The sequence below is a fragment of the Camelus dromedarius genome, chromosome 2, assembly GCF_036321535.1.
Source record: "Camelus dromedarius isolate mCamDro1 chromosome 2, mCamDro1.pat, whole genome shotgun sequence".
NCBI classification, from domain to species: Eukaryota; Metazoa; Chordata; class Mammalia; order Artiodactyla; family Camelidae; genus Camelus; species Camelus dromedarius.
In genome coordinates this window covers 17,993,224-18,137,402 of record NC_087437.1, presented here as the reverse complement: position 1 = coordinate 18,137,402, position 144,179 = coordinate 17,993,224, and the positions used below count along the sequence as shown (strand labels likewise).

Below are 144,179 nucleotides of genomic sequence, written 5' to 3'. Positions count from 1 at the left end.
ACCCTAGTTTCAATGAGTATTTCTGGATTCATGTCCTCCCACCCCCACCTGCAGCGGAATGAATGACCCCTGGCTTTGCTCTTGTAATTAGAGTGGGCCTCCCCACCACACCCCTGGGGATCTTCAGAGACCCTTCCTTTGGGTCCTTCTTATGACAGATAAGCCAAGCTTGTGGCTGCTGAAGGGTGACCCTCAGTCTGCTCCATTCTCTGCCCCACAGGAGGGGACACTGGTCCTGAGGAAAAAGAGACATTGAATTGATTTTCTTGACTTTAAATGATAGCAAAAAGAGATTCAGAACTGAGATAAGAAAGATTTCCTAGTTTTCAGTTATTCACTCATCCAATGTTTATTAAACATGGGCTTCTTGTTGGCTATTATCTATGTTGTTAGGACTCTAGGGGTGAGGTCAGGAGCTCCCAAAGGAGTAGGGAAGACTTTCAGTACAGCCTGACTGATTCTTTGGTAGGACTAAGGCAGAGGCCTGTGGGAGAAGGGGCACCTCGCCCAGCCTCAGAGATGGAGGGTGTGCTTGTGGTGAAAAGCGAAGCACTGGAGGTGTGTCTGGGACCAGCATGGATGACTGGATGCCTTTAAGAAAAAGCCACGTCTTCACATGCAAAACGTGTGAAGCCCAAAGGCAGGGTGAGCCTCGTAGAATTTCACAAGATTGCCCTAGACCTAAGGAGTCCACTGAGCATTTCCCCCACCCCCTCCCCAATACACAAACTTTCAAAGCACTTGGAGCTTCTCAGAAAGTGAGATGACAAACCCAAACACATCAGCCTCTCGGTAGTACCTTCAGCATCTTCGGTGCGCACTGAATTTCCCTCAATAACAGCAAAACTCTACTTGCTTTTGGTTACTTCTCTTCTGGAAGGGGTGAGTTGGGAGTGGGGGACATTGGAAAACGCTCTGGTCGCATCCTTCATTTGTACAGAGGCATGAAACCCATTATATTATCTACCTGCCATTTCTTGGTAAAGAAAGAAAAACCCTTTCCTCCTTCTCCGGTCTGTACTGGAGACTGTTAATTTGAATAAGCTTTATCTAGCAAGCTTAGAATTTCTTCTTTTTGGCCCCACTTCTCCACATCTTTTGGCTTCTGAAAGCAAGGACAGGTCACTTGCTTTTGTCATGAACATTTGGATGAATGTTCTGAAGCATCCACATATGTGTGTACACAAAGGCATGAAAGCCCATTTTTAATCGGAAGTGTTTTGTTTTCCTTGGGTTTTTAACTTTCAATGGAGCTCACGCTCCCCTCTTAGGCTAGTCATCCAGGCTGCTTTATTTCTCTGTGTCCATGCTTTCATGGTGCAGCATAATAGCTTTTGTATCAGAAGCACAGGGCAAGAGGAGCCCTGATGCCAAAGGTCCGTATCATATCCATAATGGTGGATTTGGATGGCAAAGCAGGGCTTGGGGGAAGGTGAGAGCGAGCGTTTTCCATTGGTGAACCCGAGTCCTTCTAGCAACGTGGGCACAATGGCGCCGTTCTGAGCGCAGAACAGGCTCTGTTGCCGGCGACGCCGACACGCTCATTCGCGTCCCACACAATGGGCCCTGCGCTGCAACCTTGCCCAACACGAAGGCACCTGCATCTCCCGGTGATTGTTACAGAACAAAAAGAACTTTGTCTCTCGCGTAGCCGCAGAGCCTTGTGTGTTAACATTTCTTTCTTTAAAAAAAAAAAAAATTAAAGATTTGTTTTCCCTTTCTTTTCTTTACTCCTCTCTCCAAAGTGAATGGACTAAAGTGAATGTCAGCCTGGGGTCCAGAATCAGGAAATCCAGTGGAGAACTTGAAAGGGTTGGTATGAAAAGAAGAGAGTGGACGAAGGTAGGAGATTAAAGAAGCTCCTGGTTACTGTAGCTCTTCCATCATATCATCGAGGAAGGGGAAAATGTAGACAGGTGGTCAACTCAGGCTCGCACGCCACAAAGAGTGAAGACCAGTAAGGGCTTGGACTTGGATCAACACTAGTGACTTGTTAAAGACTCAGGGCAAGACCCGACCAGAGGAGGGGTTCCTCCTCCCCTGATTGTGAACCTAAGTGCCCAAATCCTCACTCTCTCCTCCCAGAGACACTCTGTTGTGGAGACAAGTTCAAATCTATGTAAGCATCAGTATCTGTGAAAATTCCAATGCCTTCAGGCTGATTTCAGTTTATTGTTTCAAAACTTAATGGCTTCTTGTGAATTCTGTACTCACTTATAATCTGTTTTCTTTTAGTTTGTATTCAGTCAGGCAGCAGTACAATGCCCCCCTGCTATGTTTTGAAATGATGTTTTTTCTGGAAGTTAACTGCTTGGGGACTTCCAGAGTCAGACTGTCCGTGTTTGATTGCCAGCTCCACCTCTCAGTAGCTGTGCACCTTAGGCAAGTTAGTTATCATCCTAGGGTCTTAACTTTTCCTATAAAATGGGGATAATGATATTGTCTACTTAAGGGGTAGTTGTGGGATCAAATATGAAGCACTTAAAAGCATACTGGCACCTAGTAAACCTCAATACACTTTGCTGCTAATGCAGATCAGATGGACATCAAAGCCTCCTCAACGAGTCTTCTCAGTGCTTCTTATTGCGATGGATGGTTTTCCTTCATCCAAAACACGGTTTAGCTACATAAAGACTCAGTCTACTTGTTCTTGTCGCCTTCCCTGTGGCCAGGAAGCCTGGCTGTACCCTTTCATGTCCTTGCTCTGCATTGCGTGTAGACCATACTAGCTCTCCAGGGCCTAAACTCCTTATTCCCATGACTGCTTTTTCCAAACAGAAGAGGATGTCTCAGTCACTTTACCAATGAGTTTTTTTTCCTCATTGCTGGTCAATACATTGTTTTATTAACACAGCTTGTGTCTGCATGTTAAACATTTCACTCCCAGTCCATAATCACACAGATTTGGCTCAGAAGTAAAAATAAAAAAATGTTAACTAAAATATCTGGCATCGTAATGATTTATAAACGTTTTTATTATGATGATTTTTTAAGTTAATGGAAATAGTCTCTTTTATTGAATCAGTTTGAACATGGGGATTCTGGTCAAAGATAGAATTCCTGCCCATTCTCCGCCCAAGGGAAATGTATAATATTAATCTAGAGGAACTGGATATGGATGTATATTTATAAGATGTATAGAAAGCTACATATTTTTAATTCTTCTTTTAAATTTTGCTATTGAAGTGTAGTTGACTTACAATGTTAATTTCAGGTGTACAGCAAAGCAATTCATTTATACATATACATACATATATATTTTTTCAGATTATTTTCTATTATATGTTATTATGAGAAATTGAATATAGTTCCCTGTGCTGTACAGTAAGTCACTGTTTATCTATTTTATATACAGTAATGTGTATCTATTAACCTCAAACTCCTAATCTATCTATCCATCCTCCCCTCCCCCACTGGTAACCACAGTTTGTTTTCTATGTCTGTGAGTCTATTTCTGGTTTGTGAATAAAATTTTTATCTTTTCCCTTTTTTAGATTCCACATATAAGTGACATATGATATTTGTCTTTCTCTGTCTGACTTACTTCACTCAGTATGATAATTTTAACAAAGCATCAAAGCAAAACACGAATTGTAGCAAACACTTCCTATATAAGCAAAGGGTAAGTACATTTAGGTGGTGGGGCTGAGAGAGGTTGGGTGAGTCTGCAGGTGAGACTGGATTTGTGGAGCTCTGTCAGAAATGGAAAAGAAGCTGCTTGAAGGACAGGAGAAGAGAATAATGTGGGAGGAGAGAGTGCTCCAAGGACATTCACTGGACTGAAGGTTTAGAGATGTTCCAGTCCTTCTGTGCACCTGATTCAGGCTGTGACTATAGGTGACGTCACCAACGTTAATCACCTGGAAGGTCCTGGCTGTGATCTCCTTCTTACCTCTATTATGAAAGCAGAATTAAAAGGGTCGGCACAGGTCTAAATGAAAGGTTTCAACCATTTGTAGGACCATTCCTGAGAGATCCTGGTGGATCTGACTATAACAGCCCAGTGGCAAAGATGCAAATGGATGTACCAGTCTGTATAAAAGTTATGCATTTGACAAACTGTTTATGCCTTTGAGCTTCAGTTCCTCCATCTGTGAACTGGGAAGAAGAGTAGCAACTACCTTTTAGGATTGTGGAGAGGATGCTGCAGAGCTCACAGCTCTGACACAGGAGTCTCTAGGTATTCACCATCGTCATCATCTTCATCATCATATTCATCATCACCATCATCATCATCTTCATCATCACCATCATCTTCATCATCACCATCATCATCTTCATCATCTTCATACTCTGTCATTATCACCAAACAGAATAACTGACCTGACTGGGGCTATCTCCATGAAGTAAGGCACTGTATATCATTTGGTGCCATTCTATCCCCTCTAGAACCCCTTGACCCTCTCACCTGGTACTTTGTTATTCCTGTGCCCTGCCAAGCGAGAACACCCTGCCACAGGTAAACTTTTCTACCTCAAACCTTTCAAAATACTTTTCTGTTTAAGACCAATAAATTAGGCTCATATTTGAAACTAAAATATTGTCAGAGAAATTCTGAAAAAAACTTTAGGCACTGTGTGTTGGTCAAAAATGGACCTGTGTGTCAGCTTTAGCCAACGGAACCATCTTTCATCCAAGAAAGGTTGATTAGTTGATGAGATATACATCATCTTGGCTTCCAAATCCTAGAGGCCATCAAAGGTATCCTGATGTTAAAGATATCACTATTTTAATGATCCCTGCTGAGGAGTATTAAAAAAAAAAAAAGTTGTGCTTTCAGTCCTTAAGACTTATTGCTTGTATTTTCACAGCTTTCTTAAAGTAAAAAGGGGTGTTGTGGAAAATGATAAAATTTATCATTTATAGCGAAATATTAATGTAGCAGCAGGAGATTCGATGAGGCCATCTATCTATGAGCATTCAAACTTCAAAGGAAGCATAAACACGAAATTAATGGTTTGTCTAGTGTAAGAGACAAATAAATGCAAATGTGGGCTCATTAATATCAAGTGGATGACTTCTTGGTTTATGGGGTTTGGATTGATTTTGTCAAAGGCCAATAGATTTATTTTAAAAAGTCTTTGAAATTTAGCATCCATACACCCATTATTGAGAGAAATAAAACTCCCAGCACTCCCAGACAGCCTCTCTTCCTCCTCCTCCTCCCCCCATTCCTAGATGTTGCTTTACTGAGATAAAGTTCTTACATTAGGACTTACTTTCACACTGAAATATGTCCCTTGTAGGAACTGCTATAAACGTCAGCATTTTCCACAGCATTAGTTTATGGGCAGAGTGAATTTTAATGGCATCATAATCTCGTGGCAATCAATTGCGGTGCTTGGGAAAAAAAAGCTCTGGGGGTGTCCATTAAATGGGCTTTGCATCACTTTTAATGCTCCAAAATCTTGAAGTCTCTCCCTGTCATTCCTGTTTGACTATAGACAAAATAGTTTCCCCCCACCTCTGTTTTAGGCTGAAGTAGAGTTAAACACCTTTATTTACCACTTAATTCTCTAATCAGGAGGGGAAAAAATCAGTTACTCTCTTTCACTTGAATAAAGTCATGAGTCTGATGACTCTGATACAACATAGGAAACCAAAGCAGGAGTTTTGGTGGGTTTTTCACTCTTTCTAGATTGTCAAATGCCTCTGCTGTGGTCAAAATCTAGCTTTTGTGGTTGTCAAGTTATTCTGAGTGGTGTGGTCCAGATACTGTAAAGGGAACCCCTCCACAGTGGGTCCTACCCTTCCTGAGTTTACACTCTCTGTCTATTCCATTTCTACCTCCAATTCCAGTGCGATCTCCATATCTAATTCTACATATCACACACCTGAATGTTGAGCATAGATAACACGTGGGCTATCACAATTATTTAAATTGAGTTTCCCATTTTTTTTTTTTTTTGCTTAGTTTGTCACCTTCAAGAGATAATATGGGCTTTTTTTCCAGGTTAACTGTATTCATGCTTCTCAACCATTTTGTGGCACTTTCTTACTTCAGTACCTCTGACCTCTCTTGAGGATTTGCGTGCACAACAAACTAATTTGGGAAAAGAAGGTGTTTAGGACTTGGTTCTGTAGTCAGTTCTCCACAAAACTTGAAAGTGAGGGAAATAATATTATCCTCTGAGAGTTAAATTGTAAAGTCGATACACGATGAACAAGAATAAAGATATACAAGGTATTGAATCTGTATATTGCCTTGGGTAGTACAGCCATTTAAACAATATTGATTCTTCCAATCTAAGAACATGGATTCTAAAAATGGAGTTGCCAGATGATCCAGCAGTCTCACTTCTGGGCATATATCTGGATAAAACCATAACTCAAAAAGATACATACCCCCCAGTGTTCATAGCAGCACTATTTACAATAGACAAGACATGGAAGCAACCTAAATGTCTACCGACAGATGGCTAGATAAAGATGTTATGGTATATTTATACAATGGAATAGTACTCAGCCATAAAAGAATGAAATAATGCCATTTGCAGCAACACAGACAGACCTAGAGTTTATCATATTAAATGAAGTAAGTCAGACAGAGAAAGATAAATATCATATGATATCTCTTATATGTGGAATCTAAAAAAAATGACACAAATGAACTTATTTATCAACCATATCATCAGAAATACACTTTCAGAAGGTAATATTATTTCCCTCATTTTCAAGTTTTGTGGAGAACCGACTACAAAACCAAGTCGTAAACACTTTCTTTTCCCAAATTAGTTTGTTGGGCATGTAAATCCCCAAGAAGGGTCTTTTGACATAGAAAACAAAGGGTTACCAAAGGGGAAAGTGTTGGGGAGGAGATAAATTGGAAGTCTGGGATTAGTATATACATACTACTATATATAAAATAGAGAAACAACAAGGGCCTGCTGTACAGCACAGGGAACTGCATTAGATATCTTGTAATAACCTACAATGGAAAAGAATCTGAAAAAAATATATATGTATATGTATAATTGAATCACTTTGCTGTACACCTGAAACTATCACAACATTGTAAATCAACTATACTTCAATTGAGAAAAAAAGATACACAAGGTTACCATACAGAGGAGCAGGCGCTGAATTAATTACAACGTGATTTAGTGTATCCACCAATTAATGCTGAACGGATGTGTCAGTTAGTGGTCAGCCACAGGAGTGGAGAATAAGAAAAATCACAGAAACAGATGATGCTGTTCCCCACCTATCGGAGAGGAAATGCAGCCAGAGGCTGGATGAGACGGTTCCCACAGTTGAATGGCTGCATCAGGATACATTCACTAGGGCTGTATGTGAAAGCCATCTTTTAGCTATCTTCCCATCTCCAACCCTCTTTCTCTGAGTCTGTCTCACCCACCTACAAGCATGGGCTTGGCCAGAGCTGACTGCCTCAGGACAGGGCCTTTGCTCTTCAGCTCTTCGGAATTTGGCTCCTGCAAATGTGGATGGGGATTGATAGCCTCCATGACCCCTTCAATGGAGGACATAAAATTCAGCAGCCCGAGGGGTCGTGTTTGGTTCCAGCACACTCGAGTGGTAGAAACATGTCAGCAGAAAGAAAGAGGAAAGATGAGAAAAGAACATGGGATGAGAAACGGAGACACTGGGGGAGGGAGGAACGTGGTGGAGCAAGGCTTGAGATTCGGAGGCTTTCTGATTCCTAGTTCTATCCCTAATGAAGCCAGGCTGTGCTGTCTGCCTTAAAATGGCTTCTGGATTTTGAGTCATAGTTCAAAGAGCTCTTCCCCATTCCAGATGTATAAAGGAATTTATACATTATTATGTGGAATTTATAAATTATTATAGTTATTAGCCGGAATTTCTATGATTCCTTATAATGAACCCCTCTGGCCTCAGGGAAGAAAGTGGAAATTCAGGAGTGAGCTCTCACTCAAGACTGCACTTTTGGGCTCTTGCCTGCAGAGTAAGAGTGCCTAGTTAAGTAATGTAAAGATAATATTATATGATTTTAATTACATAAGAAATGTTGGTTAAAGATGTTGCAAGAATGGAAACATCAGTGAACAAGAAAATGGCTAAGTCAACCCTTCTCCTGCTCCTGCAAATCAGTGCTTCTTCGGTCACCGTATGAGGTAAAAAGAATGAAAATCTAATCAAGTATGAAGGGAAGAGGAGCAAATACAAGCTCCAAATTCAAATGAACTGTTAGAAATATGAATTACATCCGCTATTATTAACAAAAAAACCCTCTACCCATGTTATACATTGACCTTGAGAAATTAACCAGAACTGAAAATTAGCAAAACATAAAATCCAGATTTTTAGAGCGGGAGGGAAAGGAAGCCTCTGTAATTGTTTCCAAAAATGTCTAAAGGGGTTCTCAGCAATGTGTAAAGTTTGCAATATTATTAGATTCACTTCTTAAACATTTTAAATTAAACTTTGTGATAAAAAATGCTTAGAGCTGTACATCAGCAAGTAGCACAACATTGGAAACCGACTATATTTCAAGTAAAAAACTGATTAGAAGCACCTGAAGTGTCTTACTTAGGAGTGAATGCAAAAAGCCAGATACTGGGAAAACACTCAATTCTCTCTGTCATGGTAAAACTCATAGTTGATACAATATGGCGACAAACTAAAACATTCCTTTCCGTTGTCAACAAATACTATTGAAGACACGGAAAACACTGCTGGAGATTTGACTAAAAAGATACTGAAAAAAATCATGCAGCATGGGGTTTTTCTATATAGTTGGGTAAGAACTATATATCCTGTATGACTCAGCTGATGGCATTTGTGCAGGAGATAGATTCACAGCATTTATCAAAATAGCACCAAAGTGTAAATAACTCCAATGAATGAATAAATCATAAAGTATTTTCATCCCTAGGAATATCATACAGTAATAAAGATGGATGAACCACCCTCAATATATGGGCAATTGATTTTTAACAAAGTGGGTGAGATAATTAAATAAAGAAAAGATAGGTTTCCTGACAAATAATGTAGGAACAATTGGATATCCATATGCAAAAATATAAACTTCAACTATACCTTGCACCATATTAAAAAGTTAATTCAAGTTAGATATAGATCAAAGGGTAAAACCAAAGACTACACCAGAAGTGGTGGCATGTTTATGCAATGGAATACTACTCTGCCATAAAAAAGAATAAAATAATGCCATTTACAGCAACATCGATGGAACTAGAGATTGTCATTCTAAATGAAGTAAGTCAGAAAGAGAAAGAAAAATACCATATAATATCACTCATATGTGGAATCTAAAAAAAAAAAGAAAGAAAAAAAAGGACACTATGAACTCATCTACAAAACAGACTCACAGACATAATAAATAATCTTATGGTTACCAGTGAAAGGGGGTGGGAAGGGATAAATTTGAGAGTTTGAGATTTACAAATTTTAGCGACTATATATAAAAATAGATTTAAAAAAAGTTTCTTCTGTATAGCACAGGGAACTATGCTCAATATCTTGTAATAACCTTTAATGAAAAAGAATATGAAAACGAATATATATGTATATGCATGACTGGGACATTGTGCTGTACACCAGAAACTGACACACTGTAACTGTATTTCAATAAAAAAAAAAGCAGGTGAAATTCTTAGATATTTTTGCCAGGCAAGGAATTTTTAGGACACAAAAATCAGAAACCATAAAGGATTCCACTTCCCCATCCCCTCTTCTCTTGTTCCACTGGGACAACATCCCCAATCAAGAATGAGAGGGCCTGGTTCCCCTCAGCCTTGACTACAAAATACATTTCCAAACTCTTTCTTTTGGCTCTGTGCCACTCTGGTAGCTCAATATAGCTTTTCTTTGTGTTTCTTTAACTTGAGTGACATTGATTTCATTTCATATGTTTAATACTTCTTTCCCCTGAATTATCTGTTCAACTTCTCTGCTTATTTTTCTTTGGGGCTGTTTTTCCTTCTAATTTTTCTAGAACTTCTTTGTGTATTGGGGAAATTAGCACTTCGCCTGAAATAAGAATTAAAATATTTCTTATAGTGTCTCAGGGATCTTTTTAGTTATGAAAAACTGTTGTATTTCATGTAATCAAATTGCTCAACTTTTAAAATGGCTTCTGGATCTTGAGTCATAGTTCAAAGAGCTCTTCCCCATTCCAGATGTATAAAGGAATCTATACAATATTATATGGAATTCATAAATTATTAAAGCTATTAGCTAGAGCTTGTATGGTCTCATTTTTTGGTCCACTTAAGTTTATTCTACTGAGACCCTCTCCTTCTGGAAGGGGATGTTTTCTGGAAGTTTCTAAGATCTATGAGCCCTTTGGTCCCCTCCATACTCCCGTTCTCTTTTGTGGGACCTCGGAGACTTCCGGCACAGCCTCGTGATTAGCTCTGCCTCTGACACCACTTACACGCAATAGGAATTGTCAGGTTTCTTTTGTCTCCTAGTTTCTCTACAAATGTGTATTATGAGGTTTCTCTTCCCCGTTTTCCTTGTCACTCCTTTTAGTCTCTAGGGTAAGTGGGAAGATTCAGAACTAAGCCACTGCCACATTTACATCATAAGCAAAAGTGCTATGAACATGATTCTAATGGCTGTACTCATACACAAAATAAAGAAAGATGATAATTGATAGATTCTGGAATATGCCCACTGAAGATATCACAGTGAACAAAAAAATGTTGCCCTCTCATTCTTAAGAGTGGAGACAGATAATAGGCAACTGGATATGTAATTTAACAGGACGTATGTAATTCAAAATCTTTGTCATTGGACTTATCAACTGTATCTCATATTTTGTACAAGCCACACTCTGTGACTGAGAACTTATCCCATGGTGATGCATGCACATCTGTATGAAGTTCAAAGTATGCCCATTGCTATATTGTTAGTGATAGCAAACATTTGGACACCCTCTAAATGTCTACCATTTGGAGGCTGGTTAAGTAAATTATGGCACATTTATACAGTAAAATAATCTGCAACTATTTAAAAAATGAGGCAAATCTGTAAGTCACCATGTGGAAAGAACTTGAAGACACATTGCTAATTAAAAAACAGTCCAGAAAATACGATGATTGCATTCTACAGTTTTTTTTTTGTTCCAAAACAAAATTACTTAACACATATCTACATATTTATACTTCGTGTTGTATATTAATATATGCTGTTTTATGTATGGTAACACACAGCGTCTGTCCAGCATATAAAGCATGATTCCATTTGAATATTAAAATGTATGCAAAATTCTCAATTATTTACGTAGATGATTAGACAGACGTCTAGAAGGATATAAAAGAAGCTATAAAACGTGATTATCTGTGGGAAAGGGAGTGAGGTTGGGCTGGGCCAGGGGGATGACTATTCGAGGCAGGAGTCAGTCCTGGGTCTGTTTGATCTCCTGTGTGGTCCTCACTCTGCCTCCTGCTCTGCTTTACATCTGACAGTGGTTGAGCCCAGCAGGTTGTGTTTCTAGGGCTTCTATGTCATTGGGGTCCAGCTGGGTACTAACGGGAGAATAAAGGGCAGGAGGAAGGGAAAAGCCACAAGTGGTATTTCTTCCCCTCTTCTCTCTTACCGGGTGATTTCTCTGGTGACAACTGTGTCTCTTCTATGGGTCAGGTTTCCTACTCTGCAGACCCACTATGGTTGCAGCTTCAGGGGAGTGATCCTGGTCCCTGGGTTCTGGCAATGAATCTCTTTTGACCCTGTACCTGAGTATGGTAGTGGCTTGCTAGAGTTGTTAATCTTTAAGTTATCTCTTGGGCTTTGGTTTCGCAGGACTTCCATCACTGGCCGGCCAATTCCCTGAATTAAGTACCTTTCTTTGTTTCTATTTTCCTGCCTTTTTTGATATGGGAGTGTTTGCTATTTTTTTTTTTTAAATATACATGCTTTCGTTTTTGTTTTCATTTTTTAAAGCTTGTGATTGGATTAATAGGATTAATCATAATCCTTGGTCATAAAGTCTCATCATTTTTTCATGCCTTGCTCTTCATTCATTCATAATGATGTAATAAGCACCAGTGAACCCAACACAAATCTAGGAGTCAACTGATAATTTAGACCTACTTTTGTGCTCCCTGCAGCACGCTGCCTTCTTCCTCTCCCTGATCCCCCTCCCACAGATATAACTGTCATTCTGAATCCTGAGCTTAGCATTCTCTTTGCTTTTAATATATTGTTACATGATATATATTCCAAAACTGTGGATATTTTAAAATTGTTCAGAGCTTAAGAAAAGAATGTCATGCAACACTCAATCTTGTGGGTCTTCCTATTTTCACTTAATGTCATAGTGCTAAGATTCATCTACATTGTGACGTGTAGCTCGGATTTGTTCGTTTTGACCACTATATAATATTCCATTGTGTGTCTATACCACAGTTTCTTCATACAGTTTCCTGTTGATGGGGCCTATGATTTTTTCCAGGTTTTTGCTGCTGATAACAGTTCTGCTATGATCATTCTTGTACATGTCTTCCAGCACACATGAGTAAGAGTTTTTCTTGGACATATACCTAGGAGTGAAATTTCTGGGCCAAAAATAGGAGAATTTTTGACTATATGGAATAACCCCAAATTATTTGCTAAAGTAGGGTGTGAGAGTTCTTTCTGAACTGCAGTCCCTCTGATACTCACACTTCAAAATTTTTGTTAACTTAAAACACATAAAATGATGTTTTATTGTAGTTTTCTATGTCTATATTATTTCTATTTTCAAGTTGAGCAGGTAGTTTTGTAATTATTTTAGTATAAAAAAAACCCAACTTTTATTTGGCCAAATTGTTCCACTCTGTTCATTTGATAGATTGTTTGCCAATGGCTTGGCCTGTCAAACTAGAGCAGAGAATTCATTTAGTTAATTCTGGTTGATTTCATAGCTCTACCTAGATCATGGGTATTACCTGAAAGCTATAGACAAATACTGTAGAGAGTCTTGATTTATTATACAATATAATACAGCATTACAGCATCCTGTTCAGGAGGTTTTGGCAGACCTTATCCAGCATAATCATTATCCAATTCAACAAATTTCTTTTACATATGTTGATTTGGTATTACCTGTCAAATTAAATGTGAAAACCCCATATTTATAAGTGCAAGTAAATAAGTGCATTATGGGCATTTATTTAGGGCTTCATGGGTTTGGAGCTGTAAGATAAATGGGAAGAAGTCAAGAAAGTGTTAGAAATGACCTCTCTCAAGACACAAAGAGCCTGACAAGAAGAATGAAAGATTCAAACCCAAAGCCCCACTTGAAACACTTTTATGGGATGACCTACTACCAACCAGGAAATAATTTGAGAAAAATTAAAATAAGTTCTAATGAGATGTGGTCCAGGTGGTGTGTGGTGGATCACTGGTAGCTTCCTGTAGGTGATGAAATTTGGGCTCAGATTTTGAGGAGGTGACTGGCTTTTAGATATGATAATTTCATAGTGGATAGAACATAAATTTTTGGTGAGAGTCATACTCCATCCTTAGGGAGAGTTAAAATTTACTTTGATTTGGTTTCTTTGGAAGATTATAGGGGTAAGAGGATTATGACATTGAACAGCTTTCATTTTGCCCATATAAACCAGCGCTTCCTGAACAGCTTTGGTATTCTGCCATCTCTCTTGGAGTTAGGTGATATTTCCAGTCAAGTTATATTTTCTACCCTTCCTTTAGACACAACTAGTTTTCTGGTCAACCTCTCATGCAGTCAGCTTCATTTCCATTTGCAATATTTATACGAGGAAGGATAAAGATAGAACCCAAGAAGGTTAAGACCTGAGGAAATTTTTGCTTAATTTGTTCTTTACTATAAAATTTTCTCTCTTTCTTTGTGTGCCACTGTGTCTCTTACTTAGCTTTTGAGATACTTCACAACTAAATTTGTGCAGTTACACAAGTTGGAGTGGCAGAAAAGTCAGAAGGCATGCTGGGGCTGGAAGTCAACAAGATGATGAAGGACTTCATTTTGTGTAAGATGCACATCTTTAGACCATTTAACATTTCTGAAATCAGGATGGTATTTTACTCCAGAAGGAAGTAGAGCTCTTCCAGAGAGAATCTGCTCATCACCTGGGGGTACTGCCAGCCTGAGATCACTTTAAGTTCTTCTCTTCTTGAGTTTTTTGAGAGCACATTGATAGTGAGAATTTAGACTACAAACTTGCTTGAGTACCAGTTGATAGTTCAGATTTCCCCCAAGTTCTTTTCCTTTCTTAACCTAGTGCCAAGATTAAGGAAGGCAAGTATATTTCTTGTTTAGTCCTGTGCTGAGGGCATAGCCCATTTATAGTTCAGCTTTAAACCTCATCTTAGGCACTTTTTCCCTCTCTTAATGGTACATAAAATGATGGTGTGTGTTGGAAATTGTGGAGCCCATGGTAGATGTAGACATGAATGTGGGAATTTCCATGAGAATGAACCAAATAATTATTTCTCATCAAAGGTGTTTTTAATGATTCAAAGAATGATTTAAAGGAGCCATTTTTATGTATAGAGGGTTTAGCTCCATGATACCTTAACTGGGAACTTGGCATCTGAAATACATTGAGTCACTAAATCTTTCACTTTCTTGATGAAACATAAAAAGCAACTGTTTTGGAGAAATAGTGCTTTCTATTTTTAAAAGAAGTTTTGGTTTTTTTTTTTTCCCGGGATTGACTGTTTTCTGAATTTCTTACTCCCTTTAATTGCATTGAAAAGCTAAAAATCTCATTGACCCTCAATTTACCAGCACGTTAGCTGGATTTATCCCTTTGACTTGGAGAGCTGCCCGGTTCTGGGCTCTCCGTTTCTGATTGAGATTTGAAGTCTAACAGCAATGCAAATGGATTAGTTGTACTTGAGTTGAAGAAGTGGAAGGGGAGAGAAGTGGTCAGAGTCAGAATAGAGCCAACACTTTTTGCTGGTAGATTTGATGGGGACGTGAGAGAGAAGGATGATGCAGAGGATGATGGTAAAAATTTGGGGATGAGTAGCAGCGGAGACAAGCAAGTCTTTGGGGATTGATAAAGGTTCTGCTGAGTGAATATCACTAATTTCCATTACATTTTTGGAAAACTCAATCAAATCACCCCAAAAGAGATTCTTGAAACGTGATGCTGCCTCCAGCAACGGGATAGTCAGGTTTATCAGACCGAGCATGCCTCCCAAGTCCCTGGAAATAACTGGAGAGCTAACAGAAGCGCAGACTCATTAGGGCTATCAATGGGACATTGGTCTTTTTGATCTCTGTCTGCATGCTAAGGAAAGGGTAAGTGAGCCTCCTTTTCATCTTTCCCATCACACTTTAAAGGGCTGCTGTAATGTTCCCACCAACTGAATCATTTTCATTTCCAACTCTAATCAATTTGTGAATAAATATCCTTTGGAGATGTGAGCTGCTTTAAATGATGGCTGCCTTGCCACCTTTAATCTATGACACTACTGTTCTCTTGAGAGAAAATAGCTCCTTGTGTCTTTATTCCCCGAGTTCATATGTGCAGCACACCTCTGTTTTTTATTATTCCATAATAACGGCTTTAGTAGGTGAATAAAAGGTTGCACAAGTTTTTTTTTTTTTTAAATGAGAGGATATTCACCCTTGCTACCTTTAATCTCCTGCATTCTCCTGTTAATGAGGATAAATTATCAAAGCTATTTCTCAGTCTTTCTATAGCATAATACCAGTGGCAGATCATCCTCAGGAAGGGCTGCTTTCAAATATCATAATTAGTAGCATTATCTTTAATCTTTTGTGGTGTGAAAATCAAGGATAATGTGAAATTTGGTACAAGGGAAGAGACTGCTTATTTTGGTGAGTTTCAGAAGATGAAAATGAAGGTTTGTATTAGGTCTTCTACCTTTGGAGAATTCTTAAACATTCCAAAAGTATGAGACATAATGATACATTTCTTAGAGTATATTTCTTCTAAGAATTGGTTAATTGCTTTAATCAGATGACATCCAATTTGACTGTCTTCCCTAAGTTCAAAAGGACCAAGAGCCAAACATTTTCTGGAGAGATCTGACTATATCAAACTAATTGCTCCTAATGGAGCTTTGGTTTTGGGGGCCCATTAGATTAGTTTTTGAAATATATTCAGATCAAACTTCCAGGTTCAAGTTGGTAAATTGAGTCAGCATGGTTTCCTCTCTTCTGTTCTCTATCAAAATTCTAAAAGGATATTAAAATGCAAGAACAAAGGAAAAAAAACCCCAAAGGCAAACAAATGAAAAATGTCTGAGCTGTGGGAAATGGTGCAGGGTGCCATATTTAAACCGAAAATTTGAAGATGTTCTGAAAACAGAAAACAGATTGGACAAAACTAATAGAACTGTCAATTCATGCTTACAAAGTCCATAAATCAGCACCAGCTAAAAGAAGTCACTGATGGATTTCCCCAACTGAGTTCCAGAAAAACTGAAAGCTTGGAGCAAGAGGTACTGGGACATTGTGTGAAGAGGGATTGCTAAGAACACCGTTAGTACTGCCCTCTTTGCCTGCACCACACCCCTCAACACACACACACACACACACACGCACACACACACACACACGCACTTAGATTGACTGCCTGAAGCCTTCAATCTCTGGCCCCACTTGGCAGAAGTCTTGCTAAGTAAATGGGAGATTTTTCTTACAGCCATTTTAACATTGTCAATAGGTCCAAAGAAAGAAGGGGTAGGTAGGTCTATAGTTTACTTTAAATGTTGCAACAGTAATGGCAAAACAGAGCAAACAAAGCCAGACAAAGCAGTGACATCCCTGAAGGCCTTTTTACTTCGTGTATCTCCTCTGACACTTTCTATAAGCAATTAGGTCTTTAGTAAGATCCATTCATAGTTTGGAAGTCACCAGCAGAAGCTAGAGGAATCTTCAAGATAGGGACATAGGAAAGGACCTTGAGAACTTCATCAAAGCCTGAAAATGAAGCAGGTGGCCACCATGAAGCCGCAGCCTTCCCTGGGGGTCTGATGGTGCCCAGGGGAGATGGGGGCTTTTTCTTACAGGGAAATCTCATAACCAGTGGCTTTGCTTGAGAGGTGGGCTGTGGGCTTCTAGTCCCCTCCAGGGATAGAATCACGAAGGGAAACTTGTTTAAGTGTTTGCCTTTTCCCTACCATTCACAATGATAAAAGAAGCCTCACAAATTAGCCATGATAATAGAAATTTGAAAATTTGGTTAAACCCCAATGGTATTTGGGACACCCCAATATCCAGTGGCTATTGCATGGAAAGCCTATTGACTTTTGGAGTGATAGAAACATCTTTTATCTTGAGCTGGATATTAGTTACCTGGGTGTATACACACAGATACATTTACTGAGCTATATATTTCAAATTTGTTCATTTTATGAATTAATAAATAAATAAAACCTAAAGTACAGAATATTGTATTTGATAATACAAATGCTTTTTTAGAAAAATGTAAATTATCAAAATTTACCCCCCCGCAAACATAAAACACTCTGAAAAACACAATTAATAGAAGAAGTTAAAGTGGGAATAAAAGATGTACCTCTACGTATATTTGTGCCAGATTCATTATTAGTTGGGTTCAAATAAAACCTTCAAAATCTGATAATGTCTATATTGCTTAAAGATTTGCACTTTAGGGAAAAATTACGTTTTCTCAATCTCTCCTTTGAGGAATAACCCAAACTCTAAAAGATTAGAATGTACTCTCAACATTAAACTATAGATTAACTTTATTTTTGAATATAAATGTAAAAGTCATAAAGAAAGAAGGACTAATAAAATTCTGGCAGTGTATTAAAATAACAATTCAATGTTACCAAACAGCTATAGTCAGAAAATACAAGAATAGTTCAACATTAGAAAATGTCATCATGTAATCCAGGATATTAATTAATTCAGTATTAAATAATGAGTCAAAGAGGATAGGATATGATCATAAGTACAGATGCTAAAAAAACAATTTTAAGGAATTTAATGCCCATTCCTGGTTTAAGAAAAAATAGTATGGGAGGAATAGGAAGGTATTTTATATTTTCTCTTTATACATGTCTTATTTTTAAAAGACATGATATATAAACATAGTTTAAAGTTCTAAAGGTACAAGACGGTAACATTGAAAAGTTAGTTTTCCTTCCACCCAGTCGGCTAGTTACTCGGTTTTACACGATCTGTAACTTCCTAGTCACACTATTTTGCAGCTTTCTGCTTTCATCTAACAATACACCTTGGTAACCAAAACGTAGAATAAAGTATAGAATGACCTCATTTAGAAATGGCTGCCCAATACACCAATGTCCGGAAGTACAGTGATTTATTTAGTTAGTTTTTTCTTTAGTGGTCATTTTGTTCATAATCTTTTGCTAGTTCCTACAATACTTAAGTAAATACCTTTGAAATGAGTATGTGTGTGTGCACTTGGATGAGTATATCTGTTAAACATTTCTGAATGTGGGGTTGATAATGAACAGTAGGTGCACTTCTGATTTTGAGAGATTTTAACCAAATTTTCCTTCTTGATGTGCTTGCACTAATTTGCAGTCCTTCCCTCAGTGTGTGAGAGTGGACTCCTTATTTTCTTGGCAATATGGCAGACTAGGCTTCTTGATCTATTCTCTCACTGAAAGCAATTTAAAATGATGGATAAATTATCAAAATACATTTTAAAGACACCGGGGGACTAACAAGGAAGCAAGGGCGAAATATCTTCCTGATAATTTGTGACCCAAATTTTTTGCCTAAATTCAGATTCCTAGGCAGACCAAAATACCTCAAGCTGAGGACTGATTTTAAGTGACCCTGGGTAGGTAATGATTCCAGGCTTGAAAAAATAAAATAAAAAATAAATCTTTTTGGTGAGAAAATAAAAAAGTCTCACAGAAAATGTGAGGAAAACAAGGCTAAAATATAAGTGAGGACAGGAAATCTGGAAGGTTAACTACATATAGCATCCATATATGTCCTATAAAATAAATCTATAGATTAGTTTCAGATATGAATATGATCTATATGTCCAAATCATGAGTGAAATGGGTAGACAAAGTTCTAACAAGAATCTAAATACATTAAAGTGATAATGCATTATAATTCTATTCACTTTCAAAGCAACTTGCAGAGAAAGTAACTAAACACTCATGGAAACAAGGCAACATGAGTGAGAACAAGCAGAAACACAAGACCCTAGAAACAGACCCTCAGAGACTACAGATACTGGAATGATTAGAGCCAGAAAATAAAACAGCCATATGTATCATATGTAAAGAGACAAAGACAAGTCTGAAAGTATGAGTGTGAAATAAGAACTCATACAGAATCTCCAGATCGGAAAAGGAACCAGACTTAACTTATAAAAATGGAAATACTGTGAGTATAATTTAAAACATAATAAGCAGTATAGCTACTATGGAAAACGATCAGGAGATTCCTCAAAAAATTAAAAATAGAGCTAGAGCTACCAGAGGGTCCAGCCCTCTGACGTCTGGGTATATGCCCGAAGGAAATGAAATCAGTATCTCGGCGGGAAATCTGCACTGCCACGTTCATCACGGTGCTATTCACCATAGCCAAGATGTGAAATCAATTTCAGTGTCCATCAATGGATACATGGATAAAGAAAATGTGGTATACGTAAATAGCAGATTATTATTCAGCCTTAAAAAAGAAGGAAAGCTTGTCATTTGTGACAACATGGATGAACCTGGATAACCCTGTGCTGAGTGAAATAAGCCAGGCACAGAAAAACTAACACTGGATGATCTCACTCACATGCAGACTCTGAAAAAGACAAATTCACTGAAGCAGCGAGTAAAATAAGCAGAGGGGAAGATGGGGAGATGTTGGCCAAAGGGTACAAAGTTTCAGTTATGTCAGATGATAAGTTCCAGAGATCTAATGTATAGCACTGTGACTGTACTTAATAATACCGTATTGTATACTTGAAATTTGCTAAAAGAGTAGGTCTTAAGTATTCTCACCACAAATGAAAAAAAAAAAAAGAAAATAATGTGAGGTGATGGACATGTTAATTAGCTTGATTGTGGTAGTAACTTCATAGTATATACATATATCAAAACATCATGTTGTACACTGCAAGTACACACAAGTGTGCCAGTGTATGGCCCAGGCCTTAAGAGACAGGCAACTTCTACCCCTGTGTCTTGGAACACATGCTTTTGGAGTACTGTGCTGTCATGTAAGAAGGTTGACAGCTTTGCTGGTGGAAACACACAGAGAGGCCCTGGTACCACATGGAGAGGAGAGGTGCCCAGGTGAGCCCAGCCTTCAAGCCGTACCTGCTAAGGACCAGGCATGTGAGTGAGGGTGTCTTGAATGCTCTACACCAGAATGACACCACCTAGTGATCCCTGTTAACATTACGTGCAGCAGAAGAAAGACCCAGCTTAGTCCTGCCTTAAGTCCTGACTCACAAAATTATAAAATTATACAATGGCTGTCTTAAGCTATTGAGTTCGGGTTAGTTTGTCACACAGCAATAGCTAACCAGGAAAGCCATCATCAGTGGCTGTTAAAACTGGGACCGTGGACAGGACTGCTGAGAGCAAATCCAGAATACTAGGTTTACTCTACAGGTCACCTGGAACAAGGCTTTGCCTCTTCCGCAGGGTAGCCCTTCAGGTAAGGGAAGATGAGAATCAGAAACTCCCCCGTGATGAACCACTCCAGTCTCTTCAAGGAACAATCCCCTCAGCTTTATCTTGTGAGTCATATTCCTTCTTTCTGGTTTTCCAGGTTTTTAAAATCCTGTTTATGATATGTTTTCATCATCCCTCTGAACTTTATGTCATTCATACATGAACACTCAAGCATGGATTTCTTGCCTTATTTTTAATTTTTAACCCATTAGGCTCCTTTTTAAAGGACACTCATTAGGCAGAACTGCCAATGAGATTTTCCAACAACAATGACAACAAAAACTAAACTTAACTCTTCCACCAGCAGTTCTAAAGCCACTTCCTTAGAGCTTGTGACCAATGGAGAAAGACAAGTTACCAACATCCCCAACCCAGGAAAGAGAGGAGGGTGGGAAAACACTACACAAAGTCTTCGCCCGGCAATCCCACCAGCTCCTGTGCAAAGGGGCAGGAGCTGTTCCCCAAAGGGAGAGGTGGGTCCCCGGAAGAAGGACAGGGTGCCCCAAAGGAGGGGAGGGATGCTGGGTAGACAGAAACAACAAAGTCGACTATAGTTTCCCAAATATATTTGAGTCAAGATCAGCAAAATCATCATTTTTTTCTTGATGTTTATCTTTTTGCCATCAAAGATCTACAATATTTTATGCTCCATTGCTTTTGCCTGGAATTGGACGAAAATGTCTTTCTTACTTAGGGGAACTTTCACAAAGTCTAAGGAAGGCAGGATGACAAGGTGTTTTTGTTTTAAAGAGCAAACAATGCAACGTCTTGTCAGCGTAACCAGATGTGCCTTGGCTTTTGATTTTGCGTATTCATTCAATTTCATTGTTCACTGTGATCTTGTAAGAATCTGGCGAAGCTTTGCAAGGGGGTGTCACGCTGGCCCCATTCCAAGGAAATTAATAATCTTATTTCAAGCCTCTCTCCCTTCTCTTAGCTGTGGGCATCAAGGCAAGGCCACTGGTGTTCCCCTCTATGAATTACATAGTGGTTCAGGCCCTCAGGATTTCTATTATAGAACATACTGTCTTTCATTTAAAAATTACCTCTTATGAGTATTATTCTCTGTTCTAAAAAGATGTCATTGTTTCACTCCTATTCGACACTCCTGTGTTCAAGGTCGCTAGTTACCCTATTATTCAGACAGACACTCTTTTCATAAATTTTTTTCCTCAGTCAGTCTCAGTTCAAGGACTTACATGCTCAATATCCCCCATAAGTTTTGCCATTTCTTCTGATGAAAACATTTCCCTCAGCTTCCCTTTCTTCAGTGGCTTGTGTGTATTCAATGCCTCCTAATACGCTGCTGTGTGGAATGTAGGCAAGCCTTGTTTACCATGGGTTTTTTTTTGGGGGGGGGGAGTGATGATTTTTCCTTATTTCTTCAGATTCAGCAACAATTTACTAAAGTTTATTAACTGATTTGGGAAACCAACTGCTTTCATTTAGTTTGCATGGAAAGAGTTCTCAGCTTCCAAGGGGCAAGAGATAAAAGTTTTGGGGGGAACAATAATAGAACATCGATTTGAGGATGATGTTAACCAAAGCTGGAGTTTTGTGGGAAAAATATGGAAAATGAAAGGATCCTTTGGATCAAAATTTCAAAATAAAATCCAGGGTGGTCAGAAATCTTGCTCAAACTAAAAGTGTATGTGTTACATCGCTCTTTTTTCCTTCCAGTTTTAGTGCGATGTAACTGACATACAGCCCTATATAGGTTTAAGGTGTGCAGCATTGTGATTTAACTTACGTCATGAAATGAAGTGATGATATCATGAAGTGATGATATCGTTAAATGATGACCACAATAAGTTTAGTGAACATCCATTATCTCATATAGATACAAAATTAAAGAAATAGAAAACCTTTTTTTCTTGTGATGAGAACTCAGGATTTACCCCCTTCACTTTCATATATAACACACAGCAGTGTTAATTGTATTTATCATGTTGTACATTACACCTCTAGTACTTGTTTATCTTGTAACTGGAAGTTTGTGTCTTTTGAGCATCTTCATCCAGTTCCCCCTCCCTTAAACCCCCACCTCTGGCAACCATCAATCAAATCTCTTTTTCTACGAGTTTGTCTCTGAAGTATAATTGGCCTATAATACTATGTTAGTTCTTGTAACACAACATAGTGATTTGATGTTTCTATACACTTCAAAATGGTCACCAAGATAAACCTAGTTACCACCTGTCACACACAAAGGTGTTACACAGTCACTGACTGTACTCTCCATATTGTACATTTCTTACTGGTGACTCATGAGATTTCCACTAATGCTTATAGTAACTACTAATTAATGACAGCCTAGCATGTACTGCTTATAACCATGAAAAACTGCAATTAAAATCTATTTATCTTACAAAACCCAAGATCAGACAGCCAGGAAGAGATGGGTGTGTTTAATTCCAAAGTCACTTATCTTTGAAATTAAATAGTATGGACGGTGCTGCTTCACAATACAGCGGACAACGTGTGTAAAACTGATCTTTAGATCAGAAAGTAACCTCATGAGAGGCACTATTTTTAATGAAATAGACGAAGTATTCTATTAGGGAAATATTGGAGGCATGACCCTCCTTGTGCTACCTATGGGAGCCATATATAATTTTTCTTGACAGAAAACCCAGATAGACCTAATAGTTTGAAGTGAGGGAGGCCTCTAGAATAAATACATAAAACAAAGGATTCCTCTCCTACCGTGCTACCGTCATTAGCATGCCAATCCTGACAGATCTTCATTATCATCATGATGTAAACCAGCCCCCACACCTCCTAGCTGTGTGAACCTGAAAAGTTACTTATAGCCTCTCGGAGCCTCAGGTGCTGCATCCATAAAGTAGAGAGGAGATTAGATGAAGACGGCAAACTGATATCTAAGAAACAGTTAATGGTGGAAGTAATAAAATATTTTAAGCAAAGTACAATTATTCTCTTTAGAAAGATATTAAAAGATATCCCATTAATTTCTTCAATTTATTCAACAAACTGTTATGTGCCACGTACTATGTATGCGCTGAGAATACAGCAATGACCAAAATAGCTCCTCCTCTTTTAGAATTAAGATTCTAGTGATAGGAGCAAGAGCTAATAAATAAGTTTTTTTAAAAAGCTGTCAATTGGCAAAAAGTGCCATGAAGAAGGATAAAACAAGAATTTTTTTTTAATGTAAAAGATGCAGTTAGAAATTTCTGAAATGAAAAACACAGTTGTTGAAATGAAATGCTCAGTAAATGGGCTAAGTAACAGAGTGGCCAGAGCTGAAGGGAAAATTTGCAATTTGAAAATTGAAGCAGTACCTAAGGACCAAGAGACAGAAATACAAAGAAAAATGAAGAAACACGAAGCATAGACTTATCAGGTCCAATAACTGTCCCGTGGGAATTTCAGGAGGCCAGAACAGAGAAGAGAGAATGAGGGTGGTGGAGGACATAAATTAGACCAGATCATCCTTCCAGAGCTGAAGAAGAACCAGTGTCCTCAGATTCCAAGACCCTACTGATACCGAGCAGAATTCCTAAAAAGATATTCAGCCTGGACACACTCTGGTAGCATTTCAAGGGCATCAGGGATAAAGAGACCACCCCTGAAACTTCATTTCTTCTTTCAATATCCATCTGATAACCACTCATGGAGTGCCCTATGTATGTTACAGGCGGTGTTAGAGGGCCTGAGGAGCGTGGTGAATAACACAGATGAGATGTTGGCCTCATGGGGCAGGGCAGGGCATCAGGCCAAGGTCAGCTTACCAAATACCTGAATATTTGAACCACCTGTGGGTGCATGAGTGGAGATAATCAGGGTGCAGAAATTGGAAGCAAGTGGGGATGAGGGGCTGCTTTAGGCAGATCACAAAGGCGTCCTCCGAGGACTCCCGAAACTGGAAGAAAAAGACCAGCAATGAGGAGACCAGAGGAAATTATTCCGGGCAGGGGTATCAGCACGCGCTCAGGCTGTGAGGTGGGGAAGGAGTGTGTTCTAGGACAGGAAAGAGCCCATGTAGGGAGAGCAGGGAGTGAGGGGAGGTGGAGAAGGTGGCTGAGATTAGGAACCCCGTGGAGATGCTCGTGTCTCTGGATGACATATTATGCTGCAAGGACTTCAGGGGGATGTGAGAACCACTTAAGGTGCTGGTGACTTACCTTATTTCTTCTCTGATGACAGTTCTGCATCTTGTATTAACCAGGCTAAGACCTCAGCCTCAACACCTGTCCTGGAGAACTAAGGAGAGTTTAGGGGTTTGCTGGGTGTAATGAGTGATTTGCCAAGCTCCTCTCTAATTTAACTTGCAATTTCCAGCTTAGAAGGAGGGTCTCCTGCCGGAGGGCACATGGACTGGGCAGCCTGGGGCACTGAAAGAGAAGGGCAGGGCTCTGGCCCTGAGCTGTTGGGTGAGAGGTGATGTGATCAGCAGCCAACATGATTGGAATGGCCATTCCACTCCTGTCCACCTTTGGCTGCCCTGAAGCCTTTCTTGCCGTGTATGAGCTGGCTTGGAAGGTTGGTGGGTGGTTGTGGGTGGAAGGTTGCACCCAGAGAATTGCAGAGAACAGGAAGAAGCCTTGTGCCTTCTTTCTGACAGTGAGGCCTGATACCCTAGTCCTGTCCCCATTCATATCTGCAGTTTCTAGAGCTGAAGTGGGCTATCGAGAATATGTTTGAGATGTATGGAGTAGCATTCTGAGTGTGGGCTGATAACAGCTCCTCACTTATCAGCAGTAAATTGCATGCTTCAGGGCAGCAGTGGATGGGAGGTCTAGTGGACGATGAATTCCACGTTCTTTATCAGTAGGGCCTTAGCTGCTGAGAAGGAGTGACATCCAGGAAACTCAAGAGCCTGGGACTGGCCTGGGAAGGGGGCTGGCCGACACCCTTCATGGCTTCCAGAGACTCTTCCAGAGCAATCATAAAACAAATAACTCTTAGTCAGTGGTTCCAACTCCAGGGTGGGGTTGAGGCTTGAGAGAAAGTCCACTGGGAAGATTTCGAGAGGCTGAGAGCCATAGAAGGGAAACCCTAAGAGCTCTGCTCTGAAATGACCCAAATGATGACAAATCTGTGGAGGAGTATATCGGCATGTCACAGCTATAGGCTAGGAAAAATTGTCACAAAAACACTTGTAACATGATAAGTAGGAGCTCAATTTTTCAATCCTGTAAAACACGGGGGTCACAATATTGGGAGCTTCATAAAGAAGAGTATTTTTCAGACAGTCATCACTGTCACAAAAAGCCCCAAAGTAAAGACGGTAGAAAAAGGTATTGTGCAGAAGTGGACGTTCATGGGAAAGGGAGATAATTAAATGACCACGGGCCATGGCTTCCTTTTCCATCTGTCCCTCTCGGCTCTGGCCCAAGAGAAGAACTTCAGCTGCTCTTATTTGAGAAAAGGAGCCAATTGCCAAGTACATTATAGCCACGTTTGTATCATGAGGAGGTTGGTGTGGGTGGAGGTTTGGGTATTACTGTCCTGGAAAAACCATCCTCTGGTGCTGAGTGGGGCATGATGACCTCAGACAAAAGGGAAGCAGAAGAAGCTATAAGTAAGTGTGGATTCATTCCTGTGGGCCAAGGAGCGTTCAGAGGAGTAATGATGCCCCTCCTCAATGTATGTGGCAGCAGAAACCTGCTCTCAGAGACAGGAGAGAGAGACAAAGGGAGAGGAGCGAGGATGAGGGGGCGAGGGAGGAGGGAGAGGAAGACGAAGGGTGAGGAGGAAGTGACTGAAAACTCAGACAAGCAAAGGACAACTGGTATGCATTGACTTTTTTGTCTCTAGGACCTGACAGTCAAAACCTCTTTTGTCATGCAACCTAAGTGCATCTTATCAGCATTGGAAAAGTGTCTATTCTTGCATAGGTATCAGGAGAAAAATTCTTCTCTGATCAGATTTATTCCAATCAAAAGAGAGTCTTGGGGACTTGGTTATTATAGAGGTTTATTTATTTATTTATTTTATATATATATTATATATATAATATATATTATATATATATGTATTTGCAGTGGGGAGGTAATCAGGTTTATTTATTTACTTTTTCAGTGGAGGTACTGAGAATTGGACCCGGACCTCGTGCATGCTATGCGCTCTACCATTTGAGCTATACCCTCCCTCCTAGAAAGAGTTTTATTTAGTGAAGAACAAATAGTCTAACAGTCTTCTCTATTATCCCAAAGAAAGGTACGACCCACTGGAGGCAATATGTGGCCCACAAGGAGGAAGGACGCACTCCCTTCACTCTGAGTCTTGCTTTTCAGACCAGAGCCCGGCTGGCTGCCTGTGGACCTCTGTTTTCTGTTCTGCCGCAGACAAGACATATGTATTAGCACTCAGCCTATGCCCCCCTGGTGGGGGGTTCCATGCAGTCCTAGCACCATGACCTTCACACAGAGGACACAGGACAACAGGCAGGGCTCCAAAAGGACCCAAAGGGATTCCAACATCCCCCTGAGAAGAGGGTGCTGATGGTGGAGTAAGGGGCAGCTGGCTTTGTGTAGAGGTAGACCACCTCTCACCTCATCCTGTAGAAGCAGCAAGTGCCCTGCAAGAATTTGAATCTAGAGGCAGTAGCATTTGAGTCCAAGGGATCCAGATGGAGCATCTGTCTCAGGAAATAGCAGTAGCACTGAGGAGGTGGTGATGATACCCACAGGGAGGGAGGAGGAGAGCTGGGCTTCCAGAACTGAGGAGCAGGTTGTTTATTACAGAGGGTTCTGAGAAATCCAGAAAGCAGCTCAGTTAACTCATGATGTGCTGGGTGGGGGTGCCTGAGGAGGACATGTCTCATGGCTAAGATGCTGGTCCATGACACACAGTGGTGTTGACTCAGGTGTCCGGTCCTTTTTCTCCCTGGGGATGGGAGAATGGGTATTGTATTTTTTCTAAGGGGTGTCGAGGTGTCCAAACTTTCCTAATATGTATAGTAACAGGAAGGGCCCTTTTGTACTAGGACTCAAGGTGGGGGCCAAGTCAGACCCTCCCCTGGCTGGCAGGACACCCGGGACATGCTTCCAGGTTAGACCGTGCAGTCCAGCTCTTTTTTGTCCCAGTCCAGGCTTGCCCTGGTCCCTGGTGTGACATCTTTGTATCTTACACGGTATAGACCATATCCTCAGAATGGAAGGGAGTGGGAACCGACACAGTTTTGGCCCTGCTGTGAATGACCGTCAGTGCCCTGGGCATCTGCCCAGCCAAACGAGGGGCTTTATTGAACAGTGTGCGTCCTGATCACTAACTCTAAACACTGAATGCCTTGTCACACTTATCCTCCTCTGGGTGATTCTGGAAGCTATCAACATTTAGTGCAGGTTCTAATATAGGATCTAGCTTTGGTAGCAAATTTTATCATATTTGCTATGTCAGAAGAGTGACCAAGTTGGCTATAAAACATTCTTGCCGAAAGGACTTTTAAAGCAGCCCAGTCTGCTGTCTGTAGAGCACAGGGTGCTGGAGAGAGAGTGCTGGCTTAAGTCAGGTCCAAAAGCACCTTTCTACCTGGGAAGCCTCTTCCAGTCAAAGTCACACTGTGGAATGTGTGCATGTCGGCGTGCTGGTTGGTGGTCTGGTAGTGGTTATGCTGTGTCTCTCTCTGCCTTTGAATGTAAGGTTCTTCCAGTCTGCCCCTCCATCTTCTCATTTTACAGAAAAATTCAAACAGCTCTTTCCCTTGACTTCTCTTGTTGATATTTAGGGAAGACTTGTGTTCCTGCCACCTTCTTTGCACCCCAGAGAGGGAAGAGGAGCCCTGAGGGAGGCTGGGCCCATGGGCACTGCTGGACTGTGGTGCTGGGGGTTGGGGACTAGGAGAAGGCTAGGACCCTCCTCACCCAAGTGATGGTGGGTGCATTTGCTTCAGTTGGCCCCTTTGTGAAGCTCTGCAATGAATGGGCTTTGGTGAGAAACCCTCTTCCCCCCTCGCATTTCCTCTGCGTTGCTTCTTCTTGCCATGAAGGGGCCCACTGTGGAGGGCCAGGGACTGGGGGCAAGGAGCTGGGGAGGCCACCTGGCTGGCTGGGGCCCAGGCACAAAGGCTGCATGACAGGCCCCCAGCGGTCTGGGCCAGCTCACAGATATGGCGTTCCAAAAAAGAAAATAAAAATGGTATCTCCTGCACTGATCCCTTGAGACAGGCTGCAGGGGTGATGGGCAGCTGTTGGGAACATCATTTCCCTTCTTTTTTTCTTTTTAATTGGCATATAGTTGATTTACAATGTTGTGTTAGTTTCAGGTGTACAGCAAAGTGATTCAGTTATACATATATTCTTCTTCATTATCATTTTCATTATAGGTTATTATAAGCTACTGAATATAGTTCCCTGCATTATACAGTAGGCCCTCGTTGCTTATCTATTTTATAATCATCTCTCTTCTTTCCGTTCACATCACCTTCCAGACCAACTTCCAGAGCTGATGTCTCATTTACCCGTGTCTCCCTCTGGGCTTTGTGCAGACTTCCCTCACATCGCCTGTCACTGAAGGTGGCAATTACTTTTTAATTGTATTGCTTCCCCTCTAGACTCTGAGTCCCAGAAGAGCAGGGTACTGGGTAGACTAGTGTCATCACTTGGTGATGCACAGTGCCTGTGGGGCCAGCCTCCCCTGGTGCTCCTCTTCCTTCTCTGGGGTGCAAAGAAAGTGGCAGGGACACATACCCACCTCCCCCTGCCCACCCTCTGCCAAATCTGTGTCCTTCCTGGAACCTTGCACTATGACTTTATTTGGAAATAGGATCACTGCAGATATGAATAGGTAAGGGGAGGTCATTCTGGAGTAGGGCGAGCCCTTAATGCAATATGACTGATGTCCTTACAAGAAGAGACACAGAGGTGGACACGCAGAAGGAAGACGATTTGAAGAGACAGCGTCCCATGATGATGGTGGCAGAGAATGGAGCGGTGCATTAGCAAGGCCAGGAGTAACAGGGATTGCCGGCAAACCACAGAAACTCGGAAGAGGCAAGGAAGGATGCGCTCCTTCCTCACCAAGAGCTTTTGGAGAGAGGGTGGCCCTGCTGACACCTTGATTTTGGACTTCTCAGCCTCCAGACCTGCAAGAGAATAAATTTCTGTTGTTTTCAACCCTACAGTTTGTGACCCTTTGTTACAGGGGCCCCAGGAGACTAACCCTAGAGTGGTGTCCTGGTCACAATAGTATTGCAGGTGCCCAAAACAGGGTCTATAATGGAGAGGCAAGTGTCAGTGCTTGTCAAAGATGAACCATTTCTAGATACAGGGGACAAGGGACCGTATTGGAGGAGGAGAGAGCAGACACAAAAAGGCAGAATGCTCGCCTCTAGTTGCTGGCTCCATGGTTGGGATGCCCAGAAATCAGCGTAGATGGTAAGTACCAGGAAGTAGTGATTCAATGAGAGAATGAATGAATGAATTTGTGATATTGGATTCTCTCACCTTGACATCACCTCTCAAAGAATGATCAGTGGACCCGCCCGGTGGCGGGGAACGAGGAAACCCTCTGTGTACAAAACAGCAATGGGGCAGAACTGGGTCAGGAAACGAGACATGCACAGAGGACTTGTAGAAAGTGTGGCAGTTCAATATGTCCCAGATTTCAGGGGCCAGGGTCAAGGATAAGACCAGCCTTGGTCGTGGAGTGAGGCAGTGATGCTGAGTGTCGTGTTATGCCTACTGCTCTGCCTGAGGCGCCCCTGACCCCTGCTGGGTTATACCCAAGCCCCAGAGGCTTTCTTCCCCATTTTAGCTCTGCCACCTGATTCCTCCACACCCCACCCCAGCACGGCGGAGTCTCTCTGGGAAAGCAGGCTGGTTTTCTTGCAGCTGCGCCCCTGCCCCCACGCTGCGCCCCCTCCCCTCCCTCGTTGTTCTTCACTGGCCAGCCTTGTTTGCCGCCCAAGGACATGAAGAAGATATTCCTCCTGTTCTCCAGTCATTGTCACTAATTGAAATGGGAAGCAAGACAAGGCTCCAGAAGAAAAGCTTATTATGGGCTGCCTTGTTGGGAGAAAATGAATCACCTAAGCAGATAGGTTTCCGTGATCTCCGACAAACCTCACTCTTTATTCTACACAACCCCGTCTAATTGTTCAAGAAAATGTTCATCTTATTCATAATGGAACAGCCATAATGGCAGTGTTGTGAAATCACTGAAAAGTTTATTCAAGGCTTGCTCCTAAAAGCCCAGCTATAAAGCATGGGCTTCGGAGGAGTTAATAGAATTGGCTTTCATTGAAAATGCATGGATAACAAATTTCCGTAACACATATCCTTTTAAATATGCCTTTTGATAGAAGTCTGAATTGGCATTTGACAGATGCAAAGCACTAACAAAAGGGGCGAATCTCCCAGCTCTTCTGCTAGTCATTCCCCCGTGGCTGTGTCATCAGAGTCCCTGCCCAGCCTTCCATGAGTGAATGGGGCCTGGAAACCGCAACAGTTCCCATGAAACCAAATCTTGTAAACAGGAGATATTGAACAGTTTCCTCAAAGTGTAAAACATAGGGTTGGAAGAGAAAACCATCTGTTCTAGTTCGTTTGGGTTGTTATCACAAAATACCCTAGACTGGGAGACTTACAAACAACAGGAATTTGCTTCTCATAGAGGCTGGGAAGTTCAAGATCAAGATGGTGGCAGATCTGGTGTCTGCTTCCTTGTTCATGGATACTCAGCTTCTCCCTGTGTCTTCACATGGCGGAAGGGACAAGAAAGCTTCCTGGGGTCTCTTTTTATAAGGACACTAATCCCAACCATGAGGGTTCCATCCTCTTGACCAAACTACCTCCCAAAGGTGCCACCTCCTAATATCACCCAGGGGAGTTAGGATTTCAAAATGTGAATTTTGGGGGGACACAGCTATTCAGACCATATCCCCATCCCATGAGATAGAAGGAAAACACCCAGAAAGAATGGATGGGCCAAACAAGGCTGTAGAAGGCAGACTACCTTGTAGTGAAATTTCCTTCCAATAACTTACATCAGGGTGGAGGAGTCATAAGAAACTGAAGAAAAATAAACACAAAAACAGTGAGTCTGCTGTGTGCCCTTCTTGTGGACTACTTGGTAAGTACAAAGAAGAAGTTTAAGATGAATTTCTGCCCTCCAGAAGCCCACTTAGATTCTTTAATTCATTGAAGAAATAAATACTTTAGAGCCTGCAGCCATTGCAAAATGATCATTTATGTACAAAACTAGAGGAAGTTGACCATGAGTTTAAGGCAAATTCAGAAAAAGAGAAAACCACTGAGGTAGAGATCGGGGAAATTTACTTGAAGACGTCTCCTTCCACCCCTTCCCCCATCCTATACCTCCTCCGAGCTTCACCCAGGCCTGCCCTTCCAGAAACTTGGGACTTGCCTTGTTGGGCAGTAAATGTCAGGGTGATTTTCTTTGCTTCTTTTAATGTTCCCAAATGCCACATGTCGCATTGGGATAACCTAGTTTTTCTCTTTCTGCTTTCCCACAATGAGGAAATGCTTGGTGGTTTAAAGATGACTGCATATTTACTCCTCCAGTGGAGGGGTGAGATCTAGGTTCCTCCCCTGGAAGTTCTGAGAGAGCGTTGATTCATAGACTATGGTAAAAATAAATACATAAATAAATATGGTGGAAGTGGTGCTATGCCAGTTTCCAGAGCCAGGAGTATTCTCTCTGGGAGCCCCGAGCTGCCATGCTGGAGAGGCCACAGTAGGTGCTCTGGTGGACAGTCCCAGCCGAGCCCAGCCTCCCAGCTGTCTCTTCTTAGACACAGGATCAAGAATTAAAGCCATCTTGGACCCTCCAGCCCAGCCCAGATGCCAGCTGAACACCATCAAGTGACCTCAACTGATATTACCTGGAGCCAGTGAATTATCCAACCCACCCTTGACTGAAATTCGGACCCCAGAACATGTAACATACATCATAAAATGTTGTTTTCAGTTACTGAGATTTGGGTGGTTTATTACATAGTAACAGATAACCTGAAAAGAAGCTTAAAAGCACCAATGGTAGGGGTGCTTCACTTCTCTCTGAGATGAAAACTTTTTTGTTTGCTTCTTCCCTTGGTGCTTGGTATTGACCTCAAGTCACTCATCAGGGGTCCTTTTCGGTGACTCACACCACAGCTAGAAGGCTACGCAGTGAGGGCGCTTCTATTGGAGGCTTCGTTCTTTCACTGCCTGGAGACAGATCCCAGGGCCAAAAGCTTAACTACACAATGGCCGGTGTGTATACGTTGTGTGTGTGTGTGTGTGTGTGTGTGTGTGTCTGCTTCTTGCTTGTGCGAGAAATATGTTTCATTACCAGGCTTTATTTTCTGTCCTCAATGGACCCTTTCTCTTTTCCTTTTGGTGGGGACTGCAGATACCATTTCAAGGCAGAGCCCTGTGTTGCTTTTGTTTTTGCCCCATGGTTTGGTTGGAGCTCACGGCATTCAGCACGGAGGTCTCTCAAGGGGTGGGCATTGTTCTCTCCTCCTGGGCCGGGCCCAGCGACGCTCCGAGGGTCAGTTGGAAATGAAGCTTCTATTATCTGCGATCTGCCTCACCCTCTAAGCCGGTCCATCCCTACACTGAGGCTCAGCCAAGCATGAAGAAAACTAATTGTCCCCACTCTCTGCTCTGCTGCACACCAAACCCCTGCCTGTGCTTCCCCCAGGTCCCCACCAGTCGGAGAAAACCTAGCCCTGCCGAGGCGGAGGGACCCTGGATCCCAGGGCTGCTCTGCCCCGGACGCGAGCCCCGCAGCAGCCAGGGACTCATCCAGAGCCATCCTCACGCTTCTCCCGGAGCTGCCGGGCCGGGAAGGGGCGGAGGAAGGGCGAGAAAGCTGATGACTCTGCGTGTTCCCTGTAATTGCAATGGGCATAGGAAAGGGGACTTGATTAATTTGCCTGATGAATTATGCATCAGCTCCGCAAGCCGCCCTCCCAGCTTCAAAGCTTTATTATTCACGTTGCTTGAATCCCACCATCTCTCCCCTCCTCGCCTGAATGCTGCTTGTCCAACAAGTCTCAGGGAAGCCTTTGGCGCTTGATCGCTATGACCACCTAACAGAGCGCTTCCAGGAAGTGGGCAGAATTAGTGAAATGTGAGCTGTATTTAAACACACCCACCCACCTCCATGCACACACAGCTGGAGTAATTCGTCAGTAACAAGCCTACGATTTATGGTGTGAGTGGAAACTCAGCTGTCTTTTGTAGTCTAGGACAAAAAAAAATTTCAAATACAGAAGTGGCAATTAGTTTGTTAGTCGCGTTTTAAAGTTAACACCACATGAAAGTCTCCTTTAATAAGGAAAGAGGCAACAACGGACGCCATGACAGTGAGATTAGCTTTACCTGGCTGTTTTCAAGGCCTGTGGATCACAGATTTGATCTCCTAATTTTTCATCTCTCTGGTCTGTCCCAATCTTAGGTTTACCCAGGGGCCCGTTTCAATCCCTCTTGAGTGGATAGTGGAACCTGGCCTTTCATTAAGGGTCCTGGCACCCCCTAAACGATGCTGTCTGCCTTGCTACCCATCTTTCCAGGTGAAGACAGAAAACCCTTTGTTTTATTAATCCAAGCGAAATAAAGGCAACACTTCCTGCATGAACTAAAGTCAGGGTTGCAGAATCGGGCAGGGCCCAGATTTTTGTGAAGCTTTTTCTGTCAGGCTTGGTCTGAGGGGCAAAGCTAACATGGGAAACACATTCAGTTAATGAAATGACTGATTTTTTTAAAAAACATTTTTTTGTAACAGCTTTATTGAGATATAATTCACACACCACACAATTCACTCACTAAAGTACACAATTCAATGGTTTTCAGTATGTTCACAGAGTTGTGCAACTCTCACTGCAATACATTTTACATTTTACATTTTTATCATCCCCCAAAGCATCCGGGTGCTCTCCCAACTCAAGGTAACCATTTATCTACTTTCCATCTCTGTAGATTTGCCAACGCTGGACATTTCATATAAAAGGAATCATAGAATATGTGGCCTTTTGTGCCTGACTTTTTTCAGTTAGCATGTTTCCAAGGTTCATCTGTGCGGTAGCATGACTAGGTACTTCCTTTCTTTTTAGGGTCAAATAATATTCTATTAGTGGATAAACCACATTTTGTTTAACTGTTCTTCAGTTGGTGGAGCAATATGATGATTTTGCAAAATCTTTTATTTGGAGTTTTAATGTTTTCTGTCTTTGTGGGAAGAATCTCATATCAAGCTGACAAGAAAGGCTTTGGGTAATGGACTAGGCTAGAAGAAGCCAATGGAAAACTCTAAGCAAGAACTAGATTTTATGTTCTTTCAAGCTGGGGTGAGAGCAGACAGAGCAGTCCTAACGCATCTCCTGTAGCATTCTGAAGAAGCTTTACAAAATGAGCTCTTTTTCTAAGTACTAATAAAATAGGGTCTTACATCTTCTCAAAACAGCAAGAATTTTATTTAACAAACATGTATTGAGGAATTCTGTTAGAGTTGCTGGCCTCAAGGACTTAAAAGTTTAATGAAGAAGCAACAGTGGCAGTTGATGGATGAAAACAAATGACAAACAGTGGTAGAGACGTATGTGCAGGCACAGAGTGAGCTGTTCTGATGGGCAGGTTGAGAGCCAGGTAGCCAGGACGGGTAAACCGCCAGGGAGAACAGAAGCCTGGCTGGAGTCAGGCGGGCGTCAGTCTTACTAAGACTGAGCTTTCAACTCAACATCTCAATAACGCTGCTCTTCCTCGGAGGAGGCAGCTGCAGTTCCAGCATTGGGCTCTCCCTCTACGCCTCTGTGGACTGAGGACCTTTTTGAGTTTGCCTGTCTGGGGACCCTGTATCCCTGGCTGCAGGTAAAACGAGGAGTTGGAGTTGACATTCTGCAATGTCTCCCGAGAAGCAGAGAGCAGAACAGGGAGACTTCAGTGTCCTGACTCCACCATTGAGGACGGAGTTAGCTGTGTGGTCTTGGGCAGGTCATCTTATCTCTTCCAGAGGATGGTTCTCTTGTCTGTGAAGTGGGAAGAACACAACTTACCCATAGACATAGTGTAAAGAAGGAATGAGGTAATGTCCACAAGGTGCCTTTCATTAGCAGGGAATAAATAAACACCGTAAGGCTCTACTAACGCTAGCACTCTCCAGGGGGATGGTGGGTCCAAAGAGTATGTACTGGGTACTTACTGTGTGCCCCAAAGCACAAGAATAAATATGTGATCAGGGACCTGACCTAGTCTACAGGAAACAGATAGTGACCAGGACAAGATCCTATCACTTCAGCTGGAAGTGGCTGCTGTCACCTCCCACTCCCAGGAGCCGGTGGCTTGGCCCTCTCCCAGGGTTCTCAGCTCTCTCCCCTTTGGGTTTGATTTATTAGGTCAAGAGTTTTGTCTTCTCCACCAGACTGCGATGTCCTTGAGGGTGGGGACCATGTCCTTTCATATTTAGAATCTGAGCTTACTGGGGAGTTCCCTCTGAAACCATGCTGCTTCTCTAGTCATCTTTCCTTTTTCTTTGTCTTTGTAGTTATTTGTGATTTTATAGTTACATTTTCATTTTTTAAAAGCCTCTTAAGCCACATTTCCTTGCAAGGCATAGCTCGACAGCCATGGCTGTCTTTCCTCAGAATGTTTAGGTGCTTGATTTCCTGAAGTCCCGGGCACCACTTTGGTTACGTGACTGAAGCCATGAGGACATTCCTCACCACCGCTGATTTGTTTTTTTCTCTCATGCTGATTAGCAAACTTGAAATTAGCAATTGTGTTCATTGTTCGTCTACTTTTAGGACCAAATGGTTGTCAGAAAGGCAAGTCAAATGTTCTTTCTTGCATAGAACAAGCCTTCCCTCTGAGCTCTAGAGAGCTGAGCCTCTGTTGTTTCTCCATCTTGCCCAAGTGCCAGGGAATCTTGGGTGACAGACAGCCACTGACCCATCCAGCTGAGCTCCACCATCTCCAGGTCAGGCTGGGACTCAGCTCCCTTCAGAGAATGAGAGAATGTTTGACCAGTGAAATCCTACCTCTAACCTGGAATGGAGACATTAGTCTGTCAAAAAGGATAATGAAGACACATGCACCCCAATGTTCATAGCAACACTATTTACAATAGCCAAGGTATGGAAGCAACCTAAGTGTCCATCGACAGATGACTGGATAAAGAAGATGTGGTGTGTATATATATATTATTCAGCCACAAAAGAGAATAAAATAATGCCATTTGCAGCAACATGGATGGGCCCGGAGATTGTCATAGTAAGTGAAGTAAGCCAGAAACCTAAAGACAAATACCATGTGATATCACTTATATGTGGAATCTTAAAAAGTGACACAAATAAACTTATTTAAAAAACAGAAACAGACTCACAGACATAGAAAACAAATTTGTGGTTACCAGGGGGGAAGGGGAGGATGGAGGGATAAATTGGGAATTCAGGATTTGCAGATACTAGGTTCTCTATATAAAATAGTTAAACAACAAGGTCCTACTGTTCAATATCTTGTATTCAATATCTATATTCAATATCTTGTAATGGCCTATAATGAAAAAGAACATGAAAAGGAATATATATGTATGTATTTACGTATAACTGAATCACTATGCTGTACACCAGAAATTAATACAACATTGTAAACCGCTATACTTTAATTAAAAAAAAAAAAGATAAAGTATGGAAAGGATTGTGGGTGACTCACAGGATTAAGAATGAATTCAGATCTCAGAAAACGCAAGAGCCAGGGCAAGAAGTTTGGGAGGCTTTGGCAGCAGGCTCTGGGAACCGCCTCTCTAGGGGCCACCATTATGTTAACTCCACTCCACTACTCCAGTCTCTGGGTATATAGAAATATTTAAATTTCAGATTCCAGAAGAGAGATGAATTTTGCCCTGCTTGGGTCAAGGGTCTATCCTTCCAACAGTCCCCTTCACATAGCACGGATGTAGTCCTGATTTGCCCACCACTTTGTCTGAGAACATTCCTAGAGAAGGGAGATTTGTGAACTGGGAAGCCATCACCCTAGTTGGTGTCTGCTGAAGTGGGTGCTCACCTCCGTGCCCCAAACTGGTCAGTGGCAAGCAAGGCAAGGAAAAACTCTACCCAAGACTCTCTCGCAGGCAATCACTCTTTCGTCTGGTAGAAAGTTACAAGATCAAAGGGAAAAAAAAATCACCAACCTGTAATTTTCTTGTATTTATGATGCTATCTTCTTTTACATGCTTACCTAGCATTTTAAGTTCTGTTATTTAACAGGCTAGAAATTCATGAGGCCAAGTATTTATTGCAATACGCAAATTTTATGTACCTAAACTGTGCAGCTGGGAATAGGCATTTTCTTAAAACATAGTGCAGCCCTCAAGGAAAAGACTCTAAATCAGAAGCCCCCAGGGATTCTTAACCAAGAGAAGGGCTCTGGGAGAACTCGTTCCTGGAGGTGCTGTTGGATCAGGGGCAGGGGAGGGCACTCTTCCATTTACGTCTTCACTGACTGGTGAGCACTTACTCTAGGTCAGGCACTGTGCTAGGCACCTGGGATACCAGAGGTACCCAGACTGATATGTTTTCTGGCCTTAGAGAGCTTATGGTGCACTATTAAACTAGTAATAATGCTCATCAGGCTCAGACTGGGATGCACAGGGTGTATAGAATTGTAGAGCGAGGTGACCTCACCGAGACAGGGAGGCTTGTTCAGGAAAGGCTGAGATCTGAGAAAAGATGCCTGAGGCCATGTGGAGTGTAGGGGAAGCGTGTTCCAGGCAGAAGGAACTGCAGGTGCAGAAGCTCTGAGTCGAGAGAGCACAAGATGCAGCCAAGGAGCTCTGTGAGTCCAGAGCTGCTGACGGGTAGACGGCAGGGGCCAGTGTGGTCAGATGAAGCAGGAACCAGCTCAGGGACAGCTTGAGTTAGATCTTTATCCTGGAGGCCTGGAAGGAGGCGGTGGCGGGGGGCGATCACTGGAGTTTTCATGGGAACCCGCTACAGAAGACTCGTAAACACCTAGCGAGCCCTTTTAGGAAAGCTCTTTTGAGAGCTAGCACTTACCTCCCTGAAATGGAGGGGAGGTCTCTGAGAGCCAGGGCAGAGCGCTGCAGACCCCGGAGCAGGGTGGGGCGGCCAAGGCCAAGGCCAGGCTGAGAGCAGGGCTCAAAGACCTCCTCACAGCCATGTGGGACTCTGTATGCTGACACAGGACAGGCCAGCAGAACCTCAGGCCAGCCACTCTTTTTTTAAGTGTCTTTGTAAACCACACCGCTGGCCGAGAGCTCCTGTCCTCGTCCGTTCAGGAAAAGCGGCTCCCATCACTGAGAGAGGTGCCAGGCCCGGGTTCCGAGCCCTGTGCTGTTTGGAGCCCAGGACAGGTCCAGGCTCAGCCCAGCATCCCGCCATCACTGCTGGGGCAGGGTCAACAGCTGGTCTTTCCTCTACTCTGAAATTCCTTTTCCCCCCCTTGGTTATACCAGAGAGTGACTGACTCACTTTGCAGTTCCCTTCCACTCATTTCTCTGAAGAGAGTGGCTCTTTGTCTGAGTGGCCAACTTGACTTGTTGTTTTGACACTTACTCATTATTTGTTGAGCCTACATTGGTAAAGCCTCATGTAAGACCTTCGAGGGAGCGTCAAATGAGTCAGATACAAATCTTGGCTTCAAGGAACTTGCAGAAGACACACTGATTCAGCATCTGTTTACTGAGGACCTGCCACCTCTGGTCTCTGCGCTGGGCTCCTGAGACACAGTGACGTATGGCCACCCTCCAGGAGCTCCCGTGAAAACACAGAAGTGCACACCAATTTCTGAAAGTGTTGTTATTTTAAAAGTCAGCCCCTTGGCTCTTTGGAGAGTGAGAAAGAGAGGGCTGCCCTTGCCAGGCAAACACATTGGTCAGTGTGTGGGGTGCAGGCTGAGCCTCCAGTGCTTTGGCCCATCAGATACCAGGGCTTTCGAGGAAGAAGCAGCTACATGACAGGGGGATGTATCTGGGTGCCAGTCTTCCCAGCACCTTGAACTGAGGGGTGGTGACAGAGGAGGGCCAGGATGCTCAGTTCAGGGCAGGGTTGGGCTGGGGTGGCAGTGTCAGAAGAGACTTTGACATGTTAGTTATTTAGGATGTTAGTTAACTGGGCTTCTGGCAGGAGAATGTCTCAGGCAAAGGGAACAGAATATCCACAAATAGAAGACAGGCTAAATAAAATATGAAGTATTGTCATATGATGCAATCCCACAGAGTAATGAAAGGCCAATCTCTAAATCTATTTGAATCAGCATGGGCAGGTCTCAAATAACAATGCTATGCCACTATTTATAAGAGCCAAGATATGGAAGAAACCTAAATGACCATCCACAGATGACTGGATAAAGAAGATGTGGTATATATATGGAATACTACTCAGCCATAAAAAGGAATAAAATGCAATTTGCAGCAACATGGATGGACCTAGAGATTATCATACCAAATGAAGTAAGTCAGAAAGAGAAAGAAAAATACCATATGATATTACTCATATGTAGAATCTAAAAAGATGACACAAATGAATTTATTCACAAAACAGAAACAGACTCACAGACATAAAAACCTTATGGTTAATGGGGGAAAGGTGGGGTTGGACGGATAAACTGGGAGCTCAGGATTAGCACATACTAACCACTATATATAAGGTAGATAAACAGCAAGGTCCTACTGTATAGCACAGGGAACTATATTCAATACTTTTAATAGCCTATATTGAAAAACAACATGAAAAGGAATACAAACACACATACACACACACACAAAACTGAAACACTATGCTGTACACCAGAAACTAATACAACATTGTAAATAGACTATACTTCAATTAAAAACATAAAACAGAAACAAAAAAAGCAATGCTGGGCTAAAAAGGCGAGTTGCAGCATTAAATGTCTGTATATAATTATACATGCTGTATGTTTATATATATTTATATATGTATATAAATATGTAGAAGCAGATATAAACCTAAAAGGAAAACACACCAAACTCATCAGCATGATTACCCCTGGGGAGTAGAGAAGGGATGAGGATGGAAGTGAAGAGGTTTAAACTTTATCTGTGGTGTTCCAGTTTCTCAAAGGAGACTATATTCATGCGTTATTTAGGGAATTAGAAATGCGTCCCACCAGGTTAAGACTGGTCAGTGCCCTGGACAAACAGAGATGGAGCTCACAGCACACGAGGGGCGGGAGCGAGCACTTCCAGCTGGAAAGCGTGGAGGAAATGTCGTGAAGGAGACAGTCCCTGGCTGGAGGAAGGGCAGATCTGGCCCGGCGGCGGTGGTGTGGGCAGAGGGAAGGGCACGTGCACAGGACAGTGTAAGGTGGAGGACGGGATGAGCTGCAGTTTGCCTGCAATGAGTGCAAGAAAGGGAAGATCTGGGGTCAGGGAGAAAAATTGGATTAGGGACCTAGTCACCGGGGCCGGGGTTGCAGGCTTTGGGGCCTTTGGAAGCACATGAGGGACTCAGTAGGGCTGGTAGCCACAGGCAGTGCGGGAGGCAGGAATCAGGTCAGGAGGCTATTTGAGTGACCCTGGGGGCAGGCAGGCAGGAGGGGAGGCCAGTGTAAGGCCCGTGGGAGAACAGGATGCCATGGTACAGATGGAACCTTCTGCGCGCCATACAGTTCAAACCTAAACCCCTATCCAGCTTCTAAGAAAGATGCTCATCTCCACCCTTAAACATGGTGAGACAAAGGAAACCAGAAGTAAAACAAGAAGAAAACCTACGGAATGGGAGAAAATTTTTGCAACTGAAACCGACAAAGGCTTGATTTCCAGAATATATAAGCAGCTCATATGACTCAATAAGAAAAAAATAAACAACCCAATTCAAAAATGGGCAGAAGACCTAAACAAGCAATTCTCCAAGGAAGACATACAAATGATCAAAAAGCACATGAAAAAATGCTCAATATCACTAATTATCAGAGAAATGCAAATCAAAACTACAATGAGGTATCACCTCACACCAGTCAGAATGGCCGTCATTCAAAAATCCACAAATGACAAATGCTGGAGAGGCTGTGGGGAAAGGGGAACCCTCCTACACTGCTGGTGGGAATGCAGTTTGGTGCAGCCACTATGGAAAACAGTGTGGAGATTCCTCAAAAGACTAGGAATAGACTTACCATATGACCCAGGAATCCCACTCCTGGGCTTGTATCCAGAAGGAAATCTACTTCAGGATGACACCTGCACCCCAATGTTCATAGCAGCACTATTTACAATAGCCAAAACACGGAAACAGCCTAAATGTCCATCAACAGGTGACTGGATAAAGAAGAGGTGGTATATTTATACAATGGAATACTACTCAGCCATAAAAACCGACAACATAATGCCATTTGCAGCAACATGGATGCTCCTGGAGAATGTCATTCTAAGTGAAGTAAGCCAGAAAGAGAAAGAAAAATACCATATGAGATCGCTCATATGTGGAATCTAAAAAACAAAAACAAAAACAAACAAACAAACAAAAACAAAGCTTAAATAAAGGACAGAAATAGACTCACAGACAGAGAATACAGACTTGTGGTTACCAGGGGGGAGGAGGGTGGGAAGGGATAGACTGGGATTTCAAAATTGTAGAATAGACTACACTGTATAGCACAGGGAAATATACACAAAATGTTATGATAACTCACAGAGAAAAAAATGTGACAATGAGTGTGTATATGTCCATGAATAACTGAAAAAATGTGCTGAACACTGGAATTTGACACAACATTGTAAAATGATTATAAATCAATAAAAAATGTTAAAAAAAAAACAGAAACATGGTGAGACAAACAAAACAAAACAAAACACACACACACACAAAGCAAACAAACAAAAAACCAAAACCAAAACACTGTGGGGCTCGGCGAGCTCTGGAGAATGACACGCTCTTAAAACTGGTGCTCTCAAGGAACGCCTTCTTTTCCTTGAGAAATTCTTTTTAAATTTAAACAACAGGGCTTTGTGCTAACACTAACAAGAGATTATAATATTCCAGTGGGACTTCCTTTGCTTAACATGAAAATAAACCCGACAGAAGGATTACAAAACTAAACACGAAATATTACAAGAAACACTAATTACCTCTCATTCTTTCTTCTCACTCACTAAAATGACTGTTTAGACAAACAAAGCAGCAGCGAGAAGGAGGGAGAACTGGAGGGTGTAGGGCTCTGCTAATCCCCGCTGCTTTGATAAATCTGAGACGGGACCATCTGACAGCTGAGGAGTGGGAGGGACATTTCAAGGAGCGCTCTGCACTGGGTCACCGCAGGTAACTCCAATTTACCTTTTGAATCAAACAGCTTTGGGCTGAACATATAATTTGTCCTCCGTGAAGCTGCCTGGAACCCTCCCCTCTCCTTCTCTGGCTGGAGTAATTACCCCTCCTTGGGTCGGGAGACCCCTGCTCAGTTAGAACACCTGGGCAGAGCGGGCTGTCTGCAGGCGGTAACCTCATCCAGACCAGAGCCCACAGGGAAAACACATTCGGTGCCCACCCGGACTAGCCCAGGGCCTGTGCTTATAAGATTTTCCTGAGTGAGAAGTCAATTTGGGGAAGCAGGGGAAAAGAAAGTCAGAGGAAGAAGGAGGAAAAGAGAATGGGTGGGTGGGTGTTTGGGGAGAATTCTGATGGTCGAAACGTTGTATTCTGGGGTCTGTATAAAGCTGTCCACCCCCTCGTCACAATCGTTATTTGGTCTTTTTCTGCCAAAATGTTTCATCCCCAATATTTGTATTCTGGACCCCGGATTTTAATGCAGTAGATAATTGCCATCCCCTCAACCCATCTTCTATCAGCTCCTTCCCTTCAGCAACCTTTGGATGGGTCCTTCCAATGCAGGGATTCTCACTAAAAACTCCAGAAGGCCTGTGAGCGCAGCATGAAATGAACAAGACACAGTTTTGGGGCAATCAGCGTGAGCATGTACCTACTCACGTCGGCTGTACACGTAAATAAAATAATTATGAATTACTGGGTCCTCCTGTGCTACCCTTCCCCACGCCCATCGCACCTTTCTCTCCCTGTGACGGCGGCAGTGGCGGTGACGGGTGTGGAGCTTCCAGCTCTGCCATTGTCCTGGTTGGTTTTGCCTCAGTGGTTACCTTGCTCCTGCATCGTGTGTTGTCTGTCTCATCTGATCAATGCTGACCAGACGAGTGGCTTCCTGGTCTCAGGGCTGATGTAGTTTTGGGAATTCCTAATCCCTCTGTGCATGTTCTTATCCTGTTAATGTTATTGCCCCAATCCTGTAAGTTCTGGGCACATGACTCTCTACCAGGTCGGCCTCTACCTGTGTGTACCTGAAGTGTCTTCTTCTCAGAGCCCTGTGTTAGACCACATGGGTGTTTTGGTGGAAAGAGGACAGTTTCCAGTCCATGTATTACCTGAAACAGGTTCCCTCATTTGCATAAAGGCCTTTCTTTTGTTAGAGTTTTTGGCTACATTATCATTTGCCCTTCTTGGATTCAGTGACTTGCTGTTTTGTTTGAACATTTTATGTTTATCAACTTAACCTGTTACAAATGTTTCTCAAATATGTACTGCTCTAGCCTAGCAAACAAGTACAAGGACCTGGAAACCTAACACAAAATGTGTGTGTTTAAGCTTTTCACCACCAAAACAAACAAAAGCAAACAACAAATAAACAAACACCATTAGTTTCTGGAAGAATTATATCTGAGTTCATCAAGAGTGATTTTTGTTTTTAGGTTTTTTTCTTTTTAAAATTTTTTTAAAATTGAAGTACAGCCAATTTCTGGTGTACAGCATAATGTCCCAGTCATGCATATATATACATATATTCATTTTCATATTCTTTTTCATTAAATGCTATTAAAAGATAATGAATATAGTTCCTTGTGCTATACAGAAGAAACCTGTTTTTTTTAAATCCATTTTTACGAGTGATTATTGATTTATAAAATGCTCATTTTCAGGAAGACAATTCTGAAAAAAAAAAAATGTTTGAGGGAACTAAAGGAAGAAAGAAGACAAGAAAATAAAAGAGATTTGGATCACCAAAATTGGATTACAAAGATTCCACTTAGAAATTAAGGACTTGACCTGGGTTCAATCCCCAGTACCTCCAAAATACAAAACAAAAAACAAAACAAAACAAACAAAAAACCCCAAGAAATTGAGGACCTATATGCTAATAAGATTCCAAGGTATATTCCTATCCTGTTTGTTTTAAACTAAAAATGGGTGCCCAGATTACACTGTAAGCCTATTTGGGATGAGTATAGTATGACTTAGAGGCAGCAAATAAGAATTAGAACCTTGCAAGGAGAGGGCAACCCCAAAGTGTCCCTGAGCGCTGAGACCTGAACAAATAGGTGGGCTGTCAGTTAGTCTACATGCATGCAGGTCTCCTGTCCCACACGTGTTCAGCCCAGCACCTGAGGGAACTTATGGAAGAAAGTGCCTGTTATGGACTGAACAGTGCATGCCTTATGCCACTCCCCCCATGCATGTATTGATGCCCTAACCCCTAATTGGATCTATTTGGAGATAAAGCCTGTGAAGAGGTAATTGAGTTTAGATAATATGGATGGGGTCCTAAGCCAGTAAGACTGATGTCCTTATTAGAGGAAGAGACACTAGGGATGTCTGTGCATAGAGAAAAGGCCACATGAGGACACAGCCAGAAGGCAGCCATCTGCAAGGCAAGGAGAGAGGCCCCAGGAGAAACCAAACAAGCCTGCCTCCACCTTGATCTTGGACTTGCACTCTCCAGAACTGTGAGCAAATACATTTCTGTTGTTTAAGCCCCTCTGTCTGGGGTGTTTTGTCAGGGCAGCCCTAGAAGACTGACACAGTGCCGAACACTTTTCTCCATCTTGGGGACAACGAGAAGTGCAGAGCTGGTGGGAGACTGCATGGTGACCACAGTGTCTCCCATCTTCTAAAAGGAGGAAAAATTAGATCTTGCAGTTTTCTCTCATCCAGAGCTGTCCAAAGAGCTAATGCCCTGCCTTTGGAAACAGTGAGCTTTTTGTCCCTGACAGTAGGTATCTGCTTGGTGGAGACGCTGGAGCTGGACTGCAAGCAACAGCCAAGGGGTTCTCAGCTAGGAAAGTACCTTCTCCCCCAGGAGTTGACTGGAAATATGGGTGAGTGACTTTGGTTGTTCTGGTGGCCAGGAAGCTAAAACATGTCCAGATAACCAAGTTTCTTTTAAGTTCTACTCCAATGCGGCAAGTTCAATGGTCTATGACTTTTCTTTTTTTAAAGGACTTTAAAAAGATACAGCTACTCATGAATGCGGGCACAGAACTACAAAGGGAGTCACTCAGAGGCTGTGACACATAATGGCTTTGCATCTGGTCCTTTAAAGCAGTGTTCCCGAACTCGCTGCATGAAAAAATAATTCCTGCGGTGCTTGTTACAAAGACAAGTTCCCAGGTCCCACTCCCAGACTGCCCGAATCACTCTCTCCCAGGAAGGGCTTGAAAAGCTCTTGCGTCCGTTTCTGAACCCTGGCTGCGCGCTGAACTCACCCAGGGAACTCAGTGAAGTCTGATGCCCGGCCCGAACACGGAGCCTCTGCTGCAGCCGGGCTGGGCTGGGAGCTGCAGTTCCTAAAGCTCTCCAGGTGATGGCGCTGTGCGGTCAGGGCTGAGAACCACGGTGCCGTGTCACAGCCCCAAGGGATTCTTACCCTGAATCATAATGGGCAGCACTAAGATTGAAGAGTTGTGCTCGTTGATGGCCGGTTGGTTGCTGGCATGGGCCGGTGTGAGCTGGGTGTGGGATTACGGAGTGCATCCCTCCCGGAGGATGAGGAATATTTGGGTTTACGTTGGACTGGTGGTGATAGGAACCCGAAGTCATTTCCGCGGCTTTGCTAGCGTTGATTATAGAGTGACCGATGCTATACTGACATTGGGGTGGCTGGTGGAGTGTGGGGTGAGGGGTTGAGGGGTGGTGCTCCCCGGTGGGGAGGAGACTGTTACCACTGACACTGGCTAGAACTGCAGGTGCATAGTGGTAGTAGAAAGTAGGCAGTATTTAATCAGCTTTATTACTGATTTTTATAAATAAACTTTTAATTTTAGATTTACAGAAAAGTTGAGAGAATAATAGAGGGGTCCTGTAAACCCTGCCTTCTTTTCTTCTACTGTTAACCTCTTACATGATATAGTACATTTGTCACAACTGATGAATCAATATTAATACATTATTATTATCTAGAATTCATATTTTCTTCTGATTTCCTTAGTTTTCACCTAGTGTCTTTTTTTCTGTTCCAGAATCCCATCCAGGATCCCACATTATAGCCGTAGTCACCATGTCTCCTTAGGCTTCTCTAGCGTGTGACAGTTTCTGGTGCTTTTCTTGTTTTTGAGGCCTTGACAGTTTCGAGGAGTGCTGGTCAGATACTCTGTAGAATGTCTCTCAGTTTGGCCAATGATCCCTGAGAGAAAGGAAACAATGAGGTGAGTCCTACAATTCCCTCAGCTTACTGTTTGGAAATTCCATCCCTGGAAGGGGAAAGCTGGAGTCCAGGGTCTCCCCGAGTTGAGGAAACCAAGGTTGCAAAAATTCTCAGGGCCAAGAACCAGGGAGGAGAGTTCTGTGCAAAGAGAGAGCTCAAGAAATCGGTGGAGGATGCCTCTGGTGTTCTCAGCTAAAAGCAGGGCACATGTGTGAGGAAACCGCCCGAAGTCAGGGAAAGAACCACTGGAAAGGAGCAGGCAGAACTACTCCTACAGCTCCCATGGGGTCATGAATGTTTGGGTTCCCACCAGCCAGAGTGGCAAAAGCTCTTAACATGCTAGACATAGTAAAGTCCTCTGAAGGGCATTGCTTAAATGGTGGGTTAAATTATCTCTAGATTAAGGGTGTATTGAGCCCACTGAAGGAAGCTTAAAAGCAAGCCTTGAAAAAATCAATTTTTTTCCAAGTAATTTAACTGTATCCCTCATAAAGACCAGAAATATCCCTGTATATAACATCATACAAAACCCAAGGTCTGACATCTCATAAAACATTATCAGATGTGCAAAGAAGCAGGAAACTATAATCCCTAATAAGTGGGAAAATCAATAAAAACAGCTCCAGAAATGGCATAGATGATAGAATTAGTCAACAGAGATGTTCAGACAGCTATTATTAATATACTTTATGCATTCAAGACTATGGTAGAAAGTATGATAAGGACAGCTCTGAAAGTTTTTTTTGAAGACCTACATTAATTTCTAGAGAAGAAAAATACAATGTCTGGGATGAAAAATATACTGTATGGGATTAACAGTAGAGTAGACAGTGCAGGAAAAAAGATTAGTGAACTTGAAGACATAGCAGTAGAAAGTACTCAAAATGAAACAGAGAGAAAAGATTGAAAAATAGAGTCTGTTTGGAATCGTGGGTCAAAATCAAATGGCCGGGTGTATGTGGAATTTGAGTCCCAGAAAAAAGGGGGGAGGGGCCTAAAATAGTTGAAGAAATAAAGGATGCAAAAATTTCCAAATTTGATAAAAACTATAATCCTGCAGTGCAAGACATTTACACGTGGAGCTAGTATGGTGCAAAGATGAAGATTCTGAACTTGGGAATAGTCACATCTAGATTCCTACCGGTTTTGCAATGTCCTGTCTCTGTGACTTTGACGATTTACTTAAGCTGTCTACACTTCAGTTTCCTCATCTGCAAAGTAGAGATAAAAATTGCACAAAAATATTCATTGTTTTATGATTTTTAATAGGAAAGATATTGGCAACAACTTAAATGTCTACCTAGTAGGCATGACTAACTTAATTGTGGTACAGCTAGAGAAGGGAATGCTATGCTGATGACAAAAGAGAGGGCTGTCCATAAGAATTAGTATGGAAAGGTCTCCAAAACTCCTGCTACATGAAAAAGCAGGTCATGTAGTATGACTTCATTTAGATATTCCAAAATCGTATGTAAATAGAAACGTATTTGTGGGCAGATACATAAAAAGGGGGCTAGAAGGATGCTCCCTAAATTGCCTCTGAAAGAGAATGAGTCATGAGAGAGGACAAAAAACTCTTTCATATATTTATCTCTGTAAACCACCGTATTGCCTAATTTTTTTTTTTTTACAATGACTGTGAAAAAATTTTTTAAAAGAGGGAAAATAGAAGCAATATGTTTGTGGAAGCATGCCCCAGGCTACCTGTGCTAATGGAGGATGAGTGAGATGCTTAAAGATCATGTGAGCTGGTGACAGTGTCAATTTAAACCAACAGCTCCCCTCCTGAGAATCTAACCTGGGGAATAAAATCCAGTCCCCAGGTAGGGCTCATAGGAGCCCCTATGATCTGGCCCTGCCTAATGTTTCTGGGTTTATTCCCTACCACACACATCTGAGAGTTCTTCCCTCTCTTGCACCTTGGCCAACTCTTAGTCATTCTTCTGTACTTGCATTATTTAGCACATTCATTACCTCCCTGCTCTGTCCCTCTCTCCCTACTCACCCCTATGGTACCTCTTATCTACACATACCTCCAGATTGGCATTTATTAAAATACAATACTGCTGTGCGCTCATGTGTGAATTTAGGGGGAAGAGACTAGTAAAATTTATTTCTGAGGTCTCAGTGCCTAGTGCAGGGCCTGGTCAATGGCAGGCGCTGAATAAATAATCCATTTGTTGAATGAATGAGTGAATGAATGAACTAATAGACAGACTTCAGCTCTATGTACATCCATTAGACATAGCATTCATGATGGAAGTCTTATTGTATGGGAGGTATAAACTGATCGCTTTTTAATTGCTTTAGTGGTTTCATCTCTGAGAGTAAAGAAAGCAACAAGAAGAACCTCTGGTCTGGATTTATTCTGACACAGAAGTTGTATTAGTTTACTAGGGCTGCCACAACTAAGCGCCACAGACTGGGTGGCTTAACCAACGGAAGTTTGTTTTCTCACAGTCCTGCAGGCTGGAAGTCCAAGATCAAGGTGTCAGCAGGTTTCGTTTCTTCTGAGGCTTCTCCCCTTGGCTTGCAGGTGGCCGCTTTCTCCCTGTATCCTCATATAGTCCTTCCTCTGTGCACACACATCGCTGGTGCCTTCTTTTGTGCCCAAATTTCCTCTTCTTATAAAGATATCAGTCAGATTGAATTAGGGCCCAGCCTAATAACCTCATTTTAAATTAATCACCCCTTTAAAGGCCTTATCTCTTAATACAGTCACATTCTGAGGTACTAGGGGTTAAGATTTCCAGATATGAATTTTGGGGGGACACAAGTCAGTCCATAACAGAAGTGCTGGAAACCTCAGAAGAAAATGGTCATGTCAAATTGGAGCTGGTAATATTAACAGACAGTATTCCAGGTCTCAAATGGGTAAAATTGTAAGAAGATATATTTAAGATGAAGACAATTCACATAGAATCACACAGCTGGAAACTCTACACAGGAAGACGCTGCTCAACAATGTCATAGGCTGAAGTATGAGGTCGTGAGGGTACCATCACCTTAGGTATTCAAGAAGGATTTTTGCATTGTATGGGAATTGTGCTCAATGACTCCTCAAGCCTTTTTCAATTCTCAGGCTTTTTTTTTTAATTGAAGTATAGTCAGTGTACAATGTTGTGTCAATTTCTGATGTTTCAGTCATACATATACATACATATATTCCTTTTCATATTCTTTTTCATTATAGGTTACTACAAGATATTGAATTAGTTCCCTGTTCTCTACAGAAGAAACTTGTTTTTTATCTATATTATATACAGTACTTAGTATCTTCAAATCTCGAACTCCCAATTTATCCCTTCCCACCCTCTTTCCCCGCTGGTAACCATAAGTTTATTTTCTGTATCTGTGAAATTCTCAAGTTTTTAATTCTGCATTACCCTGTCCCCAGACTGCAAGACAGGGAGATAAATAGAATTCAAATCCAATCTCTCCTCAATGAAATAGGAAGTGCCAAAGAAGCTCTGAGAAAACTCGGTGGAGAAGTGGGAGATACCGAAGGGGACCACCCACGGCAGGTGGTGAAGTGGGCTTGCTTTGACTCTTGGCACCCTCCTGGAAATACTGCTAGCTCCTGTGGTCATACCTAAGACAGGAGGCTGGTTGCAGATTTTTGATGTTTTGGTCCTGTGCAGTGAGGACTGAGCCCTTACTGTGATCTCCTCTTGTTGCTTCTGCATCGCCTGGTTAAGGAGGTCCCCGGAGGCATGCGCTTTCGGACTATCTGAGGAGGTACACCCTCGCTTGTACCTATTCAGAGCCATAATATGAATTGGGATGAAATATCGGTTGCCTATCACGCTTAAAATATATGTGTTAAGCATCTATACTTTGAAAGGAATATTGGAACTGTTGGGATGTGGTCTGCAGTAACCAGGGCTGCCTTATTATACAATCCACGCTGGGCTCCCACCCGACCTTTTTTTTTTTTTTTTATTGAACCGGTTACTCAGTCATACTAAACATGGAATAAAGTGAAATAAATAAATATATAAAACTCGGAGTGCACTGAGTCTTTTCACTGTCAAGCTGGCTCAAATGTTCTCAAAGTTTATCGGAGAGCTTGGTTGCCTCGGTGAAAATAGCATTGTGCAGTGAAACAGAAAATAAGATGTCATGGCAAACTAAACATCTTCACTTTCTGGACAAATATCTAAGTTGACTGGACCATAGAGAGGGGCCTGGGGAATGACCAGAGGGAGGACGCCTGGCTTCCCCACCCCGTGTTTTGGGCCTCCCTGGGGTTCAGGTGAGCGGTGGGTGAAATTCACCGATACCTGACTCCCGCTGAAGGTTTTGGCAACTTCTGGCTGGCTCAGGTCTCCACTCGGGCGGCTCCTTTGTATGTTGTGAAACTGAAGGTGGTGAGTTTGCTGTGACAGCTTATTTTCTGTCCTACTGCACAGTGTTATTTTAACCAAGACGGCTTACTCCCTCCTTGATAAACTCACTGGGACTTGATATCTGCAAATGAATCCCATTAAAATGAATGGGTATTAAAATAACTCTGTGTGTGTGTGTATGGTGTGTTTAGAAAAGAGAGGGTGAGAAGTAGAGGGGAGAGAATGGAAAAGTAAGATCCACATCCACCTATTAGCTTGTGATTTAATCTCTCTACAACTCCCAATTAAAGTGGGGATAACAATACTGCGAATCTTGGAGAGGGGCCCTTTTGAAGATTAAATAAAATACTTGGATCATACCAAGCACCCCGTAAATAAAAACAAATGAGAACCTGGCCATATTAAGCACTCCATAAATGTTAACTACCATTTTACTTTTTATAAAAAGTAAAGAGGAAAAGAAGAAAAACAAAGAGAAAGAAATTTAAAAACTGAAGAGCACATTGGAGACAAAAGAGAACAAATAATCTTATTGCTTGTTTGGAGACCTACAGCTAATGGAAAGGAGCTCTGAGTCTCTTTCCCTTGTGGATTCTGGAGTTCTGTGCATACCGCGTGACTGGCAGCCAACTGCAAACTCATGAGTGAGCTCGGCTGACACCAGAAGACCCACACAACTAAGCCCGGCACAAACTGCCAGCCCACAGAATCATGAATGAAATAAATAGCTGCTGTTTTAAGCCCTAAGGCTTAAAGCCTTTGGGGTAGTCTGTTATACAGCAAAGTATCTGATAGAGTATTGCTCATGATAATGCATTTAGTATCATCAAAAGCATTATAACAGTAATATAAATTGTGCAAAATTTGTATTACTATTACTGGAAAGTAACATGATCATAGTTTGAAAGGAATAGCTTTTCATTTCTTTATTAGTTCCTTACAGTCTATAATCAGCTCAGTCTTCCATTTAAGTTACCGACATACACACATTTAGAAACAGAGTTCAGACCGGACTTCTCCAACAGCTGTGGAAAACTCTAATTATTGGCACAGCATGATTCTGGGTCAGTATTTACTCCTCAACTCTTCACCTAGACATTCCTCATCCTTTGTGTCAATGAGGGTCCAGTTAGAAAAACAAAACCACATTAGTCATTTTAACAGAGGGGATTTAATATAGGGAACTGGCTAAACAGTTATCGGAAGATGAAAAAGGCGAACAAGGGAACACTGAAGTAAGAAGCCACATATCTCAAAGGCTAGGAAAGCAAAAGGGTAGAGGTTAAAGTGGTTTTGGAAACTAGAAGCTTGGAGGAGACTCGTGGAGTGGGGACTCTTTCTTCTCAGGAGAGAGCATGCCTACATAGTGCTGACACTTCTGCAGGGATGGGACTGTTTCTGGGAATGCTAGAGGGGGCTGGAAACTGTAATCTACTGTTCCTGGAGAGACCCATTGCTGGAGCATCCTGATAGGAGCGAGCAGGCGAGCAGGAAGGAACCAGTCCTGTCTCCCTCTTGCCTTCCAGTCTCTCTCTGGAGCTCCTATTCATAGAACCTAACAGGAATAATTCATTTATGGTAAAGGACAGTTATGGTTTCCAGAGTTCCAGCGCCAGCATCACAGAACAGCACATAGAAGGGTGGGTTTGGATACAATAAGATACAATGGCTTAATATCTGGCATTCCCCACCTTTATCTTAAAGACACCTTGAGCATGGCTTTTTTCTCTTTTTTCTGTGTCCAGCTGGACTTGAAACAGCAATATCTCCATGCACAAAGTTGATACTTAACAACTTTTGGTTGAATGAATGAATATGAGGCTGTAGAGTAATTTTTTAAACACCTTCTTTGTGTCAGATGCTATACTGAGCACTTTTAATGTTTATCTTCTATAAGATTCACAACAACCATACAAAGAGGATAATAGTTCTCTTTGTGTCAGTCAGTGTCCAGCCAGAAAAGCAGAAGTCCACCTAGGTATTTCAAACAGAGGGAATTTAATACAGAAAGTGGGTTACAAAAGTTGTAAGGTCTGGAGGAACAAAAGGAGAAGGCGATGCTACCCAGAGCCCATCGGTGTGGGCTCACTGCTGAGGCTGACAGAGCCCTACTCCTGTGCCCCTGTGATGGGTATAACCAGTGCTATTGTTGCTGAGCACAAAGCTTGGATGCCCCTCCCTGCACGGGTCCTACAGCAGCTGCCTCAGATGTAGTAACCACTGTCAGTATTGCAGAGACCTGTAGTTACCTACTGTTGCAGCTTCTGCTAACGTGTAGCTGTCGCACTCCTCACTATTTCAGGAAACTGTGGCCACCTGCAGTGGGCTACAGTCCCAGTGTGGTCATGGCTAGATCCAGAAGAAGAAAAACAGCTTCTCTCTTCCATCTGCCTTCCAGTCTCTGGCCAGTGCCTCCCTTTGCCAGACTTTTAGCAGAAGTCTGCTGGCAAAGGAGTTTGGGAAATGTAGTTTTCAAGCTTCTAGCCTTGGCAGTATATAGAAGAGTATGGAAGAACAAGTGTGGGGCTGAGAGTCAAAGGTAAATATCTGGAACAGTCCACCCCATTGGCTACTCAGCATCTGTGTATACTTCTCTGCTCTTTTGAACTTTCACCAACAATATCCACAAACTCATACTTCAGTTTAACACAACACAACCATCCCTTATACACACCAATATACTTTTACCCTCTTCCTAAAAGGAAACAGGAAGTCCAAGTGTGCATCTCTGGTATAGACCTCAATTGGCCCAATTCAATATTTTGTTTATCTTCTATGGTCTAACAGTCTTATAATTCATTTCCATGTATATTACTTATGGTTTTTGCCAATATAAATGAGCAAAATCTTGCAATTATTTAGATGCATAAAACTGAATTCTTTAAGGCCAGATTTTAAGATTTTTGTCCCTAGAATTGTTGGAATCTGATGCTGGAGTGTGATACTGGATCTGAGTCTGAAGGCCATAAAAGGTGGAGAGAGTAAATCTTGAGAAGACTCTGCATCCTCTTGGAAGGCAACTGCTTTGGGTGAGGTTATTAACAAGGTCTTCTTGCAAGAGAAGAGTAGTCTTCTCAGTTGGAGGAGGAGGGACTGGCAAGAAGATGTGGGAGATCAGGAGTTTCTCAAATATGCATGAGTCCATCCAAATGACCCCATTCCAGTTTTCAGGGTCCCACCAGCTCCTTTCAAATCAATCCTCAAATGCTCATGTAAAAGATCTGATGAATTCATGAATTCAAATTACATTATAACTTTTCAAACTGTGGGACATAATTTTAGGATGATATCAGACCTGTGGCTAACAAGAAAAGTGGTTCCCTTAGTGCCATCTAAAGGATGGCCTGATCTTGACCTGAGCTGAGGTCTGTGACCACAGTTTGAGCTGACAGATTAAAGCCCTAAGCCATCATGTTCTTTCTGTAATGTCTCCAAGAAAATCAAAAAGACATCCCACCCAAAGTCTTGTAGCCATCATTCCCACCACCATCCCATCTCACTGTTACAGTAATCACTCCCATCATTGCTGACCCGTAATTACCCTCTGGGTCCTCTGTAGCAATCACTGCTGTCCTGCTGCTCCCACTTTCAGAGTCAGAAGCAGAAAAGTGACTCTCTTTTCCTGTTGCTTTTACTCTCCTTCCAGGATCTCCCCATCAGCAGAGACTAATCTGCAACTAGCTGGCATCAGAGGCTAAAAAAAGACCATTCTTAGGTTTTCTGCTTTGGCAGTACAGAGAAGAACTAAAATGCCAATTGTTGGGCTAAGAGCCAATGACTTATTATTATCCCCATTTTAAAGATGAGGAAGCTGAGGCTAAAAGGCTTAAATAACCTGCCCAGGACATAATAAACAGAGACAACACAGTCTTGATCTCTCTGAATCCAAAGTCTGTGGTCTTTCCACTCTGTAACATGTTCCTGGAACCAATTTCCAGACAGTCTGAAAAACAACAAGGTGCTGGAATTTGAGCATTTCCAGCCTTCCCATTCCATTTAGATTCACCAATCATTGCTCCTAACTGATTTGATTATGTTGATAGTACTCCTTGCCATCATGAAAGGTTCAAATTATGCAGAGACAGAGAAGATGCAGGAGCAAATTAAGAAGCAACTTTGGCACAGTGGTTAAAATCACAAATTGCCTGGGTTTGTAACCCAGCCTGATGACTTATTAGTTGTCTAACTTTGAGCATGTTATGTAATATCTCAGTGCCTCAGTTTCCTCATCTGTATAACAGTGGTAATACTCCCTGCCTCACCTACTTATTGTGAGGAGTAAATGAGTTAATCCACATAGAGCTCATCGAATAGTTAAATCTAGCTGTTATTATTATGATATCTAATTGCAGTTGACTACTAAGAGGCTCCTAAAGACACAGTATTAACTTCAAAGTCTTTCTCAAGAAAAAATGTATCAACAATAAATGCTGGAGAGGGTGTGGAGAGAAGGGAACCCTCCTACTCTGTTGGTGGGAATGTAGTTTGGTGCAGCCATTATGGAAAACAGTATGGAGATTCCTCAAAAGACTAAAAATGGCTTAACATATGGTCCAGCAATCCCACTCCTGGGCATATATCCATAGGGACCCTTAATTCAAAAAGATACATGCACCCCAATGTTCATAGCAGCACTATTTACAATAGTCAAGACATGGAAACAACATAAATGTCCACTGACAGATGACTGGATAAAGAAGATGTGGTATATATACACAATGGAATACTATTCAGCCATTAAAAATAATAAAATAATGCCATTGGCAAAAACATGGATGGACCTGGAGATTCTAAGTGAAGTAATCCAGAAAGAGAAAGAAAACATCATATGCTATCACTCATATGTGGAATCTAAAAAAAAAAAGACACAAATGAACTTATTTACAAAACAGAGACAGACTCAGACATAGAAAACAAACATGGTTACCAATGGGGGAAGAGGGTGCGAAGGGATAAATTAGGAGTTCAAGATTTGCAGATACTAAGTACTATATATAAAATAGATAAACAACAGGTTTCTTCTGTATAGCAAAGGGAACTATATTCAATATCTTGTAGTAATCTATAACTAAAAAGAATATGAAAATGAATATATGTATGTCTATGTATGACTGAAACATGCTGTACACCAGAAATTGACACAACATTGTACACTGACTATACTTCAATTAAAAAAAAAAACAAAAACGTATCTACCAAGAAGTCTCAAGAGATGTGGATCCAAAAACTCCCAAAAGTGAAAGGCAAGGGAGGACACAGGTGTTCCCGAGAGAGGAGAGGCTTGAAAGAGAGTGAGGCCTGGACTGCAGGTGAGAGTCCACCATGGAGTGAGGTAACCCCGGAGGGCCAGGGAGAGCTGTGGTCCAAGGCCACACCAGCCTAGGGGAGGAGAACCAAAAATGCTGTTTGCTTCCTGGGCACCAGGGGAACTCTGGCATCAGGCTCTGTAAAAAATAGGGAGAACCAGGAAAAGAAGCCATCTCCCTCAAGCATCTGGCCAAGATGTGGTCTGGAATAAAGGGCTAGGTGAACTGTCTCACCATCCCCGCTGCTGTGCAAAACTGAGCCCTGCGACTCTGGGTTATAGCTGGGGTTGTTTATCCCTTATTCCCAGGCCTTTGTTTCATTCAACAGCTATTTCTTGAGCAACAACTTGTATGGCAAACTGACTTGGGCTCCTAATACTTTCTCCATTTTACAGATGAGAAAACTGGTGTGCAGAGAAGTTGGATGACTGACCCCATCACACAGGAAGATCTGAGGGGGGATTGTTATTTCCCCTGGGATATACAAGGGAAAAACCTAGTTTTCTCAAGCTGTACTGTCTAAGGAATCCCTAAGTCTTCAGTAGGGTAACAGAGAAGGCAGGAGGGAGGTCAGGTTGCTGCAAATTGTGTCATAGTTACTCAGGCAGTTGATTGGTGGGGAAAGCGTTAGGCAATACTCTTTGTCATCAAGCGGAGAGCTCGCTGCGTTCAAGGGGTTTGGTCTGAATCCTTTTTTGGGGGGTTGGGGGAAGGACAAGACAATATCCATTGATGATGTAACTGGGTTTCCCTGGAAAGTCTGGTGGCTTCTGCTTCTGACCCAGTAGAAAACCTGAAATATACCAATCTTGCTGGGAAAGAACAGGTCACAGCAGAGTTTGGCCCAAACCCTAGTCGCAGGTGAAGGAAGGGATTTACTCTCCACTGGTCCTGCATCTGTTTTATTATTCATGGTAACTGGACGATCGCACAGATAGGGTTAGGGAGGTCAGCACAGCATTAATATGTTGAATTGGGAGATGGCATGGGCCGGTGATGGACCCTGTCACACCAGAGTGATTCTCATTGAGGGGGTTTGATTTGATATTAATATTAATTCGATGTTTCTTCTCTTCTTCAAGAAATTTGTCCTCCCCAGATAGGAGATAGCCTGAATGCTAGCCCCATGCAAAGCAGTCATGTATGTTGGGTTTTATGGTGGGAGTAGGAAGCTGGGGGCCAGTGGAGGGAAGATCAGATTATCCACCATCCTAGTGTGAGGCTCTACCCTGGTTGTCTGGGAAGGAATGTTTAGAGCCTTTTGTGGGAATTAAACAGGTTCCACATTTCTGCCCCAAAGTATAGTTCCCAAGAAAGTCTATCTACTCAAAAGCATAAGAACCAATACCCAGGGAGGGATATGCCAGGAACTTAACCGTCCCCACTTCCCCATCTAGCTCCAGTTTAAACCCACGGTCCTCAAACTAGCTGCCCATTCAAGTCACCTGGGAAGCTTTTCTTGACTTGTGACACCTGAGCCCGAGCCCAGACTGGGTCAGGATCTCTGAGGTTGGGCCTGGGCGCAGGGGTGTTCAAAAAGCTCTCACATGACGCTAATCTGCATCCAGCGATGCAAACCACCAGGACAGGCTCTTTGAAATCTCTTCAAATGATACAAAGGGGATAAAACCTCAAGGACCAATAACGCTGTAACATCCTGCCCTCCCAAGGCTGCAGCGATGGGGTCTTCTGAGCAGGCATGAAAAGCTGACTTCCAGCCTCCAGCCTGGTTCTGGGTGGGTTCTCTACTTCATATACTCCTGGGTCTCCAACTTAGACACACAGCAGAATCACCTTGAGGGATGGTTAAATCACATATGGTTGGGCCCCACCCCCTAGTTTCTAAATTCTGTGGGTCTAGGATGAGGCCTGAGAATTTCCGTTTCTAATCAGTTCCCAGGTGATGCTGCCTGGCGGAGGGACCAAACTGTGAGAGCCACCAGCAGACACAGATGAAAGTTTCAGCCAGTTGAGCCATGAGATCTGTGCGATGCGGCATAGCTGCTCAGACTGGCTTTTCCCATTGATGAAACCCGTTCTCGTCCAGCTGCTGCAGCAGAGCTCTAGGGTGGCCCCATCGGGGCATCAGCAGTAAGCGGGCTTGGGGCTCTGCCATTGACGCCAGTGTTTGCACTTGGACTCAAAGTTGCTTCTGGAGTGTGAGCTCCCCAGAGGCAGGGCTGTGTACCTTCACATCTATATGCCTTCGGATAATAATAATTTCTAAGTGTTCAGTTTCTACCCAATGTTATCATCTGCCAAGAATGTAAAGATCACACTCTGTTCAGCTGTTAATGCTGGGGTCCATATGGAGTTTTACAAGCTTTTCCCTGCTTTTTGTTTTGTTTGGGGTTTTTGGCTCATGAATTTTATTTCTGTTTGCCGCTAAGAAATGTAAGAGTGGAATGGCAGTAAATTTCAGTTTAGTTTTGAAGGTCAAGAATTTAAAAATGGATCAGTTAAAACAAAGAAAAACAAACAAGCAAAAAAACAGAGCAGGCACTAAGTAAAGGTTTACTGAAGGAGGTTGGCCCCAAAGCCTAGCCCTGGCTGCGCTCCTGGGACCCGCTGAGACTCAGCAGAGCTGGCCTCTGTTGGAATTGGAACATCGTCAGCACCCTCACCGGTACCACCTGCTATGTTCTGTCTGGTTCTCTTCTCCTTTCAGCAATTCCAGGCATTTCTGCCTCCCCTAACCACCAACAGTTAACTATCCCATGTGCCTGGTTCTGGCCAATGGTCTTTAGGAGAAGTGACACGGGCCACTTGTAGGCTGAGACAGTGAAGAGACCTGCGTGTCTTTCCGAGCTCTCTCCTCCCTTCCTGGCCAGCGTGGAGACCTGGCATTGAGCTGGCCGAGCCTCAGATGGCGGCAGTCTGCATGGCTGGGTCACTACATGCAGGACAGCTGCTCTGGAGAGTCTGCTGACTCACAGGAGTGAGAATAAAATTGGCTGGGTTCTAGGTCCTGAGATTTAGCTTTTCTCCAGCACTTGAGCTGTTCGGCTCCTATTGTGCCGAATTTTTCTACTAAAGGCCTTCTTAGTTTTAAGTTCAACCTGAGATCTGATTAGGCACATTTTGCTCCAGCAAAACTGGAAAACAGTGCAAAGTCATCTTTTGTCGTGCTGTGGAATGACTGCTTGCATTTAGGGGAATGGGGCTCTGTGTGTTGCTTAACCCCGCCCCCACCCCCCGGCATTTGCAATATTATATTCTATCCCTGTAATTAGACGGAGGAGGAGGGGAGGGGGACGGGAGGGGACAGGGAGAGGGGAGAGGGTGAGTGGGAAAGAGAAAAGAATTTTCTGTGGATTAAAGAAGTTTGAGGCGTCTGTGATCTTGTGGACACGTGCGGAGATTTGCAGGGATTAAGGAACCTTCTCAGCACCCATGAAATTTGATCTACGTGCTGGTAAGGGCTGTCTTGAAGGCAGGATTATTATAAAAATAAAAGAGGATCTCACGTTTGAGAACACACTTCTGTTTCCTTCCCCCAAATCTCGCAAGATAGTTACTAACCTGATTTTACAGATGAAGTCACTTTACCTAGAGATGTGGTCACACAGCTAGAAAATGGCACAGTCGGAGTCCCACCTTGGTCTGTCCAGTGCTCCATGTTGACAGAGGTAGACCCTCTTCAGCCAAAACCTATAAGCTCCCACACGTGTCAACCTGTCTGTGATCCCTGGAAGGGGACACTGCTGATGTCTCTCCTGAGGACCAGAACGTGGTCCCACTTTCTCCTTCCTCCCCGGCCAACTGCCGTCTCTGCAACCCCAGGCTCCCACTGCCAGGAAATGCTCTTATACAGTGAGCCACTGGGAATGGCTGCAGATACGTGGAGATGCTGTCACTGCTCCCTCTGCCCCAGACCGGAACCCTGGAGCTCCCCCACCACAGGGTGCTTATGACATAAGCAACCTCACTTAGTTCACTCAGTATTCCACCCACACACCGTCATCTCTCTGTGCTATCCCATCAAAAGGGCTGTGGAGCGCTGCTCTGGAACACATCCTACTGCTGAGAGGGAAAAGCTGGTAGAGAAAAGGGCTGTGGTCTGGGGAGAAAGGAGATACAATGAATGGACAGTGGATATGAGGTTTCTGTAAATTACAAAGTACTACAAATGCTTATGTTATAATGTGTGTATATAATGACCCCTTTTGTGATTTGCATCTTGCTTCTTTTCAATTAATGGCATCTTGAATTGCTTTCCATTAGAGCACTTATAGACGTACACGTTCCTTTTAATGGCTGCGTGTGGTTCATCCTATGCTTGTACTGTATTTTATTTAACTAGTCCCCTGTTGATAGATGTTTAGGTTGTTGCGGGGTTAATTTGCTATTATAAATAATCTTGCAATGAACATCCTTACACATATGTTCTCTTTCTGTTTTTTTCTCTTTTTTCTTTTTCTTTTTCACATGTTTTGAGTACAGCTAGAGGATAAATTCCTAGAAAAGTAATTGCTAGGTCAAAATGTATACTCGTTTTTAATTTTATTAGCTATTGCTAAATTTACAGGCTTTAAAATGTGTATTGTCAGCTTTATCAATCTTTTCCATTATGGTTTATGGGGTTTGTGCCATGCTTAGGAAAGTCTTCCCTCTACAAAAAATTTCCTTCTAGTGCTTTTATGGTTTTATCTTTTTAATGTTTAAATCTTTGCTCCGTCTGGAATTCAAGTTAATGTAAAGAGTGAAATAGAGATCAGATTTTACTTTTTCCCAAATGGCTGCCCTGTTGTCCCAACACTGGTTATTGAATAATCCATCTTTTTTTCTTGCTGATTTGGAGTGCTACTTTTACCATGTACAAAACTCCCACATGTATTAGGTCTGTTTTTTTTTTTTTTTTTTCAATTCTCTACTCTGTTCCATTAAATCTTCTAGCTAATCCTATGTAAGTTTAAATTACTGTAGCTTGATTATATATTTTAATATGTGGTTGGGTTAGTTCCCCCCTTGTTACTCTTCCTTTTTACAGACGTTCTGACTGTTCTTGTTTATTTAATTTCATATATAAACTTAAGTATGATCTTGCTGAATAAAATGCTGCAAGTATTTTGACTGAGATAACACAGAGGGTTAAGGTCCATTTAGGAATAATTAAGTTCATTCATTAATCTTCCCATTTAGTAGGAAGGCATTCCTTTCCATTTATCAAGATATTTTGTGTTATTTTTCTTCAGAAGAAAGTAGAGATTTTTTCCACATCTTGGCCTTTTACATATTACTTCAAACTTTATTCCTTTTGTGGGGGATGGGAGTAGAAGGATTATTTGGGTTGCAACAGTAAATGAAGTATTTTCATTTTAATATATTTCTAACTGGTTATTATTTGAATACAGGAAAACAACTTTTTATGTTAACTCTGCAGTCATTTACCTTACTAAATTCTCTAACTGTTTCTAATAGTTTTCAGTTAATTCTCTTGGGTTTTCCACGAATACAATCATAGAACCTAAAAACAGTGGTATTTTATATTTTCCAAAGGGAAGCTTCTAGTGCTCTGATATGAAGCATAATTCTGGCTTTGGAAGGGTGTATTTCTGTATGCATATTTACCCCAGCATGTATGTGTATATGCACACATTCGCATATATTCACATGCAAAAATATCTGCAAATTAATCAAGTTCAAGTTTCTATCAATTTATATTTTACTGAGAATTTTCTGCTGTAATTCATATCGAATTTTAACAAATGTCTTCTTTTATATTTATCCAAATGATCACTCTATTTTCCCTGATTTGACCTATTAATATAATGAATTACATGAAAAGATTTTTCTAACATTTAACCCTCCTTGCATTCATGAATGAATTCTACTTTTTCATGGCTTTGTTCACTTAAAGAATGACTATATTCTATTTGCGAACATTTTATTTAGGATTAGTGTTTCATCATTTATAGACTGATCAGTCTGTATTTTCTCTTTGCATCACCTTAAGCAGGTTTTGATGAGTATATTTCTAACTCCTTTATTGAAAGAGTTTGGAAGCATAGCTAGTCTTGAAATAAAAGTACATGTCAAGGGTGAAGAAAGGGGTGGAGTTTCAAATTTAAGGAGGGATGTGTTTGGGGAACAGGAGCTATAGAAGTGCCTGGAGTATGTGTTTGAGTGTGTGTGTGTGTGTGTGTTGGTGTGTATGTGAGTGTGTGTATGTGTAACTCAGAAGGGGCAGGACTGAAGGGGGAGGGGCCAGAAGGGCCATCAGTGGGCCAATATCAGATGAGAGGGGGTATTTTATTTCTTTCTACGATCTAGAACCTAATCCAGTTGAGCTGAGATCTCCAAACTTTAATTTAGCTTTCTATCAATCACAAAAAAATTTGCGCCTGCACCCTCAAATCTCTAGTTATATATTAAGAAACCTCAAGCAAAACTTGAAATATTTATCAAGTTTAATTAAATTTTATAATATACTATATCATGTCTCCCATAACTTTAACCACCACTGAAGAAATTACAGATTTTTTTTTGCTAACATGATATAGCTTTACCATTAGTATCAACTAAAGTTGGAACATACTCTCGGGGTCAGGTTGGTTTTACATGATCCTGAGTATGAAATTATTATAGTTTATTTTTTCCATAATTTCAATTTTATTTTTAATGCCAGCGTCACGTCAGATCTGAGTGGCTTGCTACAATTTTGACCTGGTCTTCGGGCTGCCACTGGGCTTGTCCAAGGTGTAACACATCCACTCACACGGTCACTTCTCACGGCTCACACGCCACCGCACTGGGGGTAACCAGGATCTAGTCCTTACTGCTATTTAACCTGGCACATGTGAACACATCACACACCAGCCGACAAGCCCGCTGAGTGAGCACAGCACGGCCGACCCCCGTGAGGCCCTCACTCTCTTCCCTTAGGCAACTGGGAGAACCCATATGTGACAAGTGACTGTGTGACAAGTGTACTATGGAGGGTGCCAGTGGCAACCCATATATTAAAGGATTTATTTGTCTTATATGTTTCGATTCAAGTTAAATATAGATTATCAGTAATTCCTATTTAACCTTTGGAAAAAATCTCATGAAAGATTCTAATATTTTCTTCCGTTACTTGTGAAGTGGGTGTGAGGCATAGCTGGCCTTCTCTGCAGACTGGTGAAAAGTCTGTCGCTTGTACTTTGGCTGGCGCAGCCCTTCACGTGTGCCCTGAAGTAGCCAGCGCCTTACTGGCCCCACGAGTCCTATCACCAAGCAGGTCCAGACAGACAGCTCCACACTCACAGGGCCAGGGAGGGCTGCCCCCTGGAGGTCACCAGACCATTGCCTGCCCCCAGAGGTCCTGCCACCTTGGAGTTCTGCCCAGATGCACCTGGGCTCCCTCCCCCTTTGACAATCTCTATGGCACCGCACATAAAGATGATGTTATAAGGGAAATTGAGGTCTTCTGACAACCACTCCTCCAGAGGTTTTGTGTTTTCTAAGCATTTGTTAACTGCAAAGCCACCAGAGGGCCCTAACTGGGAGAGTCCTAACGTGCAAAAGGGGAAGATATTACAGAATGGCTACAAGACTCGACTTCAGAGCCATGCTGCCTGGGTTTGCCTTCAGGCTCTGCCACCTACTACCTGTAGAGCTTTGGGCAAGTTACTTAACCTCTCTTAGCCCCAGTTTTCTCATCTGTAGAGTGGAAATAATAATGTTGTAAGGATTCAAAGACAGTCCATGAGCACTTAGGATGCAGCAGTAGCTGGTTTTAAGCCAGTATGAAGATGACCTAAAGACAGCACTGGTCAGAATGGTCCAAGGAGGCACCAGAAAGAAGAGTTGGCGTCTCATCAGGGCCAGAGGCTCCTCATCCCAGAATACCTAGCTTGACGAGGTCAGGGAAATCTGGCCACCTTTGTTCAGTGACGTATCATTTCCAGCTCTGTGAGCTTGTTTCTTCCAAATGCCCAAGGCTACTCAGGAGCTAAGATGCTACTTGCATTTTCTGACCCAGCTAATGAAGTAGTTCATAGTTTTACAGTGACTCTTCATACAAAGCTGCTATTTTATTTACTCACTTTTCTAATAAGTGAGTATTATATTTCCAAGCAAATGAAAAAGAGGAAATTGAAGGATGACTTGGGTTCTTGGGACAGTAAGAGATACTGATATTTTCAACATGAAATGATTCTATATATCTCATCTTGCAGTAAATAAGAACGTCTTTTATCAGGTTTCTGGATAGGGAAGAGGCATCAGGGGTCAGAAGTTGAAGGAAAATGTGTGAGAAGAAAATTCAAAATTGAGAATATCCTCCTCATGAATTAATTTTCCCTGAAATGAGTGGGGAAGGCAAGTATTTATTTTTCAATTTCCATGTTAGTACTGATTACAGAGTGCCAGGGCTCTATGGGAGCACAGTTTGAATACACTGTGAAAATCTTTTGTAAGTTCTTCATGGTCACTACATTTTTTTACTATGTATTTTTTGATTGTGATAAAACACATGTAACCTAAAATTTCCATTTTAGCAATTTTAAGTGCACATTTTTGGCTTGTATTGTTTGTTTTATGAGGGGGAGGTAATTAGGTTTCTTCATTGATTTCTGCTTGTAGGAGGTACCGAGGTTTGAACCCATGACCTATTGGTTGCTGAGTGTGTGCTCTGCCACTTGAGCTATACCCTTCCCCCTCCATTTTAGCAATTTTAAAGTGTATTATTTAGTGGCATTAGGTGCATTCACAGTGCCGTGCAACTGTCACCACTGTCTAGTTCCAGAACTTCCCATCACCCCAAAAGGAAGCCCTATATTCATTGAGCAGTCACCCCCCCCCCCATTCTGCTCTCTTCCCAGCTCCTGGAAACTGCTAATCTGCTTTCTGTCTCTATAATTGGTCTCTTCTGGCTATTTCATATAAGTAGAATTGTACAATTGCTATGTGTTTTTAAAACATTAATTATTCAAGCTGCCTTTTGATTTAAAGTGGAGAATGATGTGTGCTTCCTCCTAAGATTCCACTGAATCTAAGAGATTTCAATACATTTTAAGATACTGGAAGGTAAATGGAGAAGAGACACTGAAGTGTGCATTGAGCAGAGAACCAAGTCGCCCTGAGAACCCCAGAGAGGGACATGGAGGTGTCATGTGTGTGGTGAGGCATGGGACCAAAGACAAGGAATTAACCCCAAAGATGAGCACAAACCAGTCAACCTCAGTCAGCCATCACCCACCATTTTAGAATGTCAGCAAGCAGGTGTCTACCCCCTTGTGAAGCTGAGAGATTTCTCTGCAGGTGGCCCTTTGCGGTGATACCTAGTGGTTGCTCCAACAGCCGAGCCTGTTTAGCCCAGATCAGAGCCACCAATTAGCAAAGCCTGCCCTAGTGGCCCCCAGCTTCCAATTATTCTCGAATTGCCACATAAGCAGGAAAAGACAATGAAGAGGCATTTGAATTAATGAATTAATGTATCCAAAAAGAAGACTAAATTTGAGCAAAAGGGATAAGTCAGGGGATTGGAAAATAGAACTAAAACTTAAAAAAAGACCCACACAAACAATGTGGTCTCCAAATTAGTATCCTAACTGATATCCTCAAAAATAGGAGAGGAAAATGACCGTAAGTAAAGGAGCTCTAAGAGAACAGGAATGAGCTCTTGGAAATTAGAAACGTAATAGATGTTAGAAGAGAAAATGGAGAGCATTTCTTGGAAAGGCGTGAAGAAAGTCAGAGAAATTGAAAACAAGAAATACAGAGGATCTAATCCAGGAGGCCCAACATTTGATCCAAAGTTGTGCTGAAAGGGAACCCAGAGCGAATGGAGGTGCGAAAGTTGTTTTTAAGATACAAGAAAATGTCCCAGAGCTGAAGGATAAAAAGGGAGACTCATTTAAAATACCACTAAGTACCCCAAAGACTGATTTTAAAAATGGCTTACATCGAGGTACATTATTAGGAAATTTCAGAGCCCCAGGGATAAAAGACAATTCTAAAAGCATCCAGAGCAGAAAGAAAAGGGACATCTGCAAAAGGAATGAGAACCAGAAAGACAGAAGGGCACCAAACTGCTCAACAGTGGTCCTGCGCCCTAGAACACGGTGGGGCAGTGGCTTCAAATTTGCGAGAGAAAACTAATTTTCAACCTAGAATTCTACATTCAGCCAAACTATTCATTGAATATGAGGAGAAAATGAAGACTTTTAAATACATATAAAGACATAGATAACTCCCTGTCCAAAGATTTTCTTGAGTAGAACCAGGCCTGAATAAGAAACAGAAGTTAACGGGATGCAGGAAGAGGGGGAGTCAACCCGGGAGAGCCCGATGGAGCGGTCCCGGAGCGCTCGGTGCAGAGAGACCGGACAGTGACGGTGCAGATCGCAGGGGCAGCCAGGGGTAGGGGGTCTTCAGGAAAAAGGGATCTCAGTACAATGCCTTATATGATGAAGCATTTGGAAATCATTAGAGTATGTTGATACCTGAAAGACAGCAGAAAATTAGAAAGGCAGTTAGACCCACCAGACAAAAACAAACAAACCAAAACCCCCAAAAAAACCCAAAAAACAAAAAAAACCCCCAAAAACCCACCAAAAAACCAAAACAACAAACAAAAAAAAAATATAAAGAGAGGAAATGTTAGGTTTGTTTGGCCTCACTGTGCACTGGGCACCCAAACTTGGATTCAATAACAAGAAAAACTGATGCCAAACCAATGTAATACAGTTACAAAACACATTTAGATAAAAGTTTTCAATGAATTGCTGTTAGGGATTATCACTCCTGTTGTTTCCCTCCAAAAGCCTGGTGAATGAAATTTTATTTAAATAAATTCTTTTTACTTCAAAAAAAAAAAAAAAAAGAAGAGAGAGAGAGAGGAAATGTAGTCACAGTGGTACTCTTTGCTTTGCAGAGGACACATTTACTGTGTCATATGATGTAAACTACCCATTATGGATTTAACAAAAATAGTGAAATAATTATATTGGGAGGTTGTGGCCAGAGGAAGGCACAGCCTAAGAGAGTTAAAAATCCATTAATCTCAACACCATAATCAATAGATTATGTCGCCAGTGGATAAATCAAGAAATAGTAGTAGAAGAAACAGCTCAAAAAAGTTAAAAATGCTGGCATCAGAGGAGCAAGAATAAGGATGGGAAGGACTTGGGTAAACGACTCCTATTTTCCCTCTTTTTAAAAATGCAATTTAAAAAAAAACAAGTGCATGTATTACATTGATAAAAATTAAGCAAATAATAAGAATCCACCCAAGCTGAGGTGTGAGAAGAACAGTATATAAATGGCATTTAGAAGCCAATTTATTTGTGATTAAGACAGCTATGCTGTACAACTGTAGACCATCTTAAAAATTTTCAAATCCTCTGACAATTGAAAAATGGCCTCCTTAGAAAAGAAGTTGAACCAGCACCTGACAGAAATGAGCTTCTGTCCATTCCAGAAGAAAATTCATTGCTCATTACGAGGGTGTCTCTATCAACCTCCAAGATGAGTTGTTCAAGTGAAAATTTAACAGTTTTAAAACTTTACAGAGACCATGAAAAGCCTTTCTCATGTTGTAAATTCCAACCTGGGGGGAGGCATGAAGTCCACACAAATTCTGGCTTCCTTCAACTTAAAGTAACTCAGCGTGTAAATCCTTAGGAATCAAGATGAATACTAAAAGTGAAATACTTTCACCTTTGTGAAGGAAGCAGTTGAGCAGCATGCAGGTCAGTAAGGAAGGGATTTTCAGTTCCACCCAGCATGTACTCACAGCCAGTATGGCTCCAAAAAGAGCCTGGGGGCTGTCCAAGCAGTTGCAAGTGAGCAGAAGGGAAAGCAGGGATGTGGCTGAGTAAGTTGGGCAGGAAGAGAATCTCCTCTCTCTTAGAGGGAACCCTTCTTGCCTCTAAAGCATCATGGACATCACAGGGTGTAACAGTCAGCTCAGGCTGTCTAACAAAATACCCCAGACTAGGTGGCTTAAACAACAGGAATTTATTTTCTACCAGTTCTGGAGGCTAAAGTCCAAGATCAAGGTGGGTTTGCTTTCTCCCAAGGTCTCTCTACTTGGCTTGCAGATGGCATCCTCTCTGTGTCTTCACATGGCCTTTTCTCTGGGCTCAGGAATCCCTGGTATCTCTTCCTCTTTTTATGAGGACTCCAGTCACATTGGATTAAGGCACCATCCTTATGCCTCATTTAACCTTAATTACCTCTTTAAAGGCTCTATCATCTCCAGATACTGTCATGCTAGGGGTTAGGGCTTCAGTGTATGAATTTGGGGGAACACCATTCTGTGCATAACACCAGGGATGAGCAAAGAGCTATTCTAGAGTATGTTCTGATTAACTCTGGTGGGAACCAAATGACAAAATGGCCCTGCTTCTAAGGCATACATAACCTCAGAGCCTCTCACTGAAGAACACACATCAGTCAAACCTGGAACCAGCCACGAAGCTGTGCCCTGGAAGCCACAACTCTTGATGGGCAGCTGTCAGTGTCCATCAACAACCTCAGGCTCCTTAACGAGGGCTGCTGTGTGATAGCATCATGGTGTGGATACATGAGACGACCAGTGGGATGCATTTTTAAAAGAGCACATCTGATTTACCAAGGTTCAGTGATTTGAATGAGGAATGAATAGGAAACTGACTTGAACAGAGCTTTCTGTTTCTGTTCTCCAAAGAAGGACCCCGCCCCCTCCTGGATCATGATTCTGAAGTTGAAGAAGGAAGGAGCCTGGATAGCTCAGTCGGTAGAGCATCAAATTTTAGTCTGAGTGTCCAGGGTTCAAGTCCCTGTTTGGGTGTAGGTCCCAGCTTTTAGCATCCAGTTCCGATTCCACCTTTACAAAGCATGAGTAATTTCACACAATATATAGGGACAGATTGCATAGGTGAAGTTGAAGAAGGAATCCCCAGTTCTTTGGTAAAGGTTACTTTGGAGACAAATGGATCTTGGCATAGAATACCTGGGTGCATACTTGATGACCAGAAGTTGTACAGGAAAGGAAAAAAATTCAGATTTTACTGTATGATTTAGCTGTGTTAGTGTTTAAATGATTATAATAATGTCAACATAGAATACTAATCTAACCAAAACTAAGATTAACTCTAGTAGGAGGTTCATGAATGAGAAGGGTACTTGTGTACGGTTGACCAGAAAGTAGGAAAGAGATCTAAGTCCCCATCTCTCTTACAGAGAGGCCAGTTAATCCTCATCTTTGAGAAAGGGAAGTCAGCAAATGATGCCTAAAGTGGAAAAATCATGCATTTGCAATATAGATGTGTTACTTAGAAACATAGAGGTAAATCCTAAGATAATCAGCTAGAATGGGAGAAAGTGATTGCCTGTGGGGAGATGGAAGAAAGAGATGGAGAAAGGGCCTGCTGTTTTGTTTTATTTTTTAAATAACATACTTTATAGAACTAGCTGAAACTTTAAATGTTGGGTATGCAAAACTTTGATTTAAAATAAAAAAATAACATAACGTTATAAAGGGGAAAATGAAAGGAAAATAAATCATGCTGACTCCCTTTCATTTGTCCTAAAATGACTAAACAGAAAAGGCAATAGCCCCAGATACAACAGTAGTAACAGTAATAGCCACAACACCAAGGCCGCATCCGTTAAGGCTTTGCTGAGAAAGTGTATTCATTCGATAAGCACTTATGGAACACCTCCTAAGCGCCAAGCCAGGACGATCATGATGGTCAAGGTTCCCATTCATAGATTTTACATTCTAGTGGAGTAGATGGAAAAACACATGAGCAATGAAATAAATAGGATTATTTCCTATAATGTGAGTACTTTGAGAAAAATACAGGGTAATGGTCTAGAGAGTAACTAGGAGGAAGGAATGATTACTTAGACTGTGTAGTCAGGGAAGGCCTCTTTAAAGAAGTGAGGTTTGAGCTCAGACCTGAGCAACGAAGAGATAGCCATGAGAAAGGCAGCGGTAACTGAATGTGTAAAGGCCCTGAGGCAGGGATAAACTTGATATGTTTGAGGAATGGTCCAGCAGCCAATGCAACCAGATTGTGGTGAGCAAGAGAGAGGAAGCATGTGATGAGGTATATAAGGTAAATTTTATGCTAGATTTGAGGGAAAGTTCTAAGAATTTTTAGGGGAGTAGTAATAGGATCTGATTTACACTTAAAAAAAAATCAGTCCTGTCTGGGTGAAGGCTGAATTGGGGCAAGAAATGGAAAGAGGGGGCAAGAGTGGGGTAGGAGGATTAGTTTGGAGACTCTTACAGAATTTGGGACAGGGTGTAGGCTGTGGAGGTAGAGAGAAGTGGGCAGATTTGGGGTAGGAATCTCAATTTAATGGAATTCTAAAGGGCAACTAAGAGGTTGATGGGGTCACCTCCGAAGGAGTGGGGCAGAAGAAAGAACGTCTGCTTCTGCATTTGGTTCCTCAAATTCCCAGTCTCCCTTTGACATATGTGAACAGAAGCTCTAGTCAGGGGCAGCTGAGGGACCTGATTGATTATACAGGGAATAAAGACTTGCCAAATTGCTTTAAACTCAGCCCATCTCCATCCTGGCTTTCACCACACTTGACGTGAACGTGTAACTGAGCTTGTAAATAACTGCTCTTGGAGGCAGAGCTGGGAATTACGCCCCTCTAGACAGCTATTCAGAAGCTGAGAGAATAGAGCCCACTTGCTGTAATGCTATGCATTAAAAAGCACTTATGCTGCTAAAACCAGCATTAGAATTGCACATAAACATCGCTGTCATGCTCTCAATGGGACTCTGGAGTCCAAGCGGGACTCTCAGAGCCTGCGGAGGGGAGAAAAGCCATCTCAGGCGGTGCAATGATCTCTCTCCCCGACGGCCCACCGAGCAACACCGCCTCTCACTTGCGGAGAAACCTCCCCATAAATGGGGAGAAAAATGAGCTTATTTCCAAGCCAAGATTAAACTGGGTCCACACTGTGTGGAGATGATGGGTCTCCAAGAGAAGAGAAATGAAAACAAGGCAAGAAAGTACATTCATCCTGGGGAGGTGGGCAGGTCGGTCCAGGTGTTCCTGGGAGTTCCGTGCAGTGTCCTACACATGCCCAGCACAGAGCAAGCTGTCATGGATGGATGTGAGAGCCACATGCTTCTAAAGCTCTAGTCTCAATAACCCTTTAGTCATTCAGTTTCTGTTTAAGCATCAAGTGAATCGAATGGGCCAAGTCTCAAAAAAAAAAAAAAAAAAAAAAAAAAAAAAAAAAAAGAAAGAAAAAAGAAAGGCACCGGGCATCAGGTGTGGGCAGTTGGCTGCATACAGACTACATCCATCTCATTCTGGTAATTCATTCCCTAATGTGATCCACAGTCAAGAATTATCCATGACCAAACAGAAGGAAGTAAATCAAGATCAAACAGTTGTCTGGGGTATCTCTACTGGACCACTAAGGAAATAATTGCTGGGATTAGCCTGCTGTTCAAATAATTGTCAACTCTCAAATTTACTTGATTCTTAAAAAAATTAAAAGAGATATTTCTGAAACATCAAATGCCCAGCTGGGGGTGGGGGGACAGGAAGACCTTGGACTAAGAACGCTGCCCTAATGTGGGAGCAGCCTGTCTGTACTGTGCCTCATTACTCATCTATAGGAAGGAACCAAATTACTACCAGTCTTGAGAGGAGAACACAAAGACAAATAATATGTAAGAACACTCTACTTCAGGTCCACAGGGTGTGAAACTCATGGAAGAGAAAAAATTGTCAAAAACAAACACACATATCCCTCTCAACCCTTGAAGCAGATTTTTGTCACTCAGAAAGCCCTTCACTGGCCTTTGTCTTTACTGCCAACATGATTCTTACTTAATCTATAGTTATCAGTAACTTATATATGGTTCTGCAACAAATTAAAAGCAACATATATTAAGGAAACGTGGACCTTTAAGACAAACACATGACATTAACTAGAAAAAAGATGGAAAGCTCAAATCAGACATAAATGTATCCAACCTCATGTTTTATTTGTGTATCTAAAAGAGATACAGAAGAAGAAGGAAGAAAAAGAGACAGCAAAATTATATCACCCCTTGGCAAGAGCCAGCAAGACCTGGTTAAGTTATGTTTCTGGTCTTCCCTTCCTGAAGACAAAAAAAGCATGTCAAACTTTTCAGAAATTTAGCAAAAGAATGTCTAAGGTCAAAAAGTTTTAGGCATTTCAGTGGCACATTTCTGGAAATGTTCTCTGTCTTTATCTAGATGGATTTACTCGGGTGCATACTTATATAAAAAATTAGCTGTATGCTGGAAACTAACACAATATTGTAAATCAACTGTACTTTAGTTTTAAAAAAATTGAGCCATTAATATAAGATTTGTTGATTTATTCTGTGTATGTTATACCTCAGTTTAAAAAAAAGTCCTAAACAATTAGGGATTAAATTCTAGAAAAATTCATTTACCTGGGACATCTTATTTCCTGGGGTTGCCAGATAAATGATCATTTTGTTTCTTATACATGTTCATTGTAAAAGTAGCCACCACTGGTGAAGCACTTACCAAGTACTGTACCCTTTGCCGATTGCTTTGTAGTAAGCTTATTATTTAATATTCACAAATTCCCTGTCCTTAGTAAGAACTGAGGTTCAAAGAGGCTAAAGTGTACGATGTGTAACAACAGAAAACTGTATCTGTGATGCTGGCCCATCTGTCTTCTGAATCATTGTATTCCTGGTACATAGCCTGATGTCTGGGATTCAGTAGGTACAGATGACACTTGAATAATGTGGGTTTGAACTGCACAGATCCACTTAGACTCAGATTTTTTTTTTCAGTACTAAATACTGTAGTACTATATGATCTGGGGTTGGTTGAATCCGAGGATGTGAAATTGTGAGTACAGGGAGCCGGCCATGAAGTTTTACACAGATTTCAACTGCTCAGGAGGTCGGCATCCTTGACCCCTACAGTGCTCAAGGGTCAACTCTACTCAACAAATGTTTGTAAAATGAAAAATACTTTGTACAATGTCATGTAAATGAATATTGAAAGATCCCTGCGTGGACCTCGAGTTGACTCCAAAGACCATGTTCTTAACTAGTCCACAATATCCCTCTCAAATGAGACACGTGAATCTGCGTATTAGCCTAAAACAATTATCAGCCAAGGTTAGGAACACCTAATGGAGGTATACCGTACCAACAAAAAAGTGTATAAAACATAGCTATAAGTTTAAAGAAGAATAACAAAGTGAACCATCAATGCGTCACCACATGTGACATCATCAGTACATTAGGGGCCCTGCAGGTGCCTTCCTTGACTGCATCTCCACCCCAGATCACTAGAGGTGCCCATACCTGGATTTTGTGTTTATTAATCCTCTGCCTTTCTAGCATGTTGGTATCTTTAAACTCTGTAGTACTTTGTTTTGCCTGCTTTTTAACTCTAAGTGGCAGGTAACCTTTCTGCTGCTCTCACTACATCGATCTTTAACTTTGTTGACTTATTCAGTTCATTAGTTTCTGCATTCCTCTAATCCATCAGCTCCTATATTTCATGTTTATTAGTAATTAAATTTAGTAATTACATTTAGTAATTTAAAATGTAGTCATTCTGTTCCTCATATCATCATCTTTTAAATCTCTTTCTCTTTTCATTGACCCTCTCTAGCAGGATGCTTTGGGCTGATTTATAGCTCTTGCTGATTTCCTCGATGTAAATTTTCTCACAGTGGCTGGCTAATTTCAAGCTATCACCATGATGCCACTGAACACAGAGCTGGGAAAAAATGTACAAAATAGGCCCCTGTGAGCTGGTATGAGCCAACTCCAGTACATCCCTGAACCTGCAACACAAAACCTCAACCCTGACTGAACACAACTAAACATTTTCTCCCTCATTGTGCCTAAATGTCCTTATGTTCTTTTACACCAGAGTAACCAGTTGGGCCAAACTGGAACAGAAATCAGAGGGGAAAGGAATCTTTGTATAGTCCTTGCAGGTCAGCACCTTCAGGGCAGAGAACAGGGCTGTATTTGTTTCCTTTTTCTGCTGCTACAAATTACCACAAACTTAGTGCTTAACCAACAGAAATTTATTCTCTTATAGTTCTGGAGATCAGAGGTCCAAAAGGAGTCTTACGGAGCTAAAACCCAGGTGTCAACAGAGCTGCCCTCCTTCCAGAGGTTCTCGGGGACAGTCAGTTTCCTTGCTTTGTCCAGAGTCTAGCGCTGCCTTCCTTGGCTCATGGGCTCTTTCCTCATCTTCGAAGCCAGAGGTGGACATCTTCTCCCTCTGACTCTGCTCCTCTCTGCTTCTTTCTCGTTGCCTTCTTCTCTTCCGTGTCAAATCTCCTTCTGTCTCTCTCTGATAAAGACACTCTAATTGCATTGAGAGATAATTCAGGATAATCTCCCCATCTCAAAATCCTTAACTTCATCGCATCTGCAAACTTCTTTTTGCCAAATAAGCCACCATTTGCAGGTGCCAGAGATTATGATCTGGATATCTTTGAGGGTACATTATTCAGTCTCCCACAAGGACGGAGGAAGGCAAATAGTGGATCTGAAAGAGCAAATGGAAGCGACCCAACACCCCTTTACCCCACAGCATCCCTTCTTAATCCTTCCTTTAGTGAAAAGTTCTTGTGTCTGGTCCCATACCATTGTAGAGTGATATCAATTTGTTCATACTCCCTCCTGAAACCTAAAATATTAGTCACTAGCAACAGTCTTTACATATGATAGGGTTAGGAGGAGAAACAATAGCTCATCATAGAGACAATTAAAGGCATAGTTTCAATAGTCCCTATTTCTATAGCTGGTCTTGAGGACCACATTGATGATCAAAGATGCCAAGGAATTTAGGCTTCTTGCTACTTCTAGGGTCCATCTAGCAGCAGTGGGTTCAGTTCACATGATGTTGTGAATATAACGAAGCAGGATGAGTTTCTGCGGGATGAATGAAGCCCCTGCACGACACAGCTGTGGCACCAGGAGGGCGTGGGGGACGATCCTAAGCATCTCTTCTTGGCATAAGGCACGAGTCCTCTCTAATATCTCTCCAAATAAAAGAAAGCCTGTCAGACCCAGCCCAAGGTGTGAGGGATGAGTGTGGGTAATCAGCTCCAAGGGTCTTTTATCTCACCATTGGGGGTGGGTGGGTAGGATAAACCGGTTCTGCAAGTTTGCCTCTGAGTCTTTCTATCTCACACCCAGAGAAGTCATTTTTGAACTTAAGAGCCATAATTTGCTGCCATTGTCTATCTGGATTCCTAGTGACCCCTTGTCCCAAGGCGGTATCTGATTCTTGTCTAACTGGGTTGGCGGGGGATGAGGGAAAGTCCTTCAGGGCATGAGGGGAAATTCATTGAATGGAGAGCAGGAGTGGGTGGCTGGGAGCACATCAATGAACTCTTTGAAATAGTATCCACACCATCTCTCATTTGCACACCCCCCTCCAGGGTTTGCTCCCATTCCTCTTCCCCATTCTCAGCCAAACCTGGTTGAAATCTCTTCATTCCCTCACCTGCCATTCACTCTTCCACCCACTCCATTCTGACCGCCACTGCATCTCTCCACCCACAGCTCCCTCTGTGTTACCTCGGACCCCTGTGTCTCCCTGTGGACGTGTTTCCATTCTCATCTTACTTGCCTTCTCAGCAACACTCTTTCCCCGCTCAATTGTTGGACTGTCTCTGTTTGCCACTCCAGTTCTGCCCTTCATCCTTTCCACCCTATCCTAGGCTGCTGACTTCTAAGCATGACGTCAACAGACCCGCATACCTTTTAACTAACAGTTAGGTTTGGCCAATGAAAGTCCAGGCAGGATCTCAGGGGGAGAGAGGAGAGAAAGGTCAAGGTGTTTATTCCTTTGGCTTTCCCCCCACCAGGCTCCACTGGGCAATTGGTGGGCAGCCCACTCTGACAGCCACAGCTCTCTTGGGTTTAGGGAACCCCTCCCTCCCCTTTTGCCCTATGGCTGATAAAACCAGCCTGCTCCTGGCCCTCCTGGGTTGCTTCAATATTCCTTGTCTGTACTCCTTAACGTTGCTCACTCCTTTGTAGATAATTCTTTAAACACTTATATTTTCATGTGCTAATATATATCGATTTCCTTTTTTGTTTAATTGAAATATAGTCAGTTACAATGTGTCATTTTCTGGTTCGATTTCCTTTCTTGAAACACATTTTTCACCTGGCCTCCATCACACTCTCCTGCTTTCATCCAACCTTTCTGTCCACTCCTCCTCTGTCCCCTTGACAGGTTTCATCTATTCACCAAACCATAAAATTTGGAATTTTGTAAGTCCTCAGCCCTCTTTTCTTCCTACTGTGTTCCATTCTAAGGAACTTTCTTCGATATCCTCATCTTCAATAATTACCTATAGGCCAGCGGCTCATGAACTCATGTCTCCAACCACATCTGTTCTTTGAGATCCAACTCATGTCTTCAGCTTCTTTTTAAACTATGGCTTCATTGGTTCAATGAATGAATATTTTTCGAGAGTCTGTAATGTTCTCAATGTATTCTTGGGTGTTTAAAAGGGCCTCCAACCACTTGTCCAAACTGAATCCATGATTTCGCACTCCTTCCTCTAACCCTTTTTTCTTCCACTTTTCCTTACCCCTGTGAGTGGTCCCAACACAGTCCATCCAATCCCTCAACCAGGAACCTAGGAGACCTTTGGTTCTCTTTTTTGATGGCTCCCCTTTTCTCATTCTCCTTCACTAACTCATCATCACATCTTATCATATTATCCCCTAAATATCTTTTGAATCTAATCAATTTTCTCTGTCTCTGCTACCACTACCATAGTGCGAGCTGCAACCATTTCTCACCTGTACACACTAACAGCGGGAATCCTTTCTTGTTCTCCTACTCCAGTAAATAGGGAACTTATCGAGTTCTAAGCTCTAATCATGCTAGATCCAGCCCCTGCTTAAAATCTTCCAGTGCCTCTGCTTGCTCTTATGCACTGAGGTCTGCCTCCTGCCCACCCCTCCAGCCTCTTTTCAAACCATGCCCTCTCCAGCACCAGTTAGTGAATAACTAGCCCCTCTTGTCTACCTTCATTTCCCAGACTTGATGTGATTCCTCTGCCTACAGAGACTTGACCCTTACCATTGCCTTTGTTTAGAATTTTTTCCCCACCACCCCACCTCACTCAGTAACATACTTTATCTCTTAGCCCTCAGCTAAAATGTCCTTAAAGATGCCTTCCCTGGCTCCTCTTTCAAAACAACATCACCCTGCTATCAGCTGTCAAAGCACCAGGTACCTCTTCTTCAAACCACTTATCACAGTTGTAATTTTACATTTACGTGCATGCTGTTTTGAATAATAGACTGCAATGATACAAGAGTTGAGGAACCACATGTATTTTGTTCAACATCACATTCACCAGAGCCTGGCACACAGCAGGTGCTCAATAAATATTTGTGAACAGAAAGAATGAAGGAAGAAATTCATTGAAAATGAGGCTTACAATGGTTTAAGAAAAAGATCCAGGTTTACATTAGTGTTGTTTCTCCCTTAATGCAACTTCTCAAAGGTTTTGGAAGAAGTCAGGTGGTTCTGTAAATGTTGGTGCCACAAGACAACCACCTTGGCCCATGAGATAATTCTGAGTGGTGTTCACTTTGCTAATCTATCAATTAGTTCCTAAAGCCTCAAAAGGAAAATATTTTATTACTTAATCTCCCAAACATGGGCTACATGGACAAGAACTATATAGTATTTAATGATTTATTTACATTCCTTAGTTTTATTTTATTAAAGTAACAAGACATTAAACTTTAAATTAGAATTCAATTACAGCAAGGTTTGAGAAAACAGAAATATCAAATTATGATCAGGCACTCATGTCTGACGATTTAGTATCAGTCACAACTTGGCCTAATTTATTTCTCTTAAAGACTTAAACAGGAATTTTCCTTTGAATTCCCTGGATGCTTTACCTTCATGTTGGCGTTTGCCCATGGTACATTAAGAATGCTAGAATTCTGGCCACCTCTGCCTTGAAAACCTTGGAAGGCAATGCAAGATAATCTCTCACCTCTAATTTGACTTCCTTCTAACTTAATCAGGAGAGATCAAAGTTTCCCTCCTAGGAATCCCAATTATGAGTGATAACTAGCATTTACTGATTTTATGTGTAAAATGTCACGTATTCACAGCATTTACAGCTAATTATGCGCCAAACACTGTCCTGGCATTTTATACAAACTTTCCTCCTTTAACTCTTTCAATTGCTTTTTAAGGTAGGTATGCATAACATTTACATTTTCCAGATGGGGATATTGAGGCTCAGGTCCTTATAGCTATAACGGCCCCCAAGCCTTAGAGCTAGTACTTAGTAGGGCCAAAAATCAATCTTGGAAATTCTTGCCCTGAGGCTCTTATTCTTAAGACCTTTAACACTGAGTTCTTGCATCCTTTGCGGTCAAGCTGAAAAGAAATTCTTTTCAGTGCATCTGCACAAATGCTCTCTAATGTGAAATCCTGTGAATTTTTTTTTTTCCTAGTTGGAAATATATAATTTCCTACTGTCTTTTGCTTTAACTGTAAGTGTTTTGAAGCATTCATGAGCTTTCTAAAAATGTCTTGATAAAATCCAGCCAATCAAGAGATGAACTGAATAAAGAAATAACAATTTATATTCTTAAAAATAAAGAGCTAACTCACAGACATAGAGAACAAACTAGTGGTTATTAGCAGGGAGAGGGAAGGAGTGTAGGGCAATACAGTGGTAGGGGAGTAAGAGGTGCACAATCTTAGGTATAAAATAAGCAACGAGGACGTACTGTACAACACAGGGAATATAGGCAATATTTTACAATAACCATAAATGGAGTATAAACTTCAAAAATCGTGAATCACTATATTACACAACTGTAACTTATAAAATATTGTACAGCAACTATAAAAAATCAATAAAAAGTCAGAAATTAAAAATAAAGTAAAAAAATAAATCATGCAATCAGGAAAACACAAAAGCGGTTTAACAGTTTGGAACTGCGCCTGGAATGCAGACTTTTGAAAATAATTCTAATTTAAAATTCAACACGTTGTCTACGTAGAGATTTTGGAAACTGCCTAAAGTGAATTTGTGTTGATTTCTTTACTGTCCTTCACACACATGTGCTGCAGAGCTGACATTGTATTGTCCCTTGCCTTTTCACTTACTACATAGCAAGTGTTTGCCCATGTCTTTAAACAATATTTGACAGTATTATTTCAACAGTTGCATAGTAAAGCATATGTGTGTGGATTCCCCATAATTTACTTAAAAAAAAACTAAAAAATAAAAGGAAATTGTGATAAACAAACTGGTACTGGGCATTGAATCCCAATGACATTAAATAAGGGTTACATAAAAACTGAGACAAGGAAACTACGGGGGTTATGTTACACTCCTGGATGAAGTAAGAACAATAAGGGTAGATTTGGAAGGTGGAGACAATGAGAAGAGGAAAAGTAAGTAGGCGAATTTCCTCAATTTTTTGACCAATGAATCAATCAATGCTGCTTGAAATGTAAAAACCTATTTTCTTTTAAAAGGTTATGACCCCAGCCTCTAAAAGTGTTTCTTAATCTTTGTACTCAATCCTAGGGCTCTATTTAAGGAAATCTTTTCTAGTGAAGAAGCATTTAGCTAAAGTTCAGGCATTTCTTCAGCTTCATTTTGGCTTCTTTTTCTTCTTGAAATTCAATTAAGTTTCAGTGTAATATTTTTTTCTTAAAATTAATGTATAAAATTACTTTATCTTTATAGACTATATCTCATGTTCATTCTTTCTCACTCATAAAGACATGTATGAAATGAAGTCTATCTATGTTAACAATGATTATTTTGGGGTGGTGGAATCTGGGAATACCTTCTTACGTCACCACAATTCCGTCGTCACAGCTAACAGAACTGACAGTAATAGCTTGACCTCATGTAATACCTAGTCCATGGGAAATATTCCCCAACTGTCCCCAAAATGATTTCTTTAAATCAGATACCTGTCAAGGACTACACACTGCATTTCATTGTTATGCCTATTAAATCTTTTTTAAATTATTTTTTATTTTTGGGGTATTTCTTTTTTTTTAATTAAAAATTTTTTAATTGAAGTGTAGCTGATTTACAATGCTGTGTTAATTTCTGGTGGACAACATAGTGATTTAGTTATACATACATATATTATATATATTCTTTTTGAGATTCTTTTCCATTATAGGGTATTATAATATAGTTTCTTGTATGCTACAGTAGGACTTTGTTGTTTATCTGTTTTATATATAGTAGTTTGTATCTGCTAATCCCAAATTCCTAATTTATCCCTCCTTCTTTTTCCCTCCTGGTAACCATAAGTGTATTTTCTATGTCTGTGAGGCTGTTTCTGTTTTATAAATAAGTTCATTTTTGTCATTTTTTAAAGAGTTCACATATAAGTGATATCATGTGATATTTGTTTTCTCTGACTTACTTCACTTAGTATGATAATCTCTAGGTCCATCCATGTTGCTGCAGATGGCAATATTTTATTCTTTTTTATGGCTGAGCAGTATTCCATTGTATATATATAAATAAATATTATGTTTATATATTTATATAGATATATTATATATTTATACATTTTAAAAATATATTTATATAGAAATGTTTTATATATATATATATATATATACACGCACACACACACCACATCTTCTTTATCCAGTCATTTGTGTATGGACATTTAAGTTGCTTCCATGTCTTGGCTACTGTAAACAGTGCTGCTATGAACATTGGGATGCAGGTAGCTTTTCAAATTAGAGTTTTCTTAGGACTAGGATTGCTGGATCATATGATAACTGTATTTTTAGCTTTTTGAGAACCTCCATACTGTTCTCCATGGTGGCTGCACCAATTTACATTCCCACCAACTGTGTAGGAGGGTTCCTTTTTCTCCACACCCTCTCCAGCATTCATCGTTTGTGGATTTTTTTGATTATGGCCATTCTGACCAGTGTAAGTCTCTTTCAATGTACAGCAACCTCCTTCCCTTTTGTTTTCCTTAACAGTGATTCATGGAGACCAGGCCAGCTGGCCTTTAGAATGTCCCACCTTATGGACTTTTGATCCCTTGTGGTACTGTTTGACTGTTCCCCTAGCCTCTGTATTTCTTGTAAACGCAAAGTTAGAACTAAAGGCTTGATTAGATTCCATCTAAGTAGTTCAGGCAAGTCTACGTCACAGCTGATGTCCTTTATGTTGCTTCATCACAGAAGGTGCAGCTGTCTGGCTGTCCCCCTGCTGATGCCCAGATAGAGCGCTGACCCCTCCTTTGTAAAGTTATGCTTTCCCCCTTGGAATCCAGGAGGTGACATTTGAACACCGACACCTGTTCCCCTTTGGTTTTTGCATCCTTCAATGATCCATGACTGAATCACTTCTCTTATTAGGGGTTGCAAAGTCGTGACTTTCTAACTCCGTAAGTCCATCTATTATCAGCTAAGATTTTACTGTAAAGAAGAATGTTCTTTCATCTTCTGGGGCTAGGTGGTTACCCTGGAATACATCTCCCACTTGAAAGGCCTGATAATACCTAATTCTTTCCCAGTAATTACAAATTTTACAAGTAAGGAATTGATGTAATAGCTTTCTCTGATGATGAGAAATCACTTTTTTTGTCTTTTCTCTTTTGAGTATCATTATAGACTGATGGATTTTTATATATTCAATTTGCAGTTATCACGCATTTGATACTTAAATTACCCCAACTTTGACCAGTAAGAAACCCTTCAAGCTGATATCTGTATCCTTTTGACATAACTCCATTTTTCTTTGAAAGCTTGCTTGATTTCTGGCTCAAGAGACTTGGTTTTTATTATTTATTTATTTATTTATGTATTTATTTATTTCTGTCTTTTTTTTCACCACTCCAAATTTATTTTCCATCCATCACCATAGAGTTGACCCCGTTTACCCACTTCATCCTTCTCCTTCCCCTTCCCCTCTAGTAACCACTACTCTGTTCTTTGTATCTATGTATGTGTTCGTTTTTGTTTGGTTTGTTCATTCATTTTGTTTTTGTTTGTTTATTAGTTTTTATATTCCACATATGAGTGAAATTATACAGTATCTGTCTTTCTCCATCTGCCTTATTTCACTTGGCATAATATCCTCCAGGTCCATCCATGTTGTCACAAATGGCAGAGACTTGGTTTTTAGAGAGTAAATTTCATTCTTTGCCCCCAGGTATTGCGAGGAGAAATGTACTCAAACAGGTGTATCTGATGCACACCTCTTACATAGTTAGCCCAAAGCTGGGTACTGTAAAAGAATCAAGAACAAAGTGCATTCCTTATGAGTGGGTGAGACAGCTCAGTCTCGCTGCAGAGATGACCTGCACCAGCACAGGTAGGGGAAGGTGGGAAGAGCAGTTGCTCTGGGTTGACTGTCAATCAAGCACCTGGATTCAGGCATGCACAGGAAGGAGGGAGGAACTGTGACCCTGGTTCCTGTGTGTGTGTGTGTGTTTTCAGATCTTGGCTTTGGAGGGCAGCAGACGGTTTCCAGGAAGGGGTATCTAGGGTTGGAGGGGTTGGGGTGAGTTGGAGTGTCGCTTTACCTGAAATCTCCCTGAATGACAGAGGGCATGTGCTCAGTGGCTGCAGATTGGTGCCAGATCTGCCTCTCTCCCCGGCCGGCTTGAGTGGGCAGCAGCCTGTCTTTCTCACCTTCCCGTGCTCGGAGACTGGCATCATGCCCTGTACATCAATAACTATTGGATGCAAGTAAAAACTAAAACCCATCGAGTTTAGAATTTGAAGGAGTCAAGAAGAGAGACAGATTTCAGACAGAGCTGATTTTAGGCAGAAGAAGAGGTCTACAAACTTGACATTGCAGTAGGTTTAGGATTAAATGTGATGGGAGAAGACACAACCCCAAACAACTAGGTAATACCTATGAGATTTAGCTTTGGACCCAGCAAATAGTAAGACTGGTAGTAACTTAAAGATAGCATAGCATCTGTCTTTGCATGTACTTGCTTGTATAATAGCGGACAAGTTATTTCAACTCCCTGAGACTCAGTCTCTTCTTCTGTAAAATGGGGACTCGTAACAGTATCATCTTCATAAAGTTGGATGAGAGTTAAATGAGATCATGTAGGTAAAGTGCTTAATCCAGAGCCTGGTACAAAGTCGCCATTCCCCAGGTGTCAGCTGCCAATATTATTACCGGCAAGAGGCAATGTTGCACGTGGTCACCTGTGTCAGACTCTAGAGAATTTCAGAAAGTGAGGAACAGGAAAGAACCTGTGGAGTTGGAGTAGACGTCTTGGGGATGTCTGAGGTGAGCAGCTGAATTTCAGTGGTGGGAAATAAAGAGATACCTGTGGTTATGAGTCAAAGAATGGAAATGGGGCAATCGGGACGCTCATCTGATAAGTTTAACTGGAAAGAAGAAAGAGTTAGACCAGTAGAGACAAGGTACAGCAAAAATAAGAGTGCAGTGTGTGGTTTTAAATAGAGAGCTGAGCTCTGTCTGTTCAAAGGAAGAAAAGAAGAATCAAGAACAGAAGGAAAAAATAAAAATGTTGGAAAGAGGGGACACAATTGTGGGCTCAGTTAGTGTTCGACACAGACCCATCGACACTCCCTACTGTTTCTCACTGAGCTAAAAAGGGAGAGAATAGACTTTGCTACCCAAACACCTTCATAGTGCGTCTATCAAAACCCAGCAAGGCAATCCACTGACACTTGAGTCTCGCCTGTGTCTTTGGCCATGACCTTATCCTGGGGAGCCTCCCTGAAATGCTTCTTCTCCTGGACAGGGGAGATAATACTGCCAACCTGGCAAAGGTGCCTCAAATATTAGAGGCCATGTGTATAAAACAGCTGCAACTTAGTACATGATCAGTGAACGGTAGTCACTGCGTTATTAGTAAATCATATGTTCACTCCAGCCCCTTATTTTATAAGGCATTTTCTTGAAAATAATATACTTGTTTTCACACACATATTTGAGAATTTATTTAAAGGGGTCCTGGAAGGGACAAGTTTTATGTAAACACAATATATTCTGTACTGGAAGCTGGAAGAAGGCAATCCTAAGTCCAGGCTAAGCAGCATCGCCAAGTAACCTGGGTGCTCAGTTGTGCTGTCAAAAAACAGGCACTTTGAACACAGGGGGATTCCTTAATATAAAGTGGGGACAGGTGGGAGGGGACCAGAATTCTTCTTCATCTCCCCTTCCCTCTTCTTCCTCTTCACCATCATCATAATGGAATAGCATCAGAACTGGGGTTCTCATATATCACTCATATGTGGAATCTAAAAAAAAAAAAAAGAAAAAAGAAAAAAGAAGACACTAATGAACTTATCTATAAAACAGAAAGAGACTCACAGACACAGAAAACAAACTTATGGTTACCAAAGGGGAAAAGAGGTGGGAAGGGATAAATTGGGAGTTTGAGATTTGCAGATACTAACTACTAATATAAAATAGATAAAGAACAAGTTTCTACTGTATAGCACAGGGAACTATATTCAATATCTGGTAGTAACCTATAATGAAAAAGAACATGAAAAGGAATATATGTATGTATATGCATGACTGAAACACTGTGCTGTACACCAGAAATTGATACATTGTAACTGACCATACTTCAATTTAAAAAATGTAAGCAAATTACAGTTATTAAAGTTTTTTCAAGGATAAAAAAGAACTGGGGTTCTATTTAATTGAAGTTTCTGATTACTTGAGGTGGATAGGATAGCCCTTGTCATTTCCACATTTGTCAGACTTTGTTCTGTAACAAGTGAATCCACCATGTTGTCTGTTAAGCGTCCCCGTGAAACATACAGAGGGCCCCTGACTTACAATGGCTCAACCTGCCATCTAGGAACTTTAGGATGATGTGAAAGAAATACGCATTCAATAGAAATCGTACTTTGAATTTTGATTTTACTCTTTTCCCGGGCTAGTGATACACATATGATACTCTCTGGCTGTGCTGGGCAGCGGCAGCTGCGGCTCCCGGTCAACCACGCAGTCCTGAGGGTCAGCGACTGATACAACCATTCTGTGCCCTTACAACCATTCTGGTTTTCACTTTCAGTAGAGTATTCAAGAAATCACATGCGATAGTCAATATTTTATCAAGTCAGCTTTGCGTTAGAGGCTTTTGCCCAACTGTAGGCTAATGTGAGTGCTCTGGGCACTTGAAGGTAGGCTAAGCTACGATGTTTGGTAGGTTAGGTGCAGTCAATGCATTTTCCACTTACAGTATTTTTGACTTTTAATGGGTTTATCAGGACATAACCTCATTGTAAGTCAAAGAAGATCTGTAATTTGATCTTCCCTTGATGACTCAGGATCCTACAGTGCCACAAGGTGGTTATTACAAACATTAACAAGAATTTGTAGATGCTGACTACTATATATAACATAGACAAACAACAAGGTCCTACTCTATAGCACAGAGAACTATATTCAATACATTATAATAACCTATAATGAAAAAGAATATGAATAGGAATATATGGATAGGTGTATAAATGAATCACTGTGCTGTACCCCAGAAATTAACACATTGTAAATTGACTATACTTCAATTAAAAAAAAAACCCAAGAAGTATGGTTCTGTAGGGCAAATGAAGAAGGCTGAAAGAATTGGACTGGATTCGTATTGACCCCAGGATATAACCTCTTCATAAATTCTTACTTTTACATTTTTCTTCCAAAAGCAATTCTGGCTTGCAACTGCACTTTGTTGGGTTCTGGTTAATTTAATTGAATCAGCAAATAAAGAGGGCTCCCTAAGTCCAGTAGTGTTTCTTTCTCTTATGCCCCATGGTCATTCCCTGGAAGTCCATCCTGCTTTCTGCCCCTGCTCTGGGTTGAGGGGCAGCCCCATTTGGTGCTGTTAGCTATTTTCTTCCCTAATTTATCACCTTGTCCTATCCTGTCTTGTTACTAAATATACATCATTGTAATGAAGCAAAATTAAAATATCAGCATAGTGTTCCTGTTTCAATACTTAATTACCTGACAATTATATTTTTTTCTCAAGAGATGTTTTGCCATTTTTACAAGCTTGTAGGAAGAAGAGTTTATTTGCATTTCAAAATAGAATTTTATGAAGGGAGACTCCACAGCAAGGAGACAGAATCAGAGATTATTTTCTGATAGTGACAGCACTGTGAGGACAGCACATCTTAGTTGAATAAACAGCTTTTTAAGGATTAACTTAGAGGCATACCAGTTTCTTCTTCCCAAGGGAAGCTAACAGGCATTCTAGTCTTGAACTAAAACCATACAAGACAGAGGTTCATCAAAGAGAAAGTTTATAAGCTTTTATTCAAGAAAATAATTTTATCACAAGAAAAAAATTTGTTATTGACATATTTGCCAAACTATATTTTTGTGCTGATTCAAACATTTCCTCAAGTACTTTTGGGTTTTTTAAAGAATTATTATTAAAATCCTGTGCCTTCTATCCCAAGCTCTAATATATATTTTGACAGGAACATCTAATTTCAACAAGGTTGACAAAGTTGGTGAGTTTCTGTAGTGAAAATATTTCTCATATTAAAAAAATTAAATCACAGAGCCTATTCTGTCTGGAGACGACATGTCAGTAAAATAATTTTTTACAAGGGTAAATTAAGTCCCACAGCACGGCAACTCACCTAAAGTTCAATGTTGCCACATTATTGTTTTACTGGGAAAAACGGTCTTATTAGGTCCAGTATGTTTATAATGCATCTTATAAACATAGTTTTCCAGTCGCTCTCACACAAGTTCCCAAGGTTTATTCAAGATCTCAAGAGCCATGACCAAAAGGCACTACAAATTCTCTGCCCCATACCCTCTTGACATCTTTAGACATGTGGGAACCCTCTCAGCCTAGAAGGGAAAGATCAGTAAAAAGACAAAGTCTCATTTGTGCCTGTAGTTGGGAAAATGCAACTTGACTTTGGGATAAAGTGGCAGCATTCAAAGTGTCCACAAGATGGCACGATTGCCCTAGGATGTTAATGCAACCATGTTGGCACATATGGGGCCACTGCTGCAGACCCCAAAGGGACAATTTTGGATACTGATGAAAAGCCAAGGGACACCGAGCACAGGAGAGAAGGTTACACAGGGAATGTAGAAGTTTAGGGAGTAGAAATCTGAGTCAGCTTCCAATTCAAGAATTGTGTTTTTAGCTTTACTATAATTTTATACATATCGGTGCTGGTTATTTTCAGAAAGAGGTAAGTGAAACTTTACAGGCCCCTGTGATTTTTGAATTACGGTATCTTGCGGCTTATCCTTTTTCATCTGCCAAGAAAGCAAAATGGACTCAGGGATTTCTTTTAGGAAGAAAATTTCAGGGCAGAGCCATATATGGCCCAGTGTATCTTCTCTAACCCCAAAGACTTAATCATTGGAAGACAATTTTTAAACATCAGTTATCTATACTATTATTACTTTGGATGATTACAGTATTCCTGGACATGGGAAAGAAACATAGCTTCTTTTCCATTGTTTAGCTTAAATAGATCCCTAGCTGGTTTCAGGGACTTGGACACAATGCTTCAACACCTGGGAGGCTCAGGGGTGTGTATGTGCACGTGCTTCTGTCTTATCCTGGGGGATTTATTTTTAAAAGGTCAAAATTGTCCTTGGTACTTCCAGATCCCCCTTCCCCTCTCCTCCAGATTTCCTACTCCTAGGTATCTCCAGAGCATAAGGATTTGTCCATAGCAAGACTGTTTTCAGCAACCCTAAATCAGCAACCCTAAATCAGACCATACTGATCCTGTTTTCCAAAGGAAGAGCCTACTTTTATCTTGGGAAGGGAGTGTTCTAGGCTCATTGGCTGAAGTGGGATGGCTTACTGGGGAAAACCAGCACTATCTTCCTTTGATAAAGGCCCTAATCCACACAGGAGCCAAGGAGGGTTACTTCAAGTCAGGGTACAGTGCAGCCCAGAAGTCTAGGGCAGGAACTTTGAGAAGATCAAAACTGAAAATAAAGAAGGCACTTTTTAATAAATGTATTATATACAATTAGACTAAATAAAACCTAAAACAACCATAACTCATTACTGGCAGTGCAAAAAACAAAATGCAAAAGGACCTTGAAATGTTTCTAGACTTTAACCTGGTAAGGACACATATGAAAATTATTCTTAAAAAAACCATTCAACAGACAAAAATAAGCAATAAGCAAAATGTTCTTTGCAGTGCAATCTATAATTCTGAAAAATTGAAAAAGTTAAATGTCAAACATTATTTAAGATTAGTGATTTGATAGATTAAGGTACACCTAGCTACTGAATGAAGTTTTAAGCAGTATTAAAAATAAATAAAAACACTATTTAGTAACCTTTAAAAGTGTTGATTTCAGGCTACTGGGAAAAGCTATGCTCTGCAATGAGACAGGAAGCACAGGTGGCTGTCCTTAGAGGTCAGGGCTATTCCAGCTGGAGCAGCGGGGCTTCTCTCCAAATATTACCAGTACCCAGTATGTTTGGGGGGCAGCAAACAGATTTAGTGTATGTCTGTATCTCTAGAGTGAGTCCTGTAATTAGCAGCTGTGTGCTCAGTCAGTAGACTTCTGCTTTGCTGCAGAAATGACCTTGATTTTAGGATGTCCATGACAGTGGACTCGGCTTCCAAGGGACTGGCCTCATGGACTTGAAGAATTCTCCTGTATTGCCAACTGCACGCTGCAAAATGGAAACAAAGAAATTACAGCTGTTCCCCACCGCCCCACACTGCTCCATCTTCCACCTGTACTGGACACAGATCTGAGTTAACAGAACAAGAGATGCTACAAGTAAGCAAAGGAACGTCCAGTCTTCCCTTATGACAAAGCAGCATCCACTTTGCAGATTATCAATCTTGGGGATTACATCGGGTGAGAATTTGACTTCACCGTGACTGGCCGCCCTCCTCCCACTATCTTACGCTCTGCTCCCCTTCCTCCCCTCATCATCTACACAGATGGAAACAAATTTTCCTATGAGTCTAAATCAGACACAATTAAGGAGGCAAACTGCTCAAAGTATAAATCACATTGTGTTTTCCAAAAATAAATATTAGTCATTTATCAATAGGGTTGTAAGTTATCTGGGAGAGATTTGTTTTTGTTGTCAGTTCTTTTCAGGAATTCAAATAATTGATAGTTAATTGCATATTGATTTTTCTGCAGATACAGTATAAGATATACTGATAGAGTTCCAGGATCCTAAACACACGGCCACCAGCGTCAAAGCCGGAGAACCGGGAGAGGTTCCTCTGACTCAGCGAGTTGCTTTCAATATCAGGTTTTCACCTTGAGACTCAAAACGGCTCCTCCGACTTTATCTCCTGATGATCCCGCTGTTGCCACGCCCTCTCCATCAGGTGAACAGGCTGTATGAAGGAATTCACGTCAATTGTGGCTGTCGACAGATGTCAGGGATAGAAGACTTCATCGTTTTGGGAATTACTTCCAGCGTAAGTTAGGATAAATATGACACATTATCTGGAAAAGGTTAATTCCATCTTTGTAATCAGTTTGGATGAAAAGGGGCTTACTGGTGAGTTATTAAAATAATTGTAAATGCCACCTAACTTTCAGGTAGAGGAGGCTCTTATTTTTTTTTCTTATTTTCAATGTAACAAATGTATTTCTAATTGTCCTTTTAAAAAAAAATTGGGGAGGGAGGTAATTAGGTTTATCTATTTATTTCTTAATAGAGGTACTGGGGATTGAACCCAGGACCTTGTACATGCCAAGTATGCGCTCTGCCACTGAGCTATACCCTCCCCACCTTGAGTTGTCCTTTAGATGCTGGTCATGTTTCATCTCTGTCAAGTTTTGAGGTGTAAGTGGAAAAGTAATAGAGGTACAAGCTGCTAATTTAGTGCTATTTCAATTGCAAGTTGAATGGAGGCCCCTGCTACTTACCTGTGCACAGCTTGCTCATGGACGAATGGATTATGGGGTGGGATGGGGGTGAGGGATGGGGCCAAAGATGGAAGGATGTCGAGCTGAGCTTGAGAGGGTCACCTCCTTGGGACCGTCATCAGTACCATGTTCTCAGAGATCCAGGCCTCAAATGGCAGCTGAGCCCCCAGTGATGAAACCAGTGTCTAGAAAGGAAGGAAATTTAAAAGAAAAACAAAACCTGGCACCACTTTCCTAGATTAGCTTTCTTTCCCTTTTATTGCAGTGGTTTAATGCACAAATGGGCTACTTTGTGCCTTTGCAGCCAAAATAATTTCCATTTTACATTATGCTCATGGTGAATGAATTCGAACTCAAGCCTTCAGAGTTTAAAGAGCTATTCCAGCTCTGTGTGGGAGCAAGGACTGAGGGGCTGTGTGCACCATTTAATCACTACTGTATTCTAGTCCAAGGCCAAGAATGTGACCGTCCTCCAGAAGGCAATGGAAGATTCCAGGGGTTCTGACTTCTTACTAGCAAATTCAGGATATAAAAGTCATGTACATTATAAAGAAAAAAAGTTGACTCAAGAGTCAAAAAAAAAAAAAAAAAAAAAACACCAGCATCACTCTGGAAATTAGGTGCATAATGTGTCTTACCGTGCCAGCCAGGTGATGAGCTAATGGTCTGTGCATAACCCCTGCTCACAAACACTGAAGAGATTGACTCCACACCTTGCTGCCACGTCTCCCATGTTGGCAGATAGACTGAATCACCTTCTAGCATCTTGTTCAAAGAAACCTACACATGGAGGGCTCAACTCTGCATTCGCACCACATTTTCTTTTTTCTTCTTTGGAAATTGCTTTTGGAATGGAGGGACAGTGGGAGAAGAGGTCAGTCTATCTTATTTGAATTAGGAAGATTTTTAAAAAATTAAACAAATCTGGAGATCACTGAGAACAACATATCAAATCCATGTATTTAGCATTCAGTTTAATAAACAACATCTTGTTATTATTTTTAGGGAAGAAAGGATTTAAAATACAGTCCTCCAGTTTCCTCTTCCTGGCCCTCTTCTCTCTCTCCCCCCTCTGAATAAAGTCACTGTCGTGAACTTGGTGTGTGCCTAAACCACGTTTCTATACTTTAGCATACACAGCAGTGTACCCATAAATAGTGAATGTTGTGAATGCTTTATAAAGTTATATAGATTGCGTGTGCTCTCATGGCTTGTGTAATGCCCTCCAGTTTTAATTTTTTCTCAGCCTTGTTTTTGACCTCCACCATGTACTTGTGGCCTTGGTCAGTGCATTTATTTCACTCCATGGATTTTGCCATAATCTATCCCATTACTTATTCCTGCACACTGAATTATTTCCATTTTTTTTTCGCCTTTACAACTCTGTTTAAATGGATATTCTTACTTATGTTTCCATGAGCAACTACACAGGACTGGCCACATAATGTGCTGGCCTAGTGCAAAATGAAGGTGTGGGGCTGGCTCCTGCCCCCTATTCAAAACACAGGGGGAAAAGTGCTGTTAAGGAACTAAACTATAAAGCTTTTTCTTTTCTTCCATGGCTTCTCTCAACTCGTCACAGTGTTTTTTATTTGCCATCCTCGTAGTGTTCTAAGAATAATGAGAAATGTAAATTATTATCAGGAATTTTACCTTTTACCGGTATATGGTTTACTATGCAATGCCAGTATGCCAGTTTTAAATGCAAATATAAGTGTATTTAATAGGGAATCACTGAAATCATATTGCTTTCATCTTGTAGCTCTTACATGCAGATGCATTTCATTCTTACCAGAGACAGTGGAAACACTGCACAAAAGTAATTGAACTCTTTTTATTTCACTTCTTGACTCAGGCACCTCCTACCCACGCTCCGCCTTCAACTTACTGGTAAGTAAGGAAGAACCGAGGGGCGACAGATCTGAGGTGCTCTGTCCTTCCCTTTCCTCTTGTGTCGTCATCATTTTCAGCAGAAGTGGTTGGTTAATGCAGGGAAATAATGTGAATAAAAAAGGATAAGACAGAGATCTTCGGTTGCCCACACCTCCTTTCTGCATTCGAATTAAGTCCTGGTTAAGATGGGAAGTGTGACATCTTGGGGCTCACAGCACCCCACTTATTTAATTACTCGATCACTCAGTTGTAGAAGTCATGTGCTTACCTTGTTCCCGCTCAGCCCCGCTGACCTCCCCATCATGGGTCCACCAGAATGCTGGGCTCAGGGGGCATCCTGGACCCTAGATGTGAATGGGGCACAAGGAATGGGGAGGCGCGCATATTATGCCCGACTCCTCTGCTCCGGACATGCTTCACTGTCCCATCGAACTTCACTTAAAACCACAGGTTCAAAACTAATGAGCAATTTCAAGATGGTGAGAGCAGAACATTAAATCAAGCACTGGGCCCTCCTGAGGACAGAGCACTGTGAGATTACACGTGCCCACAGAGCTGGTCCTGCATTTGCCTGAAAGGTGCTCCAGGATATTGTCTGCAAGTGGGTTTCTGAGTGGTTGTGCACATCGTCTATTTTAACCTGATATTACCAAAGCGAGTTCCATACTAGCCGGACAAATTTACATAAATACCAGTAGTTTCCATTGGGTCATATTCTCACTCATACTTAATAATGAAATATTACTTAATTTTGGCCAAGTGTCTTATTTTTGTTGTTATTTCCCTGTGAGGTTGAACATGTTTTCATTCGTTTGTTTATTCTGGGGTGCGGTTGCAAGTTTCTCTTCTGTGAACTTCTTGTTCTATAATCTTTGCCCAATATTTACTGAGTTGTCTGTCTTGGTGTATTGATTTGTAGTTTCTAAAATATATTCTCAATACTAATCTTGACTGTTATATATCTTGTCAATATCTTCCCTCAGGCTGCCTCTCATCTTTTTTTTTTTTTCTTGTGGGGGAGGTACTTATTTTTTTAATGCAGGTACTGAGAATTGAACCCAGGACCTCATGCATGCTAAGGGCATACTCTACCACTGAGCTATACCCTCCCTCCTCCTCTCCTCAGGTTCAATCCCCAGTACCTCCATTAAAAAACAAATAACTAAATAAACCTAATTACCTCTCCCTCCAAATAAATAAATAAATAAATAAATAAATAAATAAATAAATAAAGACACAGAAACAATAAAACAAAATCAGACAAGTTTTCTTACGTTTTGGGCTGCATTAAGAAGTTCTCCAACCTCCACAGAGTGAAAACACAATGACTTTCAAATCAGACAGATTTGAGTTCTTATCCCAGGCTTGTCATTTTCTGGCTGTTTGAACTTGGGGCATGCTTCCTAACCTTGGAAGCTAGAGTGTCTAATCTGTAAAATGGGGATAATGAGATCTACGACCTAAAGCTATTGAGAGGATTAAGTGAGTTAAGTGCCTGGCACAACGTAAACACTCAGGAAATAGTACTTTTTCCCCCTTTCCTGTCCTTGAAAAGAGCCGTGTGTTTCTTGGTTATTCTATTCACTGGCTGACTCTACAAAGGATGGCTAGCGCCTGCTTAAAGGCAAAACAAAATCCATCCCAGGCTGATGATCTGATTCAGTCACTTTCCTAAAATCCAGATAAATTGCCTGGGCTTTGGAACAGTGGAAGTTGCAAGGATGTCCTTAAGTGGTCAGTCAGCTGCTCTTCTGATTAAATGACACAAATACGTCATAATAAAACCAGAGCCAATCAGCCACCCCTCCAAATTACACAAACTCAACTCTCCTGACAAATGCTGAAGAGATCAAAAGGACGAGGAATCAACAGGATTAAGAGTTTGAAATTCTGATGTCTTACCCACAGAGAGTCTGGGACCTCTGACTCTCCAGCCTGACTCAGACCAGTATCATTTCCTCGGATGGAGAGAACGTCTTTAAACGGATACACTTTGGAACCTGGGATGGAGCTGAGAACATGCTTGGAATTTCATCACATCTAGGTAGAAAACCACACTGAAGTGGCTGTTCTGGAAGATCAAAGGAAAGAAAAGTGCAACGAGAATAAACACATGACTAGTCCTGCTGCAGCTAAAGGAGGCTAATGGGCCTAATGTAGTGGGTGGTCAGGCCCTCTCCAGGGGCCCCACTGTGCAGGGCACATGCCTTGGGGAACAAGCCAGCAGGTGAGTCAGAGCCCGCTTTGTCTGCACAGATGATGCCCTGGGGCGTGGTCTGATGGGGCAGAGAGGCCCCGCTGGGAGGGTGCTGGGAACAGATGTCTTAAAGAAGGGAGTCTGAAGCTGCAGTTGTGGAGGGAGGTGGCTGGGTGTCTCCCAGAACCGCAGCTGTGCTCCAGTACCTTGCATAAACGTGAGCGTCCCTAGAATGACATGTGCAGTGGAGAGGGCTTTGGGCACAGACTCGTGTTCAAAATCTGACTCCAGGACTTGCCGGCTGCCTGACCTCAGGCAAGTGACTCCGCCCTTTCTGAACCTCAAATTCTTCATCTACTAAATGGGAGAAAGAATTTCAGACTTAAAGCACTGTTTGGGAATAAACTGAAAGAAATTATAATCTACCGCGTTCTTACAAGAGGTATTCAATAATTGTACCTGCTAGCATCGGTCACACTGATAAGATGTGATTACCTTTGGTGGGCCTAGGGGATGAGCAGCCCTGGCTTTTGCTCCCCTCCTAGGTGCACCAAGTCTCCAGTTTCCTGGGTCTTCCACTCCTTCCTCCTCAGCGAGCTTCCCTTCCCCTCCTGCTTCTCAGAAGAGCCATCCATTCCTGGCTCACCTCTGCTAACTCTTGTGGGTGCAGAGTTACACGCAAGTGTAAGATCTGAACTTACAGAACGTGTCCCCTAAAGTATGTAAATGGAATGTTTGTGACAGAACACATGGCCCCTTTGCCACAATATTCCAAATCAGTGTCTCCCTTGGATGTTCTGAATCAGGTTGGGAGAGGGTCCAGGAATCTGTGCATCACTAGTAGCTCTAGATCCTGGCTATCAGTGTAGTTTGACAACTCTGGCATCACCTGGGAGCTTGTTAGAAATGCAGGATCTTGGGCTTTGCCTCAGATCCACTGAATCGCAAGCTGCCCTTTAAAAATACTCAGGTAGAGTTCCCAGATAAAATACAGGATGCCCAATTAAATTTCAGTTTCAGATAAATGATGAAAAATTCTGTACTGTAAGTATGTCCCATAAATCTACGTATAAAATAGAAAATATTTGCTAAATCTGGCAAATGTATCTTCAAGTGATTTTTTACGCACATTTAAGTGTGAGAAGCACTGGTCTCGATCAGTAGGTGCCCAGCTTTCAAGTGCTTCAGAATCAGCTGGAGGCCTTGTTGAAACCCAGATTGCTGGGCTCCACCTCCAGAGTTTCTGACTCAGTAAATCTTGGCGGAGCCTGAGAATTTGCATTTCTAACAAGATCCTGGATGACATGGATGCACACACTTTGAGGCCACAGATCTGCGTGTTTAGATTCCTAGGTCAGCCCACAAGAGTCTCTGCAATCCCTAGAGCTTGGACAGGATAAGGGCTGAGTTTCCCTCCAATATTCATACCTATGAATAAAAAGAGAGTGATGATAGTCTCTGATTCCAAACCAATAGTCTGTAAAACTTCACCGCCATTTATAACAAGGTCGGTAAGGACAAGCATGGAGGACCACGTGGAGTAAGTTCCAGGAGAGCATCTCTTCTGCCTTTGTGTGTTTCTTCTCTGTTTCCAAGCTACTGGTGCCCAGAGCACAGCAGGGAAGGAAGGGAGGACTGGGAATTGATGGATTCAATACGGGGACAAATCTCCTAAGGGGATGGGTGAGAGTGGGGACAGATTTAGGATAGAGGAGACTAACTAGGCAGTGTGGGAAATGAGGTTGCCGGTTGGGGGACTGAGGAGAAGGAGGAGAGGTGGGGCAGGGCTGGCTCCGCAGGAGGACTGAGTGGCCCCAGCTGAAGTGACCATTGGAACTCAGAAGAAAGACACCAGCTCTGGGGTCTGAGGCCAGGATGAAAAGCCCAGGGATCTTGTGACCTCATGCAGGTGGTTCCACCTCTCTGAGCCTTCATTTCCTCGTGTGAGCAATGGTTTTGCTTCCTTGAGGGGTGGTTGTGAGAAATAAATGAGACAATGCTTGGAGAGAAAATTCCTGATCCCTTGAGTAGGCACTCGGTAAACGGTATTGGTTGCTATTATAGTTGCAAGAGGGTTTAGTGCTACTTTACAGTAACATTCTGCTGTAGAGGATCTCTTTACTTGTACTTAATTTCCTAAGATAATAGGTTTAGGGGAAATGTTATGCGTACTCTGTGGTGACAGAGGCTTCTTGTGAAAACCATACATCGTTAGCAAGAGGCACAGCCTACCTAAATGTGATTTCCCCTTTCACCCTTCCCACTTCAATTCCTACAGGCTCAGATGGAAAAACGGAGCCCATGGAGGAGTTGGAGGCTGGACTTACAAGGAGCAGAGCCCTTGCCCCCAGCTGGTACCATAGGCAGGTCAGCCGTCAGCTGGACATCAGCTGTACAGTGAGAGGCCTTGGATGACAGACCAAAGAATGGACCAATTTAACTACATCCCTTTGTATCCTGGTGAACACAACCCAAGCGTTCTTCAGTGGGTATCTGTGCTTTGTTTTTATAACATTTTGATTTACTTTCATTTGGAACATACTGTACAATGGCCTTTTTTGAGGACAGCTCTGTGCATGTTAACAAGCTATAAGTGGGTGTCCCCCACCATCAGGGCACAGAACAGTCCCACCACTCAAAAGTGTCCCGTGTTGCTACTTTATTATCCACACCTCCCCCTACCCTTGACCCTTAGCAACTATACTTTTGCCTTTTTGAGAATGTTGTATAAATAAAAGAAATTATGCTGAGTGGAAAAGCCAGTCTTGCCTTATTTTATATTCTTAAAATACAAATAAAGACAACAAACGTTATCACTGTTATTTGGCACAAAAACCCGAAGATGAGAAAACCCATTTATAAACAGGACTTCTCTTGTTATTGTCACCCCCCCTCCCTCCAACACACTTCCCCTCAATTCTTCACTGACTTACTTCTTCCAGGAAGGCCACTCGGATCGGTTCTCCAGAAATTCCTCATCCTCTCCCTCTGGATTTTTTCCTCCACATGCTGTATCTCTCTTTTTGTCACTTTCTCAAGGAGTCCATTCTGAGCATGAATTAAATACCAGAACATAGGGAAAATCACATGCTGTCTGAAGACATGCAGATCTCAGTACCAACCTGAGTCTGCTAGGATCGTGGGCATATTTGCCTCCTTCAGCTTCAATTTCCTCAAGGCAGAATACTGAAGAGTAGATTGAGGATGAGATGAGGGGACAGACATAAAGCACCTGGCACAGAGCAGTCCAAGAGGCCGGCAGGTAGGGTTCTGAGCTATTAGTAGCAGGAAAAAAAATGGGAGGAGGGTATAGCTCAGTGGTAAAGTGCATGCTTAGCATGCATGAGGTCCTGGGTTCAATCCCCAATACTGCCATTATCCTAAAAAAAAAAATAAATAAATAGGAAGAATGCTCATTATCAGAAGAGTTTATATCTGCTTGTCCATCCCAGAAGCCCATAGACCATTGCATTGGAGTCCTCCATACATGTACAAGTACCAAAAAATTATTCAGTGTCAAAAAAGCTCAAATAATGGACTATATTTTTTTCATTGTTTTCATCGATTATCGTGGTCACATAATGAAGTAGAGCTCAGGTAAGGATAAGCATCAAAAGGCCTTGCCCTGCTATGGCCTCCCCATGTGACCTTGACCATGGCACCATGACCTCCTTGGTCCTTTTTTTTTTATATGAAGGCTGACCTCAAAGCTCTCAGAAGTTTCTCTCAGTTCTGAAATTCTAAAACTCCAAGCACACACAGACCAGAGCTTTAGAATTTAGTAAGTTCTTATCTACTCTTTCCTCATCCTATCTGAGTTGAAACTCTTTGCTGACCCTGAAGGTGTAGACCAACCCCTCTTCTTCTGTTTATTATTCTGACATTTCACTGTCTACTCAGAAACATGGAGAGATTATCAAGTGAATCTAGACTGTACAGAAACAATGATTAGATAATCGACTTAAACACAAATGACAGCCTATAGAATGGGGAAAATATTTGCAAATGATAAGGCTGACAAAGGTTTAATTTCCAGAATATATAAAGAGTTCATACAACTTAATAATAACAACAACAACAAAATCCAATCCAAAAATGGGCAGAAGACCTAAACAAGCAATTCTCCAGTGAAGACATACAAATGGCCAACAGGCACATGAAAAAATGCTCAGTATTACTAATTATCAGAGAAATGCAAATCAAAACTATAATGGGGTAGCACCTCACATCAGTCAGAATAGACATCATTAAAAAGTTCACAAATGATAAATGCTGTGGGGAAAAGGGAACCCTCTTACACTGTTGGTGGGAATGTAGTTTGGTGCAACCATTATGGAAAAAAATATGAGATTCCTCAAAAAACTAAAAACAGACTTACCACATGATCCAGCAATCCCACTCATGGGCACATATCCAGAAGGAACTCTAATTCGAAAAGATACATGCACCCCAATGTTGATAGCAGCACTATACACAATAGTCAAGACATGGAAGCAACCTAAATGTCTGTCCATTGACAGATGACTGAATAAAGATGTTGTAGTATATTTATACAACAGAATACTACTCAGCCATAAAAAAGCCTAAAATAATGCCCTTTGCAGCAACATGGGTGGACCTAGAGATCATCATTCTAAGTGAAGTAAGCCAGAGAGAGAAAAAAAAATACCGTATGATATCACTTATATGTAGAATCTAAAAAAGAAAGAAAGAAAGAAAGAAAGAAAGAAAGGAAGAAAAGAAAAGAAAAGAAAAGAAAAGAAAAGAAAAGAAAGAAAAGAAAGAAAGAAAGAAAAGAAAGAAAGAAAGAAAAAGAAAGAAGCTAATGAACTCATCTACAAAACAGAAACAGACTCTCATAGTAAACAATCTTATGGTTACCGGGAGAAAGCAGGTGGGAAGGGATAAATTTGGGAGTCTGAGATTTACAAATGTTAGCCAGTATATATAAAAATAGATTTAAAAAACGAATTTCTTCTGTATAGCAAGGGAACTATAGTCAATATCTTTCAATAATCTTTAATGAAAAAGAATATGAAAACAAAAAAATATATACAGAATTTTCTACTTAAATATTGTGGGAAAGGACAAAAGAGAAGAAAAAGTTTGGACGAATGAAGTAGTCCACCCCATTGGTTTCTGCCATGTAGATACAGTTTAATAATAATATATGACAGTCCTGACATTTCCTGGGCATGTAGTGTGTGCCAGGAACCAGGCTGGGCACCCTGCATGTTATCTCCTTTAATCCTGATAACACATCTGTGGCAAGGTGGTGGGATTGCTATTTTAATCTCCTTTTTAACTGATGAATAAACCCACCCTGGAAGGTACAGTGAGTAGCCCATAGCGATGGAGGTAGTAAGTGGCAGAAAACTAGACAGAGCTAAATAAAGTACAAGTAATTTCAGAACATTCACTTCCATCGCTGAAGGAAAGAGAGTAGCCTCCAAGGGTTGGCCTCATCCCCCTCCGATTCCTTAGTGCCAAAAAGCACTTGAATGTGACTAGCACTCCAGGACTGTGGTTGAATGAATAAAGATGTAGAGGGAAGGACAGAGGGGGAAGCCAGGGTAAGAGGTGGAGAGAGGGGAGGGGAGACTGCAGTGGGGAAAGAAGAACTAGGTTCCCAGGGGGTGGCTAACAGAGGCTGGCTCTGGGAAAGACATCTCTGAGACCACAGAAGGAGGGGTGGGGCCTTAAGGGATGCAGCTACTTAAGGGGACTGTGTTGAGACAGGAGGCAGGGAGAGGCTAGATCTGAGAACAGGAGTTTTCTCTGACCTGGGAGCTGAGAAACCCACTGAAATCCCACCTACCTCCCGCCCTCTGGTTACAACTCCTGACTAGCAAAGGCCCATGTGTCTGTAACAGGAGAGATTTTTTTTTTTTCTTTTCAGTTTAACTAGGAGGAAGCATACGAGATTTGTCCATTAAAACATTCTTGAAAGATGTTCGCACTCCTAATTGTGCTATAAAGAAAAGAAATAACTTGTAGAGTGATGGGTAAACTGTAGCCACGTGGGAAGGGAAAAGAGGCTGGAGATTCTCTCTGTGTCATTTTTAAAAAGAAAAAGTATGACACTACTTTGAAAAGATGGCCAGAACAGACCCTAAGCTGGTATCCTCATTCATTATAAAAAGTACATGGGGAAAGGGATTTTTTTTAAAGTGAAAGAAAATAAATAGTGAGTCCAAAATTATAACGAATACTTATTAAGTGTGTGGTATGGTACTAAGCATTTTACAACCATAATGTTTTTCAGCCTTCAAAACAATCCTGTGAGATTAGTGCTATTTCTATGTCCATTCTGCAGATGAGGAAATTGAGACCCAGAGAGGTTGGGCAGCTAACAAGCAGCAGAGTGAGGGTTCGAGTCTCGAGGGTCTGACTCCAACACCCAAGTGATCAATCAAAATGACCATGTGGGGCCCGAAAAAGACACAAAGAACAAAACAAACCCAAGGCAGAAGAGTCCTAAGGAGTTAGTTGTCGCTGCAGAGGTGACTGATGAAGGCCCCGAGGACTCCGGGGAAAGAGTGTGTTGACTTGAGGAAGGAAGATCAGAGATGCAGCGGACGAGGCAGGTGGAGATGGCTGAGAGGGTGAGAGCAAGGACCCAACGTGGGAGGGAAGAGATCTGAGTTTCCGGGCCTCTTCCTAGTGGCTTTGTGACCTCAGGGAAGTCATTTAACTTCTCAAAGCTCCGGTGTCTTCTGCAAAATTAGAGACAATACCTATAGACAGGTTGTGGGGGGTTAACTGCACGGCAAGGGAGAGTGAGCTGGGATGCGTTACCCACCTTCCTAACAGCAGCGTCGCCCCGCACGAGGTGTAGAGCTACTGAATAGTTCCCAGTGAGAGATGTGGCCAGAGGAAAACAAATAGTTTGTGAGAAGATGTCACACCCTTAAGTAAACAAATAAAGAAAACCAGTCTGCAACAAAATACTCGATTAGTTGGGAGCTTTCTTCTTCGGTGGGGTTAAACTGCATCACTGGCTTTTTTTTTCCTTTTTCTTTTCTTTCTTTTTTTTTTTTTTTTTTTTTTTTTTTTTTTTACTTTTACTTAAGGCTACTTTGAAATCTGTGCTGGGAGTGCCAAATACAAGGCCACCTCATTTTGGAAACAACCACGGACTTTGCAAGGCCACAGATGAAGAATTCAAGCCTCTTGGGCCACTAGGTGCTCCAAGTTAAAATAAATCTCTGGGGTAAGTCAGGTGGGGCTGTGCACAGCCCTGGGGCCCTGATAACTTAGGAAGAGACTGCATTTCTCAACTTGCTGCGTCTGTCCGCAGCACAAAGACGCTGGAGGGGGCCACCACTGGGCTGCTTGTGTTTGGTGGCCTTCCCCCTCCTGTCCTGTCATCTCCTGTCCAGCTGACCTTCTTAGAGGATGGGTGGCTCCTGGCTCTCATAGCCGATTGTGATCCTCCCTCCCACAGAGCCCCTCTTCTTTCCCCTAATTGCAGTGGACACGTGTTAGGTTTTATACAGTGTAATTAGTAGGCTGAAGACATCCTGAGTGAGAAAATAAGGCTTAGCACCAGCAAGAAAGCATCAAAAACTTGAAAGAACCAGGAGGCTCTTCATACCCTCCTTCCCCTAGAGAAAGGGCTACCTGCCTTTTAGCCTCTGAGAAAAATGAGACAAATAGAAGGAAAGTTATGTGGGGCCAAGATCTAAAAGGCTTGGGCTATAGACTACCCTTTCCTGTTGTCAGGCTGTGTGACTTTGGAGAAATCACTTCACCCCTCTGATCTTTCTTTATTTTCCCCCCATGGTGAAGTGAGCCCTTGAGATCAGTGTTGCTCCCAGTGTGTGACTTGAGATAGTACGATTGTTACAGGGGAAATTTCTAATTTCAGTTCATTTGACCAAAAAAATACTGGAAAATAAAATCTCATGATTCATGTAATTATTGTGTAGGATGAGGCTAAAGTGGAAAAGTGAGTCAACCTAAAGAAAATTATAAAATATACATATAGTGTAAATATAAAGTATATAAAGATTATAGATGGATGTAACCTAAATTGCTAAGGTGATAGTAGAAAGAAGGCCAGCCTTGACCTTCTGTCCCTTACCGAAAGGCAGAGACCAGGACCGGGACTCAGCCTTGTCTTTAATTGCTCTCCAGGGCACCCCCTCTTCTGCGCCCTCACTCTCCAATGTAACTGTGTGCCCCACACACCCAGTCCCTGGTCTGCAGTCCTTAGGTCCAAAACTGCAATTTGCACAAGTGCCCATGTCATCCACAGCACTTCACAAATAAAAGTCTTAGTAAGACCAAGAGCATTTCAAACCTCCTTTTAAATTTTGATAAAATAATCACCTCTTGCTCACAAGCTTCTGCTTCTTAGTTCTCCACAGACTCCACCCTGTGGTTTCATACATTCATTTTTCACATGACTTGTTAGGAATCATTTGTATTGCAACCGGGGATGCGATTCTAAACCTTAGAAAAGGAAGGAGTAAATGAGCATATTTCTGAGCAGTTCTGTAAATGTTATGCCCAAAGAAGGGTCTGGGCCACTAAGAGGCTTTTGGACTGTCCCGAAATTTCCTGAAATATCAGTATTGTGATAAGTAACTTTTTGTTTATGGAACACTTTGATCATCCCACCAAGATGTGACCAGTGCAAACTATTCTTAGCAGGGAAATGCAAAACCACTTGGTGTACCACGATTGATATGCAAGAGCTCAATACAGGATGAACAAGACAAAAAACAGGGTTCTCACATTAAAGACACAGAAGCTTGGACAGATTGAAAGAATCGGGCTAAGGAATTCAGGGGCATGAGAAGGCTGACAGCTTTACTAAACCTGACTAGAAGCCAGAGAGTGAGAAAAAGGATTTGGGGAAATATTTCTTCTTTCCCTTCTCAACACACGATACCTTCCATTGCCAAGCTCCCTGGTCCAGGAGGGCCCTCTGAAGTGAGCATCATGAAATTAGTCTGGAAGAGACTAGGGACTCAACCGGTTGACTCTGCAGGAAATCTGTCTGTGTATATGCCCCTAGATCTAAATCTAGGATGATTCCAGATTTGCTTGGTGATGTCCTGGTCCCTGGCTCTGTATGTGTCCGCAAGACTTAGAAGCAACTAGTGAGACTTGGGCCAACAAGGTTGAAGCTGGTGGGCCCAACTAGTAAGAGGGTTCCATCCACAGTGACAGGAGATGTGGCTTCATTGGATTCTGCATATTCTTTTCATCCATCTGAGAAAGAGAAAGCTTTGCAGCTCTTCCACTTTACCCCGAAACTCTACATTTTCTCATCTTCCTTGGTCTTGTCCCCAGCTATGAATTCCATGGATCCTCTGCTCTCTCCTTTACCACCTCTAATGAGCCCTTGCTTTTGTAGGTAGTAGTGGGCAGACAGGGAGTAATGGTATAGAAGTTCTATTGTGAGGGCCATAGCCCTCGGGCGAGTTGCTGAATGTCTCTGAGCCTCAGTTTCCTCTTATTCTCATGGCCCCATTTCTCAATAATAATAGCAGTACCTACCTCCTGGTGCTTTGGGAAGAACTTAAAATACAGAGTATCTAAGGCACCTCATGTGCTTCTTTGCCCAGAGTTCTCAATTCACATCCATCTAATAAACGACCGTGGTCCTCTCTCATTGCAAACAGAGGACATCTCCCCAGGGATGATGAAGGCAAATCTTCAGAGTCCTGGAAAGAAATACAATCAATTAAACCACATCCCTAAAACACATCTTACTCAAAGGAAAAATCATCTCATTTAATTTACTCACTGAGATGGTACCTAAACAGCTGACAATGTTGGCTTTTCTCTCCATCATTGAATTCAGTGATAAAAATCTTACTCATTTGAATTCAATAGACTGTCTTACCCACCAATCCAGGCACAGTCAATGCCCCTTGGAATAAAACACGAATTTCATGACTTCTCTGTCTGCGTGTAAGCCAGGGACTTCAGTAAATGGATGATCTGAGGCTTGGTGCTCAGACTTTGGTGTCCATGCCAGGCAACAGCTCCACTGGGCTCTGCGGGTCTTTGAGACTTGTCTGATCATACTCCAGGCTTTGTGTCTTTCAGTATCATGGATTTCTCCTAGTAAGATAGTCAGAACATTGGATGCTGCCCTCCCTCATCAAGAGAAAGAGTTTATGAGTGAATTGATACCATCCAAAGCCCCATTATTAGGACTAATAGGCAGTGGCATAGCAGTCCTGTTTTATTGACAGTGATGTGGAGCCTTCACTTACAGGCTGTGGGTTCCCCTGGGTGGTGGTGATTAGGGGCCCATTCAGGAATTTGAACCATAGGGGTTGACCAAGGCATTCATGAATCAAAGCCTTTCCTCCATATTGACAAAGGAATCCTGTTTTGACATCTAGTTGAAACTCAGAGGATGACCAGAAGATAGAAATTAATACAAATCTCTTTTGGTCTCATTCCAAAGAATTTTTTTTTTCTCTTTCTGACTCTATTCTACTTTTGAGCCTTTCCCAAGTAAGAAGAGTGAAATCATAATGGCAATTTTCTTTTTGGCAACAGTTTGTCACAAACCAAATTTACCTGTTTTCCTCCAGATTGTCTCATAGGGGATGAAGCTGCCTTCTCTCAGTGGGTTTGATAATTCAGATGCCCATCATATTACACAACAGTGAACAGTGGAGGAGATAATCTAATTTCTGTTTCCATTAAAAAAAAAAAAAAAAAAAGGAAAACAAGAATGACATGTCCCTGTAGAGTATCCTCTGAGAGTTGGCATGGGAGAGCAGGAAGCTGCCCTCAGAGGCAGGCAGTCTTGGCATGCCCTGAGAGTTCTAGAAGAGGCCACCTGCAGAAGGATGAGGCTGTGACAGAGAGAGAGACCTAATCACAGGTGTGGCTTCAGATTTGCTGATGCAATTTCTCTTCCTAAAATACAAAAAACAAAAAAATCCAACCCCCCCTCCATGATCACTCATTTTACCTGTTTATTATAAAATGTGTTTTCAAGAAATGTCGGAGCAACTCTGACCATCTGCAGAGGGAGCTAAGGTTGTTAATTTGACAGCTGATTGACCTCCCTCTGATTCTAATCCTCTCTATGTAACAAGTTGGAGTTAAGGCTGCTACAGTTAGTTGTGTGATACACTCTGAATTTCACCAAACCAGTGGTAACAAAGTGGGTCTGAACCCCAGGTGTCAGCTGGAGATGCTGCAGTAGTAGGTAGGGAGACATTTTTATTTACACCTTGTTTGCGCTCATTTTAACTCAGAGTGTGACTGATTTACACACATATGTAAATGGCTCATTGTAAACCAAGAGTATATTTGGACCAAGAAAAGTTCAGCTCACCTGTTCTACAGATGACACAGCTTCAGGCCTTCAGCTTTTTTCTTGTCAGTTCCCTCCTCAAAGAGAATTCAAAGCAAATGGATCCTTCCTACTAAGTGTAAGTCTTAACAAACATTCCAGAGAACCCACGATGTAAAAGATAAGGAAAAAAATTTAAATGTCTTAAAGGTGTCATCTCATCTAGCTGACTTTATCATAAGCATTCAACTGAATCTACGGAGTTTGAGGTAAGAAATACACATAAGATATTTCAACTTCTGGCCAAGCTGTTACTCCTTTTGCCTCATATTCGGATTGTTTGATTGAACATTAGGGAAGAGAGAATGCATTACCACAGTGGAAGGATGTGAGACTAGGAAGAAACCGACATGATGAAGAATGATGCTGATAATGTAGAAAGGAAATTTCTGATCTAATAGTAGTGTTCACATTATTAAAAAGGAAAACTAAACATGAGAAGGAGGAGGAAGTGGAGGAGAAGGAATGAAAAAGGAAGAAAAAAAAAAAAAAGAATGGAAGAATTAGTCTTCAGTCTAGAGAAGCTTCCTCCTGTGGGAATGCATTCGCTGTTTTTCTTAGCTGTGAAAACCATCATCAGATGTTGATGGTTGGTCCTGTCCTTTGCTTAGGTCTGTGGATCTCCAGTCATTTACTGGGGTGACATTAAAACAGGGATGACACTATGTTACCCCTTTATTTGGGTGAATGTGGAGAAAGTGCCTGTCATCATCTTTCAGTTCAAGCAAAGTAAAACCTTTTCTTAAGCAATCTTCTGTCCTCCACTTGGAAGCCCCCAGACGACAGCATCTCTCATTTCTTTCTTGATATATGCAAATTTTCCTACGTAATTATTTAGACCTGGCAACTTTGAACACGAACGATTTGATGCTGCTCATACCTTGACCAAGCATGGAATCCTTAGGGAAATGTGAACTTGTTCGTACCCATAACAGCTATTTTTAATAAAAACAATGCATTACTGACCCAACATCTGATGCTACAGAAGAATTCGTCCTTTGGTACATTTCTATGTTACAGAAAGGTTTTCAACTGGTAAACATCTTTCCACTGTATGCATATTTTATGGAAAAATAATTGCATATCCTCTGCATACAATCTTTCAGACTCAAACTGCAGCAAGAATGAAAGGTGACTATGGTTAAAATTTTGCCCTAAAACCATAATGTTAAATTGTCAGGGATATTTAAAAACAACAACAAAACCTTCCCTCTTAGCCCATCTTTACCTACTTCATCTCACTCTCACATTATTTTAAAGAAAGAAAACTTCATTGCATATTCTAGCAAAGTGTATTGGTAGGGGAAGATTTAACAGAGCCAGAGAGAATGTGCAAGGAGTGAGAAAGTGAATTGATGGATGGATGGTTAAATGAATATAAATGAACTGACACCTTTACAGGAAAATAACATTTCTTTTCTTTTTTTATTCTATAGATCAGTGGGTTTTGTATCTGTAATTCTTTCATATCAGCAAAGAGGAAATAAACTCTCATGTAAATCATTTCCCCCCCATCTGGAGCATATTAAAACCATGCCTTTTTTTTCTTTTAAGCAGACCCTTTTTTCCTATTTGCTTATCAGTTCATCCACCATTACATTTTAAATGAAATTGCGGGACCCTTGTCCCTCCCCCAAATTTCAGCCTGATGTAGGAAAGTGGGAAGCAGACTTTTCTTGCTTTAGAATAGTGACCTAGATTCAATTACAGATAGACTCAGAAGAGAGAAGTGACACCTCACAATTTTCTTAGAAGTCTCAAAAAAATTAGAAATCCCAAAACAATACTTAATGGAAAAGAATCTTGTTTATTTCTTCCATTCTACCGGTTTACTTTTTTTCTGCCTTAATTGCATTGCTTTGGTCCATTTAATTGTTGCTGATATAACAACATCACAATAGGTTTCCCATGGGATGTTTAGAATCATAAAAACGGGCATTTCAAGGAAATTTCTGAATTTGGTTTTTGAGAGTTGGTGTCTACATATGGAGTGTGTGTAATCCTGCAAACCGAACCCAAGCAAGATTAAAAAAATCGCATAAAAGGTGTATTTTTTCCTTATGTTCTTAAAAAAACCCAAATTACATTATAAAAGCATACAAATTTAACTTGCATTGCAGACATAGCACTGAACTGCAGAAAAACCAAGGGTGTATATATACATAGATATATATATTTTTACTGTTTTCCCAATAACTGGGAAAAAATGTGTCAAAAGAAATAGATGGGAGAATCCTGTGATTGCGCTTATTGACTTTTATCACTAAATTAAGCATATAAATGACCTGAACGGGTGGCTTGGTATATTAAATTAAAAAGAGAAGAAGAACAATGATTCTCTCTTCCTTTACCCTCCCTCTCTGATCTCAGCCTGAAAGGAGTCTCGGAGAGATAAGAAAGATGGGATTTGGTCGCGCTGTTCTGGTCCGTCCTGCTTCTCCCGGGGTAGGGAGACAGTTAGCTGTCTTCCACTCAGGATATCCATTCGGGGTTCACAAGAAGCAGTCTCAAGCTGGGGCACATTTCCTGCCACCTCCACACACACACACACCCCGCCCCCCTATCCCAACAGAGAAAGAAGCCAAATTGGCTGTCCCAAAACCAGTGCTCTGCGGAACCTTTGAGGTGCGTGCGGGCAAGGCAGGCGGCTGTGAGAGGGCGTGGACACCTCTACCCTCGCCGAGGGGTTGGAGCCGCCCAGCGTAGGAAGAGGGCAGAAGAGGGCTCGCGTCTACGCGGGTATCCGAAATGAAAAAGCTGCAAACTGCGCGGGAGAAGTACGAGGGTGAGATGCAGAAAACAGAGCAGGGGCGCCGCCTGGGTTCTCAGATACCTCGGATGGATGGATTTTCCCCGAGAGATTATTTCAGTTCCTGAAAATAGGGCTCCGCTGGGCGCTGGCTGCGGCACTAGGGGTATGGGTATGCGCCCGACCCTGCAAGAAAGGGTCCCCCGGGTCGTGCAGGGGAGCGCAGCAGGCTCCGGGCCCCGAGGGAGCCGGCGGAGGATTGTTTCATTTCAAAGTGAAAATCTGCAGGCTTTGGGAAACGATATTCAAAAAAGTATATAATCTCCATATGCCGCTCAATGGAGGATCCTCATAATTTACAGCAGCAGATAAGGCTAGAGGGTGTAATAAAAAATCTGAAGCCCTCCCCTCCCCCTAGCCGGCTCCCCGGAATTGCACCTTGGGCAGCGGAGCAGAATCCGGAATGTGAACTTCTCCCGACATATGTTTCCCGCAGATAAGTAAACAATCTGGACGTGAAATGGAAATGGTAATTAATGCAGTAATGCTGTTACACCTCGAGTGTGCAAATCCCATTGACTCGCCGCGCCACGGGGGGTGCCGGGCGAACGGGGACTAGAGGAGTGCGCCTCGGCCGCCTGCTCCCTCCCTCTCTTCTCCCTCCTCCCTGGGTCCCCGGGCGGGGCGTCGGGAGAGCCCGCGGGGGCTTGGCCCGAATGCAGGAAGTCGGGAGTCGCTAAGCGGCTCTTGGGACGCCTGGCTCTCCGCCCTCCGCCAGCTGGGCGGGTGCGCCGCGCCACCTCTCCCGCGGCACCCAGCGCGCGTCTCACACCCACCTCCCCTCCTTCTCACCGCCGCTCTAGAGCCCGCAGAGCCTCCCGGCTCCGAGGTGCGGCCGGGCGCCGAAGCACCCAGAAGAGGCTGGGAGCGGCAGGCGGCGCCGGGGCCTGCAGGCGGAAGGGGCCGCGCCCTAGAGCTGCAGGTTGCCCCGCACGCGTCCGTCGCGTCTCATTTTACGTCTCCTCCCTGCTCCAGGCCGAGGGCAGCCCGCCCGGCTCGCAGAGTTTTTCTGAAGTCCCTACCGTCCCTGCCTTGAAGGCACGGATCCCTAATGAATTGCTTCTTTTCCTGACCCAAGAGTGAAAAAGTTGGGAACTAGCCACTAGCTGCCAGAGTAGCGCAACTCCTCCACTTTGCAGCAAAGAGGAAACTAGTGGGCTCTTTTCGGACACTGTCCGGCCTAGGCAGCCGCTCCCTTCCCCAACTCGGACCAAACTCTTGGGGGGCTTTGGAGGGTCAGAGAGGATGCCCAGAGCAGGAAGTCGAGGGAAGATGACGGAGAATCTAGGGAAGCTGACCAAGAACGTCCGGGACCAGTGGCCCTTTCCGCTTCCCCAGAGTACAGCTCCTACACTCGGGCCCCAGGGACAGGCCAGGAGTCCACGAGTGACAGCTCAGCTGGACGCAGGGCCGAGGTCTGGATGAGGAGGGGGTGTCGAAGCTCCTTCTTTTCTCTTACAGTCCCTTCCCAGTGCCAGGGCGGACGTCACCAAGCTTCGCTCCCCAAGCGCGCACAGAGCCAGGGTTAAGCGGCGGCAACCGCGAGTCTCTGGTTTGGTGAAGACGCCCCAGGATTTCAAGCGGCCCACACCCGCCCCCAACTTCATTATTTCTTAATTACTCTGCGACGGCCCAGCGCCAACCTTCTGGTTCCAGGACAAAGCTCATCCCAGTAACGCCAAGAAAGAAACCAGCCCAAGTAGCACTCCCGCACCTGAGTCTGCGAGGGACTCGGAGGCCAGGGCAGGGACAGAGGCTTGGAGCAAGCGCCCCTCGGCGGAGGCGGGAAGCACCAGTCCCGGTATCTCCAGCACCCAAATCTAACGGGCCCCTTCTGCCTCTGTCTGTCTTCCTCTCTAACACTGAGACACAGGTACGATGTGCTCAGTAAATAAAGAGACGAGAGTCCTTAACACGAATCTTGTGAATTACATGATATTCAAATTCAAATGACGTGAAATTCATTGTCCGCTTGCACAATGGTGACAAAAACTGAACTGGGGAGGAGCCGAAGGAAACGAGTCCTCGAGGGCAGTCCTGGCACCCTCGCTCGCCAAGTTTTCCAGGCCCTAGATCTCTCCAGAGAAGCTGTCCGGGCTGGAGACACTTCTCTGGATGGTGTGATGTAATGAAAGTGCCCTACGCCCCACCCTGTCTGAAATATCACTCTGCTTTACATGACTGGAGTGATTCCTGGAGGTTATCTAGATCCTGTTTTAAAATGCAAATGTAAAGGGAATCTCAAATGTCAGTCACTCACACCTCAGTATGATTTACTCTAAGTAGCTGGTCTTTCCCATCAATAAAGTTAGCAGTTCTAGGGAAATTGATATTTAAATGAGAAAACTCGGAAACTGGAAGGGAATCAGAGGTTTCTGGAGTCGGATCCAAAGCTGGGGGAGCGCATGAAAGGCTGCAGAGGCTCTCCAGCAGAGACCAGGAGCAGAAGGGGACCAATGATTCCATTTCTCCCAGAAGTGGCCAGCGTGCCTTTGAGCCAAATGGCTGTCAAGGTTTAAGAAAGAAAATCTAAATCTAAACCACTTTTGTCTTTGCCGCCCAGAGCCGCCGGCTGCCATCCCGAGCAGCGTGTTGGCCAGGTCTCCGCGGTCCTAGGAAGCACCCAGTAGAAGAAAGGCAGGGGCGAACGCAGCAAAGATCAGAGTCAATTTTTTGTTGTTGTTCCCTGGAAGCAGTCGCTCCCGCAGGCTAGAGGCCCCCAGGGCCTTACGTGAAGCCCCTTCTCGAGCGAGGCCCAGGCTTCGGGCAGAAGTCCGGGACTCCCGGGCTGCGGGAAGCGCGCTAAGCGCAGAGGGATAGACGGAGTCCCCACCTTTGGGGTCTCCGGGGCCCTGCTCGTGAAGGGAGCTCGCCTTCTCCCGGCCATGCAGTCTGTCCAAGGGGACTCTTGTTTGCTCTTGGCTGCGCGTCGCGCGCTCGGGAGAAGCGGCTCTCCTCGACTCCGGGCAGGCGGGGCGCTGCTCTCCCTACAGGTTTGCTTTAATGATTTTCTTGAAAGAAAGAGACAGTTGTGAGCAAACAGGTTTGACAGGGACTGCTCCCCCCCCACCCACACACCCTCAGGGGATTTCTTTTTGTCTGCGCCTGACTTCAAAGTCAGTAATCGGCCCCTGTCAGCGGCGTGACGAGGAGGATTTCGGCTGTTTGTTGGGGCGAGTCCCGGCTGCGCACCTCTGCGGAGGCTCTGCGGCCCGAGGGGCGCAGGAGGCAGGGCCGAGGCTGGTCCCTGCGGGGTCGCGGCTGGGGCCAGGCCTTAGGAGCGCAGACAGCTGCACAAGCCCTACTGCGAGGGAAGGAGATGAGGAGTGATTGGCAGAAGCGGCCAGAGCTAGGTCTGCGGCTGGAGGTCCCGGGACCTGCGCTGGGCCCTCCTCTCCCTGCTGGCCTGAAATAAGTCTCAGTGACCCAGCCGCAGGCGCACCCCAGATTCTTGGAGCCCCCTTCTGAGTCCCCAGGGCCGGGCTCAATTTGGACCCTGGTTTCAGTTTTCCAGCTACCGCCGCCCGAAGCCTTCCCCACTTGAACCCACCTGGCGCCCCTTCCCAGCCTAAACCCGGCTGGAAGTCGGCTGGACGCCCCTGTAGGGCCGTGCGCCGGGTTCCTCCTGGGGCTGGGGCCCTCTGTGCACCCAGGGCACTGGTGCGCCGGGCTCTGCGGGGAGATACCCAGACCCCTGTAAGCTTCATCTTAGGAGATGTTAAGGGACACTGAGCTATGAGGGAGATCAGGGCGGTTGACAGGACTGTCAGTTGGGGTTATATCAGACAGCGAAACCGCGAAGCCTCCCCCTTGGGCCTCCTAGGCTTCGTGGGGGCGGGAGGAGGGGCTTTTCTTATGCGCCCTGAGCCCCTAGACCGGACAGCCACCAGAGGCAAGTCACTTCCTAATTGTCTCGATTTGTAAGAGGGTTTTGTAATGCTAAGTAAGCGTGGCGCAGTCCACCCAGCCTCCCCCCACCAGTCTCTCAGCCCGTCTTTGTTTACCTTCGCCTGATCGCTCATTTATTTATCTATCTATTATTTATAGGCGTCCCCTCCTATTCAGCGCCCGTGTATGTTAATTGTGTTATACCATTTAATTCTAACATCGGTCTCAAAAGAGCTCTTAATGAGAAAAGCATATACAACATGGATCACTTTGCTATTCAGCTCAGCCAGATGGACAACTGCTAACTTTTTTTTTTAATAATGAAAATCCCCCTTTGACAAAGGGGTTCAGATGAATAGGCTCCAAATAACACCTCAAACATTTCTAATTGTTTTGAGGACAATATGCTAATCCGTGGTTTTCGGCTTTGGTGTCTGTTGACAACGTTTGCGTGCGCTTCCAGCCACCGACTCCTTTGGAAACGGCAGAGGCAAGCGCACAAATCCCTCAACAGCAGCAGAAAGTAGACAAGCCGCTAAACTGCCCCCACCCCCACCCCGCGCCAAATCAAAGCTAGTGAGAAAAGCCCCCGACCTACGGATAAATACGCGTGAGCACAGCTCTGGGGGTGAGACTGGGGACAGGAGACAAGAGATGGGGGACACCCTTTGATTTTGAGAACAAGTTCCAAAGAATTGTTCTGGAAGGCATCAGGAGGTCCTTTCTCCCAATGAAAAACAGTAATCTTCAAGCAAACATTAACCCACCCGGGATAAGAAAAAGGCTCTTTTCCTTGCTTGTTAAACGCGAAGGGCTACGCCTTATTCAATTTTTATGATGTTTAAAAAACTCATTGCATCGGAGCCGTGTCACTACCACCTTCCTTTTCCCTTTGCACCTGCAGACTCTTCATAAAAAGTCTCCTTCAATTCGGAGTGGTGACCTAGGGCACATTTTTCAGCATTTCTTAGACTTTTGTTTTTTAACTTAGGAGTCCCAAATCCTCAGAAGAGCCAGCAACAGCGTTTTCAAACACCTTGCTAAAAAAACGAAAACAAAAACAAAAACAAAAAAAACCTTTCCACCGCTCTTCTCACAGTATTGAACTTAAACACCCACCGCAGGATGCGGTGCTCTGTGCGCAACTGGTTCCCTGTAGATTCCGCGCTTCTCTCCATTCCTTTGGAGTTTGGTTTAAAAAAAAGAAAATGCTCTCAGATCTCAGAAGTCTGGGTTGGCCTTTATCTTAGTTCATTCGCTCCTTGAAGTGGTTTGACCACTTCGTGAAAAACGCAAGGAAAGAGTGATATCCCAGGGACAGATACCTTTGTCCAGCCTCTAAAGGCAAAAAGTGGATCCAGAGGGCATGATCGGGACAAAACCTAGACTCTGTGCCCCTTTTCACCCGGCCCACGGACCACCAGACTTGGCGCACGCAGACCAGCCACCAGCTGCCACTGCTGGAGTCACTCTATATCCTTTTAGCCTCCCAGCAGCCCAGCTCCCAGACCCACAGACCTGGCCTCTGGACTTCAGATTTTATGCACATCAAAGGTTACTTTTTGCAATGACAGATTGTCTTTATTCAAAACGTCTTTGTTCAACAAATGAACAGAGTAAGGAGGTGAAATCCTTCTAGGTACATTTCCAAGACATTGTCAAAACATTTATGACCATTTAGGATGTTTTTATTGTTTTAATTTTTGTTCACTTTCTACTTCCTGACTTCATAACCTGACATTCTGTCTAAAAGTAAACTTATGTCTCTAGGAGCACTGCTTTATACAAAGTAAATAACCATGTGGGTCCTTTTGTTTTACCTTTAAAGAAGCAAACACTATCATGGTATGATTTTAAATAGAAATGTTTCCCTTTCTGTAGTTTTAAAGTTTTAAGCCTTTTCCCCCACACATGAAGAGCAAATGGCACCTAGTTGTGTCTGATGGCAAAACACAGAGACACAGCTAACTCTTTCTTCAGAGTGCGAAAGAAAATATATATATGCATATTCTAGATATAATACTAGGATCTGGCAGATCTGGAGTCCAAAGCCCATCAGAGAAAAGAGAAGGGGACATAAATAAAGCAAAACTGCCTACTTTTTTTTGTCCAAAGAGGGTACAGTCAGAGGTTTGTTTTGGGACAGGCGGGCTAGGGACAGCTGTATAGCTGTCATAACGGTCGCAAGTTTCTGGCACCTGTCTGCGCCTTGGGTCCGGGAGGACGCCCCTACCATCCCCGTGGAAGAGAGAGAGACAGACTCTGGGGTAGGGTAGAGGGTGGCGGCAGGGGTGACCCGGAGTCATCTGGAGGCCCCGGCTAGGCGCAGAGGACAGGGTGCAGACCCCGCTTCCAGGCTGCCCTCCAGGTCTGGCAGGCCGGGCTGGGGGTTACATGGCTGTGGCGTGGGCTGACGAATAAGGGTCTATGCCAGTCTTGGTCATGCCCGGGAAGAGGATGTAGGCGACGGGGGGCTGCAGGGTGGAGGCAGACCAGGCGGTACAGTTACAGGGCACGACGTAGCCCGGGTTGGTGGGGGACGGGTGCGTGTGCGTGTGCTGGCTGGGGCAGCTGAGGCTGCCGAAGGCGCCGTTCTGGTAGCCCAGGGTGGATGCGTAGGGCAGCGCGCCGGTGGCCAAGGTGTGGGGCACTTCACCCATCTTCTGGATGGCGCTCGAGCTAAACTGCGCGGGGTCCAGCAGGGAGTAGGGCGCCGAAGCGGGCGGCAAGAAGGCCCGAGCTTTCTCGGGCGCGCTCAGGAGGCCGTCGGAGGCCCCCACGGGCAGGCCGGCCGCCTTGAGCGGGTCCGTGTCGCCCAGGTAGGGCAGGGGGAAGACATACCTGTCCTTCTTGAGCAGGTTCTTGGGCTTGCGCCGCGGCCGGTACTTGTAGTCAGGGTGCTCCTTCATGTGCTGGGCCCGTAGCCTCTTGGCCTCGTCGATGTACGGCCGCTTCTCTGCCTCGGACAGAAGCTTCCATTCGGCGCCTAGGCGTTTGCTGATCTCTGAGTTGTGCATCTTGGGGTTTTCCTGGGCCATCTTGCGCCGCTGGCCTCGGGACCATACCATGAAGGCGTTCATGGGTCGCTTGATGTGGTCTGAAGGTTTGGACATGGTCCCGGAGGCTAGGCGGGTGGGGGTGGGGAGTGCAGGAGCTCTGCAGGCGAGCCTGGACGCGGTTGTCGGTCTGCCTGTCTGTCCGTCCTGAGCCGGGGCTCTGCGCTCCCCTCGCCTCCACACCAAAGAGGGGAAGCCAGAGAGAAGCGCTAACCCCGCAAAGTTCAGCTGATCATGCCAGTCTCAGCACCCAAGCAGGCCCCGGGGGGGCGAGTAGGGCCAGGAAGGGCGGGGGAGGAGAGGGCAGCCTGCTGGGGGGCTGCCGGCACCAGAGGCTGAGACCCAAGTACCGAAGTCTCTGGGATTAAGTGGCCAGGTAATTTGCAGGCGAGGGCAGGAAGCTCCTCCTTCTCCCCGTCTCTACCTTCGCCTTCTCTGGTTCTCTTCTCTCTCGTGTCTACGGCCGTGGCTCCCTCCCCCCGCCCGTGGCTTTCCGGAGCCTCCTCGCCTAGAACAGCACCTGGCTGAGAATGCGGGGAGGCTGGTGAACGGGAGCCAAAAGCGGCGAAGTTCAAAGGCGAGGTGGGCCCGGACCGCAACGCACTCTGACATAAGCGCGGGGCGGTGACTCCCCAACCTGGGCTCCAATCAGCAGCAGAGAAGGCGAGGGGGCGCACCTGCCAACGCGCCCGCGTTGGAAAGACTGAGCGCGACTGCTGGGGGCGGGGAGAGGTGTGAGGGAGAGACAGAGAGCGAGAGAACCGAGCGGCCAGCTCCGGACTGGGGACTCGGATGCCACATTGTTTCTGGCACTGTCAACAAACAAAACTCCCCGCGCGGGTTTCCTTTTTCGACTGGGCAAAGGAGTGGGACTTCGAATACAAAGACCAGGGAGGGGCAGCAAAGGGAGGGAGCCGAGGGCGCGTGTTGATAAATAGGACAGCCTCGCCACGAAATGCAAGGGCAGCACTTTCCCCCCTTGTCAAAGATCCTTAGAAGAGAAAAAGAATATATCAGACTCAGGTTAAAAAGCGAAATAAACTTTTCGCGCCGCGCCCTCGGCGGTCTTTTGGCGGCGTTCTCCTGGGACACCGGCGCGGCTCCGCCTCCACTCTGCCCCGGGATGCGGCGCCTGGGCAGAGTGCTGGGCCCCGGGCTAGCTCAGCCGTGCGTTCCAAGCCGATGCCCGAAGGCCTCCCGTCCGGCGGTGCAGTTTTCAAATTCTGGTTGGCGGGCCTTTAAGAGCACCGCGACCAGCTCTTCACTTTTATGAAAGAGACGGGGGATGGGTTTCCATTTCGATTTCTATTTATGTTATTATTTAGTGTTTTTAAACCTCCAACTTTCCCTACACATCTGTCCAAATCGCAAGGACAATCTGGAGGCCAGCCGGCGCGCGGCGGGGCAAGTGAGCTTTCCCACTGCCCCTTCTGCAGCGACCCGAGAGCGGAGTCTTAGGCTGTATCCGCACCCGGGGTCGGTTTGTCCCTGGGCGCCTCTTCCCACCCAGCGAGAATGCGAGACTCGTTTCTTGCGTCAGATGAACATTCTTCGGGTAAAGAGGACGAAATAACCCGCAGAGCCAACCTGCGCGCCTGTTTCCTTTGAATAATTGCCTGCCCGGTGTGAAATGCCCTTGGGGGAAATATTTATTAAATGGAAACCATTGTCCCAGGCCCAGCAGGACCTGCGTGTGTTCCAGGCTTATTGGCTTTTGCACCAGCCTCTCTCGGGAGGACCGACCTGAAACGTGCGGCGATCCGCGGACTTGGAAGGGTTGGGGGTGGGGGAGGTAAGCAGAAAACGAGGAAGCAGGGAGAGAGGGTCTTTCTTTAGCATGTAGTGTATCAAGTTTGAGGCAAAGGCTTTGCTTCTCCTTCCTACAATTAGAAGGACGCGTGGCATTTCTCATTCTTAGCTCGCTCTTCAGAGAGGCGGGGACTATGCCCATTTTACAGATTGGGAAACTGAGGTTGGGAAAGGCTATGCGATTTGCCATAATTGACTCCAGTGGTGACGCCGGGTGTATAGGATTGGAAAACTCTTACCTATTTTTTCCACCCCAAGCGGCACCACGTCTGAAAATTAAATAGTGCTGAAGGTAAACGCGGGCCCTTCGACGAGATCCACTGTATCCATCGAAACCTGCCATGAAGATAAACTGCACTGGAGTGATCCTCACGCCTGCTCTTGATTCATTTAGGCTCTGGTCCGAGACCTGGCTTACCCGATTGTAGACCTCGAGCCAAGAGCGCCACCTCCGCCTGAGCTCGCAAGCAGGTACACAGCCTTCACATTCCTCTCAGCCCCAGCCGAGGCCTCCATCCTGCCCTCTCCTCCTGTTTTCTCTGCAATAAGTTTCATTTAGCTTGGGGTACCAGGAAGTAGAAGCCCTTTCCAGCCCAGTCCGGGGAGGATTTCCAAGTGTTGCAGGCAACACCAACTCGGGTTGGACTAGCCTGCAAACTGAGCTCTGTGCTCAGAGCTTGCCAGGGATTGGAGGTCCAGGGCCAGGTCACTGGGAGATCTCCAGGGCTTTGGGAAGGAATGACAGAAATGTTAACATCTGCAGAGGTACAGCGTCCACGGGACCCGCCACTTAGGAACCCTCAGGGGACACCAAACCCACACACAGCAGTTTGGGTTAATGCAGACCAACCTCTTGGAAACTGCTTAAGGAGGGGATCTGGCATCTTTCCCTCTTCCCATCCTCCAAACTAACTCAGTCCTTTTGCCCCGGGGCAACTCGGGGCAGAAGCGTGTCTTGCTTCAGTCCTCTTATTTCCACCTCCTCCTTTATCCGCTTTCTTTTTTAAACATCTCGCGCTCAGATTTTAGCTTGCAGTCCAAGAGTCTGAAGCGGATTATTACGGAGGGTGCGCAATGGTGGCGTGGCAGTTTGTGGGAAGGGGGCCCCTGAGTACCCAGGGTTCCGAACCCCAAGCTGTCTGGGTCATACTGCATTGACTCTGGCGGGAGCCAGCACACAGCTGCTCATACTGGCCTTGGGACTTGAACTCCGCGCTGAGAGGGAACTCAAGGTTGAGGGCCACGCGCTCCCTGCCTGGCGCCTCAACGTCTCCGCGGACAGCACAGAAGCGTACACCCGTTACACAGTACTGGCTGGCCACCAGTTTATTCAAGACTCCTTAGTGCTGGACCCCGCCCCAATAGGAGTTCCCGTGATCCCCGGGCCTGGCCTGAGGCTGTCTCCAAACCATGCCTCTACCTTCTTCTGGGCTACTTTGTCCCTCTGAGCTCTGTCTCCCTGCCAGGCCTAGACCCCGGGGCAGACGTCCTGGACAGGTGGCCCCTAGGAGAACCAGCAGTTTCCGTCACCGCTGGAACAGGTCTTAGAACAGAGGTCGCCTAAACGCGTCTCCTGCTTTACTCGCAGCCTGAAGCTGGGGGCTCAGGCCGCAGGCCACTCACCAGGGTCGCAGATCTTCCTGGGACGCGGCTTTTCCGCTTCCGCGTTTGCCTAGAGAATCCGCGCGCATGTCCTCCAGTACGCGCGTCTTTACGCAGCGCAGTCACTCAAGGCACGCCACGTTCCGGCCTAAGCGTGGTGTCTGGGCCCCTGAGCAACAAAGATTCCGGCAGCGAACCGTCAGTGTTCGGGTCGCGGGAAGGAGAGGCCACGAAAGTCAAGACCCAAGCCACTTCTCGTCCCTGCCCTTCTCCTCCTGGCAACCCAGCAAGGTTCAAGTTGCGCCTTCCTCTCTGCTCTGGGCCTTTGTAGGGAGCATTTCCCCTCTCCTTCTGCCCAACTCCTTTGCGTACCTCAGGCCTCTTTCAAGGATTCACCTCCCCTGGGGAGCCTTCTTTGATTCCAGGGCTGGGCTAAGGCCCCCTTCTATGCTCTCACTCTCAGGTCCTCTCCATTTCACGCGCTCTTTCCCAGCCTGGTGTGGAGCCCCGTCGCCGCCCATGCAGCCCACGAGACTTCGAGTTTGAGCTTCTCGAAGGTCATGTTACGTTATTTTTGAGTGCCCAGGGTCTGCACAACTCCGAGAGCAAAGAAGACACTGGATAGTTTCCTTCTGCTCAGGCTGTCTGACAACAGGACTTTCCGTACCTTACAGCTAACGGGACAGGACCCCAGATGCAGCCTGGTAGAGCCAAGCGCGGACATCACGGGCCCTCAGGCCTGCACCCACCTGCCTGGCTTCAACGCTCTGCCGGCCCTCCAGCCACCACCCCTCCTCTCTAGTGGGCAGAAGATCTCTGCTCCGAGGCATCTGGGGCAGGGAGAGGAGGGTGCGCAGACCATGGCTTGGAGAAGGTGGTTGGGGGTGGAGGAGCAGAGGAGAGCTTAACACGCGGCTCTAGCCTGGCGCGTTTTCGAAGAGACCAGGAGAGTAGCCGCGTCTGGACAGGCCGAGGTGCGGGGCACTCACGTGACGTCAGGCTGGCCGTCTCATTGCGGCCTCTTGGGGATTCTGGAGAGGACCTGAGCGGAAGTTCCAGATGCTGGTTTCCGGGAACCTCGGGAGCAAGCCAGAGCAAGCCGCTCGCTACTGGGAGTGTGAGCGCTAATCCAGCCCCGTCCCAAGAGTCAGCAGCCCAGGAGCCACCGTTGCAGATGATAAATTCATCTTGGGAAATAATGCACTTTAGTTAAATCATAAACTTTTTGCTTTTGCTTATTCCCCAAATGTTTTAATATTTGGCGCCCCTGCTTTTTCCTTTTTTCAGTCTATTTCCAAATTCAGAGATGTATATCCCATCTCTAGAGAGTGCTCAAGAAGACCCAGGGTTCTGGTCCTATTAAGACATTTCCTGGTAATTGCTCTAGGGTCTTCCTTCCAGAACCCAGCCTAGCCCACTCGTGCGTCTTCAAATTTTGTAACACTCCAAGTGTCTTGTTGCAGCCAAGATGGCACAGGAGGTGAAGCTTCCACCAAAAAACAGTGAGAAACGGAACAAAACCGGGTCCCAGAAATGACGCTTGGAGTGCCTGTAACAGCACGTTTGACCCTGAGCTGACAGAGAGCACTTGGCTGGGATGAAGGACGCTTCTGCCTCAAACCCCAAGTGCGCCCAGTTAAGGAGACTTTTTGATACTTCAACCCACCTTAACTTGAGTAGCTGGGATCTGGTGGAAGCAGAGATCACGTGACCAACTGATTTGGTGCAGGCCAATAGAGGACTACATCCACAGACTTCTTTCAGAAAGAGCAAGGGTGAGTGCAGGGGTAGGGCTTTGAAATCTTACTCGTTCATTCAAGCACCTACTCTGTGTCAGGCACTGTGCTGGGTACTGGGATGCAGCAATGAACAAAACCTGCAAATGCCCTTCTCCCTTGGTGTTTACAGCCCAACGGGAGGATGGACAAAAATCAAGAAACAAATCATGGGGTTATTCCTGGCCCCACCACCAAATAGTTACATCACTTTAGGCAAAGTGCTTAACCTGTGCCCTGGTTTCCTCACCTGTAATGGCTGTAATGGATATTATCAGGTTAATTGAGCTACTATGGAGAAAACCCTTAGAACAGTGCTTGGCATATGAACCTGCCCAATAAATTGTTCGATTTTATTATTTTATCATTAAATAAATACAGAATTAATTTCTGGTAGTGCTAAGTGGCCAACAGTGAATCAGGGTGATGAGATGGGCCGAGGGAAGGAGGGCGGTTTCATTTACATTGGGTGCCTAGGACCTGAACACTGGAAGGAGCCAGACTTATGAGGGAAGGGGGGCTGGGAGACCATCCAAGGCCTTGTGAACTCCACAAGGAGCCTGGGTTTTCACCCTACGTGGACGGGGAAGGGGGACCCATCAGAATGATTTAACACCAATCCCAGCAACCACACACACAAATTATTCATTATCAGACACTCTACTGATGGATGGACAAATCTCACCACCAATTGTGGGCCAATAACTTCATGAGTGGAGAGATTTTTCTTGGCCCTGGGGTCAGCTGCTTGACTGCCCTTCAAAAATAAGGCCACCCTACTGAACGCTTTAGATACCTCTCTTCCTTCCCCAGAAGAAGCCAAGGAATAAAACAAGGGAGGGTCACAGAGCACGATTCTGAAAACATGTCCATTGATATTCAGTGGATATTGGCAGCCTGATGGGTCCCTGACTTACTCTTCTCACTTCCCACCAAATAAAGTTCTCCTATTTCCCAGGCCTCTGAGTTGGCCCTTTCTGGAGACACTGAGTCCACATGTAAGCATTCTGAATATCTCAGCCTGAGAAATATAGGAGTTGTGAGCAAGTGAGGTTTCTTAGGATTAAAAAACATACTGGTGCTTATAAGAACAGGAAAGATACATTTTGTTTATAAGCATAAAAGCCAGCAGAATGTCAACTTTGCATGTCTCTCCCTTAGGTTTTGTTGCGTTCAGGTGTTTCACATGCATTAGGGCTCCCCAACCCCATTCTTCTAATATAAGAATCCTTGGTCAGCTTTTATCATAAATAATACTCTTTAAGGCTTTGTGTTTGCCTAATGCAATCGGCCAAGTTATTGGAGCATACATTCTCTTGCCAATTTTATCACAAATTATACACTGCAGAGGATAAGACCAAGCTCTGGCAACAAGCCCCAGTCAAGGATCAGAATAACATTTCCTCTTTTTGTGGTACCTGCCTCTGCTCCCAAATCTAAATTGCAGGAAATGTTAGAGCACTCAGCAGTCACAAAAGGAGCTACATTAAGTACGCTTATTTTCATGTACCATTTACTTCTTTAAAGCATCATTTTCACGTGTTCTGAAGATCAACAACCTTTAACATTTTATTTAATAAGAAAGTCATTGAAATATCTGTGGAGTTGATGGTTAACAGTAAAAATGGAGTTTAAGACCTAGGGACTTCTAATTGCTGTGAGAACTTGGGCAAATGATTTGACTACTCTTAACCTCAGGGTAACAAATTACCCCCAAGTTTAGTGGCTTTAAACAACAGACTTGGATTATGTTGTATGGTTTCTGGGGGACAGGAATACGGGAGCAGCTTAGCTGGGTGGTTCTGACTCAGGGTTGCTTATGAGAGTGTGACTGAGATGTTGCTAGGGCTGCTGTCATCTGAAGGCTCGACTGAGCCAGACCTGTTTCCAGGGTCCTTTGTGCAGCTGTTGGTTAGAGGCTTCAGTTTCTTATCACCCGGCCTCTCCCTAAGGACTGCTCCCAGCATGGCAGCTGGATTCCCCTTGTGCAAATGATCTGAGAAGGCTGGAGACAGAGGCTTGGTCTGCTGTGGGAGGGGACTACACCAGGGGTGCATACCAAGAGGAGGCATCACTGGGGGCTGTCCGGGGGGCTTCCTACCACAGACTCCACTTGGACAACAGAGTGGGAAGAGCTGTGCAGATAGCAAGATACCATACTCGCAGTTACCCTCACTGATTCTGTTTCTTCCAGACACCATTACAGCTGTTCTGGTCAGAACTGTGCCAAGAACCCCATTTTGTCTTAAGTTCTACCACTTCCCCCTGTCGGTGTAAATTTAGCCCTGCTTGGTTTGGCTCTTGCCCTTTCTCCAGTTTTTCACACCATTCTGCCCCTCACCATTCTCATTCCCATACTCTGTCCTGGGAACTTCTGTCGGCTTCTGTGAGCGAAGATGCTCACTAGTTACTCAGGTGCCATTAGAGGACTTGAGGAGCTGGATGTTTTTAAGCTTCAGTGGAAATTTATTACAAAAATATTGGGGTCCTCAGGATCTGAAGGCAGAGTGACTCTAGTAGGGAAGAGGAAGGGGAGTTCTGGGACCTCACAGGTTCATGGACTTTGTCTCTGGGGCCACAAACACCGAGGGGTGGCCACAAATGCCACTCGGTTCATCTGGAGGAGCTGGCTTTATGAAGAAGACTGCTGCAGACCCGGGTCAGTGTGACTGTGATGGGGAAAGCGGAGGCAGGCTTGATGATACTGATGGGTAGGGAGCCCCGTGCAGGACCCCTGAAATGGTACCACTTCACTGTCTGCTCTTTAGCCAGTCCTGATCCTTGCATCTGCCGTGAAATAAACTGTGAAATGATCTCCAAGTGAAACCCATTAGCGATCAGTGGAAGAAGAGTCAGTGCATTGACTTAGCATATGCTGATCAATTTGACCTTTTTCTTTGTTGTTATTTAAATTTGATTTTACTGAAACAGTACATTCACTTGGTTTAAAAGGTTAGAAAGTACTAAAGCTTGGTGAGTCTCTTGCCCCAGGAAACACCTGCTTTTCACAGTCCCCCAAACAGCCTTGCTCCAGAGATAATCGTTTTCTTTTCAAATATTTTAAATAATATTTTAAAACATATATTTTAATATTTAAATTTTTTTCAATATTTTTAAAATATATATTTTTTCAGAGATAATCACTTTCTGTTCTTCTGGAATCACTTCATATCTCCATATTTCTAAAAAAAAATGTGTGGACTGTTATCTACTGGCTTAAGAGTTGAAGAGTTAGTTCTCTGACCTCCACTCACTGTTTCCTCTTCTCCACTCTCCTAATGTAGTTCCATTAAATATAGGCCTTTTTTTTGGTTAAATTAGCATTATTATACCTATGCAATATTCACAGGTGAACATTGTGGTGTATTATGATGATGTTCATTTCCTATTTTCTACCTATTGCCCTCGTTCCCACTTACTTGGTTTGCTTCGTAGCTGTTCCTGATTCTCCCCAGCCTTCCCACAGCCTCCCACACAACTTCCCACAAGGTCAGTCATGTCAGGTCTAGTCTCTTTCCTGGAAACATCCTTCCTGGATGTCTTGTCCTTCTGGGTTGACTTCTGAGTTTCTGTTTCTCACATCTTCCCCTTTTTTGTATAGTCCCATGTTTTATGGGAGTACATCTTCCAGTATTTTCACTGGGTTGGGGAGGTGGCAAGCCAGTGGCTGTCCTCAACGTGAGTGTCTGGAAGTCCCACTGCTCCTGGCTGGGGTGGTTGCTTCTCAGGCTGGTGACTGAGATCTCCTTCCATCTTCACCCAGAGCATTGCCTTCACTCCTCTCCCCTGTTGGGGTTCCAGGTTTGGAGTCCTGTCTTCCCCTCTCAGGTTTCATCCTTCATGGTTTGGGATACAAATGTCCTGTCCTCACTTTTGCTCCTCCCCTTGGCTCTGGCCCCCTACCTCTAACTTTCTGAGTTCTTCTGTCTTACCTCTTGGCATTCCTTCTCCCCTGCCCTCCAGAGGCTAGTACCCTTATGCTGCCCTGTGGCAGGACTGCCCTGCAAAGGCTCCTGTACTCTTCTTAGAGCTTTTCCTAAAAATGTACAAGGAAACAGTTCAATTTGGAACAGACCTGACATTGGAAAAGTTGGCATCTCTGATTCTAGTGTGGTTTAGTTGCAGGAAAGAAAGTTCAGTTGACACAAACCTTGCAAAGCCTCCTCAACCTATGTGGTAAGGGACCCACAGGACTTGATCCAAGAGTTGGGCAGGGATCTGTCCTTCTTGGTTGTTATCCATGCAGATTTCAGTTGAACCAGTGAGGCAAGATGTAAACTCAGAAAGTGTTGTGAGAACAACGATTGTAGCAGATAATAGCCAACAATGATTGAATTCTTCCTGACTTATATTGTGTTCCAAGTACCATGCCTACATGGAGAAATCTGTTATTATCCTCATTTTGAAGATGAGGAAACTGAGGCTGTAAAAATGTTAGACAGGACTTGCCCAAGGTCACAGATCTAGTAAGCAGTGGGTCCAAGATTTGAACTCCAGTGTTGTCTGACTCAAGGGTCCTCATCTTGCTATCCCCACTCCCCTCAATATGACCCACGGTGAACTTGAATGGAGCCTTGGCATTATGAGGCAGAGGAAGACTGTGGATCTTTGAGGGCTAGGTCTTCACAAAAGGCTCCTTGAGCAGAAATCTTGACTCTTCCTTCATGAAAAGATGGGAGGATCGTATAGGCTGAGGGGAGGGAAGAAGGCAGTTCAGGTGGAGAGATGTGGGCACTGAGACAGGTAAAGAGATGAGATGAAGGACTCAGTACAAACTGGGAAGAGGTGAGAGGTAAAGTGGACCAGATTTCGACGGCACTGGAGACCAGAATGAGGGGCTGGCAGTCTGTCAGATGGGCAACTAGAACAGTACATGTTGGAGATGAGGGGGTAAGAGCTTGAAAGTGGGACCTTGTGAAGTTCAGTATGAGAGTGTTATAGAAATGGATGGAGATGGGAGGACATTGAAAGCTATCCTGTACTTATTTACTGTCCTTATTTATTCTGAATAAGCATTTGCAATGTCTCTGCTAATGCAACATTTATTGCAATAAATTCCCCTAAATTCTTACTTTTATCAGGAAGCAGAATGTCTAGTCTGCTGATGAGGACTTATTTGGTCTGTTATTATGGATTTAACCAAATATATCTTGCAGCAGTACTTGGCTAAAAATATTTTTAGGTTTGTACTTACTATGCTAGCGTGGATTGACTCCCTTATCAACCTATGTTCAAGAGCTAAATTCAGTAGGATAATTTTAGCAATGATTAGTCATTATTATAAATCAGGGCAGTCCATTTATAATCCTTGGATTATAATTTAGAAGATAATCTCAATCCTTGTGCTTCATAGTACTGACTACACACCGAGATGCTTATTAATCTCCACGACAGACACAAGATTAAGAGAGAAAGAAGCCACTTTGGAATGGTGTGGCAAAGGTCCCTTATGTACATTCAAGTCATGGGGCCAAGACTGGTACATAGGTCTGTCTAATCCTACCCTGCCAGCCTGCTTCCCTGAAATACTGGTTTGAAGATATCTAAACATAGGGTATATTTATTGAATATGTGAAGTTGGACTTGAGCTGAAGAACTAGGTCAGATACCTTCTTTCATGGTCCTGTTTGATGGCGCAGAACCCCCTCCTCATTTGTGAACCATCCTATCCTGATTCTCTGACTTGTCAACACAAAATCTGTGACAGATAATGCTGACTGCCCAGTCAACAGTCATCTCCTCTCGTCTTCCTTGTTAATCAGATCTTGATTTTTTTTTTTTTTTTTTTTTTTAGTATCTAGTGCTCGGTTTGCTTGATTAAACCAATAGTAGACTCTCCGTCTACTTGCTAGTGATTGGTTTAGAGATGGGCATGTGACCCAGTCTGGCCAATCAGTGGGCATCTGCTCTGATGTGGGCTTCTGGGGAAAATCTTCCTTGCTCTGCAAAAGAGTTGCACAGGAGGAAATGATCCTAGTTTTCCTGTTTTGAGATGACATTGTCTTCATGTCACCATTTCACTATTGGAACTAGGACTGCCTCCTTGAGACCACGATGGGGAACGGGAGGAAGAGAACACATGTTGTTAATAAAATGAGGTTGGGGAGTGGTGAAAGGGTGAGAATTTAGTTCCCTGATGACTTTGTCGAGTTGATAAATTGACCAACTTTGCAACCCAACTTTGAAACTTTTTGGTGTGTGAGAGAATCCTTTTTCTGTATTGTTTAAGTTCCCTCTGGTGAGGTTTTCTGTTGGTGCAGTCAAAAGCTGCCTATGTGATAGCCAAGTCCCCCTCTGCCGTTTCACAATCTCAGGTTTTGTTTAGAATCAGTCCTAGCTGAATTTATATAACTACTGCTCAGTTTTTATGTGTGGGAGCTGAAGCTCTTTTGGTATGCACATCTGAATCTTCTTTTTATGGATTTTCTGTTCAGCTATACTCTGTTTTCACATACTTAAATGTAGTAAAATTGTAATTATTTTTACTGACCAGTTTATTTGGGTTGGCATCTGCTTGCTGTATAAATAACCCCTCCATTTTGCCATTGGGGAGGAATAGGAATGAGCTGGGCTGAGTTTCTCCCTGTAATGATCTTGGAACAGTAGGTACTGCTGTCCCTTGATGGCTGCTGGGAAACACGTTGGCCCCAGTGGGACTGGGGGTCTGGATAAGCCCCTCCCCAGCACACACACATTGTAGCTCTGCTCCTATCCTGCGTCCTATGACTGTGCTGGTTTTACCAGTCATGGTGCAGCTGCCTATGGCTGCCCAGCAGCCCCTCTATTCATCTGTCCTTCTGATGACACTGCCTTCAGTGAGGCTGCACTAAAAATCCATCAGATTCTAGCCGTGCCCTCTGTAAGGTCTCTCTTAGCATCTCTCCATGTCCAAGTGTGGCTGATTCTTTCTATCTTTCCCTTCCCTCCCAGTCCAGAGGGAGAGGTGCCCTCCTTTTCTCCAAGGTTCCCTCTACCAAAGCACCATTCCTCTGTCTTCCTCCTGCTATAGAGCCTGGGCCCTTTCTATTCATATGTCTTCCACAAAGATGTCATTCTTTCTGCCTAGGGATGGGCTCTGGTTTCTCTGGTTCTCAGGCAAAAGACATGTCAACTGCACTGCTCTTTTAATGGACCATCCTGGGGTCCCTCTTTCCCTTTATAAAATCTTCCTTGGTTTGGAACTCCAGGAGGAACTGGAGAGTGCTGACTCTCTCCCTGTAATGATCTTGGAATAGTAGGTAGTGCTCTAGACATCGAGAGTGGAAAGTCCATGCCTTTGGCTCCATGTCTTCCATGTACCTCTGGTCTTTAACACCCTGTCTTCTGTTCCCTGCTCTTGCAAATTACCAATAAGGGAACCAGCAAAGGCAACCAGGCACTCATCATGGCAAATGCACGACCCTCTCTCAGCCCTGCTTTCCCTTGACCATGTATGGCCGTTGGTGTTGCTATCCATCCTCTAAACTCTTCTGACAGGCTCTGACCTCAGCCCTTTGATTCCTCCCTTTTCCCTTTCTGTCTGGGAGAGCCTGGTTGTGGATTGAAAACCCATCAGCTGAGTTCAGATGAGCTTCTAGCCAAGTACAGTTAACTGTGTACCCAGGACACGTCAGGGTCTTTTACCCAATGGTTCAACAGATGTCTGCTGAATGGACTCAGAACTGTCTTCTGCTCTGACCTCCTTCCCAACTTCTAACCCTGTTTCTGTGCTTAATGGGCATTTCCATGTGGGTGTCTTCTTTTTCCTTCTGTCCGGAGCTCTTTCATTCTATGCTGACTGTTCAGTCGTCCTCCTTCTTTATCTCAGCCTGTGGTAGCAGGATTCACCGGGGCTGGGAATACTGGGGTTCCCCTGGGCCCTTTCTTCCCTCCCTTCTCTCGCCTGCTGCCAGCCGCCAAGCCTTGTCTAGTCTTTCTCCTTAATGCCTGCCCGCTCACCCCTCCTTTCCCTTTCCTATCCTGAGCTTCTGTCACTTCATGCCTGAACTGACCGGAGCTTTTCTTTGCTTCCAGCGAACCCACACCATTACCAGAATTTTTCAAAAAACCAAACTTAACACTCCATATGTCACACCTGTGGTTAGATGCCTTTCATAATATGAATCGGTGTCCACCGCTCTCCTGGCTCCTGGGGAGATATCCGATTGGTGTTCCCCACTCCCCTTTGCTGAGAGGAGAGCCTTTCCTCTCTGGCCATCTGCCACCCCAAGGGGTTGGGACTGTTAGATGCTGGGTTTTATGTAGATGGTGAGGCAGTTGTTCTGTGGAGGACCTGCCAGTGTCCTCAGGTTGGTGACACTGAACAGGATTCAACTCACTCCCAGCTCCCTGGTTCTCGAAATGCAAAGACTCCACCAATCGCCTCTCAGGTAGAACTCAATTTCCCTTTCCTTGCCATGTGTCCCAGCTGCCCCACTCTCCCGCCTCCTCCCCTTTCTCCCACTGGGTCTAACTTTGTTTCGGGTGGTAGAAAAACCTCCCTTGGCAAATAAGCACCCAATCCTCTGTCTTTTGTTGGAAGGCACTTGGTCTCTGTAGTTGCTCCCCAAGTGGGTGCCCCTCACTACTGTGGGAGTGGCTGGGGGAAGGGCAAAGACCCTCAGAATGCCTGTGAGACAGGACGGGAGAGGGAAATTGGATGAAACACAGGGACAGTGACCGAGGGAAAGAACCTTGCTGCTCTTATATGACTCTGTCTTTAAAATAAATTTCAAATGTCTATTTGAGCTTCAGTTTCTTAAACTATAAAAGAGATAATAATGCCTTCCCCACAGTCTGACATGAGGATCAAAAAGAAAATCCCGTCTAAGCAACAGACCTGGCCTGGAACAAAATAGGAGCAGAACAAAGTGTTATTTCTCCATCACTTCTCTTCCTCACTCTGACTGCGAATACCCTCTGACTCTCACCCTGAAGTTACACATGTTACGTCTGTTCTGTCTCATTGTCCAGACCTGAGCCACATGACCATGCTGGCTGCCGGGGGGCTGGGAGTCGCGGTCTTTGTTTTGGGCAGACGTGTGCTGTCCCAAATATTGTGTTCCTGTGGAAGAGGAGAGGATGCTGGGGGACCACCAGTGTCCTCTATTATATCATCTTGGTGGCCTTCTTTTTTCATTGTTGTTGTTCCTCTTCTCAGTTTTCCCTGGGCACAGAATTTTAACTAGGAGCTCATCAGAATACCTTACATCGATCAAGAAATAAATATCCCACCTTCTTGGGTCTTGCTGGCAAAGTCCAGCTTTTATTCTAGAGGCCCAAAGTGGCAGAAATATGCATTTATAGCCTCCTTTGCATTTATGGGACAGCGTGACACCCAGTCGTGGACAGCGAGACTGTGAGACATCACAGAGTGGGTGTCTGCTAAGAACTTCATGAATGATTTTCCTCCCTAATCAAGAAAGGGACTGCGTTGGATGGCTCTGAGGCACCACTTCAAAGACCTCTCAGCCTTTCTGCTGAGGTGACCAGCTTTGTGCCAGCCAGTGCCTGACTGCAGGGGCAGTTGGACGGGGCCTGCCTGGGGCCCGGACATTGTAGTTCTTATTTCCTGTTCTGGGGCTTCTCTGACGCTGCCACCTTGAAAGTCCACAGAAACCCTGTTTTCTGCAAGGATAACCTGGAGGTGTGGGGGAACTTAGTGCTTGTGCAACCAGCCTCAAGCACTGGGAGGTCAGAGGTGATAAACTCTTTCTCCTTTCATATCCCATGTGGATGACAATGAGATGCATTTCATAAGGGTCCTCAGAAAGTCCCAATAGATTGAGCACATCTCCCACAGTGGTGGCCACATCAATAATGCATCCTATACTGGCTTTCTCACCATTCCTCTGTCACTGCCCACATCTTAAACTCCTGTTCTTTATGAAGGAATCATATTCCCTAACCAACTCCTTGCACAAAAGTCTTTGTCTCAGGCTCTGCAGTCAGAAAAGCACAGACTAAGAGAATCTCTTGAAGAGAAATACATACCCTCACTCCTTATCTTCCTCTTCTCCTCCCTTTTGCTCCCCACTCCTCTCTTTTCTTTCCTTCCTGCTGTCCCTGTGAGGATGAAGGCTGTGAAGCAACAGCAGCCGCTTTGTGACTATGAGGAGAAAGTCAAGCAAATCAGCGAGAAGCTGACCCAGAGACCTCCCAGGGGTGAGCCCCTGAACCAAACCTGGAATGATCTACCTCAGATATTTATGTTGAAATGTAAACGCCAATTGTTTAAATCACTGGGTTGAATATTATGGAATTTGCAGCTGAAAGTATTGTAACAACACAGAGTCCATAAATCCATTTGCTTGGAGATGAAGGTACAATACACATTTATTCACTCTTGTTTTTCCAATGCATATTAGTGAACTACAAATTCATTTAAAAGGATGTGGGAGGCACTATTGTTTGCTTGCCTGACACATAGTCCTTCCTTCTTCTTCATAACAGAACCCTGATTTTCTCCTCTGGCATCCACACCCCTTTACCTTGTAGCCAAATACTCTGTGGAAGCTGACCTCACTCCCAGCTCCAAGAGGGAGCCTGATATTTCAGTCTAATCCTAATCTCCGCTCCTTAGTGGTCCAGAAATGGGCAAGTGTATATATTTAAGCCAATAAAACTTTAGAGAAAATTTTCCAAGAAGCTTCTGGGGACACTTTCTGTTCTGGGAGAGAACTATGGGAAGAGATGGACTTCCTTACCTGTCTGACGTGTGTCTGAACTTGACAGCTGGATTGCCACAGCCGTTGTGCTGCCAGCCTAGTAGCGAAACCCATAGTGAAGATGCAGAGTCGCAATATGGGAAGATCCTGGTTCTGTTTGAGTCTGGATTTCTGTGTCTTGCAACTGAAAGCATCCAAAGTGTGACTGAATTCGGTGTGACTTTTTGTTCTGTGTTTTCTCCATCACAAGTACTCAAAGCATATCCTCAGTCATGCCGAGGTCTGTGAAATACCTGGATGTTTGAAAGGGGTCTGTATTCTCTAAAGCATCGGGAACAGCTGTCCTAGAATATTTTTCAACCCAATGCTACCTTTCTTTTTTGGTTCTTGTTTGCTTCTTCTCCCTTTCTGCTCCTCCATGGGCTGGGAGAGTACTCAGGATGAAGAAACAAGGAGGAATTAGCAAGGACACTGCCAGGCTATCTTTGCCAATGGGAGGGCGAGGGCTTAAGCAGAGTGGACCTTGCCTAGGGCAGATGTTGGCTCTTGATGATCATTCAGTAATTGGCTGTTGAATTTAACGAGCTTTTATGGGAAAGGTAAGAGGGAACCTTTGTAATTGCTTAGTGGAAAACTAGCCCCACAGATGATGAGTGACCTGTTCACGGTAGAAAATTCAAGTCAATGATACCCTATTCAGCAAATTTGTTCTGAGACCTAATATGTGCAAAGCATCATGGTTGGTGGTGCACGAGCTCCACAGTATAGAGTTCACACCCCTGCTGTCCGAGTCCAAGAGTAGTCACATCATATACAAGATGCCCTGTGATGGATGCTATGGGCCACATGCTACCAATCCAGTTGATGAGTGAAACTGCAGCATCTGAAAACCAAAAATCTGATACCTCTTAAGACTTTATTGAGACCTTCCAGCTTTACCTGGAGGAAATTTTTCTCTATTGTCACCATGTGGCCAGACCAGCAGAACTAAGACCATCTCCAGGTTGGGTGAAAATGGCAACTCAGATTCTTTGTCCAGGTGTGTGGACGTCAGTTCAATCAGATATTAATAAGAAATGTATCTTGAAGTCTAATTCTTTGGGGGAAACTTTGGGGTAAAAGTAGATGTTTTCTTGACTGCAAGTTTTCTGTGGCCTTTGATGTGCCAATGGGCTTTGTGATTCTCTAAGAGAAGAAGGTTGTATAATCTTTTCCTGAATTTATTTGGCCAAGGAATTCTTTCTACAGTGGACTGGACTTAGTGGGATATATTCTGGGGACTACTGCTCCAGCTTGATGGAATCTGATGGTAGAATCCAGTGAAAATGAGGCACCCACCACCATAAATGTTGGATTACCTATTGAGAATGTAAAGTTCCCACATAAATGGAATTATGGTCAACCTACTCTGTCCTCTCACATTTCCCTTACTGTGCTGTTTAGACCTGACATCTCTTTTTTTGGAATAATAACTAACAATGGGATCAGTTTGCCTTGGGAGTGGATGACATCGTATGGTATTTGTCTTTCTCTGTCTGACTTACTTCACTTCGTATGTTGCTGCAAATGACTGTAATCTTTTGATGGCTTATTGACTGAGTCTTATTTCTCTCTGGCCTCACCTAGAACCTGTACATAGTAGATGATCAATAAATACTTGTAGATTTAAAAAAAAAAGTCAACACTCCGTCTGAGTCTGGCCAGTATGCTTTCTCCAATAGCATCCTACAATTGGAAATCGATCTGTGGTCTCCCCTGCCTGGCATGCCAGCAGGAGTGAATGCTTCTGATGAGACTCTTCTTCTTTGACTATTGTCTTCTGCACATTGAGGGTTAAAGAAAACCTTCCGTCTAGATTGCCAGAGATTCTTATGCCCCAGTGTGTGAGAAGACTTTGGATATGCTGTGGGAAGTGGTGAAAACTTTACCCACGTGACTGAGAAACACAAGTAAAGCCTGTAGATGCCCAAAACCTCACCAAGAGGCCTTTGGAATGAATGAGATTATCGGTTCCACAATATATCTGCCCACGTCACAAAAGGATATGGAGTTACTGAATTCTAGGCAGGCAGAATTTTGCACAGTTACTTTTGACTGCATGGCTGGCTTCCCCATGTTTCATGGGTGAGTAGAGGAAGTGGTGGGTTACTGGGGAGGGAGCAAAAGCTGTCTTGCCGTCAGTCACTGTCGGTGTGCTCAGCAGACCCACGTACCAGGAAGTCACCCTCTAGGAGGCAGAGGAAAAGGGACAGTGATAAACAATGATATGCCAGCTAATGTCCAGTCACAGCTGAGGCTGACATCACAGTGGAGTAAGATTAAGAGGAGAAACGATTATTCATGTTACCTAGCGCACTAGTTCCCAAACCACAAGCCAGTTTTTCTCTTGTGGGGAGATAAGGGAACTAAGAAACAAAAAGAGTTACATAGTGAGTTTTTCATATGTAAAATTTAAAGTATAGGATTATGCTTTTCCTAATCTTTAAAAGTGTACATGTCCTTGGGTAGGAAATGATACTGGTAGTAGCTGGTTTTTTTTTTTTTTTTCAAGTTTTCAGATATTTGACAAAATGAGAAGTTCTTAACTCTCATGTTAGTCCCGTGGCTCTAAGTTTTCTTGTGTGTGGTATTTTTCCTATGCTTTGTTTGCAGTTACACGGCTCCTTGCGTGGGAACCACTGCTCAGCAGCACGTTGAGAACTTAGTCCAGATGTTCATGTTGAGGTGAAAGATGGTGAGAATGGGCGAGAAAGAGGAATAGAAATGACTTAGAGGATATGAAAGTGAAGCAGAGTCCAATGAAGATGTTCAGTGTGAAGTGATATATAATTTGTATTTAAGCGCATGTTTTAAGTAAGTTAGTTTCCCCCAAATAATAATGATGCCGATTTTAGGGCAGTCATGATGGTCCAACTCCTTGAGGGTTGGTTCCAGTTTCTGATCTTGAGCAGATCCATGCTCACAGGCTTGAGGGAAGGAAGCCAGCACCTACGAGTCACTAGAAATCTTATTAAAAGGAGAGTTTAAAAAAATTATTGTTTCTAACTTAAGCACAACATTGTAAAATATTATATTAAAAGTTACCTATGATTCTGCTACCTAATAAGTGCCACTTACAAGTTATAAAGTCATGTATATTTTTCCTGGTAAAGAATTTGTTATCTAAAATGGTGAGATAGATCTTTTGAAATCATAGGATGAGACGCTGCTGGATTCAAACCATCAAAGTTTCATAAGCCATATCTGCTGATGATACTAAAACATATCATATACGAGGTTTGATTACAAGAGAATTGGACTGATTTATATGTATGATTGGTGAACTGTGTCTCGTTTTTCTATAGTAATATTTTGGATGTGAACAAGAACTTTTAAGAGCGAGAGGGTAGAGCCCAGTAACTTTGGAGTCAAACTCTTTGCAATCTCTCAAGCTTAGGAAAGGCACTTAACCTTTCTGACCCTCACATTCTTTAGCTGTAAAATGTGGACAATAAAAGTTCCAACCTGAGAAAAGTATGTTCAATATTATGGGTTGAGGAGATGCTAAAATCTTCCACTCATACACCCAATCACCAAAATGATAAAAGAAACACAGAGCCAAGCCATAAAACAACAAAGGGGACTCTGTGAATCCTGGAAACAGAGAGTCATAATAGAAAAAACAGAACAGGAACTGGATCAGTAAGCAGAGGTTACAACACTGCTGCTAAGGGCTCAGGTGTCCTTCTGGCTTTTGTAGCATCTTCTCTATGAGTCTGAAGCTGCCGCTGTCATGAGACTGCCCTACCAAGAGGAGACAAGCTATATAAGTGACCTATAGCAAAACTGACCTGTAACTCAGGAAGGTCACCATCAAAAAGGAGAGACATGTGACAGATTGTATTTTCTTAATTGGTCATAACAACAACTCCCATTCCAAATTGTCTTCTTATAACATGACTTTGACACACTTCTCACTGAGAGATGGAATCTGTGTTTTCATCCCTTAAATGTGGGCAGGTTTATGGCTATGGCAGAAGTGGTTATGGTACCTCCAAGGCTAAATCATAAAAGGTAAAAGAGCTTCCACCTGGATGTCTCAGGACACTTGCTCTTGGAACTGAGCCACTCCACGAGGAAGCTCCCGCACCCCACTGTTGAGGCCCACATGAAGAGAAACCAAAGCCCCTGACTATCAGTGCAGACTGAGCTCCTAGCTGATAACAAACACCAGTTGGCCAGTCGCTTGACTCTATCTAATCTATCTGCTTATAGCTACTGAACAAAGAATCCTCAATTTGACTAGCACTTTGAACCAGCTGATGAGTGAATCAGTGAGCCAAAAAGTTGAGCTGAGGAATTCCAGAATGTTATATAAGGAGAACAAGAGGCTAAAAATAAAAAATAACAATGAGGCAAATGGTGTAGTCTCAGGTTTACTGAAGTGGAGAAGCCAACAGAAGGCCAGCTGCAGCCACTGCCCAGAGATGAGCATCCCACAGACATTCCATGGGTGAGATCACAATTTTTTTGTGAAAAATCCATAAGGAACTTGAGCTGTCTCCCTGACGACAAAGTCAGTGTGCTCCAGGGCACACAGTTTTAGCCAAACATCTATCAAGGACATAAAAATAAGTGTCACTTTTCCATAAAATGTGGTTATTTTTTCTTTTATAAACCCTATCTCACCTTTTTTCTCTAGTAATCAATGTACATATGTTTGGTCTTTCTCTTAGTCAAGTAAATGTCAGCTGTGCTTTTAACTAAATTAAATGTCTCTGCTTACTCTTTGACAAAAAGTATCAGAAAAAAGTAAAGAAAAATGGAAATAGATCAAGAAACCAAAATATTCTGATAAGAGTTTCAGGAAGAGAAAATGATGCAATATTTGAAAAAATAATGACCGAAAAATTTCCAACACCTGAGATGGTTACAGTTTTCAGATTTATAGATAACAGGATAAATAAAAATAACCCATACTAAGAGACATGAGACTTCAGACATGAAGAAAAAACAAAAAAAATTTAAAATATAATAATTACAAAAGGCATACAAACTATAATGGAGTAATAATGTGAGTAACACCAGACTTCACTCTAACAACATATAATTCAAGAAGACAATGGAGAAATAGCTTCGAAACCCCGTGGAAAACAATTTTGAACTTATTTTTATACCCAGCTCAAATATGTGTGTTAAATAAGTAAACTTTCAGACAATAAAGACTACAAAATTTTACTACCGCAGATCCTCCCCAAAAGTACTTTTAAAAGATGTATCCCCAAAAGAAGACAGTGAAATGAGATAATGCATAGAAAGCATTTAGTATGATGTTAAATCTGCTTTTCCTCTACTATTAATAAAGACAGAAATACATAGCACTATTCTCCTGCTTTTCATCTCATTCATGTCTTGAATGTGTATGTGACATATGGAGCTGCAGCAGGCATCTTGTGACCATGAGGCTATAAGAGGAAAAGAAAGAAAAAAAGAACCACAGAAATGTAGATTTTGATATTTTTATCCTATTGTGTCATCTCTAGCAATTCACCTACCTTCTTGTTATGTGAGAAAAATACATTTCTATTTATTTAAGCCATTGTTGATTCAGTTTGCTGCTATGTCACTCAGTGTACTCCTAAGTGGCTTACATCTCCACTTTTCTTATCTTTAAAGTATGAGCTATTAGAACTAAGTGGGAGATTAGGTTAAAATTTTCCAGTACCTAATACATTCTCCAATAAATGTTAAGCCTCTTAATCCTCCAGATTGTGAGCTCAAGAGACCATACTATCTTCATTATAGTATACATCTCCATTCTCACTGCATAAGAAATTCAGTCTAGTTCATTGGATATTTATTGAATAAATTAATGAATCTAATTTATAGATTAGGTACTTTGACAACTGCTAATACATAGTAGGGTATCAATAAATATATGTTGAATGGATGGATGAATAAAAGCTGCAGATAGGTCAGTAGAAATTAGTATTGACTGTTGTCTTAGGTATTGTCAAATCAACTGACTAACTTTTCTTTTTATTATTCCTGTGCTAAGACAGCTTTTGAAATGTTCAAGAGTGCTTCTTAACTATCTTTTGCCATCTTCCTGGCTTCTTTGACACTTAACGTTCAATGTAGAATTTCTATTTCATTTTGAAGAGAGCTATAATTGGAGGGTAAAAGTGACTTTATTATCCTCTCTCTACTGACCCAGATTTTATCAATTTAAACTGATTTCAAGAGTTGTGTACCCCTTGAATTCCTGAACAAAAAACCAAAAGACAGCATATATAGAATCGAGTGTTATTTTGTTGAAATAATTCATACACAGGGAAACAAAATGTTATGAGTGTTAGTCTTTAAAAAGGAAATGTCAGGGAAAAGGAAAAGGAAAAGACAAAGGCTGAAGACCTAAAAATTACCCGCAAACCTTATACACAAAGAAGCATCAAAGAAGAGAAATATCCATAAAGTAGAAATTGATGGATGCGTAGATGAGGTTACTAAAAACAGTTTGTAGAAGCAGCGGAAAATAGAATAATTTGGTCAAGTAGGTAAGTCTTAGAGACTATACTGCACATGAAAAACATCTGAAAATAAAAAACAGAAAGAGCACCAGGTTCCATATAAGAAAAGAACCATGTATTTAAAGCAAGGGTATGGAAAACAGAAAATGTGCCAGCATCAGTCTTTGAGTGTCATATAGCAGAAGATTCAGAAAGTTGGCTGCCTACTAATATAGAAACAAAGTCAGAGTTTATCAGATAGGAAACGGGAAGAGTAATAGTTTGTGATCTCACTGACAGGGGGACTTCCTGGGAGATCAGAAAAGCCAAAACACATGCATAGTAAAGACTCAGGTGAGAAATGACCAGAGGCACCTAGTGATGGGCAGTGTCCTGGGCCTATGGTCAGACCTACGTCAAACCTCCTAGGTCTCCTTACTCACTGCTTGACCTCGGGAAGGTCACTCGCTCTCATCATGATCTATAATTTGGGAATCAAATAGGGTTATTGTGAGGATCCAGAGAAAATGGATGTAAAAGAGATGATTAAAATGATAAAGGAAAGTAGACTATGGGGGATAAAAGGTAGAGGAGAGAAAATTAAAATGAGAATGAATTTTATTTATAAGATAATGCTCAGTATTTGTTGGAGATGATTTTCTTGGTGCCAGGAAAAAGCCGTATATACCAAAAACGTTTGAAGAAACGTCTCTGCGTGCTTACCACATACAGGGAGCTATGTTAATGGTTCCAGTGTAAAAGATAGTCCCCTGGAATTTCATGCTTGTCATGGGAAGTACCACATAGATGGAATAATAGAATTATTTAATAAAGTATATGTGAACTCCTATCTCATATCATATATAGTATATAGTATAGGTTATGTAACTGTAGGCAGTTTGGAGCAGGGATTGGGAAGAGAGTTAGGTGTAGTAGTCAGCTGTTGCTGAAACAATGTTGTGTGACAAGTTGATCCCCAAAGCCAGTGGCTTACAACAGATAATACATAGTCTTCTAACTCACAGATCTACAGTTGGTGGGGCCAATGCTGGGCTCAGCTGAGATCAGTTGGGTTTATCTTCAGAGACTGTGGATTGGGTTTAGATCTTTTCCACATGTCTTCTCACTTAGGAACCAGAAGCTACCTGGGGCAGATTCCTCTCGTGGCAGATAGCAGACACTCAAGAGGGATGAGTGCACACATGTCATGTCACTTATGACCTCCTCTTGAAGCTGTTGTACCATCACTTCTGTTGACAGTCCATTGATCAAAATAACTCATATGGCCAAGTCCACCATTAATGGGGAAGGAGTATACTCTGCTCACAGAGGGAGACACTGCAAGACTGCATGGCAAAGAATGTGGAAGTGTTATCTTATTGGTGGGGAATGTAGTAATGAGAGGAGTAATTTCAAACAATTATATGTCCACAGAAAGACACGCATGCAGCATTATTCACAATAGCGAAGACTGGAAACAACCAAAATGTCTATTAGCCAGAGAACAGATAAACTGTGGTGTGTTCATAGATGGAATCCTATGCAGCACTAATAAGGAATAGAGTTCTGATACATTCTCCAGGAGAGGTGAAGCTCAAAAACGTTATACTAACTGAAAGAATTCAGACACAAAAGACCACATACTGGATGATTCCATTTATGGAATTTATTTATGAAGTGTCCAGAAAGAAAAATCTATCGAAATAGAAATAAATTAGTGGTTGCCTGGGGAGAAGTCTGGGAATAGGGAGTGATGGCAAATGGGCACAAAGGATCTTTTATTGGAGTGATGGAAATGTTCTAAAATTGTATTGTAGTGATGATTGCTGAACTCTGCAAATTTACTCAAAGTCATTAGATTGCTCACTTTTAAAAAATGAACGAATGTTATGGGTTGTAAATGTACCTTAATACAAGTATAAAATGAGGGGAGAAAATGGATTCATTCCTGAATTCCAAGAAATATGCAATTATTCTGTCTTAAGGGTTTTTCAGAGGATTGAGTGTGATGTTTATAAAGTGGCTGATATAGAGACTGGCACACAGCAGGTGCACAATACAAAATGGCCATTATTGTGATCATTTCAGAGAGATGGATCAGCAGCATGTAAAGACTAAGGGGTGGGAGGCAACAAGGCATGTTCAGAAAGCTGGTGGTTTGGAGTAGCCAGAAAGTAGATCTTATGTGGGAGAGTAACCATGGAGGAACCGGCCCCAGGTCACCAAGCTGGGAGGTGGTAGAGCCTTTAATGGGGACTTGGCTCAGTCTGATAGCAAAGTAAACGTCTCCTAGAGCATGTGTCGTATGAAGTGCAGTCTAGGGAGGGCCCCAGGTTGCAAACTTTAATTATTGATTCCTTAGGGAAAACAAAAGAAGCTTATTTGTGGATGTTGGAATTAATTGACGCCGTTTAACTCAGGGAAATTGCGATGTTCTCATCACGTCGAAAGAACAAGAACAGACTAAACACTCTGTGATCCCTGGGTGGAAATATGAATGTGGACTTGCTTGGATGTGGCTAAAAAGATAGTTAAAGATATTATGGTCCTCCTGATTGCTATGGGCTAGGGATGAGGTTGGAAAGTAATTCCTGCCAACCGAGGATGGAGGTACACTGCCCGTTGCCAAGTGCGTCCACCAGGGACAAACAAGCCAGGATATGGAAGAGACCAGGATGTGCTCTAGAATAGGCCCACAATGTCATGTGGGTTCAAAGTGGAGCCAAGCAACAATGTGTAGTGTGGAAGCTAAGCCTTCTGACAGAAAGGGGCACAGTGAAGGGAGGAAAAGGCTGCCGCAGCACGCTGCTCAAGGTCGCCCTGGAGATCAAAAAAGATCATGTAGATCAGCCGCAGCATGCTGCTCAAGGTCGCCCTGGAGATCAAAAAAGATCATGTAGATCAATGTGTATTGATGAGGAAAGGCACCCTTGATATACAGCAGAGTGAAAAAGAGCAAGTTACAGAATCATGTATGGTCTGATCTCATGTATGTACTAAAGTGTACAGGTATGTGTAATCTCTCACTTTCTGGCATATAGATTTATTTCTTCCCTGATTGTGTGCTCCTCAAATAGATGTATACACCAAAAGAGCTATGACTGTGTTCTGTGCCTGGGTCAGTGAGTGCCTGGGGTGTGGTGGGCACTCAGTAAATTGCTGATTGAACTAACAATATCTATGAGAACTACAGCACACTGTGTGCTCTCTCTGGGGGGTGGGATCAGGCACATGCACAAATATTTGTGTGTATATGTGCTGGGGAAGATTTCTGGGATCAGCTGGTAAAGATTATGGGGAAGAGAGGGCCAGGAGTCTATGTCAACAGTGAGATCTTAGGGATTAAAAAAAATGAAGGCAGTTGAGGCACTAGAGGGATCATGAGATGGGCGACTCGGAGACAGTGGGGAAAGGAATTGAATTTGGGAGCAATCGGGAAAAAGCAAACTTGCCCTGTGGATTAAGCACACTATGAAATGAAAGAGAGGAATGAGATGAAGGGAAGAAATTAAATCAGAGCATCAGAGCCTATGAGAAAATCTGACTTTGTCATGCAAGCTCATGAATTTGGCCTGTACACTCCTGTGCCTAGTCCCTGGAATGTACTGATTTTTTTTCCAGGACACTCTTCACCTGACCAACATCTGCACTTCCTTCTGTTCTCAGCTTAGATGTTTCCTCCAAGAGTTTCTTCTGAGTCCCGCTCCCTGCCCTGACTCTGACTGGCCTGGCCAAGGTGCTGCCCCTGTGTGTTCCTAGAGAATCTCCCTCTTCCTCTGCTGTAGCTCAAGTCACCGGGGATTGTAACCACCGGTTTTACTTGTCGTCTTGTCCGCTATACTGCAAGCTCCTTGAGAACAGGAACATGCCTTGCTAACCTCGGGCTTCCAGAATCTGCACAGTGGCTGGTTCAGAGTAGGTACTTAATAAATGTGGATGAATAAGTGAATGAGAAAATGCGACTTATTAAACCGAGATTTGGATTTGTAATTAGAAAACCTTTGCTTAAATCTTGACCCCTCCAACTTCTAGCTCTATGACTACAGACAAGTCACTTAACCTCTTGGGGGCGTAGTGGTCTCAGTTGTGAGATGAGATACTACTATCTGTTTTGCTGGCCACATCACCGTGAACGAACCTGACCTCATCTGACCACACGTTCTTGCGGCGATGAAATAATATTAGGGGTAGGAAAGCTCTTTGTGAAATAAAAAGTGATTTTCAATTGTATTATTAGAATTTAGAGTGTGTGTGTGCATACATGTGTGTATACATATATAGTTGGTGAAGAAAGAAATTTTACTATGTCAAAACATTTCGAATAAACAATGGTAGTGCCTCTGCTTCAGAATACGTTTTAAGTGTTTTTGATGGTTTGGAACAGCACTGACCAATAGACCTTTTTGCAGTGGTGGAAATATTCCACATGTGCGCCGTCCAGCACGGTAGCTACTGGCCACCTGCAGCTACCAAGCACTGGAAATGCGGTTCTGCAAGTGAGGAACGGCAGTTTCAAATTTTATTTAATTTTGATTAATTTCAGCAGTCACACGTGGCTAGTGGCTAGCTCACTGGACAACACAGATGCAGAAAATTTCCATCATGACGAGAAGTTCTACAAGACAGAGCTGATTCAGGTTTAAGTTGGTGATGAATAACACAGTTGAGTGCATAGGTCAGGGACGTATTGTGAATGTCAGAAGTGGTTGGGTATGAGACTGGAGGTGTACCTTACCTAAAAGGCTTTCCTGTTTGTTTATAAAAACATGGGTTTTGTATAGTTGCCAGTTTTAATTTCTGGGTTAATACCTGGGGATATTTGCCAGTATAGAAGCAGTTGACCTACCTCAAAGCCTCAAATCTACTGTGAAACTGGAGGAGTTAATGCTCACATATCCACCAGCTATTCTACCTGATGAGATAACTTACCCATCTTCATCAGCAATAAAAGGAAGGTGCTGGGCTGTCTTGGAGCTTTCTCAGATTCACAATGCCATCTCTGTATTCCCAAGGAAATTGGTGAGAATTATGATTACATACCCAAATTGATGATTAAAGAATCTGCATACATGATGATGATGCAATAAACCAGGGAATGTGTTAATAATAATAAAAAGGGTTGATAGGAAGACCTGCAGTGCTCCCTTTAAATTTTGTAAGATCTGTATGTAAACCTCAGAAGCATTTTTCTATGCATAATTTAATTTTCTCAAAAACCTATGTTATCTAATAGATGCCACTTTGAAAGTTTCTTATCCCGTGGCCTCAACAGCAAGGAAAGATGGGTTCATTCTTCATTGTTTTCTAACACTTGCACTTCGCTCTTCTGATCATTCTGCCAGCGTGTTCTGTTGAGGAAAAGTAATAAGGTCAAAATAAAGAGAGGTTCTTGGAAGGAGCTGGACTGCACAGCAGTATCGGATGCATTCTGTCCATCCTTGGTGGTGCTGAGAAGAAGACACTGAGGGCAAGCTTCTCCAGAGGCAAGTGGAAAATTCAGAAAGGTCACCAGGTGTAGATTAAGGAGAAGAGCATACATCACCTGCTTGAGTTAGAAAAATGAAATTCTTCTTTTCTAGATGAAAACCTTTTGAGAAGTCGATGGGCTAGGTTTTTCAATAGTATGTCAAGATGATTTAGATTTAGGCACATCAGTCCACCTTAAAAAGATATTGTCTGATTTTTCTTTTTCTGATTTTTAAAAATAGCATACCTATGGTGTGTTGAAACAAACAGGTGTACAGAATTAACCATCACCAAAACCTAACCCCGGTTTGGTTTCCCTGTGCAAGAATTCATTAGGGTCAATGAGTCTTTGTGTTCTAAATGACTTAAATGAGTGGCCCTTGGAACTGAGCCTCCCACCCACCCTGCCCTCTCCTGTCAAGGTCGGTGTACATAGGTCCCTGGCGGGGTCTCTGAACAAGCTTTTCTTCTGACCCACACCCTAGATGTCCCAGTTCCTTTCCCTAGAGACAACCACTCATCAGTTTCTTGATCTCTCCAGTAACTCATCCATGCACTAGTCATCTCTGCACAAACTAGCAAAGACTAGAGATATCCTCTTTGTTTTCACACAAATCTGAACATTTCCTGTGCACTCTTCAGCACCTTGCTTTTTTTCCCCCTCTCTCAATAGCACAGTTATCTATTCAAACAGGTCTCTTGAGCACCTTCCATATGCCAGGCACTGATCCAGACATTTGGAGATCTGAGTTACTCCAGAGATCCTGTATCTGCACATG

At 43.0% G+C, this 144,179-nt stretch overlaps 1 protein-coding gene across 1 annotated transcript; it reads right to left on the bottom strand.

Annotated features, from left to right (window-relative positions):
• Positions 1-114,948: 114,948 nt before the first annotated feature.
• SOX14 (SRY-box transcription factor 14) lies at positions 114,949-115,671 on the bottom strand. Its single transcript, XM_010976757.3, has one exon. The coding sequence runs from the start codon at positions 115,669-115,671 to the stop codon at positions 114,949-114,951; it is 723 nt and encodes a 240-aa protein (XP_010975059.1).
• Positions 115,672-144,179: the final 28,508 nt, after the last annotated feature.

Excerpts from the sequence above, each read along its gene's own strand:
- SOX14 (XM_010976757.3), bottom strand. The coding sequence starts at position 115,671 with ATGTCCAAACCTTCAGACCACATCAAGCGACCCATGAACGCCTTCATG.